Below are 116,607 nucleotides of genomic sequence, written 5' to 3' on the forward strand. Positions count from 1 at the left end.
CTATGGAAAACTTTGAACAAAAAATACAAGGAAGGCTAAAGATGCTGGAATAAAGAAATTCATAGTTAATTTTTTTGGTTTTCAAGATGTTGACTCAAAAACAATGATAAGCCAATTTAAAGAGTTTCAACTTATCTTGCATGATATGTATGATGAAGGTATATATCTCTTAATGAATCATCTAAATGACTGCAATCATTGAAAAATTACCACCATCTTGAAAAGAATTCAAGAACTACTTTAAGCATAAGCGCAAGAAAATAAGAGTTGAAGACCTTATTTTAAAGTTAAGGATAAGGGAGGATACAAGTTGTCAAAAAAAAAGTCAACTCTTCTAGTTCCTTTAAAGCAAATATTGAGGCACACATGGCGAAGTCCTACAATTAAAATCAAAAGAAAAAGCTTGTTATAAAAGACAAATAAATTGCGAATATGTTTAATGGAAAATGCTTTATCTGCAATAAGAATGAGCATTTGGCCAATGATTACATAAATAAGGGTCAGTAAAGGATAAAAAAAAAGGACTTTTCAAACTAATGTCATCAATGTTAATTACCTCATAAATAAACTTTTTGTAAATGAATTTATCTTTTATTATTTTCAAAGTCTACATGATCAATAATCATAAGCAATGATGGGTTGACATTGATGTCATAAGATATGTATGAGCCAAGAAGATGATGTTTTTCACTTACAAATAAAAGGAAGGTGAAAACCTATATATGAGAAACTCATCAACCTTGAAGTTACAAGGTGCGGGGAAGGTCATGTGAATTATATAAAAAGAATAATGCATCTTCTTTTTATTTGTTTAAGTCTTGTGATGTGTGGCATGCCATGTTAGATCATATGAATTATAATTCTACACGAATGTTAATTAACCTTAAATTATTACTGAGTATAGTTTTTGATAAAAATCATAAGTTTGAGATTTTAGTAGAATCTAAATTCATAAAAATTTCTTTTAACAATTAAAAATAATAATTAACCTCTAGATTTATTTCATTCATATATCAATGATTTAAAATTTGTGCACATTAGAAGCATAAAAAAGTATTACATTATTTTTATAGATGATTGAAATGTTTAAACATCACAAGAATGAAGTTGAAAATCAACTTACTAAAAAGGTGAAGAATATAAAACACTATTTGGTGAATTACGTTCCTAAAATGGTATTATCCATTAAACTACTGCTCCTTGTTCACCTCAATGAAATAGCATTGCAGAACGTAAGGATTGAACATTAAAAAAATAATGAATGTAATGTTGATAAGTCCATGAGTACATCAGAACTTGTTGGTTAAGGGAATTCTAATTACTAGTTATATACTTAACATAATAACCCATAAAATTTTAGAAAAGACATCATATAAATTATAGAAAGGTAGAAAACTTTCATACAAATACCTTAACGTATGAGGGTGTCGTGCAAAAATAGTGGCAACTGATCCTAAAAAGGTCAATATAAGACCTCGAACTGTGAATTATGTATTTATTAGAGATGCTTATAATAATAGTGTATATTGATTTTTCATACATAAGTCAAGTATTGAGAATATTTATCATAATACAATAAAGGAGTCAATGAATGATATATTCTTTAAAGATGTATTTCTATTTAAAGAAGCGCAAGAAAATCATTCACTTAAAAAATAATGATTTGATCAAGACTATATGAAATAATATTTTATGATTTAGGATGAACATCCCAGATAGTTAACTTTAATTTTGGATGAAATAAAGTAATAAAATCAATACATGAAAAATTAATAAGTGATAAATCACGTAAACTTCCCAATCAAGTAAAATAGCTATTTAAAGGAAATATTTTATAATTTTGGGTGAAAATAGTTGGAAAACAAAACAATAATATAGTGGAATTCTAAATAAAATTATGTATGACTTTTACACATAAAAACATTGATTAATGGTATAAGTCTTGCTATATCTCTTTATTTTGACCGAAAATGGTGAAAACTATGAGAAAAATCTTAATATGATTATGAATGAGAGTTATCAATGAATTAGTTTAAAAATCTTAATGATTTAAGTAAATAAAGTAGAATGCAAATTCAGATTTTGGATCATATTAAAATTTAATGTGGAGTATCCTGGCATATTGATCTATATTAGGTTATATTTTTAGATAAATCAGAGTTTGGAAAAGCCTCAAAGAGTGCCAATAGTCGGATAAGAAAATACAAAAAAAACACATGGACTATTTTCAATAGCAATTTTTTCAATACGGACATAAGTTCATCCTTTCCTTTTTATAAGGAAAGTCGTCAACCCTCAGAGATGAAAAACAAAAGTCCAATTGTCTCTTATATTCTCCATAAATCTTGCATGTTCTTTTCAAAGGAAGGCTTGGAGGATTGTTGTAGGCAAGTTTTAAAGGGAGAAACAATCTAAACTAGGAAATTTAGAATGGGTAGGAATTGGAAGTTTGTTGTTTAAAATGAGAAAATGTGAAATTTAAAGGGAAATAGAAATTCTTGGGATTTCATGCAAAAGGCATATCAAATTATGATTGATTAATTGTGTTAAGATATTCCTTTTACATTAATTGTATTTTTCTTTTAAATTTTTTACCGGGAATTTGAAATCCCTGATTAATACTTAAAAATGTATTTTTATCAATGTTTTTATATCATCATTTTGCACTTGAAGTATCAATAACTTCTGAACTAAAACATGTTTTATAATAATACATCTAATAATATAAGATACCTTTAATTTATAGTAAATTTTCATATTAAATGCAGGCCTATCACATAAATGAAAGGATTGATTGATGAGTTTAAGTACTAAAATTAAAAGGACAAAGAGAGGGCCAAACTTAAAAAAGAATGATGGTTCAGTCCAAACTAGAATACTGTTCGGTAATTGAGTCATATCTGGAGCTGTAGATCTCGAATTTAGATCTACTTTATATGGATAAAAAGCTAAGACATAGGCCTAAAACTTTCATGGTAAAGTTGGTTCAAATTTGGATGTTATCAATGACGTTTTGTTCAGAAAAGAAGATAAGGATTGTCACCAAGCCAAGATGTGGTCACCCACTCAATAATTATTCATCAAATTAATAGTTCTAAATTTTGGCCTATAAAAGGAAGCATTTGCCATGCATTTAGGCATCCTGGTTGTTCAGATCAAGATCATGGTCTTTATTTCTCTTTTTATATTTTTATAATGCTTAAGTTTTGCTTTAATTAATATCTTGTTTATGCTTTTCATTTCTTTTCCTTTACTTAGTTAACTTGTATCTTATTTATATTCTTATTCTGTTTATTTATGTTTCTCTTCTTCATTATGTTTAGCTAAGTTTATTATGTCAAGGTGAAAAGTTTACATTAATGGTGTAAGAATACGTATAATATAAACTTAATATGGACTTCAATGCTTATATCCCAAACAACTTGCTATTAACATGTCTTATCATTTTTATCTTATTAATTCTTAATACCTTGCTTGTTAAATGGTTAATTTAGATTTGTGTTGTATAACACTTGGTACAACAAATGATTGTCATTTCCATAGCCCAACCGTATGGTATAACCTACACCTGTACTATGAAAGGAACTTGATTTGTTGTTAACATAAGTTAGCATCATGAATTCTTGATAATATTTAAAAGTTAGGTGTTACTTAAATAAGATAATTAATATGATCATGTTAACAATTTATAATGAATTAATGACAAATCATCCGATTGGAACCTCCTTTGTGTGTGGTTTCCAGTTGAGTAATAAAAAGAATTTATACTATACTTGTTTGAAATACCATTAGTGGATCCTTTAACCTTGAAATTTGTTTTTATCATTATTTAATTCTCACATTAATCTTACATCTCAAAGTCCTCTTTAACTTATTATTGTTGTTGTTCTTTATAATTTATAAGTTAACCTCCTTGTGGTTCGACTTCGGTCTTGCCGGGTTATTTATTACTTCGACACTTCTACACTTGGAAGAAGACATCAATCTTTTGGTCATATCAAGTTTTTTACGCTGTTGCCGGGGAGGTAAATTCTTGTATAAATTATAATATTTATTTTATTTTCTCTTTTCACTTTTCTTGTATCTAACTTTTGTTTCTTTTGTTTTGTTTCCTTTTGTTTTGTTTTCTTCTTCCTTTTATTCTCTTTCTATATGTGCATGAGTGTTCGGTCACGTATATTAAGTGGTAGACTTTGTAGGGTATCCTCATCATTTTTAGAAAATATGACTGAAGAAGATAATCAGTCGTTTTATAATGAGAATAACAAGAATAACCGAGTTAGAACACTTAGAGATCACATGAATCTTACAAAAACAAATGCACCCTCATGTATAGTTTTCTCTCTTGATGCATCTCACTTTAATTTTAAGCTAGACATTATTCAACTTTTACATTCTTTTCATGTCTTAGATCTAGAAAATCCATACTTGCATTTGAGAGAATTTGAAGAAGTCTATAACACCTATAATGACTTAAATTGTAGCATGAATACTATCAAATTAAAGCTTTTTCCTTTTTCATTAAAAGATAAAGCTAAAACATGGTTACAAAATCTTAGGCCAGGATCCATTCGTGCTTGGGATAAAATGCAACAACAATTTTTGATGAAGTTTTTTCCATCTCACAGAACAAACTCTTTTAAAAGACAAATCACCACTTTCACTTAAAAACCAGAAGAAACATTTACCAATGTTAGGATAGGTATCGAGACGTGCTTAATACTTGCCCTCATCATGGTTTTGAAACATGGAGATTGGTTTCATATTTTTATGAAGGGTTAACACCTAAATATAGATAAATGGTGTAATTAATATGCAATGAAATTTTTGAAAATAAAGACCCTGATGAAGTAATGGAGTACTTAGACTTGCTAGCTGAAAATGCTCAAAATTGGAACACTACAGACACTTACGAGGCACCGAGTAAAACTCAACCTCATACATCTAGTGGAGGCATGTAAAACCTTAGGGAAGATCATGACCTCTAAGTTAAATTTGCATCTTTAGCTAAAAAAGTTGAGGAACTTGAATTTAAAAAGAGTGGTCAATTAAAATTTGTTCAAGATATTGGGTGTTAAATTTATGACACGAATGAGCATGCAACCAATGATTGTCCAACTTTGCCTCCTTTCAAGGAATGCCTCTATGAACAAGCCCATGTTTTAAACAGTTTCCAAAGGCCCAATCATAACCCATACTCGTAAACATACAACACTGGTTGGAGAAATCACCCAAATTTTAATTGGAAGAGTGATAATAATAATGCACAAACTTCACAGACACCGTTTCAAGCACACCATAATTTCCAAAATTCTCATGGATATGCACCTCAATATGCTCCACCTTCTAGAAGAAATCTTGAGGAAACATTGCATGCATTCATTGAAAAGCAAGAGACAATTAACACTCAACTTGCTCAAAGCATGACAGATTTTAAAGATGCTCTTGCAAAATTCACATTTACTCTTAATTTTCAAGAGAACGGTAAGTTTCCATCTCAACCACAACAAAATCAAAATGGGCAATACAATGCAAGTGCAAGGAGTTCCGGAAGCCAACACATGGATCAAGTCAAATCAGTCATCACTTTTCGTTATGGATTTTTTCCAACTCACTTGGATAACCAAAACACAAGAAAATTCTTGAGCAAAGTGCAAAATTTTTGTTATGATGACCCTTACTTATTCAAAAATTATCCTAATCAAATATTTCAAAGATGCATTCCTGACAATGAGGTAAGTAGTGTAATTAAATTTTGTCACTTTAAGGCACATGAAGATCATTTCTCATAAAAAAAGATGACTGCAAAAATCTTACAAAGTGGATTTTACTAGCCCAAAATGTTCAATGACTTGTATGCATTCTGCAAAACCTGTGAAAATTATCAAAAAGGTGGGATTTATTTCAAAACATAGAGAGTCTTTAGATAATCTTCTATTGACTCTTAAGTCTCATCATAGTGGAGATGTGCATCGTGCAATTCATGATTTATGGCTTTATTTTCATAAAGAACATGCTCATCATAGTCTTGGGAATTTGACTAAAAAAATACTTTGTTTGCCAGTTTTTAAAAAATTTGGATAGGAAGCTTATCCCTGACCCATAAAAGGCGTTTAAGCCATTATTGGACATAAAAGCAATGGAAAATGTGAGCCACAATCACAACTATATGTACATACACATGTTTTTTCAACAAAAAAAAAAAAGAATGAAACAAACAACTAAAAAAAAAGGAAGAAAAAGAGAGAGACTCTAGCTGGCTTCCATATAGGTGATATGATTGCATTTTTTTTTCTCATCTATAAAACCTTCTTCTTCTTCCCTTCATTTCTACCCAACCCATACATTCTACAATCATAGACAAGTCTTAAACTAGCAGGATCCTTAGCTTTTAAAATAAAAAAATATTTATGTTTTTTATGGATACAATCCTGGAAAAGAAAAGGAGTTTATAGAATCCACAAATCATCTTGGTCAGATACTAGCTAAGAGAAAGATTCATTTAGTATATGGGGGAGGCAGCCTTTGGGTTAATGGGGAGTGTGTCAATAGTTGTATTTTTAGGAGGTAGTCAAGTTTTAGGGGTCGTTCCCAAAGCTTTAGCAAATAGAGACATCATTGAAAAAACAATTGGAGAGGAACTACAGGTCCCCCACAATGTTTGATTGAATGAATGCAATGTTTAATCGTGCTAATGCCTTCATTGTTTTACCAGGTGGTTTGGGCACATTGGAAGAGATCTTTCATATTTTCTTATGAGCCCAACTGCATATTCACCATAAACCCATAAATCTGTTAAATGTTAATGGTTTTTATGATAATTTGTTTTCTTTTCTTGACCAAGTTATGGAACAACAATTTCTAACATCTTCGGCACGACAAATCATAATCTATACTGCTACTGTTGAACAATTGATTGACCAACTATAATTTTTTATCCCTGTAATTGATCCCTCCATGAGTCACATAAATTGGTCAACTACGAAAAATCGTAAAAAGCTTAGATTGGATTTGAGCCTTTGTTTGTGAAACCTTGTGTCTTTTGGTTTTATTAATAGCATATTATTTTATTTTGTTATTTCTTATATTTATTTAAATTTGTTTCAGGATTGTCAGTATTCGTTGTTTCAGCTGATGTCTTCTATACTATATCTTTCTACCTTAGGACATTGAGGACAATGTCTCATTTTGGTTGTGGGGGAAAGGGTAGTACTTGATATTTTCAATAAATAAATAAATTAACCAACTGTGTTTTCTATTTCATAAACCATTTGCAAAACTGTTGTTACTAAGATTGTCATAACCCAATTTTTGAACAAATAATTCAAAGTTCATGGATAAAATTATCAAATTTGAGAGTAAATTGATCAGAAATTGAAGAATTAATAAGTTGGGAAATTTATTTAAATTTTGGATTAGTTTAATTAATGAAATTAGAAGAATTAATAAGTTTTGAGGACTTAATTACACTTTGATTTAATTAATTAAATAAATTCAGGTATTTAATTGAAATTTATCCAAAAAGGGAAAAAATTGAAAGAATTAATTAAGGATCAAATTGAATAATCCAGGAATTAAGGACTGTTTTGTAAACAGTGCACCAATTTAAGGATTTAATTGAAATTTATCCAAAAAGGGGCAAAATTAAAAGAAATGTTTTAATTGCTCAGGGGTCCAATTGCAAAATTTCCAATGTTCGGGGGTCAAACTGAAACTGTCCACGGGTTACTTGAAAACGTTGCCGTTCCTGGTGGAGTCCGTTGCTGCCGAAACGCTGCCGTGGCTGGTGGACCAACCGTGTGATCTTCTTATCCCGATTCAACCGGAGACCTGAAAATCTGCAACAAATTCAATCGTGGAACGAGTCCTTTGCACACGATCTCGTTCGTGGAGGATACAGTCCTGCAAAGGTAGGACTGATTAGAGGCAAGCTTGGGAAATCTCTATAAATGAGAGACTAAAAACCATACACCAAGGGGGCAGAAGAAAGAGGAGAGAAACCCAGAAAAATAACAAAAAGAGAAACCCAGAAAAACAGAGCAAACAAAAACATACACAGAGAGAAGGAGAGGAAGGGAATCCAGTTATACACAGAGAATTGTTCCCGCTATTGCCTTCATCTCTGCAGACGTCCCTGCATAAGAAAACCCGATACAAAAACCCAGAAAAAAGTCGCCGGAACAACGCAAACACAACACAAAAATACAGAACCAAGGCTGAAGATTCAACCCAGAAAGACAGAGTCAAGAACCAATAAAACGCAAGCCACAAACAGAGCAAAGAACGAGACCCAATTTCGAAAGGAGAAGCCAGCAACGTCCTCTGTTCTTCATCGCAAGGACTGAGAAAACAAAAAGAAAAGGAACAGCAGACGAACGGAGGGGAAGAGACTGAGAGGAGGAGGAGCTGCAGGAAGACTGAAGTATACGGGCACAGAATCAAAAGGAACAAAGGAAAGCAGAAGAAGGAGAAGAGCAGAGGATGTAGTCGGCCAGCCAGAGCTTCGCCACTGTCTCCATCGCCTCGCAGACCAGGTAAGAAGCTCTCCTTTTCAATTAAGCATCTCTTACACTGTGCATGTGAATTTTAATTCACTTGCACAGTGCTGCTGAGCCCAGCCGGGCCACTGGTTTGGGCTAGTGGCCGGGCTAAGCCCAGCCCAAAAAATATAAAAATATAAAAATAAAAAGCAGAAAAATAAAAAGGTAGGAAAAATAAAAAAATAAAAATGTGTATGCGTGAATAAAAATAATATAAATTTATTGGTTTATTCACTGACGCCAGAGTCGGGAATAAAAATACCGGTTTAAGTTTATATTATTTTTATTCGTTTATTCAATTTTGTTTAGTTAGAAAAAATAAGAAATATGTGCATTTCAAAAAAATAAATAAATGTATTATTATTTATTTATTCACTGGCACTAGAGTCGGGAATAAAAAATAATACTGATTTAAATTTATTTTTATAGCTACGTAATATTTACCAACGCCAGAGTTGGAAATATTCGTAGTTAAATATTCACTGGCGCCAGAGTCAGGAATATTATAAGCAAATTTTCATAACATAAATTAATAAACATTTAGCAATTTAAGACGAAAACAACAATGCAGCCTGCCTCAGGCAGGACGTTTAAGGGGTGATAATATCTTCTCTTTTACGTAACCAGTCCCGAACCATAGAATCTCTGTTGACCAGTCAGGGTTCCTAGTGACCGTAATACTAGGTGGCGACTCCTTAAACAAGAATATCCACATTAAAGAACAGGATGCCAGAAATCCGTTCTTTCCAAAGATTCGAGAATTAATTTTTAAGGCCGCCGCGATGTCGGGTGCGACAGAATGGCGACTCCGCTGGGGACCAATGGACTAAGCTTTGCCTTTTGTTTATCAATTGTTATAATGTTTTTTATGTTATGTTTATTTGTTTATTTTTCTTGAATTTACTGCTTTAGCATGCATCCATGTTAATATTGTCATGCATCACGTTGAGAGCACACACCTGAAAATCTAGGATAAGTGGAAAAGTAACGGTACCCCAATGGCTTTAGCCTGGGTAAGACTCGTGAAACCATCCAACTCTCGCTTGATTGTTTACTTGGAAGTGGTTGATATGCCAAACTGATATTACTCAGGGCCTCTATTTTCACACTACTTGTAAGCCTCATATCGACCTTTCATGGACGATCACTGAGCATGCGAGAGACCCTTTGAAACTAGATAATGACCAACCCTTTGATGCACTCAACAATTAAGATCTTCCTATTAGGTTGTCATCCCGTGAAAGACGTGTCTGCATTCCATATGCATTTTTAATTGAATCAACATTTTTTGCATGATTTACATATAGCAGGTTGAAATATAGGTTCCCCATTGAAACCCATTCGAGAAAAAGACAAATGGAAGATGAAGAAAGAGCCCAGTTGGAAGCCCAACATCAAAAAGAGGTGGACAATCTTAAAGAAGAAGTCGCTAGGCTTACTAGTCTACTCGAGCAGGCCTTGAGAGATAAATCTGGAAAAGCAACACTTATAGCTCAGCCTCAACCTATGCTTGTAAATTCCTTCAATCCACAAAATCTGGGGGCAAATGGGTTGTCATCTGATTTTCAACAAGCCATGCACTTTCAACCAGCATACCCCACGAGAATGTCGTTTACCATTGATTCTACAGAGAATGAATCTCAAAAGGGCAAAATGGTAAAAGAAGATGAGCTGAACAAATTCATTGCCCTAGAACAAAGGATGAGGGCATTTGAGGGAATTCACCTATATGATCCTATAAAGGCTGCTGAGATGTGCTTAGTGCCCAACGTTGTCATTCCCAAAAAGTTTAGAGTGCCAGAATTTATCAAATATACGGGAACTCAATGCCCTATAACTCATCTCAAAGCATACTGCAACAAAATGGCTGAGGTGGTTGATGATGAGAAACTGCTGATTCATTTCTTTCAAGACAGTCTGAGTAATGGTGCCCTCACTTGGTATATGCGGTTAGACAATACCAAGGTTAAAAAATGGAAGGATTTAGTTGATGCCTTTATGAGGCAATATAAGTTCAATATAGATGTGGGCCCTGATCGGTTAAGCTTGCAAGCTATGGAGAAAGATAGCAAAGAGTCCATAAGAGAATACACTCGAAGATGGAGTGAGGTAGCTGCACAAGTTAACCCTCCCGTGTTGGAAAAAGAAATGATCAGTTTATTTTCCAACACCTTTAAAGCTCCATACTTTGAATACTTGGTTAGAAGCTCTGCACAACATTTTACTGACCTGATTTTTATAGCTGAGAGGATTGAACAAGCCATTGGGTTAGGTAAAATTGATGATCCGACTGAAAAAGAATAGTTTCATTGAAAAGGGAAAGGACACTGAAAGGGGTTGCCAAGGCACTTACTGTTCTTACAAATGACTTCAACTAACTGTTGAAAAGATGCCCTTGTCGAGGAGAACGAATGATTGAAAGATTCCAGAAATTCCAATCAATGATCGCTAAATGTTTAGCCCCTTTATATGTTATCATGCCAGTATTCATAGCCCAAGATGTTGTCATAAGTTCTTTCTTGTTGAACTTATTTTCTAAAGTTTCAATGAAAATAATGAGTTTGTCATTCAATCGTGTTTACGATTAGCATTATTCATTTTTTCTGAGAGAGTTTTCTTATAAAGATTCACAAACACATCTTTGAAGCCTTGTGCGATCTCATAGACGCAATTCATCTCTTTTACCAAAAATCAGTTTCTCTATTAGAGTTTTGAAAAAAATTGATCTGGCATTTTGATTTAAAAAAAAATAATTTGATGTTTATTCAAAAATGACATTTTTGACATTCTACTTGTAGAATGACAAGTGAATCAAGCAACTCCATCATTGAGGTGACTAAATTAGAAAAACAATTGTGAAAAAAAAAATAAACACCCTTACCCCATTACTCTTGAATCATGTGTTTTTAAATGTATGAATAATGGTATGTAGTGAACTTGTTGCTCATAACTCATGAAATGCATCTTTGCAAAGAATAAACCATCACACTATACGAGGTCAAAGTTTATTGATCATAGCTGCTTGCGCTTGAAATGAGAAAATGTCATCTTTGTTATTCCTTTCACGTTCTAAAATAAGTACATCCCTTGCAAACCCTTTTGTGCCTAAATAATTTTTCTTTCATAAAAAAAATCCCGACTAAGATCACACCCTACACTGGGGGCAAGTGAAATTTCAATGATCAAGAAGGATGATAAAGCCGTGAGAAAGCCAAAAGGCAAAAGAGCCCAAGAAACTCAAATGCTAGGGATCATGCCCACATCACAAAAAAGGGGGCAGGTGAAATTTCAATGATCAAGAAAGAGGATAAAGCCGTGAGAAAGCCAAAAGGAAAAAGAGCCTAAGAAACTCAAATGCTAGGGGGCATGCCTAAATCACAAGAAAAAGTGATAACCAAGATAAAGTGAGTATGCTCTAGCAAAGCAATGAAAAAGGAAAAAAAGGGCAAATCAAAGAAGAGCGGCAAAAGAACTATGAATGACGTCAAGAGTCAAACTATTGATAGTGATCTTCAGTCTTTGGAACCCTGAAACACTCTTTGAGCCTTATGAATCCTTTTCTTTCATAGCCAAAAACCACAGCCTACGTTACGTGCCTGTAGAAGTCCTTTCTAATCAAGCAAGCAAGCAATCTAGAACAATAAACAATGCTCTCAAAATGCAAAGATACTTTTTCATAAGATTCATGACATCAAGAATAAACTACTCATTATTATTCATGCTAATAAAAATAAATGTTAAAAAAGAGACAAGTTTTTCTCTTACAAAACCTCGAGCTTTTTCTCGAGCCCTTCACTTCGGAACAAAAGGTCATCTCATGACATATTTTCACCAAAGACCTCATTACCAAACACAAGAGCAAATAATCTCTTTTCCAAGAAAGAAAATAACCAAGGAGTTGCAAGATTTCAAAAGCAAATTATTTTAGACTCACATCGAAATAAATTTTGTTTTCAAAATGCAAGATCAAGATTTCAAGATTCATTCTAGACTCGTATTCCTTCACCAAATGAGAGAATGACCTCTTAAAATCATTATTCATCTAAGTCAATGACATAGCACACTTGGGGGCAATGACCAGTACAAGGGGACAACATTGTGTTTAAGGAAAATCTATCATCCCTTACAACAAGACAAGAGGGCATTTTGCTTTACAAAAGACAGCTCGATCCTTTCAGCAAGTGATACCGAATGTTTTTTAGCAGTGAGACGAGGGGTAATGAATAATCCTCTCAAATTATTTGACGAATCAGAAAATCTCTAGCAAGCAAGTGGGTCACGATGGGCACCACAAATGCTGAGTTGTGCAAACAAATTTGGAAATAGACTTACATGGGCCAACTCGAGTGGGTTAGAAAGCTAAACGACAAAGATGACTCAAATCAGTTAGCAAGATCTCACCAATCAATCAACAAGAAGACTATGAAGAAATGGGGGCCTATATTTCAAATCAGGTAAAGATGCATGCATATTATTTAACTTTGAGACATTGGACAATGAGTTTTGCAAATTTCATATGAGAAAATGCCAACGAAATCCATCAAGTGGAAGGCCAACTTGAAATGGCCAAAGATCAAAATTGCTGTTGAAAAATTTTTCATTTTTGAGAATTTTTCAACCTAGGTAGGCCGCCCATGAGAATTAGACCACCAGAAAAATCTCTGTATTTTTTCACCACTTTTCAGCCTCAACCATCATAGGTAGTGCATTTCCTATCCTACCTCCATTCGAGCGCGCCTTCGAGCCCTCGTCTGAGTTCTTATTTTCGAGCGCGCCTTCGAGCCCTCGACCATCAAAGGTAGTGCATTTTCTATCCTACCTCCATTCGAGCGCGCCTTCGAGCCCTCGTCTTACATTCGAGCGCGCCTTCAAGCCCTCGTCTTATTTATTTTCGAGCGCGCCTTCGAGCCCTCGACCATCAAAGGTAGTGCATTTCCTATCCTACCTCCATTCGAGCGCGCCTTCGAGCCCTCGTCTTATTTCTTTTCGAGCGCGCCTTCGAGCCCTCGTTTGAGTTCTTTTCGAGCGTGCCTTTAAGCCCTCGACCATCAAAGGTAGTGCATTTTCTATCCTACCTCCATTCGAGCGCGCCTTCGAGCCCTCGTCTTATCTCCATTCGAGCGCGCCTTCGAGCCCTCGACCACCTCAGGTAGTGCATTTTCTATCCTACCTCCATTCGAGCGCGCCTTCGAGCCCTCGACCACCTCAGGTAGTGCATTTTCTATCCTACCTCCATTCGAGCGCGCCTTTGAGCCCTCGTCTTATTTTCGAGCGCGCCTTCGAGCCCTCGACCATCAAAGGTAGTGCATTTTCTATCCTACCTCCATTTGAGCGCGCCTTCGAGCCCTCGTCTTATATAAAAAAAAAAAACTTGTATTTTTCCACTGGGCAGGTAACCCATTACAATGTGACCATCTGGGCAGGTAACCCATTACAATGTGACCATTTGGGCCGGTAACCCATTACAACATACCATAAAAAAAAAAGAGAAAAAAAAAGAAGAGAAAAAAAGAGAAAAAAATCATCGTATTTTTCAATCATTGGGCAGGTCGCTTTGAACAATTAGACCACTCGTGAAATTCTTTGCGTTTCTTTTATCATTGAGCAGGTTCCCTACAACAATTTGATCCATTTCAAAAAAAAAAAGGGTCGTCTCCCAAATGATTTGTTTCTTGATTTCTACATCAATCTACTGTTTTCAAAGTTTTCAAAACTAAAAAATAAAAAAATAATAAAAAAAGAAGCAAATATTCTTTCTGTATCTGATTTTCTTTATAAATTTACTACACAAAGCTAAAAGAAAATGAAATCTTCTAATATCTTTATGTAAGTAAATATTATAAAGAGGGGGCAACTGTCATAACCCAATTTTTGAACAAATAATTCAAAGTTCATGGATGAAATTATCAAATTTGAGAGTAAATTGATCAGAAATTGAAGAATTAATAAGTTGAGAAATTTATTTAAATTTTGGATTAGTTTAATTAATGAAATTAGAAGAATTAATAAGTTTGAGGACTTAATTACACTTTGATTTAATTAATTAAATAAATTCAGGTATTTAATTGAAATTTATCCAAAAAGGGAAAAATTGAAAGAATTAATTAAGGATCAAATTGAATAATCCAGGAATTAAGGACTGTTTTGTAAACAGTGCACCAATTTAAGGATTTAATTGAAATTTATCCAAAAGGGGGCAAAATTAAAAGAAATGTTTTAATTGCTCAGGGGTCCAATTGCAAAATTTCCAATGTTCGGGGGTCAAACTGAAACTGTCCACGGGTTACTTGAAAACGTTGCCGTTCCTGGTGGAGTCCGTTGCTGCCGAAACGCTGCCGTGGCTGGTGGACCAACCGTGTGATCTTCTTATCCCGATTCAACCGGAGACCTGAAAATCTGCAACAAATTCAATCGTGGAACGAGTCCTTTGCACACGATCTCGTTCGTGGAGGATACAGTCCTGCAAAGGTAGGACTGATTAGAGGCAAGCTTGGGAAATCTCTATAAATGAGAGACTAAAAACCATACACCAAGGGGGCAGAAGAAAGAGGAGAGAAACCCAGAAAAATAACAAAAAGAGAAACCCAGAAAAACAGAGCAAACAAAAACATACACAGAGAGAAGGAGAGGAAGGGAATCCAGTTATACACAGAGAATTGTTCCCGCTATTGCCTTCATCTCTGCAGACGTCCCTGCATAAGAAAACCCGATACAAAAACCCAGAAAAAAGTCGCCGGAACAACGCAAACACAACACAAAAATACAGAACCAAGGCTGAAGATTCAACCCAGAAAGACAGAGTCAAGAACCAATAAAACGCAAGCCACAAACAGAGCAAAGAACGAGACCCAATTTCGAAAGGAGAAGCCAGCAACGTCCTCTGTTCTTCATCGCAAGGACTGAGAAAACAAAAAGAAAAGGAACAGCAGACGAACGGAGGGGAAGAGACTGAGAGGAGGAGGAGCTGCAGGAAGACTGAAGTATACGGGCACATAATCAAAAGGAACAAAGGAAAGCAGAAGAAGGAGAAGAGCAGAGGATGTAGTCGGCCAGCCAGAGCTTCGCCACTGTCTCCATCGCCTCGCAGACCAGGTAAGAAGCTCTCCTTTTCAATTAAGCATCTCTTACACTGTGCATGTGAATTTTAATTCACTTGCACAGTGCTGCTGAGCCCAGCCGGGCCACTGGTTTGGGCCAGTGGCCGGGCTAAGCCCAGCCCAAAAAATATAAAAATATAAAAATAAAAAGCAGAAAAATAAAAAGGTAGGAAAAATAAAAAAATAAAAATGTGTATGCGTGAATAAAAATAATATAAATTTATTGGTTTATTCACTGACGCCAGAGTCGGGAATAAAAAATACCGGTTTTAAGTTTATATTATTTTTATTCGTTTATTCAATTTTGTTTAGTTAGAAAAAAATAAGAAATATGTGCATTTCAAAAAAATAAATAAATGTATTATTATTTATTTATTCACTGGCACTAGAGTCGGGAATAAAAAATAATACTGATTTAAATTTATTTTTATAGCTACGTAATATTTACCAACGCCAGAGTTGGAAATATTCGTAGTTAAATATTCACTGGCGCCAGAGTCAGGAATATTATAAGCAAATTTTCATAACATAAATTAATAAACATTTAGCAATTTAAGACGAAAACAACAATGCAGCCTGCCTCAGGCAGGACGTTTAAGGGGTGATAATATCTTCTCTTTTACGTAACCAGTCCCGAACCATAGAATCTCTGTTGACCAGTCAGGGTTCCTAGTGACCGTAATACTAGGTGGCGACTTGATTAGTACTTAAAAGTGCATGTTTATCAAGGTTTTATATCATCATTTTGCACTTGAAGTATCAATAACTCCTTAACTAAAGCATGTTTTATAATAACAAGTTTGATATTATAAGATACCTTAATTTATGGTAAATGCTCATTTTAAATGCAGGACTATCACATAAATAAAAGGATTGATTGATGAGTTTAAGCATTGAAAGTTAAAGGACAAAGAGATGGCCAAACTTAGAAAAGAGATGTCGGTGCAGTCCAAACCGGAACATTGCTCGGTAATTGGATCATATCTGGAGCTCTAGATTTCGGATTTAGGTCCACTTTATATGGATGGAAAGGTAAGACAAAAGCCTACAACTTTCATGAGGAGCCCAAGATTTGAAAAGGTCGTTTTGAAGTCCAAATTGAAGGAACAACGAAGAAGTCCGAAGCTGTCCTGCAGCCCAAACACTATTTAGTGTTCAGCCCATATCTTGAGTTCTAGAAGTCCAAATGACCTCATCTTTTTTTTGTTGGAAAGCTGAGACAATTTCCTAGAACATTCTTGAGGATTCTGGGCAAATTATGATGTTAGCAATGACATCTTGATCAGACAAGAAGATAAGGATTGTTATCTAGTCAAGATGTGGCCACCCACTCATCAATTAGTCAACAAATCAATAGTTCCAAATTTTGGCCTATAAAAGGAGGCACTTACCATGTATTGAGGCATCTTGGTTTCCAGATCAAGATCATGCTCTTGCTTTCTCTCTTTGTATTGCTTATGTCTTGCTTTCATTAATATCAAGTTTATGCACTTCATTTCCTTTCTTTTACTTAGTTAACTTCTTTCTCATTTATGTTCTTATCTTGTTTATTTATGTTTCTTTCTTTCATTATGTTTAGTTAAGTTAATTATGTCAAGGTGAAAAGGGTACACTAATGGTGTAAGAATAAGTATAATATAAACTTAACATGGACCTTAACGTTGGATACTAACATGTTTTATATTTGTTATCTTGTTCACTTTTAATACTTTGCTTGTTAAATGGTTAATCTAGATTTATGTTGTATAACACTTGGTACAACAAATACTTGGTACTTTCATAGCCCATACTGTATGGTATAACCGACACCTGAGCTATGAAAGGGACTTGATTTGTTGTTAACTTAAGTTATAATCATGAATGCATGCCAACATTTACAAGTATTAGCTTTATTCGAATAAGATAACTAATGTAATCATGTTAACAATTTATAATCTGATTGGAACCTCCTTTATGTGTGGTTTCCAATTGAGTAATAAGAGTTTATATTATACTTGTTTGAAGTACCATTAGTGGATCCTCTAACCTTGACATTTGTTTTTATCGTTGTTTAATCCTTACGTTAATCTTTTATCTCAAAGTTCTCATTAATTTCTTCATCTTCTGTTGTTATTATTATTATTATTGTTATTATTATTATTTTACATTCTGTTTATACTATATAATATATATCTTTGATCTTTTCATAAAGTCAGTATATAGGCTGGAAACCTGTGACCCGATCTTTAGATCATTCTCAGGTATAACAACGCCACGTACTGAGTATTATTATTGTTGTTGTTGTTATTGTCTTGTTATTTATAATTTATACAATTAACCTCTCTGTGGTTCGACCCCGGTCTTGCCGGGTTATTTATTACTTCGACACTCCTGCACTTGGGAAGAGACATCAAGCTTTTGGTCGTGTCAAGTTTTTGGCGCCGTTGCCGGGGAGGTAAATTCTTGTATAAATTATAATATTTAATTTATTTTCTCTTTTCACTTTTCATTTTATCTATTTTTGTTTCCCTTGTTTTGTTTTGTTTTGTTTCTTTTTCTTCTATTTTCTTTTCTTGCTTTTATTCTCTTCTTACACGTGCATGAGAGTTTGGTCACGTACATTAAGTGGTAGACTTTGTAGGGTATCCTCATCATTTTCAGAAAATATGGCCGAAGAAGATAATCAATCGCTTCATAATGAGAATAATGAGAATAACCGTATGAGAACACTTAGAGACCACATGAATCCCACAAGAACAAGTGCACCCTCATGCATAGTTTTCCCTCCTGATGCATCTCATTTTAATTTTAAGCCAGGCATTATTCAACTTTTACCATCTTTTCATGGCTTAGACTTAGAAAATCCATACTTGCATTTAAGGGAATTTGAGGAGGTCTGTAATACCTATAATGACTCAAATTGTAGCATGAACACCATTCGATTAAAGCTTTTTTCCTTTTTCATTAAAAGATAAAGCTAAAACATGGCTACAAAATTTGAGACCAGGATCCATTCGTGCTTGGGATGAAATGCAACAACAATTTTTAAAGAAGTTTTTTCCATCTCACAGAACAAACTCTTTCAAAAGACAAATCATCACTTTCACTCAAAAACCAGGAGAAACATTTTACCAATGTTGGGATAGGTATCGAGATTTACTTAATACTTGCCCACATCATGGTTTTGAAACATGGAGATTGGTTTCACATTTTTATGAGGGTTTAACACCTAGAGATAGGCAAATGGTTGAATTGATGTGCAATGGAACCTTTGAAGATAAAGACCCTAATGAAGCAATGGAGTACCTAGACTTGCTAGCCGAAAATGCTCAAAATTGGGATACCACAGGTACTTATGAGGCACCAAGTAAAACTTAACCTCATACATCTAGTGGAGGTATGCACAACCTTAGGGAAGATCATGACCTTCAAGCCAAGTTTGCATCTTTAGCTAGAAAAGTCGAGGCACTAGAATTGAAAACGAGTGGTCAATTAAAATCTGTTCAAGACATTGTATGTCAAATCTGTGAAACAAATGAGCATGCAACCAATGATTGTCCAACTTTGCCTTCTTTCAAGGAATGCCTCCATGAACAAGCCCATGCTTTAAACAGTTTCCAAAGACCCAACCATAACCCATACTCACAAACATATAACCCTGGTTGGAGAAATCACCCAAATTTTAGTTGGAAGAGTGATAGCAACAATGCACAAACTTCACATCCACCGTTTCAAGCACACCATAATTTCCAAAATTCTCATGGATATGCACCTCCTTATGCTCCACCTCCTAGAAGAAATTTTGAGGAAACATTGCATGCATTCATTGAAAAGCAGGAGACAATTAACACTCAACTTGCTCAAAGCATGACCGATTTTAAAGATGCTCTTGCAAAATTAACATCTGCTCTCAGTTTCCAAGAGAAAGGTAAGTTTCCTTCTCAACCACAGCAAAATCCAAAGGGGCAATACAATGCAAATGCAAGTGGTTCTGGAAGCCAACACATGGATCAAGTCAAATCAGTCATCACTCTTCGTAGTGGTAAGGTTATTGAAAAACCCATTCTTGAACCTTGTGAGAAAGATGATGAGTCTATCTCTGAGGGTAAGGAAGGGGTTGAACCTGAACATTGCAAAGAAAAGGCTGATTCCCCGCCAGCACTTCCATTTCCTCATGTCATGACCAAACAAAGGAAAGTCAATCACAACTCTGAAATCTTTGAAATTTTCAAACAGGTAAGGATCAATATACCTTTGTTGGATGCTATTAAACAGGTTCCTTCCTATGCTAAATTTTTGAAAAGATCTGTGCACTGTGAAGAGAAAACTGAATGTGAAAAAAGAAAGCCTTTTTAGCCGAACAAGTAAGTGCCATTCTTCAGAACAATAATGCTTTGAAATATAAAGACCCTGGTTGTCCTACAATTTCTTGCTTTATTGGAGAACATAAAATTGAAAGAGCCTTACTTGATCTTGGAGCTAGTGTGAATTTACTTCCATATTCAGTTTTTCAAAGTCTCAATCTAGGTGAGTTAAAACCAACTTCTGTAACTCTTTTACTCGCCGATAGATCTGTAAAAGTGCCTAGAGGAATAATTGAAGATGTGTTAGTACAAGTCGATAAATTCATTTATCTTGTGGATTTTATTGTCTTGGACACGCAACCTGTTGAAGCATGTAATTCATTTCCTATTATTTTAGGACGTCCGTTTCTTGCAACTTCTAATGCATTGATTAATTGTAGGAATGGACTCATGAAGTTATCTTTTGGAAACATGACATTAGAGATGAATATTTTCAACGTTTGCAAGCAGCCTGGAGATGATAATGATTTACAAGAAGTAGATCATATTGAAGAATTAGTTCATGATCAACTTGAATCTACTTTGAGTAAAATTGAGTTGGATGAATATGAAGATTTGCAAATGATTTATTCTCAGGAAGAAATCACGGATGAAAAAGGCACCGAAAATATTGATGCCGATCTTTTGTCAAGAGTGACAACAGATTTGATATCTGACATCAACACCAATCGATGATTACTTTCCTGAAGAATCCTTACTTTCTCTCAGTTCAATGCCTTGGTTTGCTAAAAATATCAATTTTCTTGCAACAGGAGATTTGCCAGCTCACTGGAGTACCGAAGACAAAGGAAAGTTTTTGAACGAAGTGAAGAACTTTTACTTTAGATGACCCTTACTTATTCAAAAATTGTCCTGATCAAATATTTCAAAAATGCATTCCCGACAATGAGGTAAGTAATGTCATTAAACTTTGTCATTCTGAAGCATATGGGAGTCAATTCTCATCAAGAGAGACGACTGTAAAAATCTTACAAAATGGATTTTATTGGCCCACCATGTTCAAGGACACACATGCATTCTGCAAAACTTGTGAAAATTGTCAAAAAGTTGATACTGGTCAAAAAGTTTTGCTTTATAATTCTCAACTCCATTTATTTCCTGAAAAACTAAGATCAAGATGGAGCGGTCCATTTATTTTGAAACATGTGTATCCTTATGGGGCCCTTGATATTGAGAATCCAAAGAATGACAATGTTTTGAAGGTAAATGAACATCGTTTAAAAGCTTACTTTGATGAGTTTCCTAGTGAAAATGAATCCATTGGTTTGAATAATCTTATTGATAAAGGTTGATTATTTTGTTTTTCTCACATTTTTTTTTGTTGCTTTTTAGTGTGACTTTTGTTTTGCTAGTCTCTCACCCCGGTCAAATGGCGGATAACGGTACTCCGTGACTCTTAAGTCGGTTCTTTCAGTTTCCCAAATAACTGATATTTGTATATATTTGTACAATTCTCTGCTCTTTCTCCCTTCTTTGAATATTTTCCCCAATTCTAATTTTAAAATGGACACCACTCTTGAAAAGTTGAAAAGGTATTTTCCCGCTCTGCCTCAAAATGCGATTACAAAAATTTACCGTGCTAGGTGTGAAAGATTACGGTTGTTAATGAATCATGGAATTCCTGAAGATATTCGCTGGCTAATTGAAGCAAAGGTCTGATTATCAGGTGAGTCCTCCAATTCTTTCATTTCACACATGCCTGGAACAAGTAAAAGCACTTTTGCAAAGAAACGTCGTGCAAAACGACTGAAAGTCTGTCATCGATGTGCCAGATGAACTTGTAATGCGACATGTCGTTCTTTAGGAATGGTATCTGTAAACCGTGAAGATAAAATACAATTCATTAAGGATGGCCTGAGTAAGGGGTCTTTAGATAATCTTTTATTGACCCTTGAGACGCATCCTAGTGGAGATGTGCATCGTGTAATTCATGATTTATGGCCACAATTCCATAAAGAACATGATCGACTTAGTCTTGGGAATCTGACTAAAAAAGACCCTGTTTGCCAGTTTTTAAGAAAACTGGATGGGAAGCCTATCCCCGACCCATAGAGGGCGTTTAAGCCGTTCTTGGACGTAAAACCAAGGGAAGATGTGAGCCACAATCACAACTACTTGTACATACATGCTTTGTCAAAATAAAGTAAAAAGCTTAGATTAGATTTGAGCCTTCATTTGTGAAACCTTGTGTCTTTTGGTTTTATTAATAGCATATTATTTTGTTTTGTTACTTCTTATATTTGTTTTAAGTGTGTTTCAGGTTTGTCATTATTCGCTATTTCAGGTGATGTCTTCTATACTTTATCTTTCTACCTTAGGACATTGAGGACAATGTCTCGTTTTGGTTGGGGGGAGAGGGTTGTAGTTTAAAAAAAAAAAATAACTTGCTAACTGTTTTTGCTATTATTAAAACCATTTGACAAAATTGTTATTAGGATGGCAGAGTATGGAATCAATTTTATTGACTCTAGAGACGCATCTTAGTAAGTTTCATTACCAAGGTCTATCATAATACTTCTTGAAATATTCAGGTTTACAAACTCTCACATTGTTATCACTTGATTCTGCTCCTATACTCATTTAACAAGTATTATTAAACCTTCATTTTCACACACACACTTTAACATATGATTGTGGGTTGCACATTGGATTATTACATTAATTATGTTCTTTTGTTGAAGGTAACAACTTAGGGAAAAGGATAGTATATAATTTGCAAAGAAAAAAAAAAGAGATAGTATTGATGATAATAAAACGTGGATAAGTTTGGTTTCGTAGCCTCCCTAACCTAAGCAATTAAGCCCGAAGGGGTGTTTTAACACCTAATACCTTAAAGTCAACTGACTTAGGAGCTATTGGCCCAAAGCTTGTTACATGGGTTAAGGAGAAAAGCTTAAGGGAATCAAACATTGCACTATCTACGTATCAGTATCTGCAACCCGAGTTGTTAAGCTCGTAGGGGTGTCTCAACACCTAATGCCCTAAGACCAACTGGTCTGGGAGTCATTAGCCTAAAACTCGTTACATGGGTTAAAGATACATTGTGTTTTAAGTTGTATGTGTATATAAATAAAAAGAAAAAAAAAGAAAAAAAAAAGAGAAAAAAAAAGAAGAAGAAGAAAAAAATCCCAACCCAAGGAAGTTCACCTTAAACATTTGAACATAATATTGTTTTCTTCCAACAAAAGCCCCATCATCTATGTTTTCATTGAGCACACAAAAAGAAGGTTTATTAATATCTTGTTTACGAAGTATGAAGCAGGAATATAAATTTAATGAGAGTTTGTTTATCTGGATAGATTAATGGAAGTTTGAATGATGAATGCCTTGCTTTGTGGAACTTGCAAATTGTTTCTCTATTTTAACGCTTTAGATTACTAGGGACTAGTAATAAGCTGGTTGGGGGGTGTGATTAGTACTTAAAAGTGCATGTTTATCAAGGTTTTATATCATCATTTTGCACTTGAAGTATCAATAACTCCTTAACTAAAGCATGTTTTATAATAACAAGTTTGATATTATAAGATACCTTAATTTATGGTAAATGCTCATTTTAAATGCAGGACTATCACATAAATAAAAGGATTGATTGATGAGTTTAAGCATTGAAAGTTAAAGGACAAAGAGATGGCCAAACTTAGAAAAGAGATGTCGGTGCAGTCCAAACCGGAACATTGCTCGGTAATTGGATCATATCTGGAGCTCTAGATTTCGGATTTAGGTCCACTTTATATGGATGGAAAGGTAAGACAAAAGCCTACAACTTTCATGAGGAGCCCAAGATTTGAAAAGGTCGTTTTGAAGTCCAAATTGAAGGAACAACGAAGAAGTCCGAAGCTGTCCTGCAGCCCAAACACTATTTAGTGTTCAGCCCATATCTTGAGTTCTAGAAGTCCAAATGACCTCATCTTTTTTTTGTTGGAAAGCTGAGACAATTTCCTAGAACATTCTTGAGGATTCTGGGCAAATTATGATGTTAGCAATGACATCTTGATCAGACAAGAAGATAAGGATTGTTATCTAGTCAAGATGTGGCCACCCACTCATCAATTAGTCAACAAATCAATAGTTCCAAATTTTGGCCTATAAAAGGAGGCACTTTACCATGTATTGAGGCATCTTGGTTTCCAGATCAAGATCATGCTCTTGCTTTCTCTCTTTGTATTGCTTATGTCTTGCTTTCATTAATATCAAGTTTATGCACTTCATTTCCTTTCTTTTACTTAGTTAACTTCTTTCTCATTTATGTTCTTATCTTGTTTATTTATGTTTCTTTCTTTCATTATGTTTAGTTAAGTTAATTATGTCAAGGTGAAAAGGGTACACTAATGGTGTAAGAATAAGTATAATATAAACTTAACATGGACCTTAACGTTGGATACTAACATGTTTTATATTTGTTATCTTGTTCACTTTTAATACTTTGCTTGTTAAAATGGTTAATCTAGATTTATGTTGTATAAACACTTGGTACAACAAATACTTGGTACTTTCATAGCCCATACTGTATGGTATAACCGACACCTGAGCTATGAAAGGGACTTGATTTGTTGTTAACTTAAGTTATAATCATGAATGCATGCCAACATTTACAAGTATTAGCTTTATTCGAATAAGATAACTAATGTAATCATGTTAACAATTTATAATCTGATTGGAACCTCCTTTATGTGTGGTTTCCAATTGAGTAATAAGAGTTTATATTATACTTGTTTGAAGTACCATTAGTGGATCCTCTAACCTTGACATTTGTTTTTTATCGTTGTTTAATCCTTACGTTAATCTTTTATCTCAAAGTTCTCATTAATTTCTTCATCTTTCTGTTGTTATTATTATTATTATTGTTATTATTATTATTATTTTACATTCTGTTTATACTATATAATATATATTTTTGATCTTTTCATAAAGTCAGTATATAGGCTGGAAACCTGTGACCCGATCTTTAGATCATTCTCAGGTATAACAACGCCACGTACTGAGTATTATTATTGTTGTTGTTGTTATTGTCTTGTTATTTATAATTTATACAATTAACCTCTCTGTGGTTCGACCCCGGTCTTGCCGGGTTATTTATTACTTCGACACTCCTGCACTTGGGAAGAGACATCAAGCTTTTGGTCGTGTCACGACTCCTTAAACAAGAATATCCACATTAAAGAACAGGATGCCAGAAATCCGTTCTTTCCAAAGATTCGAGAATTAATTTTTAAGGCCGCCGCGATGTCGGGTGCGACAAAGATGACAGAGTAAATGAGTTCTTTTGACTCTTGAGACGCATCTTAGTAAACATTCTTAACAAAGTCTATTAGAATACTTCTTGAAATATTCAGGTTTACAAACTCTCGCATTGTTATCACTTAATTCTGCTCATATACTCATTTAACAAGTATTCTTAAACCTTCATTTTCACACACACTTTTTAACATATGATTGTGGGTTGCACATTGGATTATTACATTATTTATATTGTTTTGTTAAAGGTAACAATTAAGGGAAATGGATAGTATATAATTTGCAAAAAAAAAAAAATGTGATGATAATAAAAACGTAGATAAGTTTGGTTTCATAGCCTCCCTAACCTAAGCAATTAAACCCGAATGAGTGTTTTAACACCTACTACCCTAAAGTAAACTAACCTGGGAGCTATTGGCCCAACGCTTGTTACATGGGTTGAGGAGAAAAGCTTACGGGAATCAAATATTGCATTATCTATGTATCAATATCTGTAACCTGAGTTACTAAGCTTGTACGGGTGTCTCATCACCTAATGCTCGAAGACCAACTGATCTAGGAGCCATTAGCTGAAAGCTTGTCACATAGGTTATTATTATTGTTGTTGTTGTTGTTGTTGTTATTATTTATAATTTATCTAGTTAACCTTCCTGTGGTTCGACCTCGATCTTGCTGGGTTATTTACATGTGTTTTGTAGTAACCACAATGATAGACCTTGTAACGCATAAAAAAGCCAATCATTTGGACTGAAGCTATAACGTGTGAGAAAGTCTACTATATTAAAAAAGACTAATGAGATGTGATGGTAACACAGTCGAATATTTAGACATAGACTATGGATACAAATATAGTATGCCATTTAAACAGAGACTAATGAGATTTGAAGATATCGTAGTGAAGCATTTGGGTGTAAATTATGGATAGATATATAGTCTGCTGTTTGAATAGATAACCATCGGGAGGTGCCGCACTCGCCAATATCTTTTTCTATTTAGATAATAATTAATTTGTATTAAAAAATCAAATTATCCTTAATAAACTAGTAATAACAAAAAAGACATCTATACTTCTAATCAATTATTTAACACACCTAATCAATTATTTAATGATTAATGAGGTGTGAGAAAAGATTGAAATCAACCCACTACGGAGGAATTTGTTTTCTTATATAAAAGTAGTTACATCAGCAATGAATAATAAAATATATCAATGGCCATAATAAATTTGATTTTTTTTGTTGTAGTTTTGTTTTCTTTTTTGTCATATCATAGAAACATGACCATGTTATAGTTATTGCCATCCCCTACCGTGCGAAAGTTGCTGTTCATGATTTCTATGATATGAAAAGGACAACATGATTTGATACCCACGGATTTCATATACTATGAAAATGATATGGCCTAGTGTTTGACGCACGCAACTTGGTAAGCTTAGGCCTATTATTAATCTTGTACCAAACTAAACTATGGGGTAGGATTTTTCAAATCGAATGACTTCCTTCCACACACAATCTATGAATCCAAAGATTTTTTTTTATTTTTTTTAGATTTTTACACCGGCGGCCGAAGCATACCCACAATTTTTTTTTTTTTAAAAAACATAAAATAAGGTTGGAAAAAAGATTGGGAACCGGTGGACGGAACCCAAAATAAAATAAAATTCAAGGACTGGACTTGTACTTGCTGACAAAAGAGAGGAGAAGAAGAAGAAGAATGGACGGGGCTTGCAAAAAGCAAACCTGAAAAATCATTTTCTTGACAAAAACACAACATTTACATCATCCTTTTCTTACTTAACCGATTTGTGTTGGGACAACTCAAGACAACCTTAACTTCTTCATCATGTGCCCACATGTGACTTGCACCCCCCGACCACCCGAATTTCCACTTCTACCCTTCACAAAATTAGCTAATCCAACTACCTACCCTCCATGTAACCCTATCGTACCCCACCAAAACCCCCCCGGAAAAGGAAAAAAAAAAAAAAACAAATTTTAAGTGATTAACCTGCCACCCCATACGTATATCTGACCCGACATTTATATTTAGTAATGAATTAAAATAGGCCAGGAAAAAGAAAAGTCAAAGACAAATACCTTCCCGTCCCTTAAATTCAGTTAACAGTAACAGTCAGGTTTTTTCTTCTGATATTTTAATCGATAAATAATAATCACCACCACTGGTATTCTCTAAAAATCCTAGTTCCCTCACAGTCAGGTAACATTAACACATTATTAAACTACCCGAAGCCCTGCCCAATCTGCCCGCCTCTGCTCTACCAAGTACGAGTAGTACTCCACCTTTCCTTTAGCCGTCTCTCTCCCCCCTTTTTTTTAATTTTAGGTTTATTTCTCCTCGATACTCTCTCTCTAGATTCTCGATTTTCTCTCTCTAAATCGAAGCGGGGTCGCGAGTTTTTCTCTCAATTTAACGGATCCGGGGATATAATTGGATCGTTTGATGGAAGGAATCGCAGTTATTTTCGATTATGGAAAAAAAAGAAATTAGGGTTTCGATTAGCAAATGGTGAATTGAAGAAGCTAGGGTTTGTTTTACCGGATCTATATAGAATCGGTTGATTAAGCGAAGACAAAAGTTTGGATTTTGGGTTTTATTTCTTGGAAGGAGAGTGGTGGATTGATGGTACTCGAGGGGGAAAATGCAAGGCTATGCTGCATGGAAGGGAAGGTGAGGAGAGGAAAAAGGATCATCGGCACATGTGGACAGGTCCCACACGTGGTAATTCTGCTGTAGCTGGTGATGATGTTTCTAATTCGTTTTTCAAGGTAATTCCTTTTTTTTTTTTTCTGTTTTAATTTTGGGGTCTTTTTTTTATTTAACATTTTGGGGTTTTGATTTGTTTGTTTGGCGGGACAGGATGGAGGGTTAACTGGGTTATTGTACATTTGTGGGATTGAGAGGGGTATTGGATCAATTTTATTGTAATTCTATGTTATATGGATTGTATTGGTGGATTATTTGGATAAACGATTGCAATGGGAAAATTGCCTGTGTGATATAGGAACTTTTGGGAGATGAGCTTGACTTTGAGAGTTCTGATTTTCTTCGATTGGTGTTGACATTGAGACTCCATGACTGTGCTTTGGCGACATATGTTTTATGGAGTTTGTATTGGTTTTCTTGGTGCTGATGCTGCTATTCTTACACTGATTGTATATGGAGTTTTTATAGGGTTTCTTGGTGCTGATGCTTCTATTCTTACACTGATTGTATGGTATTCTGGGAGTTGTTGAGTTATTATGGGGTTTTTGTAATGTATAGGCACAAATTGGCATGTCGAAATTGAAGGGTTTCTCTTTTCTTTTTTTTTATGTTTTTAAGGACTTTTCTTCAACTTTGGGCAAAATTGGGTAGGTGGAAAATGTTTTTCCTGGATTTATGAATTAAAAAAAGAGTCAGGCTTGTATATGGTTTATAGTAAAAAAGGTGATACATGTGCTGTTGTTTGTTGAAATAGTTAGCTTCATCCTCAAAATGGTATTAATTCTGAGAATATAGCTCCTGCAAGCATGGATACAATGTGAGATGTTGGTGTTGCAATTCATCAACAAGTTCATGATGTGGAAAAGATACATAAATATATAAACTGTCAGTTGTGGATTTTCTTGGGGTTGATTGGTTAAATTGTCTATATTTCATGTTTGCGCTGATTAAATTGCCAAAGCATACCCCCATACTTCATTAGAAGAAGGCATGCCCCTTTTTTCATGTTTTAATTTCAGTCCCATTACTCTTATGGATAAAAGCTGTACCAGCTATTGAAATTATTTGTACCTCAGTTCTTGTAAGATAGCTTCAGTAAATATGGATTTGTAATTGGTTACATGAGTTTAGAGTGTATGCAGATGTTATACAATTTTTAGCATTAGATAGCTTAAGGTTTGGCTTGGCATTAAGCTGCATACAGGTATATTTGGCATTAAGGTTTGGTTTGCAAAGATTTGTCTTAGAATTCTTGATATGGGGCCTGCACTGTTTTTGTCTATTGATAGTGAAGATTTTAATTACAGGATGCTGCCATGCTATTGGATCCCTGGGGCGCCTTCTTAGTATATAAATAGTTTAGGAAGGGGCTGTGTGACTCTTGTAGAAGTTTCTTTCTTGAAATCAAATATCATAGTATGTGATATCTAGTTGGGCTTCAACTGGTTAAATAATTGATGATTTCCAAAATTGGGAGTTTATGCAATAATTCCCATCACTCTCTGCTGTCACACGTGTGCTAATTTTAACTGCTCACCATTACTTGGAACAAAAAATTCAGTTTTTCTTCCTTTGAAACATTTTTCTCTTTCTTTTTCATTCAAAGTTTTTTTTTCCTCGTGTATACAAGCTGAAACCAGAGTGATTCAATCAAATCTTTATCGCCCTTGATGACTTCTTTAAGGCTTTCATATGAGAATTTTCACTGGACGATGATTAAGTTAGCTTTATTGATTTGATTTTGCTAAGTGCTTAATTATTGAAACCGAGATAGGATAGTTTGTCAATTTACTGAAGCTGGAGCTTCTGAATCCACAAAATTATAAATGTTGATCAAAATGTTAGAATAATTAGATAGTATAATCAAGTAATGATATTCCATTATATTGTTTTGCCAAAGGTCTGTTTTGACAAGTTGTTCTGCATCTCTGTATTTGTGTAATGTCTATTTATTCTTATTGAAATGATGATGCAATTTTGTTTAGTTCTTTTTTACTATACAAATTGCATGATAGTTCACCAAAACCCCCATTTTGTATTTTCCCCTAACAGGATGGACGCAAGATCAGTGTTGGAGACTGTGCTTTGTTCAAACCACCCCAGGACTCCCCGCCATTCATTGGAATAATTCGTTGGCTGACTAACGGTAAAGAGAACAAGTTAAAGTTAGGTGTAAATTGGCTTTATCGACCTGCTGAAGTAAAGCTTGGCAAAGGCATCCTACTGGAAGCTGTGCCAAACGAAATATTCTATTCCTTTCATAAGGATGAAATTCCTGCTGCATCATTACTCCATCCGTGTAAAGTTGCGTTCCTTCCCAAAGGTGTTGAACTTCCATCAGGGATTTGCTCATTTGTGTGCTGGCGAGTTTATGATGTTACGAACAAGTGTTTATGGTGGCTAACTGATCAGGATTATATTAATGTGAGTGGTAGATGTGCTTCTTGACCTTTTGCTTTGATTTGTCGATACTCTGGTAATTAATCCCTCTCTTCCCTTTTCTTTTCACAGGAACGTCAAGAGGAAGTAGATCACTTATTGGATAAGACACGCGTAGAAATGCATGCAACAGTGCAACCAGGTGGACGCTCTCCAAAGCCAGTGAATGGACCAACATCAACATCTCAGTTAAAACCTGTTTCAGATAGTGTACAGAATAGTGTTTCATCCTTTTCTTCTTATGGTAAGGGAAAGAAAAGAGAACGGGGCGATCAGGGCTCTGAGCTTGTGAAACGAGAGCGCTTTACAAAAATGGATGATGGGGATTCTGGCCATAGTAGACCAGAAAGCATGTGGAAATATGAGGTTTCTAAATTTACAGAAAAAGGAGGACTTGTGGATTCTGAAGGGGTTGAGAAATTGGTGCGTATAATGCTCCCTGAGAGAAATGAGAAAAAAATAGACTTGGTTGGTCGGTCAATTCTTGCTGGTGTGGTAGCAGCCACTGATAAGTTTGAATGCCTAAATCAGTTTGTGCAGCTTAGAGGCTTGCCGGTGTTTGATGAATGGCTGCAGGAGGTCCATAAAGGGAAGATTGGTGATGGTAGCCCCAAGGATGGTGATAAATCAGTTGAGGAATTTCTGGTAGTTTTACTTCGGGCACTAGATAAGCTCCCGGTAAATCTTCATGCTCTGCAAATGTGTAATATTGGCAAATCTGTGAATCTTCTGCGCAGCCATAAGAACTTGGAAATACAGAAGAAAGCGAGGAGCTTGGTTGACACATGGAAGAAACGTGTTGAGGCGGAAATGGATGCAAATGCAAAGTCTGCCTCTAATCAAGGTGTGCCATGGCCTGCTAGATCACGTCTTTCTGAAGTTCCTCATGGTGGGAACAGACAATCTGGTGTATCCTCTGAGGTTGCAATGAAGAGCTCAGTTGTGCAACTCTCTGCTTCGAAAACTGGTTCGGTCAAGGCTGTACAGGGGGATACTGTTACCAAGTCCGCATCAACATCCCCTGGACCCGTAAGATCGACAACTTCACCTGGATCAGTGGGTAATAACTCAAAGGAAGCACAACCCCGAAACACTGGTGCGAGTGCTGCCTCCGATCCATCTCCAACAGTAGCAAGGGATGAGAAAAGCAGCAGTTCTAGCCCGTCCCACAACAATAGTCAATCCTGTTCCAGTGACCATGCCAAAACTGGGGGGTTTTCTGGAAAGGAGGATGCAAGGAGCTCAACTGCTGGTTCAATGACGGCAAATAAGATCATTGTTGGTTCTTTGCGTCATCGTAAATCAGTCAATGGCTTTCCAGGCCAAGCTCTATCTGGTGTCCAAAAGGAAACTGGGTCGAGCAGAAATTCTTCTTTGCACAGAAATTCAGGTTCAGAAAAATTGTCACATTCCAGTTTGACATGTGAGAAGGCACTTGATGTTCCCATGACAGAGGGGAATGGCCATAAATTTATTGTTAAAATTCCCAACAGAGGTCGCAGTCCGGCACAAAGTTCCAGTGGAGGAACTTTCGAAGACGCATCAGTCATGAATAGCAGAGCTTCTTCTCCTGTGATTTCAGAGAGGCATGACCAGTTTGATCATAATTTGAAGGAAAAAAATGATTCATATCGAGCTAATATTACATCTGATGTTAAGACTGAGTCGTGGCAAAGCAATGATTTCAAAGAGGTGCTTACCGGATCAGATGAGGGAGTTGGGTCGCCTGCCACTGTTCCTGATGAAGAGCATGGTCGGATAGGTGATGATGGTAGAAAATCAGGTGAAGTCTCAAAAGCTACACCTACTTCAACTGTGTGTGAACATAAATTGGGGAAGGTGAATGATGCTTCTTTCAGCTCCATGAATGCTTTGATTGAAAGTTGTGCAAAGTACTCTGAAGGAAATGCACCAATGTCAGTTGGTGATGATGTTGGTATGAATCTCCTTGCTAGTGTAGCTGCTGGGGAGATGTCCAAGTCTGATATGGTTTCACCGACAGGTTCTCCAAGGAGAAACATGCCTATCGAGCATCCCAGTGTGCCAAGTGGTTTGAGAGCAAAATCATCTCCATGTGATAATCCTGCCCAAAGCCAAGGTAAGCCTATTGATGGTGCTGACTATGAAGATGAGAAGCGGGGTTTTACTGTTGGTACTTCACTGTCCAAGAACACAGAGGCTAAAACAGTTCTGTTTTCGCAAGAAAAAAGCACAGGGGAGCTCAATGGACCTCCTAATTCTTCCCATGTGGACGTGCAGCAAACTGCCAAACCATGCCATGAAAGCTATTTGAAATCAGAGGAAACATTAGTAGCTGCTGTGTCCTCTGCTAGCACAGCAGTGAAAACATCAAATTGTGGGAGCAAAGAACCGTGGGAGAAAGAGGATGTTGGCAGATCAAATGTAGATGGCATATCTGATGACAAAGAAAAGTTGCATGGTTCTGTCTTTAATGATATCAACAATACAGGAGTGCAAGTTGCGATTGAAGCAATGGAAGGATCATCATCAAACCATCTTGTAGAGTTTGATGCTGAGAACAAGAAAAATATAAATAAAGAGCCGAACATTTCTATTAAGGCAGAGCCAGCACCACCTGCTATTATGCTGTCTGATTTTGCAAAAGGAACAATTAATGAAGTGCTCCAACCTTCTAGTTCTGGTAAGGATATGGATTCTGAAAACTCGCATGAGGTGAAGGCTGGTGAAACAGATGGCAGGAGTCATTCTACTGAGAAAAATAAAATTGAAAATGAAAGTAATACAGCATCAGCTGCCACTGATCATGAAGGTGAGTGCAAAGTGGAGAGCCTGGGAGATAATCAGGTCGATGAGCAATGTGGTACCGGACCAGCAGCCCACAAGGCAGCACCCATACTTTTTCAGGCACCAGAACAAGTAGTAAGGTCAACAGAGTTGAAGTTGGCTGGCACTGGAGCTGATGAAACTGAGGAATGTACATCTGATGCTGCTGAGGCTTCTTCTTTATCTGCTACAGGGGGATCGGATCTGGAAGCAAAAGTTGAATTTGATCTGAATGAAGGCTTTATTTCTGATGATGGGAAATATGGGGAGTCGGGTGACTTGAGAGCACCTGGATGCTCTTCTGCGATTCAACTAGTTAGCCCTTTGCCCTTACCTGTTTCTTCTGTGTCTAGTGGGCTTCCTGCTTCCATTACAGTAGCCGCTGCTGCAAAAGGGCCCTTTGTTCCACCAGAGGATCTACTGAAGAGTAGACGGGAGCTTGGTTGGAAGGGATCGGCAGCCACAAGTGCATTTCGGCCAGCTGAACCTAGAAAAGCTTTGGAGTTTCCATTAGGTACAGCTAATATCTCACTACCTGATGCAATGGTTTCCAAGCCTGGTCGCCCCCTGTTAGATATTGACTTGAATGTTCCTGATGAAAGAATCCTCGAGGATTTGGCTTCACGAAGTTCTGCTCAGGAGGCAGTTTCTGTTTCTGACCTTGCAAAGAATAATGATTGTGCACATGATGCACTGATGGGTTCAATATCTGTTCGAAGCTCTGGGGGACTTGATCTTGATTTGAATAGAGCAGATGAAGCTAGTGATATTGGTAATCACTTAACAAGCGTTGGCCGGAGGCTGGATGCCCCACTACATCCTGCGAAATCATCTGGTGGTTTTCTAAATGGAAAGGTTGGTGGTTGCTGGGACTTTGATTTGAATGATGGCCCTCTTGTCGATGAGGTGAGTGCCGAACCATCACAAATTGGGCGGCGTACCCAAAACATTGTGCCATCCCAACCATCCATTTCTAGCCTTCGAATGAACAGTACAGAAATGGGAAATTTCCCATCCTGGTTTCCTCAAGGGAATCCATATCCTGCTGTCACAATCCAATCTATCTTGCATGATAGAGGAGAGCAGCCTTTCCCTATAGTTGCAACTGGTGGGCCTCAACGGATCCTGGCTTCCTCTACTGGCAGCAACCCATTTAATCCTGATGTCTATAGGGGAGCAGTGTTGTCATCCTCTCCAGCAGTGCCATTTCCATCTACTCCTTTTCAGTATCCTGTCTTTCCTTTTGGGACCAACTTCCCTCTTCCCTCAGCAACATTTTCAGGTGGTTCAGCATCGTATGTGGATTCATCATCTGGTGGGAGGCTTTGCTTTCCCACAGTACCTTCTCAAGTAGTAGCGCAAGTTGGTGTGGTCTCATCCCATTATCCAAGGCCTTATGCTGTTAACCTCCCAGACAGTAACAATAATGGTGCTGTGGAGAGCAGTAGGAAATGGGCAAGGCAGGGTCTAGATCTCAATGCCGGGCCTCTAGGTGCAGATATTGAAGGTAGAAATGAGAGCTCAGCTCTTGCATCGAGGCAGCTGTCTGTTGCCAGTTCACAAGCCCATGCAGAGGAGCTATCAAGGATGTATCAGGCGACCAGTGGAGTTTTTCTTAAGAGGAAGGAACCAGAGGGTGGATGGGATGGTTATAAGCAATCCTCGTGGCAGAAGGGATGAATAATGACACAATGCAGTGATCCACCTGTAAGTTTTTGTCATGTTCTGTAAATATATGTGCTCTTTGTGTTTCATGATTTGAAGCTGTGCTATAGCCTTTTCTTTTCTTATCAAGTGGAGGGGGAATTTTTTTTCTTAATTTGCATTCTTTTGGGCATGAGTTGCACTTAGGTTCCTGTTCACAGGTCAAGTAATTGTGTTTATATTTTCGTTGTGTTTTCAAATACAGTTCTCCTGGTTGGATGTTGGCTAACTCCAAAAGATCGTCTAACTTTGTGATCTCAAGGATGGGTGGTAAGTGAGTTACTTGATGTTCAATCTCCAACCACCACCCTGTTGCTGTACCGTTGTACCTTAAAAAAGGAATCTTTCCAGGGTCATTAAGTGTTATATTCTTGAATTTGTACTGGGTGGCTCAGTTCACCGTCCCCTTTGTAGATATTTTAACCAATGGAAAACTTGCATTCTGTGACTGTGTTGCCCAGACATTTGAAATTGGTGTCCATATGTCTATGGGATCGACAATTTATACTGCTGGATGCAAAATCATCCTTTTCCAACCATTCTGAGAATTCGGAGCCCTTTGTATGTGCTTTGTTGTAAAGCAATCTTTGTTCATTTATCTTTTCATTTTCTCTTTTAAACACGTACATGTAAGCAGATTGGTTCATGAATTTTGGTGCTGAAGCCTTTCATGCTCTGGCATATGGTTTAGTTGGATGCTGTATTCCTTTTAATTTATTCTATTTTTGAACCTGGTGTAGATTATTTGCTACACACCGAGTTCTACCCAACTTTGCTACTACCTTCGCATAATCGTGTCTGAACTCTAAACTAATAGAGGTTTGTTTATGACATTTTCCCATTTCTGGCCCATATTTGTTCAAAAATATTGCTCCTGCTATCATGTCTGAAAATTGGCCTTTGTGCCATCAGTGTCTTGGTGCTGGATTGTTTTTAAGGATAAGAGGTAGCTGTTATTACAGTTCAATTTTTCTGTGTCATGTAAGTTTGGTTGAAGCTTTGCGAGGATGGATTATTATGGAAATTGTATTTGTATTTTTGTTCAGGTTTCAATTTTGAGGACTGAGATGAAAGAGTTATTGATCAACTTAAAAAGTAGATGGAGCAGTTAACTAGTCCACCAAGAGACTAAAAGTCACAATCGCTCAAAAGGAAGTGATCAACCAATGAAGTATGTATGTGTGTATAACCAAGCATTTATAGTGTTATTCAAAATGCGAGTCCTCAACATAATGATTAATAAGAAGTCAGAGATTATGCTAGAATTTATATATATTTGTTTTTTTAAATAAAATAAATAAGAATCATAACACAAGAATCAACTAGAATCACTTTCTGGACAACAATATCAAAATTTATTGCAAAGTCACAATCACACAAATTAATTACCCTAATTTAAAAAACAAGATTGTATAGAGCAAGTAAGGGGTCGACCCACGAAAAAGATCTAGTTCATGTCTTTATACTAGATGATTTAAAGTTATGGAGTTTTGAGGTTATCTAAACTATGCTATGATAAACAAAACAAACTAATCAAGCTAAATTAATAAATCTGAAACTTATTAAGAGAAAAGCCTTATTATCAAGTAAAAATCCACCTACATAAATCAAAATTGATCACTGAAACAATACATCAATTTATATTTTGAATATCCATCTTTTCTTAACATTAGTTAATTAACCGATCTGAAGTGTTACTAACGCTAACCATTAAACAACTACAGTGTCCAACACTAGTAATTTAATTCAATGGCAGCCTTAAGAACTAGATAGGTTGATAAGTCTAGACAACATAACTGTATGCAATTTATGTTCGATTGAATTGAACTTTTTTCCTAAGATTAAAACTTTGGTTTTGATTATTAAGCTTAATCGCTTTACAAGTTCAAATATCACAACTCTTGTCTTGATAGCAAACTTAGCTGTAGATTGGTTTAGAATAATAATTTAGAGTCTGCTGTAACAATCAAACTAAACAATCATAAAAAATAAACATAGAAAAACATTCATACTCATCATATAAATTCAAAAGAAAAGATATAATAGATCTTACAGTTTTTGAAATTCGAAAGTTTATGTAACCTTTCAACCAAGAAAAATAACTTAGCCTTGCATTTTTATTGAAAAACTAATGAATAGAACAGATGAGACCATAATTTCGAGTATAAGAGAAAAAGGGTAGAGTTTTTCTTCTTTTTTTTTCTGGTCGCCCCCTCTCTTTCTTTCTCTTTTTCTTTTTTATTTGATAGGAAAACATAATCCCCACATCCCTCTAATCCGTTTGCACACTCCTAAAAAATATAAAAATAGTCATTTCCAAAGTAAACAATTTACATTTAAGTAAGTAAGATTTATTTCTTCACAAAACTTGTTTGTTGGCAGAATTTAAAGGTTGTCTTAGAAAAATCACATAATTCTCATATGAGCTCCTTTTCTTCTGAAATTTGGTAGGATAATAGGTCTTTGAGTCAGGAATCTAAAAAAATTAAGTTTGCATTAAATGGACTTCTTTAACTCAAGATATTCAAGTTGGAAAGACCAAAGGTCAAAACTAGCCAAATGTGAGACTTGTCTTTGAAGGCTGCGATTTCCATCTTCTTTGTTTTTTTTTCTTGCCATATATGTATAGAAAGGTATGGATGTTAGCTTTCTAATTACACTGGAATCACTTCATTTCAACGTCTACAACTCAAATTCTGCATAAAACATTGATCAGATGTCAAATCTGCTAATATTTGACACGGATTGGAACATGGTTTGAATTTTATTTTCGATTTACTTCTTTTCAAATCTCACATCCAAAAGTGCATTCAAAATATAAAATAAATATTACCAAGGTATTTTATATATAAAACATGAATAAAATACTAGGTAAATGTGGGTAAAATTATAGAATAATATGGTTGCATCAATAGGGTTAGAATTACTTATGTAAGTAGGATCCAAAGTTTGTAATAATATAAATAGAGCCATATACTACTTTAAATGATGATGAACCCTATATATTCAAAATTTTGAAATTCTAACCCTTTTTTTCCTTTGATGGTTTTATCACCTTTATTGTTTTTCTTAATGCTTTGTTATTTTTCAACACTTAAATTTCATTCATTCTTTTTTATAACTCATGTTTTCTTTTGACATTGATGTTTTAAGTACATATTACCTTTACTGAGTGTCCAAGGTCTAGAATCCTCACTTTGCTTGGTTAGAGGTAGTTGTTACCTTGTCGAAGATTCAATTCTAAGTATAGTTAATTGACAACATAAAAGATTGGCATGACCAATGGGATAAAAATTCAAAACATATTCTAGAAGCCATTAAAACAAGCCTATAAAAATATATAGGTAAACTCATCTATATTGCTCGAAATGAATAGTTTGCACAAGCAACAAAGACATGCTAGCATTTTAATTGTGAATAGCCTAAAAACCTATTATTTCTCTAGATTCTAAGGGATCAACTAGTGACAGACGTGCCCAAAGATGGGTCTTTATCATCTAACTCACCATTATAACATAAAATTACATCTAAACACACTTCTAGTGTCTTTATGATGTCATTTACATTTATCAATTGTAATAGGGTCATCACCACTAATCTTAGATTACCACATTGATAAATCAATACCCCATACATAACCATATATACATATATTATATAGATCAAATGGTGTGGTATGATGATCACAACTAGTTGTGGTAAATTCTAGCCAATCAACAAGGTTGCTTATAAAAATATTGTAACACCCCTACCAAAAAAAGGATATTAAAACATAAAATTTTATACATTTCCATCGAATATAAGCCTTTATTATGGCTTTTTTTTTTTTTACACTTATACATGTAGTCATTCTCCTTTATTTATTAACAATTCTACTAAAAGTTTTACAAAGTTTCCTTTATATTTTAACATACCAAGTTATCAACTACTCCTTCCATGTTACAAGTCATTATTACAAACATGGTTCAATTGTCCTAGATCTTATTTCACATCATTTCAACCAAAAATCAACCCCATATATTCTTTCAACCTTTACTATATTTGTACCATTAATTAATTACATCATGTTCATCCCATAAAAAATTAATTATAAATAAAATCTAAAAGAGTAATAAATCCAATCTCATACCTTTACATTTTGAATTATAAAAAAAGTACAGTCTAACCACATGTTTTAAACTTTTCTTCCATGAGTGTATTTATTGTGCTTACTTTACTGAATCTTTAATTAATCCATTTACTACTTATGTGTACCTTTTATTTTTATTTGTTTATTTTTTATATGAATTAAAATTAATGTCCAACATACAATGTGATTATATTATTGATGTCTGTCATGGAAAATTCATGTAAAGATATACACCAACATGCATAATAATATTTTATATATGGATTTTATACACAATTCCAAACATAGATAGAAAATATCATTAAAGAAGGAGAGAGAGCAAGAGAGAGCTTTTAGTTAGGTCTACAAAATTATTTACATGTACAAAATAAGTTCTGAATCTAAAGCCCAACTACAACCTAATAATTAGGTTCACTGATACGAAAAGGTCTTGTAACAAAAAATTATTAAGAATAAGTTCGTATTACAATATAATTTGTCTTCTAAACATATATGAAAGTGAGAGCACCAATTCTTATTATCCAATCCTATAGAAAATTTTATGAACAATAGATATAAATTTCACAATAATAATACATCAAGATATTTGTACTCAACATGAGTAAGGTCTTACTCTCAAGTTCAAGTCAATTATTGTACTTTGATTTACATAGTTATCAAATATTTCATCACGACTTATTATTGACCTTTGGTTTATTGAAAACTACTCAATTTATCATAATTCTCAAAATAGCTTAGGCAATACCATAACATTGGCCTTTTTGCTTGTAAAAATAACCAAAACATATTTAGTCTTCGAGCAATTTTAGAGACTTCACAGCATTGGTTTTTGTCTTAGCAAAAGCAACTCAATCATATTGACTTCCATACAACTTTGAAAAACAATTTCAACATTGGCTTTTGTATTTACGAAGAAAATCCAATCACATTGGTTTCCAAACAACTTCATAAACAATTACAATGTTGGCTTTCATCTTGGCGAAAGCAACTCAATCACATTGGTTTTCAAACAACTTCAAAAATAATCACATTGGTTTTTACCTTAGCGAAAGCAATCCAATCGTATTTTTATTTCACGTAACTATTTACAATTCATTTCATATATAGCATTTATAGTTACAACAAAAAACTTAACTGACATCATAAAATTATAGGTAAGACTTTATATATCTTCTCCTTTAGTCGAGTAAGCTCCATCAACAAAAGATCTTGTCCCCACCCCTAAACCATACAAATACTTTCTATTAATACATTATTTAAAATTCAAATACTCTTTTTTTATATAAGAAATAATTCTTTTAATTTCATACTTAGACTCACTATGTTTAACAATTTTTAACAAGGCATCAAAACACTGTTTATTTACTCCTCACCAGAGTTGTTGAACTCAATTTTAAATGAGGTTTTTTTTTTTTTGTATGCTAAGACACAAATACACAACTTTGGTGAAAAGGGTTAAACCTAATTTTGCCATTTACATACTTAAACTCATTGAAATACAATGGTATATGAATATGCTCTGTAACATACAACCTTACTTTTCTCTAGTGTTTTATCTATATTTGGAGTTATATAACTCCAAATAGGGTAAGATTTGTTTCATGCGGAATCTTACATCACTAACCACATTTTCCATAAAGACATCTACCTTAAATTTTTTCATTTGTGAATCTTAATTTCAATTTAAAGTTTGACATTAATTTTGTCCAATAGCTTCCAATCTGACCTGTCTTCACTCAAACCTCCCTAACACTCTCAAGAATTGATTTACATGTGTTTCTCTTTACAATATCTTTTAGAGATAAGTGACAAAGAACAAAATGGTGCCCTCTCTTTTTGCTTTTGTTTTTTGTCGTCAAACTCTTGTTCTTCCTAGGACTGATGGGTTTTCTCTTGTTTTTTTGGTCCCTCACTTATTCATGTCTTTTTAATCTAGTCCCTAATTATTTATGTTTCTCGCAATAGGCCCTACTCTCATCTTTATACATTTTATCCTTCTCTTTTTACTTCTGTTTACCTTTAGACTTTAAGTTAAGAATTTTATGCCTCACTAATGACCTCTTCTTCAATTAATTAAATTCATTCATGCATTTTATAGCAGCTTACAAAAACAATCATATTATCAACATATAAATCTCTCTAATGTTGATATAAGAGCTCTTTAAATAGACATGGGGAAACTAATTATCATAACCTGTCACAACAACATAGTGATGGTAAACCGAATATGCATGCATATCTTATTAGCTGAATAAGTTACAAAATGAACTTTATTAGAAAAGACCTTACAACATAAGTATACACTTCTAAGAGGAAAATCGTAGGGATTCTATAATAACAAACACTCTATTAAAGGTGTATGAATTGAGTATGCCTCTTATAAAAAGGTATTTTTTAACATATCAAGCACAATAAAAGATATAGCTTAACCCTAGCATGATAACTCATGATAAGCCAATTGTTTCTCAAGCTTACAAACAACCATAAGCCAACTACTTAGCCTTACATAACTTCTATTAAATAACATAACTTGTTACTAGGCAATTCTATACCCAATAACCTATTTTACAATAAAAGAACCTCAATTTTCTAGCATAACAATTCTCTTCTACATATCAGCAACAAAGAAAAGGGATAAATAGAGCATAACTAAACCAACATTTAAAAGAGATAGGACTAAAAGTACGATGAACAATAAGATTTGTTTGCAATTATTTATACTTTAAATAGGTTAATAAATTGTACATGGTCACTAGAGAAATAAAAATTATTGATTTCAAATAAGTTTTTGTAAAAGCATGAACAATCAATAAGGAAGCACATCACTAATTTACTAATCAATATAGTGATAATGCAGTCAACCCTTTCATGAAGCTAAGGTCGTTTGGTTTATTAGTAACCAAAATAGCTTTTCACTAATACTCCACATTGCCACCTAACTCGATCAACAGTTAGAAAAGATGAAACTCATTTTCATGAACACTTTTATATAATAATATAAGAGATTACATTATATGACCTGGTTAAAATAGTATAGGACCTAAAAGAGGTAATAGAAAACTATGTCTTACAATTTAAGATATTAAAAACTAAATTCACTATAGTTATATTTAAGTAAAAGTACATGAAGTTATTGCTAGTGAGAATGTAGTTAAACATATGAAAAAGTTTTGTAGGAACCAAGTTTTTAGACATATATACCCTTATAAATAATGTTGCCCATTATGAGAAAATGCTAGTAAAATAGGTAAAAGAAAAACCATTAATGGGGACTTACTTTATTGGTTATTTATACAATGTTGTGAATGTTTATTCACTAATTAATTTAGATTCTAATAAAGAATTTAAGGAGGTTTAATAGCAACTCATATCGGTTACTGAAATAAAGTACGAAAGACCATTTAAGATCACAATATTAAAAAAAATATTCTAAAAAGGCTCCCAAACTTGGTAACAAAAAGTCAAAGCTTTCAAAGCAATTAAATATAATAAGTACATTTTTAATATCAAAAGAGTTAAAAAGATCTTGATCATTGATGTGTGGGTAAAAATTAAGCTCTTTAGCAATCATATAAGCCTCATTATTAATCAAATCAAGAGGAAATAATATTATAAATGGCATGACTTTTGGAAATACAACAATAGTTATGTAGTAATTAGGAATAAAATTTAGAAAGCTTTAGAATTTAGATGCATTCATGTTCTAAAAAAATATGATAAAAATGGATGATGATCTATTCCTTAAAGTCAATATAATATTTGTTATCTCAAATCATAGTAAGTTTATTGGAAAGGAAGAGCTTCAAAAGAAAAAGGTTGATTGGCCATGACAAATGATGAAGTAAGTCACAAATCCTAGTACTGGGAAAAAAATATATAGATCATGGGAAATCCAAATAGATGATTTGACAAGCCCAAAATATGCCTTATAATGAGGTATATAGATGTCTTACCTATCTTATAATTCTCCTAAAGGGTGCAAACTTGACAATAATGTTAAGCAATTAATGTTTTCATAACATGCCAAGACATTCAGACCTAAGAGACTAGCTGACAATAATTGGTATAAACATCAACCATAATAAAAGTCATTTAAACCTATTGATAACATGAAATAAAAAAATCATAGTTGAGCATGTCAGGCTTGCCATGACAACAACAAAAAAAATTAAGCAAAATAAACACATTCTAATGACCCTAATAAAAAGGTAATATTAAGGATGTTGTACAAAATAAGATCAGAAAAAATGATGAGAAAAACTAAATATGCAATCCATAAAGCATGTAACCTATAATGTACAATAAATAAAAAATAAAAATATATCATGCAACTAACTCACCATTACATAATTCAATACCCTCAACCCTCCAAAAAAATATATACAAAAAAAAAAAAACCACATGCATAAGCACACTACAAAATGAAGAAATTAATCATGAAAGCAAATAACTTTAACACTACTGCCCCTAAAAAAACACAGATATAAAAATGACAATCCATATAAAAATAAAATTCTAAAAACTACTTTTTTAAACCACAAAGATAAAAAGAAAGAAAAAAAACTTATTAGACAACTAAATGACATGCCTAAAAAGATGAAAGAAAAAAAACATTGAGAAATAATAAGTTAGATAACCACCTTTTTATGAACAACCTTATTAAACCAAAAAGAAAGATTCTAAAGCATTACAAATACATGCCAAGTCTCATCAAGAAAGAAATCAAAGTTTAAATGTGTAAGATAGATAGAAACACACAATGAAAAAAACATATTTAACTTATTAAAGCAATTGTGTAGCCTTAAAATAACAATCTTACAACTTACTAAAAAAATGGTAGAGATTTTAAGTCTTATTAAGGTAGTAATTTTTAAAAGACAAAACTAGAAAATGACAGCCCCTATTTAAAAACATGAATACCAAATATAAAGGTTGAAAATGGATGTAAACACAAATAAAAAATATTCACAAAAGAAAAGGGATTTTAAATGTAAAGTAGAATAATTCATAAAAAAAATTGCATGATCGACCAACAAACCGGTGTAGAATTACTAAGAATGATAAAATAACCAACCAACTAAACAAACTCAAATCCTAAAAGCTATTATTCAAACAAAAACCTCTATAAACAAGCCACACCCCCACCCTTACCTTAAACACTTTTAGACATGTTGAATCTTTAGAAAATAAACAACCCACCCATAACCTAGAAGCCAATAACATGAAGCAAACAAAAATAAAAATTAGAAAGAAAACAAAGCCATAAAATATTCAGGAGCAAATAAAAAGCACTGAAATATGCATCCAAAAAAACAAAAAATCAATGTCACAACAAAGAAAAGAACATAAAAAAGAAAACATCCAATAGGCTCTCAAACAACAAATAATGAATATAACACACAATAAAACTAAAAATACATAAGGGAAAAATGAACATATCCAACGATAAAACAAACAACATACATACTCAATAACCAATGAGAAAAAAATTAAAAGAGACTTACATTGCACATCATAGCCGTAGTCCTAAAGAATAATAGCCTTACATAAAAAGAAAAAAAGAAACAGAACAAGCTCCGAAACAAAAGAACCAATACAAGACTTGCCAAGTAAGGAAGGGAAACAATTGTTAGAGAAGACAATATAACACCAACCATAGAACCAAGTAACAAATAACATGAAGAAGATCAATCATAAACCTCATAGCAATGGGCAAACATTCACAAAATAAAAAGACAATCACATTTCTTCCTTTATATATATATAAAAGTTTAATCCCTTAAAACTAAGCATTCTAATCAACCTATGCAAAGAAACTTTAAAAGAAAAAATTAAACCAATCACCCCAAAAATCAACAAACACCCATTAAAATCAAACAAAAAAAAAAAGCTTGGATAATGACCTAAAAAAACACTCTTGCTTTGATTTTGTGGTTGTGGATGTGTGTGTATGGAGAGAGAGGGAGGGAGGGAGTCTGGGATGATAAGGGAGTTGGCTATGTTGTTGTGATAAAGATCTTTGATAAAAAAAAAAAAAAGTCACATCATTGATTTTGTGGTTGTGGATGTGTGTGTATGGAGAGGGAGGGAGGGAGGGAGTCTGGGATGATAAGGGAGTTGGCTGTGTTGTTGTGATAAAGATCTTTGATAAAAAAAAAAGTCACATCATTGATTTAGAGACAAAAGATAGGTAAGATGAAGAGACAAAAGAAAGAAGAAAAGTTTAGTCTAGTGACTATTAGAAGAAAAAAAAATGAAAGAGTAGAAAAAAAAGGAAAAGATTATAGTGGTCATTTGGCCACGTCTTCCTATAATAATTAAAGAGGAAAAAAAAGAGGAAAGCACTACAAATCCATAATCCTTTCTCTCTATGTGTATAATGAAACCAAAATAAAATTTAGTTTTCTTTGTAATTGTAATAATTATAATATGATTATAATTATAAATTACAATGTTAATCAATCTATCTAAAAAGGGGTGTGTCATCATATCATATGAACATATGAAAATACATTTCCACGTGCTATCGTGTTAGAAATATCAAATTCTAAAAAAGGTACAAAAAAAATAATCTTTTATTTATTAATTCTTATATGAAATAATTTTCTTTATATTTGATTAAGGAGAGATTTTGTTGTAATCAGCGAAAGTTGATTGGAGAATATCTTTCTGTTAAGACTCATTATCATGATAGACTTAAAAATTGGTAAATAATGCATTTTCAAATGAAAATTAACTAACTTCATACTTTTGTTTAGAAAATTTTAAGGTTTTAACCTTTTTCATTTTAAAATCATCAAAATACAAAACAAAATTTAATATTTTTTTATTTGAAATGCACTTTCAGAAAACAAATTAGATTGGTGGGTTGCATTACATTGCGAGTAGGACAAAACTTTTCCTTTTATAAAAAAAATGATGCTCAAACGATGCTAATGTTTTTAAAGAAGTAAGAAATTTTTGAATCATTGACTTGAATGGTTTCAATAAACTTAGTTAATTTAATAATATAATTATATATATAAAAAAATGACATGACTCCTCTCGAGTCAGCTTGCTAAATTCATGATCTGATCATGAGATTGAGATAATCCTATAAAAAAAAATTAAATTAAGTATGAATCTCAATTCTCAAATAATTCAATGACAAAGACAAAAACTTTTTAAAAAAATTCAGTTAAAAAAATAAATAATAATAAAAAAAACTCAAGTCAACTTGTGTTTATATGCTAAGTCAACAACTCAATACATAATATTGAGATAACCTCATATAAGATAAAGTGAAAAACATCATAAAGTCTAATTCTTAACAAACTCAAAATTGAATAGTGAGATTTAAAAACAATCAATTATAAAAAATATCTAAAAAACATATCAAAGTCAACTCATTATAATCTTTCAAACTCAAAACTCGGATCATTAGGTCAGGATTACTCCATAGAAGACAAAAAAAATCATGAAGTCAAAATTTTTAATTAATAAAATATTGAGGGATGAAATTGAAGAAAAAAATAATAAAAAGGGATAAAAAATAAATAGTAATAAAAAATAGAAACTAAATTTCACATAGAAATAAAATGAAACTAAATACAGAGAGATGAAGTTGATAAACAAATCAAATAAAAAAGGGGATTCAAGCAAAAAAAATAATGATAAAATTTGATATAATAATCAATTAAAACCAAAAAACTAATGGATGAAATAAAAAAAATCAATAAAAACAAAAGGTTCAAAAACAAAACAAATAGAAAAACAAAATGAGGTCCAAATTTGATAAAAAAAAAAATGACAGTATACCTTTCAATTTTGACAGGCTTAGTTCAAATCACACAAAGAATAGAGAGAAAAGAAAAGAAAAAAGAAAAACAAGCCGCTAGCACCACCACACACCATCATAATATGAAGATTTTGAATGTGAGAAGTACCTCCCACTCACACAAGCCTAATTTGTCGTACCCTTTTCTTTTAGTCCCTAGCTTCTTTTTTTTTTAAACTTGATCTTTCAAACCTTAATAATTTTAAATCAATAATTTTTATTTTTTTGCAAATTCAAGTATCAAACACATGTCATATTTTTCTCTCTTAATGTTATGGATTTTCCATATTTAGGAAAAAACAATCAAGTCTAATAAAAATAAAAACTCAATGCAAAAGGATCAAATAAAAAAATAAGGGATAAAGAAAATAAAAAAGGCTTAATCTCTCCCATATTCATGCACTTCATTCTCTAATATTTGCAAGAAAAAATGGGCTCATTACCTTTCTAGTATTCAAACTTAGTCTTCATAACTTCAATTGTTTTAATTCAATTAAATTTCATTTAATTATGACAAATAAAGCATTCATCGAGAGTCAATTTTATTTCCAGACACCATGATTGTTCAATACAAAGCCAACATAAATAAATAACAAAGCTCAATTCTAAAATAAATATAATATTAAAGGATAAAGTTGGAAAACAAATTGGCGACCAAAATGAAAAAAAGAATCTAAAAAAAACATCTTGTGAATCTACAATGTTATCTCTCATATGCTACAGTACATTATTAATGTCTATTAGTTTTTTTTTCTATTTAAATTTAAATTTAAACTTAAATTCTTAATTTTATTTTTATTTTTATTTAAAAGGGTATTTGACACAACCACTACTTTTGTTTTTAGATACTTTTTTAAAAGTTCTTTTGGCTTCAAAAAATTAAATTAATAATTTTTAGTATTTTTTAATAGTTTTTATATGCTGGAATTAAAAATAATAAAATAAAATTTATTTTAATACATTTTAAACAAAAAGCTATTTTGAAAAATATAATGCACCACAATCTTAAACACCTCTTAAATACATTAATAAGAGCCATAAATCATATCTAAAAGGCATTGTTATGACTCAATCTCGGGTTTTGGCCGAGTTTCAAATAAGTAAAACCCGAGCTTACAATTGGCTAAGTCAAACTTGGACAACCTGTCTAATCAAATCGAAACTCATTTGACTTAGCGTAACCCGGGTGGACCCAACTTTATTTTTTATATTTTTTAAAAAACCCAAAAATATATAAAATTAATTTATAAATACTTAGCCTCATGTATTCTTTTATAACTCGTATCTACATGAATTGTTTCTTAACTTTTTGATGTGAATTGCTACTTGTGTGTGTGTGTGTGTGTAGAGAGAGAGAGAGAGAATATATATCCATATATAAAAATATTTTTTAATTTTTTTTTATGGGAGATAGCCATACATAACTTACATTCACATGAATTATTTTTTTAATTTTTTTGATATAAGATAATTATATATAGTTTAAATTCATGCTATGAATTGTTTTGTAACTTTTTAATATATGATAACTATTATATACACACGTGCGCAAGCATACACGAACATATAGATTATTTCATAATTTTTTCTTAAGTAATATTAAACTCTCAGGTATATATTTTTTGTATATATTTTTTTAAAAAAATTAAATTAATTCAGTTAACTCATATGATCCAAAACCCTGTCTCATGGCCGGGTCAATCCCAACCCAGAAAGATTAGAGGGCTGAAAAGAGGCAAGACCGGACCCATTGAGAATTTTTGACAGGGACTTGGTCCGGGTTTATGGTTCAGTCTATCTACCACGTACATCTTCCCTTTTTTGCCGTCTCCCCCACTACGATTTCTCTTCTTCGCTCGCTCTCCTTTTCTTTCTCCATGATTTTCTCTCTCTAGATTCTCGATATCTCTCTCTCTCTCAAACTCAAAACAGCATCTCTAATTTAACGGATCGCATGTATTGATTTGCGGAAGTAATTGATTGTGGTCAAATTAGGGTTTGAATTGCACTTAGAAATGGTCTACGGAAGCTAGGGTTTTTTAGTTTTTCAATTATTTTTGGTCTTGGGTGGATCTAGGGTTTTCGAATTGGTGAATTAATTGAGGGGGAAAGTGTGAGTTAGGGTTAAGGGTTGATGGTACTCGAAAGGAAAAATGCAAGGCTATGCTGCATGGGCGGGAAGCTGAGGAGGAGAGGAAAAAGGATCGTATTCGGCACATGTGGACTGCTCCCACTCGTGTTAACAACAATTCAGTTGTAGCTGCTCCTGATTTCGTCCCTTCTCCTCCTCCTTCTTCTTCGTTATCTTCAGCTGATTCTTTTTACAAGGTACTCCTTTTCTTTTGGGATTTTTTGTGTTATTTTGGGTCTTGGTTTCGATTATGAGAGGTATTGGATTGTAATTCATCGTACTTCTGTGTTATTTGGATTTGAATGATGGAAAATGGGGCAATCACTGATTTGATTGATAAAAGATGGAGAGGTTATTTGTTTGATTTAGGAATTAAAGGAGCTGGCTCATATTTTCTTTGATTTTTGTTAGCGTGGGAATTCTACAATTCAGTCAGTATTGTGTTCGTTATTGCAATTCTCAGTTGAATTTGGGAAATATGACAACAAATTAATTTTTGTAGTGCTACATGATATTGTTGCTTAAATTCAGTTTGGGGACAATTTTTTCTTGTATTTGTGAAAAATTTTAGCTGTAGGTTTTAAGTTCAATTTCCACTTTTATTTTTCTTTCTTATGACTGTTGACGGAACACTCTGCTTTGTTCCTTTTAGCTGTGCGAAGTGTGAATTTGAATGACTTATCTCTCCTCATAATTACATCTTAGCACAATCAGATGCATTGAGGCATTTGTATGTAATTTCTTTTACTGATGATGGCCTGGCTTAGATTTATTGATAAGTGCTTAATCAAGTATCTAATGAGTGAAAATGAGATAAGAGGACTCATAAGCTGTGATTTTTAATCCATGAAGTTCATAATGTTAATTATCTAGTGGTTTGATGATGGTATCTTTGTTATGATATTAATGGCCAGTTAATGATATTTCATTCATCAATCATCTATGCTATCAAAATGCAGGCTACATTTTCTACTTTAGCAGAACATTTGTTGATGTAATTGGTATAAAGATGCATTTGTAATAAGTTACCTAAAGTGCCCAATGTTTTATTTTTTTCCTTTAACAGGATGGACGCAAGGTCAGTGTTGGAGACTCTGCTCTGTTCAAACCACCCCAGGACTCCCCTCCTTTCATTGGAATAATTCAAAGGCTGACTACTGATAAAGAGAACAAGTTAAAGTTAGGTGTGAATTGGCTTTATCGACCTGCTGACATAAAGCTTGGCAAAGGCATCCTACTGGAAGCTGCGCCAAACGAAGTATTCTTTTCCTTTCACAAGGATGAAATTCCTGCTGCATCACTACTCCATCCGTGTAAAGTTGCCTTCCTTCCAAAAGGTGTTGAACTTCCATCAGGGATTTGCTCATTTGTGTGCCGGCGAGTTTATGACATTACAAACAAGTGTTTATGGTGGCTAACTGATCAGGATTATATTAATGTGAGTTGTAGCTGCCCTTCAAGAATTTGCTTTGAATTTACAAATCCATTTGATGGTTAACTCTTCTTTACACAGGAACGACAAGAAGTAGTGGATCAGCTATTATCTAAGACACGTTTAGAAATGCATGCAACAGTTCAACCAGGTGGATGTTCTCCGAAGACAATGAATGGTCCAACTTCAACATCACAGGTAAAACCTAGTTCTGATAGTGTACAGAATAATGCTGCCTCCTTTCCTTCACAATCTAAGGGCAAGAAAAGGGAGCGTGGAGATCAGGGGTCTGAGCCCATTAAACGAGAACGTTTTTCTAAAATGGATGATGTGGATTCTGTTCATAGACCAGAAAGCATTTGGAAATCTGAGATTTCTAAATTTACAGAGAAGGGGGGACTTGTGGATTCTGAAGGGGTTGAGAAATTGGTGCATCTCATGCTACCTGAGAGGAACGAGAGAAAAGTAGATTTGGCTGGCCGGTCAATGCTAGCTGGTGTGATAGCAGCCACAGATAAGTTTGATTGCTTAAATCAGTTTGTGCAGCTGAGGGGCTTGCCTGTATTTGATGAATGGCTGCAGGAGGTGCATAAAGGGAAGATCGGTGATGGTACTAGCCCCAAGGATAGTGATAGATCTGTTGAGGAATTTTTATTAGTTTTGCTTCATGCACTGGATAAACTCCCTATAAATCTTCATGCTCTGCAAATGTGTAATATTGGCAAATCTGTGAATCATTTGCGGACGCATAAGAATTTGGAAATACAGAAGAAAGCAAGGAGTTTAGTTGACATGTGGAAGAAACGGGTTGAGGCTGAAATGGATGCAAATGCAAAGTTTAGCTCTAACCAAGGTGTCACCTGGTCTACTAGATCTCGCATTCCTGAAGCTTCGCAGGTGGGGAATAGACCATCTGGTTTATCCTCAGAGATTGCAATGAAGAGCTCAGTTGTGCAACTCTCTGCTTCGAAAAGTGGTCCAGTCAAGCTTGTCCAGGGGGAGACTGTGACCAAGTCGGCATCATCTCCAGGCCCCATCAAATCGACAGCATCACCTGGCACAGTTGGTAATAATTTGAAAGATGAACAGCTCAGAAATATTGGTGTCAGTGGCGCCTCAGATCTACCTGCATCTGCAGCAAGGGATGAGAAAAGCAGCAGTTCCAGTCAGTCCCTCAACAATAGTCAATCTTGTTCTAGTGACCATGCCAAAACTTCAGGATTGCCGGGAAAGGAGGATGCAAGGAGCTCTACTGCTGTTTCAATGGCAACAAATAAGATCATTGGTGGTTCTTTGCGGCAACGTAAATCAGTTAATGGGTTTCCAGGCCCAGCTGTATCTGGGGTCCAAAGGGATAGTGGGTCGAGCAGAAGTTCTCCCTTGCACAGAAATCCAGGTTCAGAGAAATTACAACAGTCCAGTTTGGCATGCGATAAGGCACTTGATGTTCCAACGGCTGAAGGGTTCAGTCATAAATTCATTGTTAAAATTCCCACTAAAGGTCGCAGTCCTGCACAAAGTTCCAGTGGGGGGACTTTGGAAGACACTTCAGTCATGAATAGCAGAGATTCTTCTCCTGTGCCTTCGGAGAGGCATGACCAGTTTGATCATAATTTGAAGGAAAAAATTAATTCATATCAAGCTAATATTGCATCAGATGTTAAGACCGAGTCGTGGCAAAGCAATGATTTCAAAGAGGTGCTGACTGGGTCAGATGAGGGTGATGGGTCGCCTGCCACTGTTCCTGATGAAGAGCATGGTTGTATGGGTGATGATGCTAGTAAATTAGGTGAAGTCTCAAAAGCTACACCCTCTTCAAATGTGTACGAACATAAATTTGGGAAGCTGCATGATGCATCTTTCAGCTCCATGAATGCTTTGATTGAAAGTTGTGCAAAATACTCTGATGGGAATGCATCTATGTCAGTTGGTGATGATGTTGGTATGAATCTGCTTGCTAGTGTAGCTGCCGGGGAGATGTCCAAGTCTGATATGGTTTCACCAACAGCTTCTCCACGGAGAAACATGCCTATCGAGCACCCCTGTGCACCAAGTGGTTCGAGAGCAAAATCATCACCACGTGATGTTCCTGCTCAAAGCCAAGGTAAGCCTGTTGATGATGAAGATGAGAAGCGTGGTATTACTGTTGGTACTTCACTGTCCAAGAACATAGGGGCTAAAACAGTTCTGTTTTCACAAGAAAAACACACAGGGGAGCTCAATGGACCTCCCAATTCTTCCCATGTGGATGGGAAGAAAATTGCCGAACCATGCCTAGAAAGCAATGTGAAATCAGAGGAAATACTATTAGCTGCTGTGTCCTCTGCTAGCATGGCTGTGAAAACATCAAATTGTAGAGGCAAGGAGCTGTGGGAGAAAGAGGGTGGTGGCAGATCAAATTTAGATGGCATATCTGATGAAAAAGAAAAGTTGCATGGTTCTGTCTTAAATGAGATCAACAATACAGGAGTGCAAGATGGGACTGATGCAATTGATGTATCATCAACAAACCATCCTGTAGAGACTGATGGTGAGAACAAGAAAAATATGAATAAAGAGCTGGATGTTTCTATTGGGGAGGAGCCAAAACCACCTGCTATGTTGCAGTCTGATTTTGCAAAAGGAACCAATGATGAAGTGCTTGAACCTTCTAGTTCTGGCAAGGATGTGGTTTCTGAAAACATGCATGATGTGAAAGCTGGTGAAACAGATGGTAGGAGTCATTCTATTGAGAAAAATAAAATTGAACATGAATGTAATACAGCCTCAGCCACAACTGATTATGAAGGTGAGTGCAAGGTGGAGAGCTTCGGAGGCATTCAGGTCAATGAGCAATGTAGTGCCAGACCAGCTGCTCACAAGGCAGCACCCACACTTGTTCAGGCACCAGAACTAGTAGTGTCAACAAGGTCAAATTTGGCTGGCACTGGAGCTGATGAAACTGAGGAATGTATGTCTGCCCCTGCTGCTGCTTCTTCTTTATCTGCTACAGGGGGATCGGATCTGGAAGCAAAAGTTGAATTTGATCTGAATGAAGGCTTTATTTCTGATGATGGGAAATATGGGGAGTCGAGTGATTTGAGAGCACCTGGATGCTCTTCTGCGATTCAGCTAATTAGCCCTTTTCCCTTTCCTGTTTCTTCTGTGTCTAGTGGGCTTCCTGCTTCCATTACAGTAGCCGCTGCTGCAAAAGGGCCCTTTGTTCCACCAGAGGATCTACTGAAGAGTAGACGGGAGCTTGGTTGGAAGGGATCGGCAGCCACAAGTGCATTTCGGCCAGCTGAACCTAGAAAAGCTTTGGAGTTTCCATTAGGTACAGCTAATATCTCACTACCTGATGCAATGGTTTCCAAGCCTGGTCGCCCCCTGTTAGATATTGACTTGAATGTTCCTGATGAAAGAATCCTCGAGGATTTGGCTTCACGAAGTTCTGCTCAGGAGGCAGTTTCTGTTTCTGACCTTGCAAAGAATAATGATTGTGCACGTGATGCAATGATGGGTTCGATTTCTGTTCGAAGCTCAGGGGGACTTGATTTTGATTTGAATAGAGCAGATGAAGCTAGTGATATTGGTAATCACTTAACAAGCATTGGCCGGAGGCTGGATGCCCCACTTCATCCCGCCAAATCATCTGGTGGTTTTCTAAATGGAAAGGTTGGTGGTTGCAGAGACTTTGATTTGAATGATGGCCCTCTTGTTGATGAGGTGAGTGCTGAACCATCACCACTTGGCCAGCATACCCGAAACATTGTGCCATCTCAACCACTCATTTCTAACCTTCGGGTGAACAGCACAGAAATTGGAAACTTCCCCTCCTGGTTTCCTCAAGGAAATCCTTATCCTGCTGTCACAATCCAATCTATCTTGCATGATAGAGGAGAGCAGCCTTTCCCTATAGTTGCAACTGGTGGGCCTCAGAGGATGTTGGCTTCCTCTACTGGCAGCAACCCATTTAATACTGATGTCTACAGGGGAGCAGTGTTGTCGTCTTCTCCGGCAGTGCCATTTCCATCTCCTCCTTTCCAGTATCATCCTGTCTTTCCTTTTGGGACCAACTTTCCTCTTACCTCAGCAACATTTTCTGGTGGTTCAGCATCGTATGTGGATTCACCATCTGGTGGGAGACTTTGCTTTCCGACAGTACCCTCTCAAGTATTAGGTGCAGTCTCGTCTCATTATCCAAGGCCTTCTTATGCTGTTAACTTCCCAGACAGTAACAATAACAATAATGGTGCTGTGGAGAGCAGTAGGAAATGGGGAAGACAGGGTCTAGATCTCAATGCTGGGCCTTTAGGCCCAGACATTGAAAGTAGAGATGAGACCTCAGCTCTTGCATCAAGGCAACTATCTGTTGCCAGTTCACAGGTCCTTACAGAGGAGCAATCAAGGATGTATCAAGCGACCAGTGGAGTTGTTTTGAAGCGTAAGGAGCCAGAGGGTGGATGGGAAGGTTATAAGCAATCCTCATGGCAGTAGATACTAGTGATGAATAATGACAACCCAGTGATCCACCTGTAAGTTTTTGTCATGTTCTCTCTTTGTGTTTCACCTTGACCTTAATTTGATGAATTATCTATAAGGTAGCTGTGGTATGCCTTTTCTTTTGTGATCAAGGAGAGGGTGACACCCTCTTTAACTTGCTTTCTGTTGGGCATGAGTTGCACTTAAGTTCCTGCTCACAGGTCAAGTAATTTTGTTTCTGCTTTCGTTGTGTTTTCAATTACAGCTCTCCTGGATGGATGTTGGCTAACTACTAAAGATCGTCTAACTTGTGATCTCAAGGATGGGTGGTAAGTGAGTTATTTGATGTTCGGTCTCCGACCCCCACCCTTGTCGCTTTACCCATTGCGCCTTACAAGAAATCTGTCTGGGGTTGTTGAGCTGTTATTTCCTTGAATTTGAACTGGGTGGCTGCAGTTCACTTTCCTCTTTGTAGATATTTTAACCAATGGAAAGCGTGCATTCCTGTGACTGTGTTGCCCAGACATTCGAAATTGGTGTCCATACTGTTGTCCAGTGCATCGACAATTTATACTGCTGGGTGCAAAACCATCCTTCCTTTTCCAACCATTTTGAGAATGAATGGTGATTGGATTAGTAAACTGCTTTAAGCAGAAGCCCTTTTGTACGTGCTTTGTTGTTAAGGAATCTTTCTTCATTTATCTTTTCATTCTCCCTTTAATCACATACATATAAGCAGAGTGGTCCGTGAATTTTGGTGCTGAAGCCTTTCTTGCACTGGCATGTGGTTTAGTTGACAATGGTTGGATGCTGTATTCCTTTTAATTTATTCTATTTTTTTTAACCTGGTGTAGATTATTTGCTACACGCCAATTTCTACCCAACTTTGCTACCATCTTCGCCAAAGGGTGAATGAACTCTAAACTAATCTAGGTTTGTTCATGACTTTCTCCCATTTCTGTCCACTATTTGACCAACGATATAACACCTGCTATCATCTCTTAAATTTGGCCTTTGAATTGTGCTGTTATTGTTTTGGTGTTGGAACTTGGAATTAGCTTCGAGAATAAGAAATCCTTTCCACAGATAGCTGCTGTTGCAGTTCCAAGATTTCTCGGTTTTTTGTATGGTCGGCTGAGGCTTCATAGGACGGTTCATCATGGAAATTGTAGTTGTACTCTTGTGTAGGTTCAATTTTTAGGTTCGAGATTCGAATGAAAACTGCTGAACCACAATAACCAGTGAAACCTGATCAAGAGTTGAATTGCATCCAAAAAAATTTAAAGGTTAAGGTTTTGTCATCTCCAAGGATGAAATATTATATTACTGGGTGGCATATGATGCTGTCTTTACTGTGAAATGCACTCGCCCTGGTGCTGCAGGTTCACGTGTAAGGAGGTGTTATGTGACGAGCATGGGAATGATGTTATGCATTAAAAACCTAAACCATTTCAATGCATGCAATCTCATTTTGGTTCTTTTTCTAACTGTTGTTGGGTTGCATACTGCCTCTTTTCAGTTGGCGTTTTTCGTTTTTTCTCCATTTTTCTGTATTATGGGCATTTGATTTAATGGCGACGGGTGAGACCGGTTCACACCAAGCTTTGTCTGCCATGATTAAAATCTTGGTGGGGTCTGGAATGCCTAATCTTTTCTGTTTCCTGGGTACATCACCTTCCTTATGAATCAGGGTGCAACCTCAACATCATCTTTGTTCATGGATCGAAGGGCAAAATACCAATGGGCAATAAGCCAGTAAAAGCATTGAAGAATCACCCTGAATACGGTCGTCTTTTAGGTTTTCTTTGGATTCATAACAACCAGCTTGTAAAAAGTAATGAGAGAAATCAGCTTGCAGAAGGAAAAAACAAATCATGTTTTACTAGTGTTAAACCAAAAGGTCAGGAAATATACCATGAACAATAAAAACTTGAAACAAAGCCAGCTGAGCTCCACTTTATACAATGAATTACAAAGTATAGATTAGTACTGAATGAGCATGTTTTCCCCTGAAATTGGAGAGCGCGACCTTTAGCAAGGAGCTATGCCGCATTCAAAATCAAATTCGCAGGACCCAACATCTTGAGGTATATCCGAGCAGTGTAGTGCCACAGTTATGCCAAAGAGTAACCACCATGGAGATGAGGGGTTCTTCATTTGAGACACAGAAGCCTCCTCCCGCAAAAGACATTTCTGCGTTTCGAGAAATAATGCAAAAAGAATGAGAGAAGCTCAGTTTCTGAATAGCACAAGCAAGTAAAACAGGTAAGATTTAAATGGAAGCAGCTAGCTGAGGCAGGCAAAAGACCTTCAACAGAACATTCAGTGCATGTAAAATACCACCATGATGGGACCTCTTCTTCAGTAGTTATCTCTGAGGGAGTGCCCATCAAATAACATCATAGATATGAAGACAAGTTAATGACAATTGACCGAGACAGTGAAGTCATTCTAATAACTCCATAGCTCTGTCATTCTACAATGGGACCTGTATGCATTGTGAGGAGAAACAGCTGGCTATTGCAACAGTGGCAAACTCGATCACAAAAGACATTCAACCAGCTGTGAGCAGGGCATAAGGTCATGTCTAATATATGTAACATAACAAGATCTGCTCATTCTCCATGCTCTCTCTATGACAAGAAGTGTATACGTGACAAAAAAAAAAAAAATGCTACTCACAAAAAACAGTTGGTAACTGTTGCATTGTATTATTTCGGTGAGGGAAGATCGCCTATTTACCTGGTGTCAATATCTTATGGCTTATGCTCCCAGAAATCAACTTATGCTTCTAACACAGAGGCATCTAGGCTAAGTCAAAAAGAAAACTAATAAACGGCACGGTCTCTGTCTCCACAAATTCTATATCAATAAACATATTAGAACCCCTGTATTCCCAAGTGAACCAGTAAATGACTGCAGGTGCCTGTGAACTATTAGTCTAAAAATTATAAAATGTTTCCATTTAGTTTGACATGATTACACAAGTGGTGGCGGTAGCTCTGAAAAAAGGGATAGGGAAACAAAAACAATAAATCAGAGAAGCCTATGAAAACATTTATAAGGGAAACCCAAACATAAGTGACACCAAGATAATTCGCAAGATCCATATGTCAGGAGGATATGAGATCAGAAAACTTTGCATATCTTTCTAAAAAAAACTCTTAAAAGTGCAGAAAATGATGGTACTGACAACAGGCACCCTCTTCGCGGCTTTTTCTTCCTCTCTTTTTGTTTCTGTGCTGGTTTGATAACTACTTTTATTGCAGCATCAAAAACTGCTTTGACATTCTGCAATAACATGAAAAAAGTCATTTACAACGTGATAATATAAGTGATCTAATGCCTGCAAGGAACAATTAGAAAAGGTCGTCCTAAATGCAATAGTGGCAGGGCAAGATTCTTATATGATAATAGTAAACTTAGCCTGCAATATATTACTTTAGGACTGTCACACAGTCATGATGTATGCCAAATAGCACAGAGCCCATTGATAAAATTTTCATAAGAGGAAAATCAGTTTTGCCAAGCATTGGCGGGGAGAGGGAAACCTGAAATTTACACTCAGATTAATTCAGGAGAATACCACTGCATACAGTTGCAGCGGTAAGACTTTTGGCAGTTTTTTTACCTCCTTTTCTCTAGAAGATTTAACTTTCTGTGATCAATTCATCCAATAAACAATAGCTGGGTGGTCAATTTCATGGATAGCATACACAGTACTCAATACAATTCAACATATTGCCAAATTATTACATACCTGCTGAGTTTTTGAACTACACTCGATGTAATATGCTGCACCAATCTGTTTTCGGAGTTCCTCTCCCTATTCATAGAATAACCGATATCATTAAAAAAAGTTGATCACATGAAGACCAAGAAAAAATATAAACAACCATTGAATAGAAACTGCACCTGTGCCATGGTCACAGGCACCAATCCAGGGTGATCAGCCAAATAATGCTTATCCTCACGAAGATCTACATGTCCGTTTTAAACCATTCATTAGATTCACATCTAAGGTGCTTCACAAAGCTAATCACCGCAATATAAATGTTAAATGTCAATAAAGCTCATGTAATTGGTCAACAGTTCCCAGCAGAAGGATTCATGAAACATAAGAGCACAAAATTATCTGTTAAACATCATGGATTATGAAAAGCAGTATGGATGGCTAGGCTCATGCCAATCAGTTTGGACATAATCTAGAACTCTCAAGGACACGAAAGGCAATACAATTTCATTTTACATCAAAGAGAACAGAGTTCTTATTTGGTCAGGGAACTTGGACTGATATCCTTCCTGACAAAAAGTGAGAATTATGCTATTCATAAGTGAGATTAATAAAATAATGAGTGCAATGAAGTATGACATAATCATACAAGTGAGTTGTAAAAAGTAGTATGAAATTGTAAGTAAATTTTATTTTTTTTAAAAAAAAAAAAAAGATAATGTTCATCATATGACAATCAGTCACATTAAGCCAGTGAAAAGACAAAACGAACAATGGAGAGGGAAGGAATCACAAAGAACAAAAAAGAAAAAGCTATGCCCTTGACTTGACAGAAGTTATGTTGTCCCACAAAATTAAGTTCCAGTTAGGTTTATTATACAAAATGTCAAAAGGAGGGAAAAGATTTCTCAATTCTGTACAGAATACAATGATACAGAAATAATCTATAAATCCTTCCTTAATCCTGCAGGAGACTTTAAGTTGGTAACAACCAAACTCATTTTTTAAGCGCCCTAAAGGCATGCACATGATCCTTATTTGTGAGAATGACCAATATTTTTTCTTAATCTCAAAAGGAGACTTTAAGTTGGTTACAACCAAACTCATTTTCTAAGTGCCCTAAAGGCATGCACATGGTCCTTATTTGCAAGAATGACCAATATTTTTTTTTTTTTTTTTCCAGAAAAGCAAAGATTGCCATTAGTTTGACAAAAAAGCACGGGCACACACGCCCAAAAGGTCTTTATTTGCAAGAGTGATCGTTTTTTTTTCTTATTAATTTTTTTCAGAAAGCAATGACCACCATCAGTTTGGAAGGATAAAAGAAAAGAAGTCATTATTTGCAAGAGCTAACAATATTCTTGTTTCTTTTCTTGTTCATTTTTTTACAGGCAATCAATGATCATCGCTAGTTTGCAAAAAAGGGAAAAAAAAAAAAAGATTACTAACTTTGACACTTTGCAATCCAATAAGGTGGTTGAACAACTCTCCCTCTCAAGAGATTAAATGTTATGGAATAGCATAAAGAATGGATACACTATAGAATGTAAATTGCAATGTATCCACAAGCAAGTTGATAGAACAATATTAACAAAGAATGGATTAATTGCCTTACTTTTAAATTTCATCAAGTATTCCAACCTTGAGAGAACTTACCTTAACAATTTTCTGATCACACAACAGACCCTCAATCATCAAACCCATCTCAATCAAGCATCTAATGCTACTAACCAGGGAAGGGAAAATTCACTTGGTTATGTGGGAAGAATTATGCAAACAAAGAGGACTGAGTTTAAGAAGAGAAAGGATTGAACATGACAGAAATCTCAGTTGGGATTCCGGTTTTTCAAAGATTTCCTATTACAAAATCCATATATTAATAGCAAAAATAACCTTTATATGCCTTGGTCATCACTTTTCAATTTCTTTCCAAAACTTCACCTTTTTTTTAGATTACCAATGGATGAAAACCAAACTTGAGACCTCACTCCTCTAGCTTTGCATGAGTACCATTAAACTACGAACCCATTGGTCTATATATAATTCCTTTCCTAAAATTTATCTCCTGCTTGCTCAAAAACCTGAAAGTTTAAATCTGCAAAATTGGACAACGCTTTCCATTGGAAAGGTGATGTTGACACACACACATAGAAAGTCTGCCCAAATTTGTGACTGTTATAAGATTCATCCATTGAATTTCAAGCTTGAATGATGAAAAGGCTTCAGAAAATATATCAAATAAAACTGAAAAGTACCAGAGGAAACTCATTATTTACTTTCAACATCTTAATGAACCAAAATGCATCAATGGCCTCATTGCCAAGTAGTTTTGACTTGGAATATGAACAAGTCCTTATTTTAGCCTGCTTATATCTCAAAATTGCCTTTGGTGAGCTCAACAAGTTCTGAATAAGAAGATATACCATTCACCTATTAAGCAATATGCAATAAACAACTGTGATGCAAATATCAACCAGTATAACCTAGACATAACAGCATTGACAACATCAATACCAAGAAAAGAACGATAACCAGCATTGAATTGGATAAAAAAATAATGATGGATGCTAGCAGACTTACCCAATTTGGTACCAACCAGTACTACTGGAACTCCAGGGGCATAATGCTGAAGCTCTGGAATCCACTGGATAAACAATCTCATATTTGAAACTGATATACAACGAGTATAAAAGAAAAAAGAAGCCAGAAAGTTAAGAAGATAACAATTTGGAAAAAAGGCTGCACCTTTTTAAGTACATTTTCATAGCTAGCCCGACTAACTAGTGAGAAAGCTAAGACAAAGACATCTGCACCTCTGTAGCTCAAGGGCCTTAATCTATTGTAATCCTCTTGCCCTATGGAAGTCAATGAAACAAATGAATCATAAAAGTTGCCTAATTTGGCAAAACTGTTTCCAGAAAAATAGAAGGCACAATTAGGGAAAAAAAGATTGAAAAGAAAACATGCAGCGAACCAAATAATCATACCAGCCGTGTCCCAGAGGCCTAAGTTTACAGTGGTTCCTTCAACTGCCACATTTGCACTGAAATTATCGAACACTGTAGGTATATAATCCTAAAAAAAATCATCAATAACATTTACTGTTCATTTGCATGAATGAATAAAATCAACCGCAAAAAGCAAGAAACTTTCAAATGAGGACAAAATAAATGAAGCCTAAAGCGGGACAATAGCACTTATTAAGCAAGAAAGTTGATTTTTTATGTTTATTTGAATGAAAGAACAAAACCAACAGCAGAAAGCAAGAAACTTTCAAATGGAGATAAAATATTAAGCCTAAAAAACTAAAATCTGCTAAACACAGGATCACTATCTTAAAACAGAAACTCAAAAGGACAAACTTTATCCTTGTAGCAAAACCCAGAAGCTAAAGGATTTGAGAGATACTGAGACTAAATTAAAAATAGAGCTAAAAACAAAAAATAAAAAACAAAAGCAGCAAAACCCAGATGCAAAAACACATTAAATCACAAAAAAAAACCCATAAATTATAAAGCACAGTTGAGGTGAGATAGTTAGATGGGTCATTTAATTGACCAAAGAACATACAGTAGGGAACTTGTTACTTGTGTAACATATAAGCATACAGGTCTTGCCTACAGCCCCATCTCCGACAGTAACACACTTGATAAACCTTGAAGCGCTTGAAGCCATTGATGCAAACAAACAAAGCTTTTCTCTCCCAGAAAAAGAAAAAAATATTAGCAGTTGAAGTAAAGAGTAGTGAAGGACCGAAAGTGGAAAAAAAAAAAAAAGACAAGACAGAAAAAAAAACAAAAGACGAATGACAAAGGGAGAGTGGAGAAGACGGTGGTTTGCTGTAGGTGGAAAAATTTATTAGTATTTGCTATAATGGCTTATTTTGATTCAAAGTTAAGGAGAGTGGTGGAGGTGGATCACATGATTCTCACTCATTCACTTATCACTGTTGAAATTTTCCCTCTGCTTTTTATTTTTAAGGGTTTTATTTTTTATTTGATTCTGTTTTCGTAGTTTGTTCGCTTTGCTTTGACAAATGGCAGGTTTGGTTTTTCTCTCTGATATTTAATTTGGATTTTCTCTTCTTCTTCTTTTTTTTTCTAATGTTTTTCCTAAAAAATTTTTATTTAAAATAGCATGCTCATGTAATTTATTTATTATTTTTGTTTTCAAAGTAAGGACTCCAGCAAGCATACTTATTAAGGTGTTTGGAAGTGTGGTAGCGATTGTTTTTTAAATAACTTTTCGTGTCGAAAAGCATGCCAATAATTTTTTTTTATTTTTTAAAAATTATTTTTGATATCAGCACATCAAAACGATCCAAAAGGTACAAACCACACTCAATTTTAACAAAAAAAATTAAAATTTTTTAAAAAATAGGTTCAACCGCAGTGCCAAATGGACAATCATGGGATTGAACATACAGGGAGCTGGTTCCTGAATTATAGGTTTGATCCACAAAAAAATAATTAAGATTTTAATATTTTATATAAAAATATTAAGAAACAACTCATATTAATATAGGCTATATAATTATATTATGGAAAAGTTTAAAACTATAATTATCTTACATTAAAAAATTAAGAAACATTTCGTATGAAAATAAACTATATATATAGTTATCCCACATATAAAAATAAAAAAAAAAAATTGATATAGATATAGGTTGATGTGGATGTAGGCTACGAATAAATATTTCATATCAAAAAGTTGAAAAAATATTTCATGTGAAAATGGATTATAAAAAAAAATATGAGGCTAAATATTTATAAATTAATTTTATAATTTTTAGGTTTATTTAAGAAAAAATATATAAAAAAATTAGATCTCACAAGAGTTATATCAAGTTAAAAATCAAATAAAATAAATGGATTGTTATTAATGTGTTTCATAATTATTTTAACAAAAAGTTATTTTTAATTAGAAACATCTAAAACATGTAATGATTTCAAAAGCAAGTTTTAATAAAAATATTAAAATGATTGAAGGAAAATAATTAGTTAATGCGGTAAAATTATGCAAAAAGATATCTATTAAAAGACAATAGAAAGGAAATTTTACTTCTATAGAATATTGATGAAGCTTTTAATTTTTTTCATATCAGGTATATAATAATTAAAAAAATAATATTACTATAAAAACCTATAATATGATTTATAAATATATAAAAATAAATAGTAATTTAAATATGATATTAATTATTTTATATATAATGCATTTGAATAAAAAACCTAAGGAAAAAAAAACTGAAATAGTAATTTAAAAAACACTTCTTGTCGACCATTTACACCAATTCAAGCTCTTTTAGTGGCTCGACGTGATTGATGATATTTTATCTTTTCTCATATGTTTTTCAGTGACCCTCTCTCTTCTTTTAAATTTCAAGAACTAAAAAGTAAAATAAATAATGTTTAGAGTTGAAACGTGAAAAACTTTAGGGAGCAAACTGTAGTTTTTTATAAAAAAAAAAAGAAAACAAGGCTATTTTTTTGTTTTCATAAAAATTTAATCCTTGTTGTTTTATTTTTAAATTAATAAAATTAAATTTTATTTTACAAAATCAAGCATCCATTTAATTCTTCATGTATTTTTTATTCAAGTATATTGTAGCAATCCTGAGTGCACCTAGTGTATGTTTTCACCATTAGCATCATCTCTTTGAAATATGTTTTCACCATTAGCATCATCTCTTTGAAATAAGATAGGGTCTTGGGCTAGTGGTGGAAGGGGCTTGTTCCTTTTCTCTGCACCAGGGTTCAAATCTCACTGTGCATGCCTGTCACCCCCGCGGTGCCTTACATGCTCACTGGGTTTGCAGGATGTTCAGTGAACCGTGGTATTAATCGTGGTGCGCGCAAGCTGGCCTAGACACCCACGTAAATAAATAAATAAAAAAGAGAGGCCAATATTATTTTCATAGTTTCGATAATTTGAATTGAAAAGTTAAGATACAATATAATATGGAATAATATATTTATGATATATTATATTAGACATGATTTGGTCTCTTAGACCTTCAAGAGAAATAAGTTATGATTATTAGTGCTTCATGCATAATCATATAAAGATAACTAGATTGCAAATTATCTAAATTGAACAATAGGATCGGTACAGGGATAAGTAAAGATTAAGTAAGATGGGCGCAAAAAATATTATTTCTAGTAACAGGAAATTTAATCACTGTTTTTTAAAAAGCAAATCATAGTATACTGTATGGCGAATACGCTTGGTTTTCTAAGAATGAATTTTGCTAGGTTTTTAAGAAAGCACTTATGTGGTTTACTGTTATTTTTGTCTTCCAATTCACACTCTGTCTCTCTCTACCCTTGTGTCCGAGGAAGATTGAGACTTTGCTTTCATTCAACAAGCTTTGATACTTAGAGATAATATTCTCTTTCTTTTTTCTAAAAACAAATAAGAGAAAGACAGAGTCAGAGATTTAGCAATGGCGGAGGTTGTTGATGTTGACAATGATATTGCCAAGGAATATAGCATGGTCAATAGAGAAATATTTGGTTTAGACACTGTTGACATTGTGTTTGTACCTGCGTTTCATTAAATTTTGAATTTTTTTTTTTTGCTAAAATTGAGTGTAGTTTGTACTTTTTGAATTGTTTTGATATGTTGATGTCAAAAATAATTTTTTAAAAATAAAAAAACATCATTTGCATGTATTTCGGCACGAAAAACTATTTGAAAAACAACCGCTATCACACTGCCAAACACGCTCTTAGACATCAAACTCTTTCTGTAGCTTTTCTAGAATCTCCTTATCTCCAGCAAATTTGGTATGGATATCAACCATTTGTGTAAAAAACACAACACAACTATGACAACATTTACCAAACATCTAAGTAGTTTCACAAAATCTAACTGATATGTTCAGGAAAAGAACCATGAGAATACCAGAAACTATCACAAACATTAGTATGGAAGCCACAACTTCAGCTCCTAGTACAAAATGTCTTGTATATTACCCCAGAATCCAAAACAGAAGGCCTTCAAATAATAAAAATGTCTAGGAAACTTCACTTAACCCTTAAAGATATTAGCAAAAGAAGTAAATTCAAATGGCAAGCAATTAACCATCTAATAATCATAGGAGATATAATAGTCAAGGCACCAGGTTTTATCATCTCCCTCAAAGATGCATATGCGATGACAGCAACACAGTGACCGTAATCTAGTTTCTCCTTGTAGTCTTGTAAATTTACCATAATTTGGTCTCTTCTTGTAGCCCAAAAAAGATCTAATAATGTCTTCTTGTAAGCAAAGCAACAATCCCCTTGTCAAATACAATTCAAGAAAGTAAAAGAACCAATTAAACCCAAATAACCATTTAAAAACACAGAAGCCATGTCAACCAACAATCAATGAAGTTAAAATGGCTAAAAACCTTAAAAAAATGATTGTTTTAATAAGAAAAACCCTAGAACTTTACCTTGGAGCTACTTGACCTGAACTGGAGGATATTGGGTTGACTCCTAAAGTAATTAGAGATGAACATGGTTTGAAGCCTGGTGCTGATATAAAATGCAATCTCAAAGAAATCATATGAAAGAAGTAAGGAATGGAAAACTAGGTTAACACCTATAAATTGCTCCAAATCCAGAAAATAGAACACCCAGGCAAACACGCCTCGAACAATGAATATTCTCAAAAGAGCCAGAGGGGTATGATTCCTCTGGCAATGACAGAAGTCATGGCACTGATTCCTCGTTATAAAGCAAATTGAATCTAACTTTTATGGCCATCTTTGGGAGCCAAAAACATTGCTTGTATATCCAAAGGAAAAAGATAAGATGAGAAGCTAGCAAAACCATAGCTAACATCCAGAACTTGAACAACCCCAGCTGAACATGGATCACATGTATCATTAGTTACCATATTTCCTAACCTGTATCATTGGAGATGAAACATTATAGTGCTTGAGTTTTGGAAATATCATCAATTACTGGTATCATTGCCACTGTAGTAAACGATAAAGTAACCAGTTCAAAAGTGAATAAGTGATATAAGAAACTTAAGTTCATCAGCTGCTCCATGCTTGAAATGAGTGCCACCACCAGGGAACCATTATAGCTAATCTTTCTCATGCACCCAATTTGTCCTCCTCTGACTTCAATAAGACGTGTATGATTCACATTGCTTCTCCATACACAATCCCTGCTAGCTGGCCATTTACAAGCAATCTATAATCTTCTAGGGGTAGCACCAAGAAAAATAAACGCTTCTCAAGTGGAGGACAATGCCTCTTTAGCTCTTCTCTTTAAGAAAAATCCAAGGATGGGAACAAAGTTTTGACATAAGAAACATCATGGCAACGAAAAAAAAAAGGGGGAAGATATATAAAAGCATAAAAAGATATAAAAAGATGAATTAACCTTCTTTGGAAACCACTTGAAAGCAATGAAGTAAGAGACTCAGGGATAAGAGCTAAAAAGCTTGCAAAGATAGAGCAATAGAATCACATAAAATCCACACTTCAAAAGCAAAAGAAATCAAGAAAAATAAATAAAGAAAGATAAAAAAACTCACCTGCCAATCGATATCCATTCCAAACCCCTTCACAATGCTTGTATGTTATATAGGAGAAAAAGTCTGGGATAAAGCTTCTGGGTTTCATTTGAAAGCTTGTATGGAGCTTGCGACTTTAAGGTCTGATGTTTATTATAAGGAATGATAATGAGATTATTGCTTTTTTTTCAAAGGCTTCTTTGGGAGCCACTAAGGCATTGGAAGCGATATTACGATTCTCAATTGAAATTCTATTCCCAAAAAGATGGTGGTAAAATTATAATATTTAATATAAAAACTTTTTATTCGTTAATTAAAATAACAATATTGTAATAATAAGTGAAGAAAATAATTAGTGTAATTTTTCCAAAATAGTATTTTAAAAAGTATAAATCCACTATAGCTTCTCCTCTCCATTGAGTCCATTGGCCCTGTTCAACATCACAATTATCACATCATTAAACTGACATTCAATCTTACTTCTACAAAATCTAACCTAAGAAAAAAAAAAAAAACCCCTAAAACCCTAAAACTCTTAAACCATTTCTCAATGGGCAGTGATGGAAAACGGAAGAAACGAGGCCGCAAACCTAAAACCCAAACAACCCTAGATCCTACGACACCCACCTCAAACGACGAGGTTTTCTCCGTCAACAATGTCGAAATTGTGAATTCCACCACCCCAACCAGCGCCAACCACCTCGAAAACCGCCGCGGCCGCCCTAAGAAGCGACCAAAGCACTCACCAGAGAAGCCCCCGCCATTAACTAATGGGGAGATTGGGGTTGCGACACCGGGGGAAGGCGTGGCGAGGGTGTTGCCGGCGATGGATGCTGTGGTAAAGGTGTTTTGTGTGCATACGGAGCCGAATTTCTCGCTTCCGTGGCAGAGGAAGAGACAGTATAGTTCGAGTAGTAGTGGGTTTGTTATTCGAGGGAGGAGGGTTTTGACTAATGCGCATTCTGTGGAGCATTATACACAGGTTAAGCTTAAGAAGCGTGGCTCTGATACTAAGTACTTGGCTACTGTTCTTGCTATCGGAACCGAATGTGATATTGGTAAACACTCAAGCTTTTCATGTTGTATAAGTAAATATTATTGTCATTAGGCTCATGTTGTTTACTATATCCTGTGTTAAAAGTGGGTTGTAATGCACATCGAAGAAAGCAAGTATCTTGGTGTGATTAGGGCATATTTTCGAGAAATATATGCACTTGATCAATTTTTAGTTTTGTTGATGCTAAACTTTATTTCTGTTTGATGAGTTGGGTTTTTCTTGCATATTACTTTCTTGCATTGAATGCAAAATGTCAGCTTTTATGGGCTAGGATAACTTGTATGTGCATTTGTTTTTTTGGAATGGTGTAATTATTCAATTTCTGTTTAGATGTGAAATAGTGACTGTGATGCGCAAGGAGAGTTCATACAAGTTTCGTTGGAGGCAATTAGGGATTTAGGTGATTATATGTTAGGACAAGAGATGATCCCACAAGTAGTCAAGCTTTCCTGTGGTAAGGGAATGGGTGTGATGAAAAGAAAATTGTAGGAGTAGCTCTACCAGGTGATGTTAATTAGAATTGTAGTTCTCTTATGACGGAACAAGGTTGATTAAGTCTATATACCTTGTTGGATGCATAGGATAAAACATTTTGCTCAACGCAAAATTTCCTTTTGTGATTTGCAGCCTTGCTAACAGTCAATGATGATGAGTTCTGGGAAGGGGTATCACCTGTTGAGTTTGGAGAATTGCCTGCTCTTCAAGATGCTGTAACTGTCGTTGGTTACCCAATCGGAGGGGACACAATTTCTGTGACAAGTGGTGTTGTATCACGGATAGAGATCCTATCTTATGTCCATGGATCCACAGAGCTTCTGGGTTTGCAAGTAACATTGTTGAAACTCTTGCATTTTGTTTTTTTGTAATTATTGAACTACTGCCCTTACACACCTTTCTCATGGTTTCATTTGTAGATAGATGCTGCTATAAACTCAGGAAATTCTGGTGGTCCTGCCTTTAATGATAAAGGTGAATGTGTGGGCATTGCGTTTCAGTCCCTTAAACATGAAGATGCTGAGAATATAGGGTATGTTATACCAACACCGGTCATCAAGCACTTCATCCAAGATTATGAGAAGAATGGAGCCTACACAGGTTAACTGTTATGACATATTTGGTCCTGGCGTTGTATACAAGTGTATATATACTGTGTAATTAAGTTGCTTTGTGTATATTTTAGTAGTATCACATTGCTTACTGATCCTGGTTAAAGTCTGATGATCATCCCTTACATGCTAGGATTTCCATTTCTTGGGATTGAATGGCAGAAGATGGAAAATCCAGATTTGCGTATGGCAATGGGTATGAAACCTGATCAGAAGGGTGTTCGTATCAGAAGAGTTGATCCCACTGCTCTAGAATCTGAAGTCTTGCAGCCATCAGACATTATTCTCAGCTTTGATGGGGTAGATATTGCTAATGATGGAACAGGTTCGTGTATAAGTTCTTATGTTCAAAACAGACACCTGAAGCTTTGTTAGGAACTGATAGTATACAAAGGTAATTCATGCATCATTCTCTTTGGCATGAAATTTCACCCCTTTTTATTGTTGACATTTCAGTTCCCTTTCGGCATGGTGAGCGCATTGGCTTCAGCTATCTTATCTCTCAAAAGTATACTGGGGATAATGCAGCGATCAAAGTTCTTCGGAATTCCAAGACTCTAGAATTTGTCATCAAACTCTCAACTCACAGAAGGCTAATTCCTCCACATGTGAAGGGAAAACCTCCATCCTATTATATCATTGCAGGATTTGTATTCACGACAGTTTCTGTTCCTTATCTTCGTTCTGAGGTGCATATTTCACTTTTCCTTTCCCTTTTTGCCTATACTTTTTCTTGATATTCCCAATGATTTCTCTTATTATTAGTTAGTAATATTATTGTGATGAAATCTTAAATGCTTCCATTTTTAATTGGTGCTCTATGAAGCGACTGATTGATTCTTTTTGTACATGACGCAATGGCTGTGCTATATTGATTTTATTTCTTGACTATGGTACTTATACGTGATATTTTTTAACTTGTATGCTTTATGTGCTAGAGACAAGGCCCCTTAAACTTTCTTCTCGTTCTTTTGTGCAAGTTTTCATGTATTCGTTGGTGCAAATGCTTTAACTCAGAGGTTATGGTTTATGTAGCACTACATAATCTAATTTGTATTATTGTCATTGAGTCTTTGCCCCTTCTTGTCAGTAGGTGTATTAACTTATTTCTATAAACCAACACCATGGTTCTTGTTGGCTCTTGGAACTTGGGATGATAGGATATTAAACTTTCACCACATCCTAAAACATTAGAGAAAATGTGTTGATTTTAGAAGTACAAGGACTCAATTTTAATTGTACTAAAACTCTGGGCATCACCCTGTTATTCAAGCTGAGTTCTAAACTTACTAAACCTGTTCACCTAATGAACATGTGCTAATGTGTAACTGAATCCCCAAACCCAGAACTTATTGAAATGGATTTTCATCTAATTAGGTCACTGGTGAGTTCCATCAAACTTTCCTGGATTTGTCTTTTGGTTCTGCTGTCCTTTTGTAACTTACCATTGTAACCTGGGATTGAAAACATTAATTGTAATTAGAATGGATTACTTTTGTAGTAATGCTTCTACCTTTTGCTAGCCATTGTTCTTACTTCTTATAGCTTGTTCTGAGGGTTGCAATATACAGATTCCTGTTTATTTTTTTCAACTAAAGTATCAAGTTTCATTCACCGAGCCTTTATTTCTGTAGCTTGCATTTGCATGTTTATCTATTCCAACATAATTCTCCATGCCTATGACTTTGCTATATTCTGAACTTAATTTTATGGACATTGAAGAGCAAAATAATTACCTTTATATTAGCCTTTTGCCAATTGCAGCTTCAGTTTAATGCCAATTACCTTTCTCTCTCTCTCTCTCTCTCTCTCTCTCTCACACACACACACACACACTCAGTTTAATGCAATACTTAACATCATATGTACTTTCATGGTTAACTGATTTTACATCACCCCTGTTCTTTTCTGCATAAATGTGCAGTATGGCAAAGAATATGAATTTGAAGCTCCTGTCAAACTTTTGGACAAACTTTTGCATTCAATGCCACAATCCCCAGATGAGCAGATGGTTGTGGTTTCTCAGGTCTCTCTTGCATGCGCATACGTGTCAGTTCATATGACTACTATTCTACTCTGCTGATCTTGCACTTTAACTCTTTTTTCCTGGAAAATTTCTGGCAGGTGCTTGTGGCTGACATTAATATTGGGTATGAGGACATTGTTAACACTCAGGTGAGGAATGACAGTCTTGTAACTGGTGTTTTTTATTTCTGTCATTGAGTTGGTACAGCCTGTCTATGATTTCACCTATTTTTTGGTGAACTACCTCTCTTTTGATGTAATTTATTATATACCTATGCAGGTTCTTGCTTTCAATGGTAAGCCAGTGAAGAATTTGAAGAGCTTGGCCAGCATGGTCGAGAATTGTGACGATGAGTTTCTGAAATTTGATCTAGAATATGACCAGGTCCTCTCACTCTCTCTCTCTCTCAGGGGGTGTTTGAGTGTGTGTGTGTGTGTGTTTGCATGCTCATCAAGCATTTGCATCCCTGCTATATTTACTAGTTCTCTGTCTGTGGGTGTCTGGTGCTGATATTTTTTCCTGTGCTTTGGTGCAGATAGTTGTTCTCCGGATGAAGACTGCTAAGGAAGCTACTGTAGATATTCTTACCACACACTGCATACCTTCTGCAATTTCTGATGATCTTAAGCCATGAATTTGGGTCTTAGTCTAGGTACATTGCGATATTCTTGTTGGAGCCCAGTTACTCCCCTCTCTTTACCTTCATCAAGATGGGGTGAGTTGGGGTTGTGGTTGTGCTGGGGGATAATTTATAAAATTGATGGTGGACTTGTTAGTTTTTACTTTCTTAGATGCAACTTTCCTATATGGTGTTGAGGATTGAGAATCTTTTTAGCAAGCATAATGAGGAAAACTTGCAGTGTGTATTATTGGCAGCGGTATTCTTTCCTTTACCTGATACAAGTTTTGGAGAATCTTGTCAGGGTCTGTTTAGTTTCATTGTTTTTCTGCTGCTTTACTATCAGCAAGAGTATTTAACTTATGAATGTTGAAATTCCTATATATTGAGAAGTTGGCTACAAGATAATGCAATTTACAGGCTTCTGGACTTTACTGTACTAGGTTAGGAGTAGTGCCTTTGATGCATCCAGCATTTTACATGAGTTGTTTTAATGCTGATATCTCATTGGACAGCTGGTTTTTCCCAGCATCTCATTGTGAATAGCAATCACTGGATGCTTTCCAGTTCTAGGTGCCAAATAATAAAGACCACAACAAGGTGCGGGACGACAACTCTGTATTTGAGTTGTGGACTCTTCTTTTCTATGTTTTTGTTCCTTGCCCTTATCAATTCTCACAGAAAAAAGAACTGCAAGAATGCATGGCCAGAATCCACCCAAGAGATGGGTAGCACATCACAATTGTATCGGATAATGCCCTTTTTTCATATGAAGACCAAATAATGGTAAACTTTGTACCAAAAAAGGGAAGTAAAACTATGTACTCTACTTGATTGTGCTGAATTAGAATACGGTCACCTGACGGGATATTCGACAAAGAAAATGTAGAAACTTGAAAAATGCCTACACGGTTTTGTGCACAAGCTACACAGGTATTATAACTACTCACATTGGTTTAGGCGTTCATATGGCTCTCCAAGAGAGGAGCCTTCTGCGACGTTGATTGGAGGTTTCTGGGTCTGTTTACTTTACTATGTTCGTCCTCTTTGGATTGTGCCCAAATCACTCCATAGAAACCAGCAACAATTATAATTGCTCCGACAATACTGCAGAAGAACACCAACTAGTTATAGTCGTAGTTCTCTTTTCCTGTATGAAGAACTAGCATGAAGCTAAGGAAGTGTCTGATGTAAACTAGACGAGACTGTTACCTTCCAACATGAAGTGTGTCGCCAAGAAAGATAACACCCAGAAACGCAGCAGTAGCAATCCCCACAGGTTTAAAAAGGGCCACAAAAACAGGCCCCTTCTTGTGTATGCACCATGCTGTTACACCAATCGTCACCACACTGCCAACCACAGCCTAAAAAAGCTTCTTATTAGAGGGCTGAAAGAAAAACTGTAGTCAAATGTTTTCTTATGTGCTTACTGAATAGATGATGGAGATGAGCTCAATATCAGGCCTCAGTTTCCAAGCATTTGGGTTCCGCTCTGCAATCAAGGAAACTATTGAACTTTGAATCGTCCCAAAGAGGCAGAGGAAGGAGACCATGGCCATCTCTGAAGGGTACTCCTTTAAAATTGCTGCCTTCAAGTATAATTCAACGAAAAAACATTTAAATTTCAGCAAGGGCAATTAATATGAACAGAAACCACACATTTTGAGCCTATTACCTGAAAAGTAGTAAATATTGAAACGCATAAATCAGCAGTTACAAGGAAGAGGCCTCCTATGATCCAAGAATTTGTTGTTGACATGATGGAAGGGATGGGTTCAGGATTTGATTGGGTAGTTATGGCACCTATTGCAGGGCCCTTGTACAAGGTTATAGTCAAAGCTCCTGAAACTGATACCAGTGTGCCTATGATTTTGATCCGACTTCTTGAGCTTCTCCAATCTAGCTTTTCCATCCTGAATTTGAAGGGCTAAAATTTGTAAGGGAAACATCCACTTCTCTTACAACAACATGCTTGCTTCATGAGTTTACTACCCACAATTCAACAACATATTGTAGAGAGGGAACATCCCGACTCAGTTTTGCATTTCATCGCTTGTAAATGTCTACAAACATCTTAAACTGGAAATTTGTTTTAGTATCAACACATAGAGTGATTTTCTTTGTTTGAGTCGAAGAAGCGCATGATTTCTACTTAATTCCCACCGCCTGGTTTTTGTACAGTGAGAAAAAGAAGAGAGAAACCTGAAGATAACAGCGAGCAAGAAAGTGAAGGCAGGGATCAGTTGGCTCATAGAAGAAGCAAGGGTAGGAGAACTGTAGCTTACACCAGTGAACACACAATTCTGCATCAAAGTAATCCTACACAATCAAAACACAACACACAGTGAAGAAGTTCCTGCAAATAAAAAGCAAACCCACTTTCAAAATCATTTAAAAGAAGCTCTTTCATGGATGATATGACATTACCCAACAAGGCTAAGGAGGAAGAACTTGCAGAGGAGGGAGAAGGTGACTGGTGGTCTCTTTGTTCTGCCCAGAAAAAGAAAAGCAAGGTCGACAATTCAATAGCAACATCAATGATTAAAGATGGATGTGATTAGGGGTTTTGCTGATGAAAGTCAAGGGCATTAGTAGATATACCTGTAGAAGATTAAAGAAGGTAACAGGATAAGAGTGGCAAGAGCATTGGAGTAAACAACAAAGACAAATTGGCTCATCCCTTTGGACATGGCTGCTTTGCTCAGTGTGGTCAAACCAACATCAAGGCATTCCACCATCACCATGGCTGCAAATGGCAGCAAATTTAACAATACAGACTTTACTCCCATCCTTCTTTCTCTCTGTATGCAAATAGAGAGAGAGTTGACTGTAGCCACTGATCAAGAGTGGTATGGTCAAGTAGATACGACGTCGCTGTCTATTATTATTTAACAAGTAGAGTTCCCTTAGTAGTTTTTTTTTTTTTTTTTACCGACATCTTCATGAATTCTGAATCTTTTTTTTTAGCAACATTTTCATGAATTCTGAATCTATTATTATTATTATCATTATTATTATTATTATTATTAAAGAATTGCCAAAGAAAACACGGAGCAAAATCCAGCCTAAGTTATGGTAACTTTACTTCCTCTTGTGGTCAAGGACATGTGTTCCATGTTTGCATAAAAGAATTCACCAAGAGTCATATCCTTGTGACGTGGGATTCCAATGAGATACAATACTTCAAAACTAGACGGATGGCCCTTTGTACATTTATTATATCAAGATGATATAAATTTATTTATTTTTTAATTTAAAATTATAGAATATTAAAAAGTAATAAAAAAAAAGGCTCGAAGTTAAACTTGATAAACTTACTGAATTTCCATAACTCGAGATAATGATATCAAGATAACTTCTATAAAAAAAAAAATAAAAAATAGTAATTTTTTAAAAAAATTATTTCAAGTATTGTAGCAAATTAAATGTCAGGGGTTAAAATCAATAAATTTAATTTAATTAAAAAAAATTCCTTTTAAAAAAAGCAAAAATTTAACAAAGACAAGAAAAAAAAAAAAAAAAAAACCAATGCAGCCCTTGTTATTTTAAAAGAAAGATAAATCCTATAAAAAGAGAGTAAAAAAAAAATGTTAGAGGATGAAACATGAAAAAAAAAGGAGCTTAAAAAAAAAGAAAAAAAAAAAAAAAGTAAGCCCAAATGAACTTTGTAAACCTGACTTAAACTTTTAAACCCGCAATCCATTAAATTCTTGACTATGGACTTCAACTCATGAGCTCAACACCTAAAAAATAAAATGTTGTGGATGAAATCAATTAATTTAAAAACAAAATTCCTTCAAAAAAGCTAAATTCAAAAAAAAAAAAAAAACAAAAAACAACAAGGTAACTTGTGTTATTTTCAAAACAACTAAACAATACATAGAAAGTGAATTAAAAAAATAACAAAAGGATGGAAAAAAATAAAAGCTTAAAGAAATTGTGTCAATTTTGTAAACAGGGTTAATCTCTTAAACCCACAAACCATTAAATTTAGATATAGACTCAACTAAGAAGCTAAACATCTGACTAATTAAGTGTTGAAGGATGAAATAAAAAAAAAATCAATCTAAAAAAACTTGCAAGGTAAAAAAAATACAATAATACAAAAAAAAGATTAGATTTGACAAGAAACAAACTAAAGAATGATGAAGTTGCAAAAAAACAATAATTGCAAAAACCATCTAAAAAAAATATAATTAAAAGAATAAAAACCAAATTTTATAGATGAAAATAAGGATGACATTAAAAACCAATTCTTAATTTAATAAACTATTCTAAATATAAAAAAAAATTGCAACAAAGAGAATATAGATGAAAATTGGAAAAACCCCTTAATTACATAAAGTATTTCTAAATTTAAAAAAATTGTAATAAAGAGAATATGGATTAAATCTTTAGTACAACAAAATTTAGGGGCTGATTTGATTTTTTTTAATTCTAGCATGAAAATCGAGTATGAAAGAAGAAAAAAGAGAAAAAATAAAACATTACACGTACCATACTAGCCACCATAGTTCTACATGCGCAGTTGATCTGTGAAAGAGACACTGAGATGCTTTGGAAGTTGTCTTGGAATCACAATTTTGGCTTCCAGATGACGCCTGCATGAGCCGTTGAAGGCAGATAACACTATTCACTTGATTCTATTTTTTTTAATTTAATTTCTTTATTTACTAAATTACCCTACTGCCCTCAACGATACTCAATAACTACCAAATTACCATATCTAAATGATAAAAGAGCCCCTAAGTCAAAGAGAAAATTGATTTTAATTTTCAAAAGGGTAATGAAGTAACTTATTTGTTTACAAATCAAGTTTAAAGACTAAAAAGCCCCTTAACCCAAGTGATTTTTTTTTTATCTACAAAGGACAATTAAGTGATCAAACTATACAAAGAAAATTCAAAAATACCGTCTAACCTCTCTCTTTCAAGTAATGATCAATGTGTCCCATTGAAAATATCATACTACTTGTAAACTCAAAGCATGTTACTTTGCTCACCAAAGGGTAAAATTAGATCTTTCATTGTACGAATCCATGGTGAAAGACTCGTCTATTTTAGTATAGAGTATAATATAATAACTAGTGGTATTTTTCAAGTACAATTGCAAGCTAGTTGAATTATTTTATTTTAAAGGTTATTGTTTTTTAAAAAAAAAAATAAACTTTATTCGCATGAAAACATTAGATACCATTTATTTATATAAAATACTAAAAGAAGAAATTTCAAGACAAATGGACCCCAGTTTATTTGAAAGATTGTAAAATTAACAAACAATTAAAAAAAGAACAAAGGTGAGCTAAATAATTTTTTTTTTAAAAAAAAAGAGAAGAAAGAGAGAAGAGAGGATATTATTGAAAATTTAAATAATAAAACTAATGCAAAGTAAAAATAAAAAATAAAAAAAGGGAGGGTATTAATTAAAATGTGAAAAAAAAAAATTGGTTTGAATACAAAAGCCTAACCGCTCTTGGATTGGAAGCTTAGGCCTGCACTTGCCTTTTCTTTTTCATCAAGACCAAACAACAATGTGTTCATCTAGCTTTTTTTTTATAAAAACAAATTCAAGCAACAAGGTTGCCTGTTGTAGTACGCAATATGTCGCTTGCACTAACAATTTTTTATCACCTTGATGACTTCAAAATCATGGTTGAAGTTTTTAGATTCTAAAAACCCAATTTTAAAGTCGTTTTGTACCTAAAAAGCTTTAAAACCACCATAAAATCCTTCATAAACCACCTATAAACCCCAAAATCACTCTTTAAAAAAAAAATCAACCATATCTAAATAGACTCCAATCTTCTTCTTTTTTTTTTTTTTTTTAACAAAATGAAGGCCAGAAACACAACCATGAAACTCCTCTCGTCTAACAAACCATTTGACATAAAAATTGGTCATTTTAGTTATGTGTATTAAACAAAATTGGTCCATCTATAATATTTGCACTATCTAGCCCGACCTAACTTGTCAAAGTTAGATAATGTGAATGTTAAAAATGATAGTGGGTCAAAAACACCTGAGAAAATGGATATTAGGAGTGTTAAGAGTTCGGTTCAAATTGATTTAGGCTAAAAATCCCAACTAAACTGGGAGATGAAGTTTCCTAAGAAAATAGACTGAACCAAGAACCAGTACAAAAAAAAAAGGTGAAAAGAAGAAAATTTGTCAAACAAATTATTTACTATACTCTTTCAACGTCCCTGCCAGAGTATGCAAAGGAAAATATGTCAGTCAAGAAAATTATGTAAGTTATAAGAGACTACCACTGGTAGTGGTAGGCAGTGAGTGCACCAATCTTTTCAAAAATACCGTCGTGAGTAGTATAGATAAATGAGGGAGAACACTTATAATCTTAATATAGAAAGTGTTGTCCACTTCAAACAACTATACAAGAAAAGTGGAGTGGATTATACATTAGCTCACCATGGTTTCTATTGTGTAGATTATACACTTTAGATGATGAAGTACAATAAATGGAAGCAATAATTGCAAAACAAAAAACAAAATGCATTTAAGAACCAAAATGAAAAAACTAAACACCTAAAACAAAGGGGGAGATGGTAGCCGAAGAGAGAGATGGAACAAGATGGTTGCTTTTTTACCGGGAGAGATGGCAGCTAAAGAAGATGGTTGTTTTTTTACCGGGGGGATGGCAGCCAAAAAGAGAGATAGAATGAGATGGTTGCTTTTTTACTGGGAAAGTGGGGACTTTTTTAGGGTCAGGGAAATTAGGTTAGGTTACATTTCTATTTATACCCCTCCCCTTTTTTAAATGGGTTTAAGCCTTTAAGGCACATTAGGTCTCCCCCCAAGATGATTGCTTTTTTACCGGGAAAGATGTTACCCGATTTTAATTTTTAAAACCAAAACCGAACTGGACTGAGTGAGTTTTTTAATTTTTAAATCAGTTTGATTAATTTTTTTTTTCGTGGTTTGTGTTTTCGATTAATTTTTTCCTAATTTTACAATTTAATCGGCTGGTCGGTTTTCTTGAACACCTTTAATGGATATCATGGGTTAGGTTACATGTCAGGATTTTTAAAACTCAATTAACTCGACCTAACTCGTATATCTTATACAATCCACCGATAATATGGATATTACAAATTAGTTTGTTGTTATATGTTTTTTTATGGTTTTGCAATTGATTATTCCATTTAGTCAATTGATTCAATTTATATATTGAGCTTAAATCTTTTGTTATAGCTTATAACAAGTTTTGAGCTAATTTATTAAGCACAAATCTTAGTTTTAATTAAGTCTAATCCATAAAAATTTGCAATATAAGCCTAATCCATGGAAAATGTAATATCTACCAAAAATTTAGTGCTATAACCTAATATATCTAACTTGCTCATGTCCAACAAAATTGAATGAATCAAGTTTATAATTTGTTAAATATCAAAAGTTAGGATGAACTCAATTATGGATCCATACGCGACCTAACAATATCCATAAACGCTCCTAATTTTAGCTCCTAGAATGGTGACAACAAACAACTTTTTGTTTCTTTTGTCATTTTCTAGTAAATTTCTCTCTCCTTTTCTTTGTCTCAAAGATTGAAAATATAAAAAATAATTTTTATATGAAAAAATGAAATTACCACAAATTTGGTGTTTACCATGTATTGTTTCTCAATATTTTAAATTCTATCATCTCTCATTTAATTTAGTTTTTTTTTTTATATCATAATTTTAAATTTAATTTCATCTAATTAGGCTATAACAATTTAATTGAAAAAATTTTGAAAAAAAAAAAAAATTCACATGCTTCACTATTTATATGAATAATAAAGCACTATAAAAAACATCAAATCTTTTAGTATATTAGTTAACTAGTTCAGTTCTACGTTGTCGCGCTAAGCACTTTAGAGATATTTTTTTATTTAATTTTTATAGTAATTAAACTAAATATTAAAAAATAATTTAAATTATAAAAAATATTAATTTAGGATAAATTCATTTTTTATTCATATATTATTTTTGCTTAGATAATATCATGTTTTTTTTATTAGGAAGATGATTTTTTTTAATAGAAAATAAAGGTAATTGATTTTAATATTAATAGGAATTCCAATGATATGAATCAAGGATGAAAAATCTCTTTAATTATTATTTTTAATTTATATAATTATTTTTTATCATGAGAATTTTTTTTTGTATTAGAAACATTGTTGTTTTTTTTTAATAAACTTATCATCATTTGAAAAAAAAATTCAATAAAAAATAAATAAATTATAACTCAATAATTTTCAAGCGAATATATAGAAATATAAAAATATATATATATATATAATTAAAAATTTAATAAAATAATTTTTTTTATTCTTATTAAATATTTATGATCAATTTTATAAAAATATTTGCATATTAATTTCATCTATAATCATTAATAAAGTAATTATTTTTCCTAGTGCATTTGGCTTCATAAAACATAGAATTGATGTTTTTTCTAGTACTTTCTAATAATTTTAATGTATTATAAAACATATAATTGATGTTTTTTCTAGTGCTTTCTAATAATTTTAATGTATTATAAAAAAATAAAAAATCTAAAAAATAATTATTTTAATTTATTTTTAAATAAATTTTTTTTTTTATAAAAAAAGCACCATATATTACAAAACTAAACATCCAAAAATTAAGAGGCATCATGTTTTTTTTTTTTTTTTTTTTTTTTTTTTTCACATCCTACGCCTATGCAGATAACTTGTCATTTAAAACCCAAGTTAGTGTCCACATCCATATATTAAATTTAAGGAGTGTTAGAGAATGAATTTTAACATGTTTTTTTATTAATTATTTTTTTTTAATATTTTTATATATTTTTAAAGCATTAATATTAAAAATAAATTTTAAAAAATAAAAATTTATTTTAATATTTTTAAAATAAAAATACTTTTAAAAATAAGTTTTTATATCATTATACGTTATTTGTACCGTGGAGTGTTAAAATTTCAGATTAGCTACTCTCTGGTTCTGTTTGATCCATTACTTCTTTCTCCTGCTGGAAAAAAAAATGTTAAAAAAGAATTTAATAGAGAGTCAGAAAGAAAGCAAATTAATGGAGAAGATGGGCACGGCAGAACCCAACTTTGAACAACTATTCGAGGAGAAGAAGCGCGTCAGGAACCCCCTCGTTCCCGTCGGTAAATATTCAATCAATCCTCCTATCCCCTCCCCTCCCCTCCCCATTTCTTTCCCTTTTCATTTTATATACATCTATTACGCGATGCTGAAGCTTCATTTTTTTTTTTTTTTGATTTGCAACATATTAGCGAATACTGTTTTTTTCATTTTCGAGGAATCATTAGCCCAATTAAAATTTGTTAGGAATTTGATTGTATTGATTAGGGTTTTAAGGTTTGAAGAAAAGAAGCAGAGAGATTCTATGATTTACCCTTTTGTTGGGTTTGCTTAGAAATGAGAATAGAATTCGAATTCTACAATTTTTATTTTCAAAATTAACTTTACTTCTAATGCTGTTTTAGTGTAGCACTAGAGAAATGGAACAATTAATCTCACTTATAGTATCAGTATCTCATTCTACCAAAGAAAGGTATTGTAACTTGCTTTTTTGATAATGGCAATCCATGTTTCAGTGAATTAAACTACATTACATTAGAAATGGAATGAGAATCCGTTCCCATTCCAAATCCTAGCGCAAAACAAGCATGGCCTTCAAGAAATTTCTTCCCTCTCTCTCCTGTTTTCATTGGAGGGATGGCGGTGGCGATCTACTTTTTTTTCCCTTATGTTCAGGGCATTGCTTGTAGAAAACAGGATTGAATTGGTATATTTGCAGTAATAGAATGGAATGTAAATTGTTGGTCTTTGGTTCCATTTCACAAATACTAGCACGTTGGTGGATAAACTCTTGCTCTGGCATATTTACCTTGAACATCATCTTTCATTTTTCAGACCCATTAATTGCAGATCCCACTTTTCAAAAGATAATGTGCTTTAAGGGTTCGGGCACCTGACTCTGTGTCTGGAGTTTAAATGGATGGTTTATATTACTGTTAGCTTCTTATATTTTAAACATCTGAGCTTTTGAGTTGCATATTGGCCATCAGGAATTCCAAATTCGTTGTGCTATTTTCTCATGATAGAACTGGGATTCATCTTTAGACAGTTCTGTATCTGGCTTCAGTTTGATTGATTGTTTGTAACTATTGCAGGTGCACTTATGACGGCAGGAGTTCTCACAGCTGGCTTAATCAGTTTCAGGCGAGGCAATTCTCAATTGGGTCAGGTGTTAATGAGAGCTCGGGTGGTTGTCCAAGGGGCTACTGTGGCACTTATGGTTGGCACTGCTTTCTACTATGGGGATAACCCATGGAAAAAACCAAGTTAGACGTTTTATAGTATGGTTTCTTGTGATGAGTATTTTGGTTGCTGCAGGGTTTCCTCCGTAGTGACACAAGCTGTTCTTTTTCTATGCCTATTTTATTCAATAAAATCCACACAATTCATATGCTCTCATTGCTGGTAGCATACTTCTTGTGCATGACGAAATCCTACTACTGTTAGTGTAAACTGAGATCAGTGAACATGGAGGTAGCGAGGATATTTGTGTAAGTTCTGAAGGAAGGGGTAACATCTACCTCGGACAAATAATCTTATTTAAACATACAAATATAATCAATGTCTGTTTACAAGCCTTTAGTCTTATAATTGATGGATTATGTCTCACTGCTATATTGTTTGAATAGAAATGCCTTTTCATTGCTTTAAAGTTTTCTTTAACAAGGCTATTTGAAGAACTAAAAAGTCAAATGTATTGCAGCTAGCATGCATTATTCTGTGCTGGAATAAAATTTATGATCAATAAGTTTTTTAAAGTGGGGTTATTTCTCAAAATATTTTTTTGTATAGAAATGTATTAAAATAATAATTTATATATATATTTAAAAATAAATTTGAAATCTACGAGTTTACATGTGAAATCTACGACTCGGGTAATGAATACAACCATAATGATTAAACTCGATTGGATAAATTTTTTTATATTTTCTTTCTTTATTCTCTTCTTGAAACAAATCAAATTAAATTTAGAAGCAAATAGAAGAGGTATAAAAGAGTTTAAGCTAAAAATTTAAAAATATATCATATTATATTGGCTCGTAATCAACTTTAATCAACAAACAAAATTTAAAACTCAAATCAAAACATGATCCTAATTATGCAGGATTTTTTTTAAGCTAAAGGAAAAAAAAAGATTAAATTGCATTTTTTTATTTGAATTTAAATAAAAAAAATCAATGATAACGGTTAAATTGCATTTTTAAAAAAAAACTTAAGAGGAAAATGCACTGAAATATTTCCTAAATGTTGAGTCACAACCTGTCAAATCAGCGATTCGCACTACTAGCTCAACCGAGTCTAATAATTTTTTATATATATATATAAATTTATGTTGCATCTAAATAAAGACAAAAAAAATTGCAAATAAAAAAACCCCACAAAAGAGCTCAGATGCACGAGCCTAATGACCTTGCGCATTTGAGCCTATGAAAAAGAGAGCTTAGGGTTGCATGCCAAGGCCTTATATTTTTACTTTTTTAAAGAGGCGAATGATAATAGACGACTTATTGTTCACCCTTTTGATTAAAAAAATTAGATGACACGTCATTTGCTGAATGATGTGTTACATGTTGAAGTAGACGACATGTCACCTATCTATCTAATGGTTTTTGAAAAATCTGGACAAAGATATTTTTTTTTTCAAAATCCTTTTTTTCAACCTGTTTTAACAAAAAAAAAAAAAAACTCTCATAAAAATCCCTCACAACACCTAGAAACGAATTAATTAACCTAAGAAACTCTAAAAACAACCCCAAAACATGAAATCAAACAGGTTTAGGCTTTTTCTTCCTCGACCTTAATTTACTTTATCAGGTAATAATGAAGTTTGAAACAACCATTATTCAACTCCTTTTATCAAATGAAACCCGTGGACATCAATATCAATTAATTTGGTAGTTGAAATATGCAAAAATAATGACTTTCTCTCTCTATATCATAACCTGGCAAAAATTTATCTCTCCTTCCAAAGTTAAGGACTTAAAAAATAACAAAAATGAAGTTATGTGCTAAAATTGAATATAGAAAAACATAAAGGACTAAAAAAATACTAATTTTATAAATTGAAGGATTAAAGTGTATTTTTAACGCCAACTTTATAAACACCATCCATTTTCATCACCTTTTCTAAATTGGTCTCCTTCGGTCCTAGCCAATACATTTAAAGCAATTGGGTGTTAATTTCATGACAAAAAAACACAATAGAAAAAGAGAGAGTTAAGGAACCAAAGTGAATAATAATAAAAAACACTGCTCCTGTTCATAATGCTATGTAAGTGTTTGAATAGTGATTAACATCGCTCAAAACACTCTTCCGTTTTAGTTGTTTATATAATATAATACACAGGGGTAGAAGTGAGGGGGGAGGGAGGCAAGCAAGGGCCAGGCCCTTCTCAAGATGTTTTAATTTTTAAAGAGGATGTGTCATATTGGTGGATCTTATTACAATAATTAATTATGACTTTACTTTTATTTCCTAATTTACTCTTGACCTCCATGGAAAGAAAATAATATAAATGCATTACTTTGTGAAATAAAAAACAGAGCCACCAATTTACCCTAATATAAATCCTGCAGGCTGCAGCCGATCAAACAGAGAAACAAAAACATAAATCGCGATCAATTTTTTTTACAAAAAGATTGAAACAGAGTCACCAATTCATTTATTTTTCATCAAACAAAACAAGGTAATTTAAGTTTAAAATATATTTTTGTTTTGTTTTTAGATGTTTGTTAATAATTTGATGAGGTTCTTTTATAATTCTTTTATTTTTGCTCCTTTTTTTTTTCCTCAGATCTGCTAGTTCTACCAATTGTTTTTTGAATTCTTATTATAGTGATTTTTTTTTCTAATTAATTAGATATATTTTATTGGTTTGTTTTGATTATGCTTGGATCTTTTTTTTATATGTTTTGTTTTTAGCAAAGCCACTAAAATTATCAATTTTTTCTTACGATATACGTTTTGATTTTAGGTTGAACGATGAACAAACTAAGAAGAATTGGTTCTTTATTATTTTTTGCTTTATTTCAAAGTTTATCAACATAAATAATGCTTCACTTTAGCTAATGTTTCTTATATACTTTGTATGTTTTATATTTGATAATATAAAGACCAACATCATTAAAGTGATGGATACATTATGAAGATGAAATTAACTTCATTGATTTGACTCAATTTGATATTGCTCTAAACATTTTACCTTATACAAAATCATTATATGTTTGTAGGAAGTTATTTAAATAAAACTAAATTATGCAGGTTTTGTTTTACAACTCATGTATAATAAATCAAAACAAATATTATATCTTGTTATATTAATTTTAACCCTTCTTAATAAATAATCCTAGCTTTGCCCAGTATATACAAAATATTTATGTTTCATTACGATATAAACCAAAATAAAAGTTTTCAATTTATATGCTAGATTTTAGCTCTTAAATGTTTAACACTACACTTGGATTTTCAAATAAAAGTTTCAGAGGAAATGCAAAATGCTGGAAATTAACAATTAAAAGGTATAAGATTTTCAAATGCTTGTATTATTAAGAAACATCTTAAGAAAAAAAAAAGAAAAAAAAAGAAAAACTTGAAGGCCAACCAACCAAGTTGTGGATTTGAACGTATTTTATATTCAACACGTGCATGTGAAAATGTGGTCATTCAATTCACCCCTACACTCTCTCCTTATATATCTCTCTTGCCTTCCCCTGCTTTGCCTCTCTCACTTTTAGCTGCTGATATCTTCTTTTCTCTACGATTTTTCTGTTTGGTTTCTCGTGATCAGAAATCCAGCACCAACCCACTAAAGGGCTGTCACCATATTTTCTGAAAACTGATTTGCAAACGTAAGATACTGCAAGTTTTTATCTTTATTTTCCCTCTGACCAATCTTCCGACAGCGCCCCAATTATTCATGGCCTGTCGTTTTTTTTTTTTTTTGTTGCATCTGTCACTTGTTAGATCTTATATCGTTAGATTTAATTCATAAAAGTTAGATCCTTGAAACTTTGCAACAATTTGGAATTATAAATTTTGTGTCGGTTGCTCGCTATGTCTTTGACTGAACGAGGTGTTTTCTTTTTATTTTTTTGCGATGGAAAATGAAGAAAGAACTTGGGATTTTGTGCTTCTTCGAGATTGAGAATTGGTTCACTTGTTAAACATTTGTAAATGTTTTGGCTCAATGCTTTGAATGGATGATTTATTATGGATCATATATATACTTGCATTGCCAAATGACTGCTTGTTTTTGCTTGTTAAATTAGATGCAATGCGGAGAATACTTGTTATCTTCCGATTGCTCTTGAACTTTTGGATGATTGTTATAAATTCTTGGTACAAATACTACACTTTGTGTTAATTTCACACTATAATTAAACAATGTTAGTGTTTAAGAACACATAAAACAAACTCTTGCACTGAATACTCGGTTCTTTCTAAAGTCTTTAGACTGAATAAAAGATCAATTGAACTAATCATAGTGTCATAAAGGGCACTCTAGAAGAACAGCGGAGTGACTTAAGCCTTAGACAAAGACTTATCCGACATTTGTTCATTTAGTGCATGGTGTTGAGGGTTTTTCTTACTTCTGTTCTTTTCTTTCTTGCATTTCCAGTTTGTGGCTGGATTAAACAATTTGGTTTTGATTCTGTGGCAATAGTTAATTGTATCTAGAAATGTCATTGTGACATCCCAGGCAGGTCTGCATGTGGCTATATTTAAGCTGGCAAAATCTTCAGAGGCTATTATTTTTAGGCACATGGCATTGCTATCCTGTGCAGGGCAATTGATTTTTTTCTTTAACCTGTGAGGATATTTCTGAAGGTCTTCTGGCTTAACAAATGGATATTTGAACCGATGATAGGATCTTAACAACTAGAAGGCTTGCTGAAATTTGAACACGCGGACATGTTTCATGTTAGATGTATTGATTTACTGACTTTGTGTGCATTCTTCACAGATTTGCTTGTACCCTACGCATGCTTTGCACATTAAGCAGTATTAGAAGTTTCTGATACTGTGGTTTTCTTCATCTCTACCTCAAGTTACAACATCTCGTAGGTAATTGCAAGGACGTTACGTGCTTATGCTTGTATCTTTTGCTGCTTGTATGTTCTAGTACAAGGAATTGAAACAACATTGATTACTTTGATTTTACTTCTCATACATTAAAAGCAAACATATTTGATGCTTCTATTGCAGGTTTGGGAGTTTTAATCTGTACAATTTAAAATGTCTTCTCCAAGCAAGAGGAGAGAGATGGATGTCATGAAGTTGTAAGTTTATCATTGTCATTTATGCATGCATATGAGATAATCAGCCTTTCCTTTTGATTTCTGTCTACATATAGTTAAAGATAGACTGACTTAAAATGAAATCAAAGGCATGGTTCAATGAGCTTTGGATGGATTTATAGTTTTGTGAGAAGTGCAACTATGGCGCCCAAGGCAAGTGCCTCCCTATTTTCTAGGAAAATATCAACAGCATTTTCATACTGTAATCTGTGTGGTTTTAGCTTAATCAGGTTGGCATGCACTGTTAGTGTTATGAGGGGAATATAATTGTTTATGTATAGGTTTAGGATATGGGGGTTTATGCTTAAAACTAATGGAGTAAGGATGTAGCTCTAGCACAGGCTTTTCCATACCATTGGCTCCAGTAGTACCTATTAAGGTTTGTGAATGGGAAAAGGCTCCGCAGTTTACCACCAGGATTGAGTTTGGTTGGTCCATGGTGTCTTTCACCATGGATGATATAAGATCCCATTTACTATTAATGATTGTGCTAAAGTTGAATTTTTATTTGGTATTCCTGATGGTTTTCTTTCTTTTTTGGCATATATTTGTTTGGATTATAGGCTTTTTATCTGACCAGCATAGTCTGTACAGCCATTTGCCTAGATTTGGATTTGCTGCATTACTTCTTGGAGTTATGGATAATTATTTCTTTGTGACATGTTTAACTGTTGGATTAATGCTGTACAGGATGATGAGTGATTACAATGTGGAGACTATAAATGATGGACTGAATGAATTTAATGTGGAGTTTCATGGTCCTAAAGAAAGTATTATCTCTTCTCTTTTGGTGTTTCTTTCTCCAATTTGATATATTAGCTTTTCTTTTTGTGTATCTACTTGGTACATGGTGCTTTAAAAATTGTACAGACAGGGGCAGGGTGTAGTCCATGTACAAGCATGCTGTTGTAAATCTATGAATGAACTCGGGAACATGATCTGTTTTACCACTGACAAAACAGTTTCTTGGTTTGTTGTATGGATTATTTGATTCCAGTAATGGAATGGAAATAACAATTGTTTTCATCTTTTGTCCACATGGATCTCTGGCATCCTTCAGTTATTGTTTTCCTTGTTTAAGTCTATTTAGTTTTGGGAGCTCGGGGAGCTTTCTTCCATTGTTAATTTTGAATGAGAAAAATATGAAGAGGTCATTTCATTTAGTTTCAGGACTTCATGATTGATGTCGACATGTTTGATGGCTTCTCACTAACTGAAGTACTGTAAACATTGAGATTAGGGTGACAGAATCTTATGGCATATTTATGTAAGACCTTGTTACCTATTGGAGTTTCCAATTTTAGTATTTATCTTTGTTCTCCTTTTACCTTGAGAATTCTGAGATGCATTTTTTCTCTTGCAAACCTCTATTGGCTGTTTCCAGTTTTATTCTTTTATTCTTGTGTTTTAGTAATGTCTTCTATTTTGTATTTCGTGTTTTCTTGCTGTGATGCATACAGGCCTTTATGAAGGTGGTGTCTGGAAAATCCATGTTGAGCTTCCTGATGCATATCCTTACAAGTCGCCTTCTATCGGGTTTGTGAACAAGATATTCCACCCAAATGTTGATGAACTGTAAGCAATGATCTTGCAACTGCTGTGTTGCAAATAGTTTAGATTTTATATTGTTTCTAATTTTGTGGTCCTTCAGCTGACATTTGCAATATTTTTCTTTATCAATAACAGTTCTGGTTCTGTATGCTTGGATGTAATCAACCAGTCATGGAGTCCAATGTTTGGTAAGCATCATATATCACATTCTAAATAAAGCTATATATTGTTTGTTTAGATTGCACATTCTAGGTGGATGGTCCCCATGCATTGTTTTCTCATTGAATATGCACCATCCACATGATCTGTTTTTGTCGATTGTTTCCTTCAATCTTGACTTTCACCATAGTTACTCACATACATTGTCTTTGTTTCTGCAGATCTTTTAAATGTTTTTGAAGTTTTCTTGCCACAGCTCTTGATTTATCCAAATCCTTCAGACCCCCTCAATGGTGATGCAGCTTCATTGATGATGAAGGATAAAGAACAATATGATCAGAAAGTGAAAGGTGAAAGTTATCCAGAATCATTTTTTTATTGCCCACCTGAAAATAAATCTAGATTGTAGAATCTTTTCATCCTTGTCTATTCAAGTATTCATTCATATTCAAGTTCAGGAAATTGAAATATACTGGGATTTTGGGTGATTAGCTATTCAAAAACACATAATTATAGTATCCAACGCATGATTGGGTTAGTTCCTCAATGATGGGACTCTATACAGCGTAACCATGAGTTTGCAAGCGTGTTTGCCATTCATGTGAAAAGGGAAGTCTTAGATCCAAGTGATTAAGTGATTGAAGGCATTGACAAGTGATCTATCTATAGGCCGCAAAGGAGCAGCCTATAGAATGAGAATACGTGACTTCACAACCTTTTATCCTCGAGTTTCTGGAAAAGGGTGTTTATAAGGTGGTAGTGGTGTTTTGTTGCATGACTGAACATGAACCGTGTGCCCATTATGTTGCCTAGGGACCTGTCTTCTGATATTTGTGATTAACTGAACTATTGGAATTGTCTGTAATTTAGCACTTATAAAAAGATCCTAGGCTAATGCTAGGATATAAGGTGAGGTCTTATCACACCAGGGCTGTTCAAGAGTCAGGCCCCAGCTTAGGAACAAGAGATGTAATTATTTTCAGTCTTATTTGTTGAGCAGAGTATTGTGAACGATATGCAAAAAAGGAGCATATTATGAACTCCACGGGCGAAGAGCTGAGTGACGAGGAGGATGTCAGTGATGAAGAAAGTGGATCCAGTGATGAGGAGGAAGATGAGATTGCTGGGCATGCAGACCCTTAATGTTGTGCAGCAGGGGTTTGATCATCTTTAAATTAAACCCCCTTGTAAGATTGGCAATGTACCTTTATTACATGTTGATCTTCACTGACGTTCCAGTCTACATCTACCATCAGTTTGCTTGATTAATCATTAATCATGTAGCTCAACTTTCCCAGAGTAAGAAAATAATTGGCATGAATTATTTGATTTGAAAACATGGACTCATATGGGAAATCGAAAGAGAAGTGATTACTTTCAGTATTTGCATGTTTGATTCTTTTAGTATAGGAATTGTAGAGAAAACATGGTTTAATTATGTAATTTGGACGGATTTGTGGTGCTAAAATGAGGTTTTTAGAAAGCTGATCTTCAACTAGGTAAAGTCCTCTTCTTTTTTTTTTTTTAACAAACAAGAGTTTCAAACTCTAAACTTGTATTTTTTGGCATCTAGACCCATAATCTCATACAATCACCCTTTGTTTCCATATGTGATATAACTCTATGGATTAATAAGTAGCAAAACTAAGAAATTTTATTTATTAAAAAAGTTCATAATAAGTGAATCATGTATCAAAATCAAGAGATTATGCAACTAGATCATAACTTAAGCAACAAAAATTATGCAGCATGTTTTATAATTAAGATGGTTAAAAATTTTAATCCTTAATTTTACCATTTTTTCCCCATTACCTTGGTAATATATAACTTACACTTTTTTGTACATTATATTACTTGAAAGAGTCTTTTTTTCTCTCTCTATTTTCCCATAATTACATGTTCTATTTTCAAAATGAATTATAAGAAAATAAATGAATAATTAAATATAAAATGAACACCTTTTGACCATTTATTTTTAGTTAGAGGGAACCTTTGTAAGAAAAAGAAAAAGTATACAACAAATAATGAAATTAAATGATGGGTTCAAAGGTATAGTGAATACAGAAATGTAGAAAGAGTTTAGGGTCCATCTTAGCAACTTTCCAATTCCCTTTCCTTGACAAAAATAGGAATAACTAACGGTTCAAGTAATCGGTTCCTTTTATGTTTTAATTCGGACTGCCTGCATTAGATTACATAATTTTTTTTCTTTGATAATGGTTGGGATTTCATAATTTAATTGCCTTTTGCTCTCGGGCATTTTTTGTTTTTTAAATAACTTAGTTTGTTAAAAGTTTTGAAAAAGTAACATAGATTCAAAAGGTATTTGAAAAATAACATAGTTTGAATATTTTTTACATAGCTACCATTTCAAATAATTGTTGTTTAGTAAATGTTTTAAAATATCTTCTTTTTTTTCTAGAAATTAATTTTTTTAGTGAATATAAAGGCATTAACCTAACTAAATTAAATGAGAAGGAGTCAACTCAATGAGATCATAATACAAAATTATACGAAGATTCGTAAAAGGATATGCAATAATATAAGCCAATCTATCAAAATGACATTTTGCTTAGCCTAAAGTTGACGAGCCAATCATATGTAGCATTCCCTGCAAGTAAACATCACTAAATTATTGACGAGGCAATCATATACTTCAACATCCCACTCCTTATCCATCAATCTTCTTACCCTTATGACTAAATTAGAATTTGTATCAATCAGGGTCACTTTTTTCTGGATAAGCTTAATTGCAACTTCTGAATCTGACTCCAATATTAATCTTCTAATACCCAAAGACTAAACAATCTCCAATTCATAAATCATTGCCTCAACTCTTCTCTTAAAGATGAACACACTCCCACATTAACTGCAAAATCTGAAATCCATGCTCCCATACTGTCTCTCGAAACCTTCTGCACCCACCTCTCCTGGGTTACCCTACTATAACCTTCAACATTTAACTTTGCATACTCTAAAGATGGGTATTTCCATCCAACCTATTGAACCTGTTTATCTGCAACATACCCAACACATCCTTCAAATTTACAACCTTCATGTTTGTAGCTAATTTTCGAATGGCTAACACCATCTCAAAAGTCCCTCATCTCTTCTTCAAACACTATATTATGTTAGCTTTTCCAAATAAGCCATACAACTGCTCCAAAGGTTACAGCCCAATCCCCTTCATAACTGTCGCTCTTACTTGAAGCCAGATTATCCACCAACCAAGTATACAAACTAGTTGTAAGGAAAACTTGTTGATCTTTAATTTTAAGTTTCTAACCACCTGCTCCCAAATCTTCCTTGGAATTTGATAGTCCCTTAATGCATGTAAAATAGTTTCAACACTAGTGATGCAATGATGGCAACAAGGTCTTTATGCAATCCTTCACGCGTATCTTTTTATATTCATCAATATTGCATTGTGTCCACCTATCTACAAGAAAGTCCTAATTATTTCCATATCTTTCCACCTCCAAATCAATTTTCACAAAGGATCCTTATAATTTTGATTCTTCAGTTTATAATTCTGAAAAGAATAAGTCGAGCCTACTGTGAAAGAACCATTAGTCAAACCCCTGTAATACATATTATCTTTCCCCAATATACTGTTTAAAGGAGGATAATTCACGATTACCTAACTATTTGTACGGGTAGCAAATAAGCAAAAAACTCTCATCTCCATTGTTTGTTCTCCCCCATAATGTTCGAGACTGTAGCCTCCCTTAAATCCCATGAAATTTCCTGCCTCACATGATTGATAAGTGGTCTATAACTATTAAGCCAACCATCCCTCAAAAACCTAACACACACACCATTATTTACACTCCAACATACTTCCTTAGTAACATGATTCTAAACATCACTTATTACTTTCCACAAACTTGAATTTCTCTACTTAGCATTAACCTGAGGAACTCTCTCAATAGATTTGATATATTTTCCCCTCAATACTTTCACTTAAAGACTATCACTCTTAAACATCACTCTCTATGCCAGCTTCATCACAAAATACATTCATATGATGCATCTTTTTTAACCCTGATTCATCTTTAATTTTAGGTTTGCACATAGTCTTTCAATTTACAAGGTGTGCACTTTACCTCTACCTGCCTATGATCCCTAGATAAATTTCCTACATGTCTTCTTTGTATCATATCAAATTCCTTTTAGTAATAATGTTAATTGCATTGTATAGAGAGGAATAATTGTTATAACAGACTTACAAAGACTAATCTTTTTTGTTAGAGAGAGATTGTTTGCTTTCTAACCTGTTAGCTTCTTCTGCACCTTATCAATCAATTAACAATATGTATGTTTAGTGATTCGTTGGTGAAGAATAGGCACACTCAAATACTTCCCCGAATTATCAATTATTTGAAAGTCACTATTTCTGCTTATATTTCTAGCAGTTGCTGCGAACACATTATTTGAGAAGTAAACCCTTATATTGTTACTGCTCACCTTTTAACCTGAAGCTTCATAAAAAGTGTTAAGACATACCATTATATTCTCCATCTATTCCTCACTTGCTTTAGCAAACAACATGTCATCTGCAAAACACAATTAAGAAATATAAATCTCATTTCTATTAATTCTGAAAGGTTTTCAAGAGTGATCTATAACCTCCTTTTGAATTAACTGAGATAATTTATCTAAGCAGAGCACAAAAATATATGGAGACAAAGGGTCTCCTTGCCTGATGCCCCTAAAAGGTTTGAAACTATATAAAGGACATCCATTCCACAACATACTCAAAGTATATGACTTTATACAAACCATTATTAGGTCCACCATCCTTTTAAGTAATCCTGTCTCCATTAAAGTTTTTTATATAGAGTCCCATCTAAGCCTATTATAGGCCTTCTTAAGGTCCATCTTTATAGTCATCAAACCTTTCATACCCTTTATCTTTCTCATAGAATGTATTATCTCTTAGATAATAATCATATTATTAGTAATATGTCTCTCAAGGACAACTGTTTTGATAAACATCAATTATCTAAGGCATTAAAGACTTTAGTCTATTGACCAAAATCTTAGTTATAGTTTTGAAGCTTACATTGCACAGTTCAATTGGACGACATTGATGCATGTATTCAGGGGATTGCACATTCAATATCAATATACCAATTGAGACTGATTCACTACTGCCACATCAATTCTTCCCTAAAAAAATATCTCTAATGAAATTGCACACTACTAGCGCTACCACTCTTCATTAATCAAGATAAAAGAATGGTTGGTAACCATATGGTCTTAAAGCCTTATGAGGCTTTATGTAAAAAATAGCCTTCCTGATTTCTTCATCAAAGATTAAAATAAATAACATCTCAAGTTGGTCCTTTGTTACCTCATGAAATTTCCCATTCAACATCCTTCTTTGCTCTCCCCTTCTCTCTATTGAATAGCCTTTTATAATACTCTACCACTATATTCCTCAAACTATCCTCCTCTCACACCCATATATTATTCTCATCTTTTAGTTTCTTAATTATATTTTATGTATTTTAATCACTATCTTCGTATGGAAATGTTTAGTATTGCCAAACACCACATTATTCCAATCCTTCAGTTGCTTAGTCATTTCATCTAAGGCTAGAACAAATCCCACATCAGTCTGTCATTTACTCTGAATAAAATCCCCAAACTCCTCATATTACACCCATACAACTTCAAACCTAAAAGGTCTACTATGCCTTTGAACACTTTGACTATCACCACCCAATACTGTCAATATTGGATGATGATCCGATTTAACTTTGGGCAGAACCTTAATAAAAGCATTTTAAAACTTCAAACTTCAGATGCCACTGCATATTTCCAAACCCCTATATCAAATATGTCAAACACCTTACAAAAACCTTTTTTTTTACCTCTCCAAGTAAATTTCAACCCATAAAAACCCAAATCAATCAAATCACACTCCTGCACCCATTTCCCAAACCTAGCACAGTGCTTGGAGGCTTAGAACGATGTGGAGGATCTAATGAGATTTTAACTTTGTTGATTTGAGAAATTCTCACAGTCTGAAGATAGGAAATATGTGTTTTTTTGAAGGACTCTAGATGGTCGTTGATTATTATTTGACAGTTAATACATGGCATCCAAACTTTGATCCATATAAGGCGACTATTGAAAAGGTTGCAGTATGGGTCAGATTGCCAAATTTAGCCATGAAATAATATGATAATTCTATATTATGAAGAATTAGCAATCATATAGAGAAGACATTAAAAGTGGATCGTACCACATCTTTTGTCACAAAGGGTAACTATTCTAGAATTTATGTGAAGATGGATCTAACGAGGGCATTCTTAGCTAAATTCAAATTGTGTAGAAGAATTAAATGTATTATATATGAAGGGATTCATTTAATCTATTTTTATTGTGGCTAATATGGTCATAAAAAAATTTCTCATGCACGTCAAAATCATGAGGAAAATATAAAGGTGATAATAAATAAGAATGAAAGCAAAGATGATGGTGATTCATTGAAGGGTATGAAGTAGAAAGATGGTTGAGTTATTAGACCAGATGTGGAAAAACAATTTGGGTAATGGATGGTGGCTACATAGAGACGAAAAAGTAATGTTAGGAAAAAACCAGTCTTGGCAAGTAATAACATACCTAATAAAAATCTTGTAAATAATGGGACTGCTTCTAAAACGAGTTTGATGAGTAAGAAAATTGCTACAGGTGTGGGATTTAAGGTAGATAGACATGGGGAATAATGAAAAAGATATGTTTATTAATGATAATAATAACAAAAATATTCAGATAAGGTGATTGTGGGAAAAGATACAAATGAGAAGGTGGACTTCAGGAATAGAAATAAGCCTAAAAGAGGCCCGAGTAGTAAATTAGGTAATAAAAGGGTCATATTGCATGGGTCATATGGGGTTATTAAGAAAAAAGAGGCTAGCCTAATGATTAATGAGGTGGGCTTGGTTAGTGATATTCTTTCCTTGGTAAATAATACTAGGGATAACGAAAATAATGATAAATTTCATCAACAACACAAAAATAAACAGGTTAGGATGAATGTCAAAGATCAATCTATAGTTATTTTATCCCTATCGATAACTGATGAGATGCTTGTGAGGGAGAGGTCTGTTGAAATCCAAAAAAGTAAGGTGTTTCTAGAACCAATACCTCCTGAATCAAGTTATTGGGCAAAAATAGATGTTGCGAAAGATAATTTAATTGAAGATATGTTGAAATTGTATAAGATATGGGGGTGACGATGGAAGAAGATGAACAAATGGGCACCTCTGTACCACCTCTAAAATAAATGAGTATGATGATTTTGGTAATTCTTCTACAATTTATTATTATGAATTTTCTATATTAGAATTGTAGAGAGGCGGGAAATGATAGGTTTTGTTCAATTGTTAATTAATTGAGGAGAAGTTGTAAGGTTGATGTAATGACAATCACTGAACCTATAGTGCATGGTGTAATAGGTGATGAAATAGTAGAGAAATTAGGGTTCAATGCAAGTTTTAGGGTAGAATCTCATGGGAGATATAAAGGGATTTGGTTATTGTGGAATAAAAATAAAGTGGAGTTAAATATTATGAAGTCTCCTCGAAATCTTATTCATGCTATTGTGGATGAGAGGAGGATAGGTTGGATTTTTACAACTATTTATGTTAATCCAAATGAGGTTTTGAAAAAAAAAATGTTTTGAGAAAAATAAACAGATAGATGATTGGGTTTTTGTGCCTTAGTTGTTATTAAGAGACTATAATGAAATTTTATCTGTTGAAGATAAGGTATGAGGGTCCCTATTGATGTTAGGCTCTTACAAATTAATTAACTTCAACAAAAGTTAACCAACTATTTTATAAAGATCTAATGGCTAAAAAAGAAAAAAGAGATAAATTGATATGGAATGAGAGATAAATAGGGGAAGAAAGGAAAGAATAGGTCACTGGATATACACCATGACTCTGTTTTCAACACACTCGGTACTATCAGAAAAATCTCAACGAAATGATTCTAACTATACCTTGAACGAACACCAAAGGAGGTCGTAATTAACCCTTGAACAAAACCCCTAACAAATTACGACCATGTTTGGTGGTCTTTCACGATGTGATTAAAATCCTCTCATCGAGATCTTTCTAATTGTATTGGGTGTGTAAAAAACAAACTCCAGTGTGTCTCCGGTGATCCATTCTTTCTTGACCATTGGATTTTAAATCTCATTTCTTGGCCAATGAATCTTTACAAAATTTTAAGTTGACTTTTTATGCATATTAATTGAAGTGAGAAGGACATGGTTTTTGGAATAATTATTATTTTCAGTTAAAAAATGACCCTCAGTATCGCGCAGGTTATGTATCTATTACATCTCCAAAACGTGTTACTTTCCTAAATTTTTTTATAAACTACGTTAGAATTCAAAAATAGCATTGCTCTCGGCTACATGGACAGTGGCATCAGGAGTAAACAAGTTTGGAAAACTAAATATATAATTAATTAATTAAGCTGTCGGGCATGTTCAACAGCAATGATCCAGACCAGAAGCTGTTTAAAAAGGATCATCTACAAAGTTCGACCATATAGAAGATGGAAATATTAAAGCATCAAAGAGAGGGTTTCTAATTTCTTCTTTGTTGTTGGCCATCGACAAGAAAGTTACAGTTGTGTCATTTTGATTAGTTAATGAATTAATTGAAGCATAAAACGCTGTCAATTTTTTAGAAGCCAACTAAGAAGGACACGACATTGAAAATGATGATGACTAGTTAAGTCTGCCGGCCGGCTCCTGTTTTGAGAATCTTGTTTTAGGCCTTTGGCATGTTTTTGTGAGACCTCATGGGCAATCCATTTTAAAACAATGCGAGCTCTCTTTGTAAATTCAGCCAATTGGCTCTCTAGACTGGTTTAAGCAACAATGGCAATCTTGTTCCTTTCTCCTTGGTTTTACTTACCTGGCTAGTCAGAGGCTACCCTTTAAAAGAGAAACCACAATATAGTGCCATTTTCTCTAAACTCACTTGGTTCATCTAAGAAAAAAGGATCGAATTCTTATCTGGGTGCTCCCCATTTTGATGTTTTTCATACTCTCAAAGTCAAATTCAGAAGATGAAAATGTCATGAAGGCACTGGTGTAATTCATGGAGAAACTTTCAGCAGGAAATTCGCAAAATAATCAAAATTGGGGTTGGAACAGAAACTCAGATCCCTGCATTAGCAATGTCAATTTCAATGGCACATGGAAAAGAGTGGACTGCTTGAAATCGCAAAATGTTAAGAAGATTGTTCTTGATAAGTTCAACTTAACAGGAACATTTGATGTAGCTTCTATATGCACGGCGAAGTTTCTTGTTTTCTTGAGCCTGAAAGAGAACAATATTTCTGCCTTCATGCCTAAAGAGATAGGAAATTGCGGACGTCTGAGACACTTGTACGTAAGCGGGAACCGATTTGCTGGTGATATTCTTGACACTTTTCCTCAGTTACATAACTTGAAGATGCATGCGATATATCTGACAACAACTTCTCCGGTGACAGCTTCCTGCTGATATTTTCTGTCTCGGATTTCAGGCCTGCTAACCTTCTTTGCTGAAAACAATCAGCTCAATAGGGAAATACCATATTTTGATTTCTCCTATCTCAAGGATTTCAATGTAGCCAACAAACAACTTTTGGCAAGTGGTCCAATTCCTGATGTTCAAAGACAAGTTTGGGGCAAACAGCTTCTCAGGGAATCCTGAATTATGTGGGAAAACCATTATTTCTTCAAAAGCTTGCCCATCTTCAAAAAAAAGGATCAAAGCATTCATCAGCTAATGCTCGCGTTTCCTTATCTACTCGGCTATATTAATATTGTCGTGGTTTGCTCTTACTCTTGTTAGCTTTATATTTATTTAAGAAAAATAAAGCCTAAAGAAGAAACTGCGAAGGTTTTTCAAGAAAGGGAGGGTAGCTTTAAATAGTATAAAAATTATGCAAGTAATAGGAACATAGTAGTATAAATATACTTCCAGGCCAACGCAAGATAAAAATGAATCGAAGGTTGATTAAAAACTGGTGGCTCAATATAAAATAGATCAGAATCAGGCAATCAATTGACTCGGATCAACACAAGGATAAAAATGGTTATTATCATAGTTTTAAAACTCGACTCGGAGATCAATATGGGGTAAGGCTCCAGTCACAAGTCAGTTGCCATTAACCTGGATCAACTTAAGGATAAAAGTTGTTATTATCGTAGTTTTAAAACTGGAATCAAGAGTCAACCCGGGACGAGGCTCGGGTTATGGTTCGAGTTGATCATTGTCCTAGGTCAATATAATGATAACAGTGGTTATTATCATAGTTTTAAAACTTGACTCAAAGGTCGACTTAAGTCAAGACTTGGGTCACAAGTCGTGGGGATCAATTCAAGTTGACCTAAGTTAACATATAAGTAAAAATGGTTATTATTATAGTTTTAAAACCCAACTCAGAAATCGATCCAGGACAAGATTTGGGTCACGGGCAGGAGAGTCAACCATAATTGACTCAAATTAAAAAAAAGATAAAAGAGTTAAAGCAACCTCGTTTTGAACAAAAAAGAGTAAAAAAAATCAATGGATTTTTCTTTTCTTTTTTTTTATCTGTAGTTGATTGGGTTGTGGGTCAACTTGATTTTTTAACTAGGTTAGGTCGGATCAATTCTTCCTTCCTTTTTTTTTAAACCTAGATTGGGCCTGCCATGTTTCGCCAAGTTTTTACCAAACATAAAATCAAATAAATTATTTAGTCCAGGTCAATACACTCCAATCACAAGATAAGACCATTATTTGTTCAGTCCAATCCAGTCAATACAATCCAAGCACTACCTAAACTTTATTTTTTCTTAAATCTTAAACCCTAGATCATGAAAGAGGATACAAAAAATCACTAGAAAATAATAATGATAGAGAAAGTGGTTGAATAACGACATTCTAGCCACTAGAAAGGATGATCTTGGTGTTAATACATTTGTCTCTTTAAAAGAAGCTTGATGGAGATTGTGGTGTCCATGATGATAAAGGTATATAGAGGTTGTTAAGGTTTTTTAATCTTTTTTTTTTTTTGCAATTTCAAAAAGATTAGAGGTTTTTTGTGAGGTTATAAACATGTTTATAAAGGTTTATATGTGTTTTTAGATGGAAAAAAAAATGAAAAATAAGTTTTTTGACCCTAAAATATGAACACTGATTTTTCAATTACCAAAAGTGAATACTAGTTAATAACACAACAAGTTGTTTGCTATAACAGATAACTTGTTATCTAATTAAAAAACAAATTGGAGTAGATGATACGTTGTTTGCTTCATAAAAAATTTAAGCGGCTAGACACTCGAGATTGGTCAATTAAATTTAGATTAAATTGTTATCCCTAAGTTTGGGTGGTGGTTATACAATTAGGGGTGGTGATGCAAAGTATATAGTACCTGTTTGGTATTGTAGTAACAATTATTTTTTAAAATGTTTTTCACTCATAATTATATTTAAAATATTTTTTTTTATTTTTTAAATTAATTTTTAACATTTGCATATTTAAAAAAAATATATATATAAAATAATTTTAAACTAAAAAAATTAGATTGGCCGTACAAAAATGATTTCATATTTAGTTAAAAAGTTTCCTTTTCATTAATGTATTTTGTTCAATTTAAAATCCATAATTGAGAAAATTTATTATTTTACATATATCAAATTAATATGAAAATATATTTAAAAATTATGAAAAAAGATATAGATTAATTAATACATAAATTAGTATAAAAAAGAAAAGTAAAGCATATCCCATCACTAAGTTGCTTGAAACCGAGAAAGAGGGAGGAGAGAGAGGAATATAACAACTTTGCCACTACAAAGAACATTCTACATTTTCAAGACGAATTAATTAATACAATTGTTGTTGTGGGTAGTCATTTTAGTACAAATTTAGATATTTTGATATAGATTTGTGATCCCTTCTTGTGGCAGTGAATATCCGTTTTAATTTATAAGTAAAATTAGCACGTGTGCTTTTTTTTTTTTTTTTTTTTGGTATAACCAAGGGTATCCTGAGCGCTGGCCCAGACTAATCCCCTTTCACACCGGGTGGCAAGTGCTCCCCAAGTGGCAGGCTGCAGACAAAGAGAGGGGTCGAACCCTAAACCTCGTAAGCGACGAGAGTGCGCCTAACCACTCTGCCAGGACCCCATGGGTACACGCGTGCTCTTATTTAAGAGAAGCTTAAGTATATTATCGATTAAAAGTTTTTTTGGAATTAATAAAACGCAATTTAAAGAAGCATGCTTTCAAATTATTTCACTTTTTATGTGTGGATTTTTTAAGCAATAAGAACATGAATCCAATTAGCATTAATAATTATTTTTAATTTACTAGTTTATATACTTCTTAATTTATTTTATTAAATAGAATTTTATTTATCAATTTTAAAAAAAAATATGATATCCAATAACACATATATAATGTTAATATCTTTTTTTTTCTTGAAATTCTATTTGTGATAAAGATCACGGTATATAAATATATATGTATAAAGGCAATATCAACATAATACTTGTTGGAAAAAAAAAAAAAAAAAAATAACAGATGACATAGGTTGTATTCTAAAAATTCAATTGGGAAGACAGTTAAAGTCGTATTTTTTAAAAATTTTAATTTTTTTTTATTTTTAGATTGTTTTGGTGTGCTGATCTTAAAAAAACTTAAAAAATAAAAAAAAATATCATTTTGATTAATTTCTAAATTAAAAGTATTTTGAAGTATAATTACTATTATAATTTCAAATACATTTTAAATATAATAAATATAAATTACAGTGCTATTCTTAGTAATTAAAAACAAATAGATTAATAATTATATGATTGAAATCATCTTGTAACGGGTATGGGAGGTTAGACTTTGTTGAGTCACGTAAAAACCTTGAAAAAACCAAGAATTAGAGTGAATTTCACATTGACAGCTCAATATTTTTAAAAATATTTTAATTTTAATTTATTTTTATATTATTTTAATGTGTTGAGGTTAAAAATAAATTTTAAAAAATTAAAAATATTATTTTAATTTATTTTTAAATAAAAAAAATTTATTAATCAAATTTCTATTGGTTACCGTGCTGGTTGGACATCGGCAATCATCACATAAAAGTGTCTAACCACTACAAATATGGCAAGTAATTATCAACAGCTAGAGTGGGCATGATAATAATAATAATAATAATAATATATAAATAAAATTCAAGAATAAGTTATTAAATGTCATGCGTCCCATGAAAGTTCATGTGACCTACCATTAGGTTTTGTCTACGTTTTCATTTTTCTTTGACTGGTCATCCTAAGCAGCTGCTCTGTATAATTTAATAAAAAAAGAAGATTTATTTGTGTTTAACGTGTGTGTTAAAATAAAAGTGCTCATATATGATATCTTTGCGTTTACTTTACATATACGAGATTTTCATACTCACCCGATCATTATGTTTTTTAAAAATTATTATTTTAATTTTAAATTTTTTAAAAAAACAGTTATTATTACATTTCTAAATAACCTTTAATGGTTCAACAAACTTCAACTGTTTTCCATTAATTTTCATGTAACTGTGAAACAATCAAAATCAACATGTTTGGTATAGTATAAAAATGAGTTTTATATTACGGAATTCACTAAAAAATTGAGTTTAAAATACATGTTTTGTGCTATAATTTTTAAATATTTTTTTAATTGAGTTTCTTAAATATTTCTTATTGGGTTTTTTTTTTACTGTTTGTAAGAATATCAAAATATTTTTTATATATTTTTTTATTACACATAAACTTAACCATAATTTTTACTAAACATGTATCTAAATCAGTTAATTATAATTAAAAATATTTTTCTGAACTTTATTTTTTTCAAAGTATAATCACAAAAACTACCAAAAAAAATAAAAGACAAACACACCAACAAATAGTTGCAGGATCAGCAGAGCAGACAATCATGCCAAGAACCATCATGGAAGGGTAATATTTCGATAAATTCAAATTAATAAAGAATGTTTTTTGTTCTTTCCTTTCCCAGAAAGAAGTCACACGGACCACCGGAAAATCAAACTGTGAAAGGTGGTGGGCCTATGAATCATTAGAAACCGCACCCTCGTCTTTCTTTCAGCCTCCAAACCTTGACGAGGGAGACAAGAGTAGGTCTCAAGAAGAGTCTCCACATAAAAGGAGCCTCGTACAGGTAGCAGTGGGCCTCTGGAGTGTGGCTAAGACATGAGAGGATCATAGCGACAAAGCCACGGTGTGAAAACAGTAACCCAGTTTAAGTGCCTATTGGCAATATCATAGTCAAGATGGGCCACCGGCTCACACTCCTCCGCAACCACTCCTGACATTAAGTAGCAACCACTAACCACCCCTTCCTTCCCTCCTCTATCAGTCCAATAATAAATATATCAGACAAATTAAGAATCCCTTGCGTCAAAGCTCGAAAACTCTCAGCCTCATAGAAATTCAAAACAAGGACCCATCGTCGTCGTCGTCATCATCAAATAGCCAACCGAATACATTTTCTTGCACACTTTTGGTGGTCATGTGTACTCGTACCAAAAAAAAAGGTTGGTGCTTGAAAAGCCTCACCTCGTCCTCTTCAAGTTCTCCTTGAACAAAAGCACCGAGCTTTCACACTTGTTTAAAGATAGTTGTTCTCTTTGGCACATAATCCTCATCTTGGAGCTAAAGAATCTCCTCGAGGCACACTCAATTCCTCCAAAAGAATATGTTCTTAGCTTGTTCACCCCTTTTATCCTCTATATCCTCAATTGAAGCAAGAATGTCTTTATAAGGGCAACCAGTTTTTAGCAGTTACTCATGAGAAAGTCTTGTTCTTGAACACCTCCGTCTGCTAGAATGTGCAGATTTCTATTTGAAGTCGAACAAAAAGATGGCTTTGCAATATATCCACCTCCTGTATCACCTCCCTCATCAGTCTCGTCTCCATACAATGGTCTCAACTATGAAAAAGAATCAACCCCGCCTTCATCTTCTCTTAACAAAATTAGTCCCGTGCTTCTTTTGGTTATAGGAGTCCTTGCTGTTATTTTCTTTGTTTCTGGTCTTCTTCATTTGCTTGTTAGATTCCTCCTCAAGAGAGCATCTTTTTCCCCAATTTATCATTCCAATAGGTTCCCAGAAACCTCAGGGTCTCATTCTATTCAAAGACAGCTTCATCAGCTGTTTCGCCTGCACGATTCAGGTCTAGACCAAGCTTTCGTTGATGCTCTACCTGTGTTTTACTACAAAGATATCATGGGTTCAAAGGAGCCATTTGACTGTGCAGTTTGTCTCTGCGAGTTCTCAGGCCAAGAAAGGCTCAGGTTGCTTCCTCTATGTAGCCACGCTTTTCACATTGACTGCATAGATACCTGGCTTCTCTCAAACTCAACGTGCCCTCTGTGTAGAGGAACCCTTTCGGGCTCTAGTTTTCACATGGAAAATCCACTGTTCAATTTTGATCTCTCAAGGGAATTATCAAATGGATTCTCTAGTGAAGGAGAGAGTGGATCTTCCAATTGTCAAAAATCAGTTACTATTGTGGAGGACAAAGGTGTTGGTGAAAAGAGGGTATTTTCAGTGAGACTGGGCAAGTTTAAAAGCTTGAATGGTGGAGAAGGCAGTGGACAGAAACAACATGGAGAGTCCAGCAGGTCTAATTTGGATGCTAGAAGATGTTACTCACTGGGAACAGTTCAGTATGTGGAAGGTGAATCAAGTTTGCAAGTGGCCATGTCTCATGGTGACCTTAATTGCAGAGGAAGAGATAAAGAATGCCCTTCAATTGATGGGGATTTGGAAGAGAAGAAAATCAGAGGTAGGACAGGAGGTGATAGCTTCTCAGTTTCCAAGATTTGGCTTTGGTCTAAGAAGAGCAAATTCCCAACTTCTTCAACTACTCACATGGATATGTCTTCTTCTACTTCCCTTGCTGTAAGTTTACCAATCAATGCTAATAGAACTGGAACTGGAACTGGAACTGTAAGAGAGATATAACTACTACTCACCCACTAAACTGTTTTTCCCTTTCCTGATTAATCGATTAATTATATACTGGCCAAAATCTGCATATATTTTCCTCTACTGTGATTTTTTTTAGTTATATATTTATATTTATTACCCATTTGAACACTGTCGAACACAAAGACTGCAGTCTATTTTATGAAGAATTTGAGATAAAAATGTTGCCTTAGAGATGTGAAGGGGGTCAGCTGTGAAGCGATTACTCATCAGCAAGTTTAAGGCACCTGGATCTATGTAATCTCGAAAGCCGAAGGCCAGAATTGCCTGGTCTGGTTCACAGAAAATGTAACAAGTTATGGTTAAAATATCCAATTTCTATAATTTTATTGCTTCCAAGGAGAATTGCTTGCTTAATCTACTGATCCCCCTCCAATCTCCTTTACTTGATAAAATCCTGAGAACCTTGGAATGAGTGAATAGCCTGAAAAAATGGATACTGACATGAGACTGCAACTGTTCAATAAACGCACCAGTGCCCCCACAATATTCTCTTGCAGTTGCCCCCGCTCTGATGCAAATTTCCATGAGAAATATCACGACTTCCAAAATGAATGAGCTGGGTGGGGTTCTCAGCGAAATTCTAGTATTCTCTAATGCAGAGAGAGAGAGAGAGGAGGGAGAGAGATTCACCGTTACCAGCAGCAACCAAAAACCTTAACTCGAACAAGAAAATTGGTCTCTAGCTTTTCTTGATGGGCGGGTGGCCAATCTTGACATGAACAAAGTAGGATCACTGGGGGGAGAAAGCACACAAATTTTAATGATAATCACAATACCTCTGTCATCTAAATTCACTGTATATTGTATTGCAAAATGAACTTAAAAAAATTAAAAGAAATTTGCAAAGTGGATTTAGAACTTGAGTAGGAGTACAGAGTACTACTACCCTACCTGCTAGCCATATTCGTGTGTGTCATCATCGTCTTCTTTGTTCACTGATAACTTAATCAGAGCAAACTATAACAAATCCCTAAAACCCACTCATGTATTTGTCTTTTTTAAGAAAATTTCACTTTTCATGTATGTATTCATATTTTCTCTTGTATCGGCTTTTGGTACTTTTGGGACAAAAATAACTTATAACTACCAAAGGAAAAACTAATCTTGAAAAGCCTAAAAAAATGAAAAATTAACTAAAAAAACACACAAAGCATATATATATATAACCCTAAAAAAAGATGAAATTGAAAAGCCTAACACATAATAACTTGTAAAATAAAAAAGTGAAAATAAAAAAAATAGTCATTTATATTATAAAAAGTGCTTATATATAAAACAGAATAATTGTATTGTTCATATCTTTTCTTTATTTGGAAAATAGTGAAAATTATGTAAAGAAAAACTATTGAGGAACTCTAAAATTATGTTTTCTAAAATCAATTCAAATATAAAAACCTAGTTTTCTAATTTTTTAGATCGAGAAATATTGCATTTGAATTGAAAGTTTTAGTTTTCCTTTTTCCTAATCTATTTTTTTCTAAACATTAAAATATTACTTTATTTCTTAACTGGCCCACTGTTTTTATGCCAATTCCAAAAATGATGGTCTTACCTCAATTTTCAATAGTTTCTGCTTAGTGATTTTTTATTATTATTAATATAGATGTTCAGGCGAGTTTGTGTACATTCTGATTAATTTTAAGGTCCTAAAATTAACTACTATGTAAACTTTCAATAACCCTGAAATTTATAAAACTCAAACTAATAACTTTTATAAAATAAACCTAGAGTCTGATTAATTAAACTATACTCTTCACGGTTTTGTAATACTTTCTTTATTCAACTAAATTTTAGAGTATGGTAGCATCAAATGATGTTATTAATTAAGGAACACAATAGACAAATTGAATAAGTAAATGAGTTGTCTATTTCACTTTCTATTTTAAAAAAAAAATCTGAGTAAAAAAAATAGGAAAACTAAGACTTTATGTTCAAATACAATATTTCTCAATCTAAAAGAACTAGTTAAGCTCTCATCAAATTATCTTATTGATAAAGGGAACACATTCAACAAATTAAAGAAGTGGATGGGTTGTTTAGAATACAATAATACCATAGTTTTGAATCCCAACCTAGCGAGGCGACTCAGGACCCAACTGACCCGGGGCTGGAACTGGGTCGGGTTGAAGAAAAAACAGGTACAATATAGTCATAACAAGAAACAGAAAAACTTTTTTATTCAAATGCAATATTTCCCATTCTAAAAAACTCAAAACTAGTTTTTTTTTTTTTATACTAAATTTAAAAAATATATTTTAGATTTTTTTCATATTTTTTCAATACAAGCTTTTCATTATTTTTTAAAATGAAGAAAATACATGTACAATATAATTTTTCTATATATAAGAGTTTTTTAGCAATTTTTTATTTTTATTTTAAATACAATATAAATATTTCTTTGAGTGAATAATATAACTATTTTATGGTAAGTTTTAATTTAAGTAAAATAAAATAAATATTTATAATTACATTGTCATGAATATAAAATATTTATTATAAATTTTGATTTTGATTTTTTATAAAAACATATTTATAATCTTAATATTTTTTTATTTTTCTCAGTGAAATAAGTTATGTTTTTTTTTATAATAAATGAATAATTTTTTAATTGAAAAAGAAAAAAAAAAAAAATGGAGAAGGAAAATAGTTTTCTCAGCGAACACACCAACGATTCTTTTGTTAAAATAAAATAAAAATAAAAATAAAAATAAAAATAAAAAGAGAGGAACTCAAAACAGGCACAGAGAATTAAGCAATTTATTATAGAACAGTTCAGGGATGGTAATAAAAACCTGTTTGTTTTTTTAGTTTTGAATGGTTTTTGAAATAAAATAATTTTTTATGTTTTTATATTTTTTTAATATATTAATATTAAAAATAAAAAAAAATATTTTTAAAAACAATAATTAAGACAATAACTAATGGCCGGTAAGCAGTTAAAAAATATTCACACTAGTTCCTTTTCAGCGACTGCTCTCTCTGTCTCTCTCGCTCAGAATCTTTTAAAAGCTACCAAAACCCTCTCCTCTCTAACTATGGAAGTGGTAGCAGAGAGACCCTCAGTTCGTGTCACAAACATCCCGCAAACAATCACAGCCAAAGAAATCTTACAGTACCTCGTAGCCCAACTCGGCAAAGATTCAGTCTTTGCCATAGAAATCTCCACGGTAAGGAAAAACTGGAATTCCCGTGGCTTTGGCCGAGTCCAATTTTCTTCCCTCGAGGTTAAACACGAGGCACTCTCTCTCTCTCTAAAGAACAAACTCGTCTTAAAATCCCAGAATCTCAAGTTATCAGAAACCTATGATGACATCATTCCCAGGCCCGTCAAGGACCAAAATAGAATGGAAAATGGGGTTTTGTATGCGGGTTTTATGAAAAAGGAGACTACATTGTGTGTACTTGAGTATTGGGAAGGCGTGAGAGGGTGGTTTATGCCTGAGAGGCGGAGGATTGAGTTTTGGATTCGGGTGGGGCAGGAGTTCCGTTATAAGTTAGTGGTGGTGTTTGAGGATATCTTGGAGGCTGTTGGGTACCCTTTGGATGGTGACAAGGTTAACGCTGTTGTTTTAAAGGTATGGTTTTTTATGGGTTTTGCTTGGATTGGGAGAGAAATTAATATGGTAATGCCATTTTACATGGAGTATGATGTTGATTTGCATTTGCATGTTGAATTTTTTTACATTATTATCTTTGAAGAGTTCCTCGCACAATTGTTGAATAGAAGTCTTGGTGTGGAATTTAAATGAAACAATAGGATGTCATTTAGGAAGATTAGATGGGCATGTAAGACATGCTGTATTGAGCGCACTTGTATTTTTGTTGAAACACTGGGTATTCTATCTACACAACCTTCACTAATCGAAGTAGATAGGGTGAATGATTTTGAGTATTGTAGGGAGTATTGTAGGGTTGATACACTTACAGAAAGTGGCATAATGCCTTTATCGATACCTTTTACTTGTTTCTGCAAAATATGTATTTGAATATGGAAGTATACAAAAAAAACTTCAAGCTTTCAGGTGGTGTTAGATTAGATTCTGACTAAAGATTCAAGCTTTATCAAAATTTTACTTTGTTGGAATGGGGTTATGTGGAAAAGAGAGTGGCCTGTGCTTTTACAAATGCTATGGCCCTATATGGAACCAGCATAAAGTTTCTCCACCCATCTTCTAATAGTAGGATGATGTTTCTGAGTCAAATGGATGCGAGTTAATGCCACCAATTTTGTGCAGCCTGTTGTAAATGCAAGATAATCATAGCAGCAAAATGTCAATTTGAACGCATCCTTACCTAAGCTCCAAAAGTGAACACTCCTTGTCTTAGACTTCAAATTGAGGTCTTGGAATTGGGCCTCAGTGAATTTCCAGTTAACCAGAATTGTATGCTATACTGAATGGTCATTGCATGGAGCTGTGCTCAACCAAGAGATGAAGATTTTTATTTCTCTGTAAACCCAAGATATTTTTCAATTCATCTCCTTTGTGCTCATAAATTTTCCCCTTATTTCAAATATGCTCAGATATGCCCAAACATTTGTGAAGTGTGACAGGAAAAGAAATACTCCTCGCCTGTGCAGAAATATTCCTCCCTGCTCTCTGTTCTGGTTTAACTAGTTTTCTTTTTGGAAATCTGACTTTATATCAGTTACTCTTCTTCTGTTTATTGTGTTACTTGGGTGATGTCTTAACCTAGATTGTATGTTTTCAGCTCAGGTATGGACCAAGGATCTATCAAAAAATTTCTGGACCTGGCATAGCTTCGAAATTTAGTACTAATCGGTATTTTTACTGCAAGGAAGACTTTGACTTTCTTTGGGTTCGAACAACAGACATTTCTGCCATAAAATCAATTGGACAGTCAACTTCATTTTGTTGGGAAATCGGAGAAGGATTAGAGGCTTCAGATACTTTTAGAAATTTCCCATATTATCAAGAAGATATGAACAGACTTGATTTGGAGGATGGGGAAGAATTTTGTTCTGCTTCTGAAACAGTTCCACTCATAAGATGTGGATCAGATAAGTTAGCATATGAGGTCCTTTTCCAGCTGAATTCTCTTGTTCATACTCAAAAAATTAGTCTTGCTGCAGTGGACAGTGATCTGATTAAGATCCTTCGCAATCTGACTGTAAATACTGCTATTATAATTCTTCAGAAATTGCACAAGTTAAAGATGACCTGTTACGATCCCTTGTCTTTTGTAAAACAAAGCCTTAGAGAATCTCTCTCGTCACCACCCAAAAGCTTAACAGAGAATAATATAATGAGTTGTCATAGGGCCTTAATTACACCATCAAAGATTTTTTGTTTGGGTCCTGAGTATGAAACCTCCAACTATGTTGTGAAACACTTTGCTCAATATGCTTCAGACTTTATAAGAGTTACTTTTGTTGAAGAAGATTGGAGTAAACTTCCTGCGAATGCAATTTCAACGAGTATCCAGCGAGGTATTTTTGCAAAACCTTTCAGAACTGGAATATATCATAGAATATTGTCCATTCTTCGAGATGGGATTGTGATTGGAGCTAAAAGGTTTGAGTTTCTGGCTTTTTCTGCTAGTCAATTGCGATCCAATTCTGTTTGGATGTTTGCTTCTAACAATGATGTGAAAGCAGAAGATATTAGAAAATGGATGGGTTGCTTTGACAAGATACGCAGTGTGTCCAAATGTGCTGCCAGAATGGGTCAGTTGTTCAGTTCTTCTTTGCAAACATTTGTTGTTCCTGTGCAAGATGTAGAGATTATTCCTGACATTGAAGTCACTACTGATGGCATTGACTACTGCTTTTCTGATGGAATTGGCAAAATTTCTCTTTCTTTCGCGAAGCAAGTTGCTCACAAGTGTGGATTGAGTCATACTCCATCTGCATTTCAAATTCGGTATGGTGGCTATAAGGGGGTGGTTGCTGTTGACCGTAATTCCTTCCGGAAGCTATCTTTGCGTAGTAGTATGCTAAAATTTGACTCAGAAAACAGGATGCTCAATGTCACTAAATGGAGTGAGTCCATGCCTTGCTATTTGAATCGGGAGATCATTTCTCTCTTGTCTACATTGGGAGTGGCAGATGAAATATTTCAGGCTTTGCAACAGAAACAGTTGTATCGGCTCAGAAAAATGCTAACTAATAAAGAATCAGCTTTAGATGTCTTAGAGAATTTGGCGTGGGCTGATTCCAAGAATATTCTTGTACAAATGTTGCTTCAAGGCTATGAGCCCAATGTGGAACCTTACCTCTCAATGATGCTTCAAGCCTATCATGAAAATTCATTGATGGAATTAAGAAGCCGATGTCGAATATTTGTCCCAAAGGGTCGCATCCTGATTGGCTGCCTGGATGAAAGTGGTATTTTAGACTATGGACAAGTTTATGTTCGCATAACCATGACAAAAGCAGAGCTGCAATGTTGCGACCAGAGCTTCTTTCGGAAGGTAGATGAGTCAACATCCATTATAATAGGGGAAGTGGCTGTCACCAAAAATCCTTGTCTTCACCCAGGAGACATTAGAGTCCTTGAAGCAGTCTATGATGTGGAACTGGAGGAGAAGGGCTTGGTGGATTGCATTATCTTCCCCCAGAATGGAGGAAGGTATGTTTAGATCTATTGAGGTGCCATCTATTAACATTTTAGTCCAGTGCTTGCGATATGTTTAATGGTCATTTATCAGATACCACTGCTCATCAGGCATTGCAAAAATGTTTAATATTTTCTTGAATTTATCTTTTGGCCACAATGTTGTGTTAGCAGTTGTCCAACTTTAGGTCTTGAGATGATGAGGAACACCTCTGGTTCAGGTCCATGGTCTGTGGCCTCCATGAATAGGCACATCCTTGATTTTGAGGTTAGAAGGGTTAATGTTTCATTTTTCTTAGAGGAAAAAATACAAAAAACATATAAAGGTAGGAGATGCTGGATGCCAAGGAACAGTTTTTTTTAAAAATAAAAAAATAAAAAAATTTGGTATCCTCTTCCTTCTTGGTCTGCCTATTGTAATCATCAGTAGTTAACCTGACTTGTATGGGGAAACTTTTCCAAAATTAAAGTCTATGTAATCATGTTTTTCATGAACCTTTTCCCCTTGACTCTGGTTTTTATGTCAAGAAAGATGCTCCAATATCTGCACATATATTTGTTTTCTGACAGAAGCAGCTTCGTTTCTACTCAACAGCATCCTCATGAACTCCTTCTAGTAAAAGGGAAAAGCATTTCTACTTAAACAACGTTTTATCATGCATCATCATTGAGCATTTTTCATTTGCAATGCAATAATATGCAACTTCTGTTGTCTGGACGTGTTTAAAGTAATTTGTAAATAGGGAGGAAGGGGCAGTGGATTCTTTTAGTAAATGGATAGTTTACTAAAAGAAATTGTACACAGGCCTCATCCAAATGAATGCTCTGGTGGTGATCTTGATGGGGATCAATTTTTCATAAGCTGGGATGAAGGTCTTCTCCCTTGTCATACTGAAGCCCCAATGGACTACGTTGGAGGGAGACAACGAATAATGGATCACAATGTGACTTTAGAGGTACTTCAACTTGCATTATGAAATTGGTAATAAACCGACATTTTCTATACTCTTAATTCTTTCAATGATTCTTAAACCGACAAAATGTTTTTCCTGCATTGCTGACTTTTCAGGAAATTCAGAGATTTTTCGTGGATTATATGATCAATGACACTTTGGGTGCCATCTCTACTGCCCATTTAGTGCATGCTGACTGTGAACCAGATAAAGCCCGAAGTGAAAAATGTCTGCAGTTGGCAACCCTCCACTCCATGGCAGTTGACTTTGCAAAGACCGGAGCGCCAGCTGAGATGCCCCTGTATTTGAAGCCGAGGGAATTTCCAGATTTCATGGAGAGAGCAGAAAAGCAAATGTACATATCTGATGGCGTATTGGGAAAACTCTATCGAGACATCCATGATTCAACAAGACAAGAAATGTCAAACTTTATTTGGTCAAAAAAGATTGCTGAAGCAACTTATGATCAAGATCTTGAAGTGAAAGGTTTTGAGGATTTCCTTGGAATTGCATCAATCTATAAGGAGAAGTATATGGAGAAAATGAGCACATTGATGGATTATTATGGGGCTAAAACTGAGGATGAGATACTGACAGGTAATTTGCGACACCGGCCAACGTATTTGCAACGTGACAACAGAAAATACGGAGATGTGAAGGATAGAATTCTAGTGTCGCTGAAGAACCTGAAGAAGGAAGCTAAAGAATGGTTTGAGAGCAGCTGCGACTCTACTGAGCACCAGTGCATGGCCTCAGCATGGTATCACGTTACTTACCATCCTACTTATTTCCATGAAAGGATGAATTTCTTGAGCTTTCCATGGATTGTAGGTGACATTTTGTTGAACATAAAGTCTTTGAATAGCAGAAATGCCTGAACGTGAACAGGTTCTTGATTGTAATGTTTCGTTTAGATGCCTTTCCGTACAGGTCCATGATTGTCTAACTGGGGCCATTTTGGTAAGTTGTGGGCTTCGGCTTTTGGCTGTGGCTGTAGTGGTTAGGATTAGCAGTAACTGTAGCTATATGGATATGCAAATGTGAATATATTTGTATATACTTAATGGTTATATTTTCTAATTCTATTGTCAAAAAATACTCGTCAGGAACTCCATTTTGGCTTTCTGTCCAGAGCAAAGTCTTGGACTAGAAAAGAAGTCGGTTAAAAATTAATCAATGGTGATTGAAAGAGTTGAAAGGAATAAAATTTTGGAGAAAATTATTTATTTATTCAAAATCCTAATTTCTTATTTATGCATGAACATATGTTCATGTTTTGATCAAAATATTTTTTATTACTAATATCTTTCGGATTGCAAACACCAAAATTTCAACTTCTTATAATAATAATAATAATAAAAATATAGAGAAAACATTAGGAATAATAATCTCATTCCCAATCTTAAAATAGCCTTTAACCAGTATTAAAAAAAAAAAACCTTAACAACCGTGATTAAAAGGAAAAATATTAGCTTTTTGTAGTTGTAACGTGACTAGCCAAAATCCTTCTCTCTCCTCTCCTTTTCTAGTGATTTTTTTCTCCTCTCACTATTTAAGGGCCAAAACACAAGAAAAATAAAGTTGTTAGACCGATACTAGATATTGACTTTCTCTAATCATAATTTTATAATTAAACTCAAAACTCCTTCAATTATAGAAAGTAGGTTCGCTATTCAATATCATGCATGTCACAACATACATAATAGAACTCCTTTCAGAATATTAAAAGTTTCTCCATATGAATGATGGAAGAAAAGAAAACCAAACTTAAATTATCTTATAGTTTGGGGCTATCTTGTTTTTTATAGAGTTTCAGATTCTAAAATAATGAAATTGGGATCTAAAGCTTTAAAAAGCAATTTTGTTGGCTATGCTGAAAATTTAAAAGCACTAGAATATTGAATTCGATTTCTAACATAATTGTGAAATCTAGAGATGTTGAGTTTATTGAAAATAAATTTCAAATTGATTCTAATTCAATTAGTGAACGAATCAATAATTCTGAAATTGAAATAGAGTCAACAAATAATTCAGGTTTTTATCCAAGTTCAAGAAATAAAAGAATTCAAATGCATCATCCTATTGAACTTAGAAGAAGCCAACGTAATAGAAAAGAAAAGATTTTACGTCCATATTATATATTTTCACAAACCATTGTTTTCTTAGTTTAAGGCAATATGAACGATGTTCTTAAGAATATATCAATCTTATTAATAGTAGAAGATGATCCTAAAGCATACAAAAAAAGCAATAATGTCTTGAGATGTTACTTTTAGAAAAGAGACAATTAATGATGAGATGAATTCATTATTATATAACAATACTTGGATCATTGTTGATTTGCCTCCAAATTACAAGGCAGTTAGATGTAAATGGGTTTTCAGAAGAAAATATAATAGTGATGGGTCAATTCAAACTTTTAAAGCAAGGTTAGTAGCAAAGGAATTTAGACAAAAGAAAAGAATAAACTATTTTGATACATATACTTTGGTGGCTCTTATAACATTTATAAGTACTTTTAGCTTTCTCGTCAATTTATAATTTATATGTACATCAAATGATTGTTAAGATAATTTTTCTCAATAATAAATTAGATAAGGAGGTCTATATGAAACAACTAGAGGGCTTCACTCTACTAAGAAATGAGCATAAAATCTGCAAATTGATTAAATATCTATATGGATTAAAACAGGCACCTAAGCAATGACATGAGAAATTTGATTATATAATTTTAGAATATGGTTTTAAACATGCTAGTGCTGATAAATGTATTATTCTAAACTTACAAATGATTTTGGTGTGATAATATATCTTTATATGGATATCATGCTTATTATTAGTGCTAGCATGGATGGTGTCAATGATATGAAGAAACATCTAACCTTAAAGTTTAAAATGAAGAACTTAAATTAGGTAAATACAATTTTAGGTATCAAAATAAGAAAACACGGTGAGAAGTTTTCTCTTTTTCCATCTCATTATATTGTGAAAGTCTTAAATAAATTTAATCATTTGAGAATCAAAAAAGCAAATACTCTATATTATGTTTCCTTTAAATTGATAGAAAATATTGATAGATCAATTCCTCAAATTGAATATGCTAGTGGAATTGGTAGCTTAATGTATGTCATGCATTGTATTACACCTGATATTGCTTTCACAGTATGCAAATTGTCTAGATACATAGGCAATCCTAGTATGGATCACTGGAAAGAAATTGCAATACTCGGTTACTTGAAAAGGACTATAAATTTTGGATTATTTTATAATAATTTTTCAATTATACTTAAAGGTTATACTGATGCTAGTTAGATAACTAGTGCAAGTGATAATACGTCAACTTTGGATGAATATTTATTCTAGAAGGTGGTGTTATTTCTGAATTACACATTCATAACTTGGTCAACAATGAAATCTGACTTCATAGTTTTAGTAGCCGTTACCGGTCAGGAAGCCAAATAGTTGAGAAATATGTTATTGAAGATTAAATTGTGGTCATAACCAATGTCATCTATCTCCTTATATTGTGATAGTCAAGCAATTATGTTTAGGGCATCTAGTAAAATTTACAATGAAAAATCTAAACATATTAGCTTGAGACATGAATATATTAGGCAATTAAATTTTGGTGGGATAATTACCATTGAGTATGTCAAATCTTGCAATAACTAGCAAATTCTTTTATTAAAGATCTCTTAAAGAGATTTAGTTATAAGTACTTGTGCTAGTATAAGCTTAAGACCATTTAATTAAACTTGTTAAAAACACGAACTTGACTTTTATTAGTATTTTTGCTAGTTAGAAGTTTCATGGGTAATAACAAATTATTAGTATAAGTGATGTATACTAATTTGTATATGAAATTAAGATTTACAAAATTAGTATTCAAATTAAATAGCAGGACAAATTATTAAAACTCTTAATGAAATTTTTATGTAAAAAAGAAAGTTAACCTATATAAATATTGGAAGTTGTGTTTCTTCAACAAAAGTTTGGAAAACTTTGTAAATATTCATGCA

The 116,607-nt window shown here is 33.9% G+C and overlaps 9 protein-coding genes and 1 long non-coding RNA gene across 15 annotated transcripts; 7 read left to right on the forward strand and 3 right to left on the reverse strand.

The window, feature by feature from the left end:
• Window positions 1-14,588: 14,588 nt before the first annotated feature.
• On the reverse strand, window positions 14,589-15,582 carry LOC140954598 (uncharacterized). The gene is made up of 2 exons (XR_012167993.1): window positions 15,154-15,582; window positions 14,589-15,000 (listed from the first exon to the last, which is right to left on the reverse strand). It is a non-coding gene; the product is annotated as an uncharacterized lncRNA (long non-coding RNA).
• Window positions 15,583-27,529: 11,947 nt separating this feature from the next.
• Window positions 27,530-35,657, forward strand: LOC118052016 (uncharacterized). Its single transcript, XM_035062826.2, has 4 exons — window positions 27,530-28,001; window positions 29,992-30,363; window positions 30,451-34,890; window positions 35,093-35,657. The coding sequence occupies exons 1-3, from the start codon at window positions 27,885-27,887 to the stop codon at window positions 34,861-34,863; spliced, it is 4,902 nt and encodes a 1,633-aa protein (XP_034918717.1). The 5' UTR covers window positions 27,530-27,884; the 3' UTR covers window positions 34,864-34,890; window positions 35,093-35,657.
• Window positions 35,658-48,614: 12,957 nt separating this feature from the next.
• On the forward strand, window positions 48,615-55,700 carry LOC118052013 (uncharacterized). Its single transcript, XM_035062824.2, has 4 exons — window positions 48,615-49,160; window positions 50,030-50,401; window positions 50,477-54,909; window positions 55,122-55,700. The coding sequence occupies exons 1-3, from the start codon at window positions 48,996-48,998 to the stop codon at window positions 54,869-54,871; spliced, it is 4,932 nt and encodes a 1,643-aa protein (XP_034918715.1). The 5' UTR covers window positions 48,615-48,995; the 3' UTR covers window positions 54,872-54,909; window positions 55,122-55,700.
• Window positions 55,701-56,719: 1,019 nt separating this feature from the next.
• On the reverse strand, window positions 56,720-62,619 carry LOC118052015 (rac-like GTP-binding protein 3). Its single transcript, XM_035062825.2, has 8 exons — window positions 62,160-62,619; window positions 61,577-61,664; window positions 61,335-61,444; window positions 61,170-61,233; window positions 58,772-58,836; window positions 58,617-58,682; window positions 58,050-58,147; window positions 56,720-57,049 (listed from the first exon to the last, which is right to left on the reverse strand). The coding sequence occupies exons 1-8, from the start codon at window positions 62,262-62,264 to the stop codon at window positions 57,010-57,012; spliced, it is 636 nt and encodes a 211-aa protein (XP_034918716.1). The 5' UTR covers window positions 62,265-62,619; the 3' UTR covers window positions 56,720-57,009.
• Window positions 62,620-65,639: 3,020 nt separating this feature from the next.
• LOC118051991 (WAT1-related protein At3g28050) lies at window positions 65,640-74,771 on the reverse strand. Of its 4 annotated transcripts, none has more exons than XR_012168064.1 (9): window positions 74,516-74,771; window positions 74,342-74,404; window positions 74,117-74,233; window positions 73,590-73,827; window positions 73,345-73,503; window positions 73,127-73,278; window positions 72,865-73,021; window positions 67,128-67,537; window positions 65,640-66,762 (listed from the first exon to the last, which is right to left on the reverse strand). XR_012168064.1 is itself a non-coding variant. In XM_035062797.2 (8 exons), exons 1-7 carry the CDS (start codon window positions 74,701-74,703, stop codon window positions 72,871-72,873), a joined length of 1,068 nt encoding a protein of 355 aa, XP_034918688.1. In that variant the 5' UTR covers window positions 74,704-74,771; the 3' UTR covers window positions 65,640-67,537; window positions 72,865-72,870. The 4 variants fall into 4 exon arrangements, 1 of the variants encoding a protein (XP_034918688.1); XR_012168063.1 differs by having other exon boundaries at window positions 65,640-67,025; XR_012168062.1 differs by having other exon boundaries at window positions 65,640-67,033.
• On the forward strand, window positions 67,528-72,295 carry LOC118051990 (protease Do-like 9). The gene is made up of 9 exons (XM_035062796.2): window positions 67,528-68,164; window positions 68,791-68,990; window positions 69,078-69,258; window positions 69,403-69,594; window positions 69,726-69,958; window positions 71,194-71,295; window positions 71,394-71,444; window positions 71,575-71,679; window positions 71,831-72,295. The coding sequence occupies exons 1-9, from the start codon at window positions 67,657-67,659 to the stop codon at window positions 71,927-71,929; spliced, it is 1,671 nt and encodes a 556-aa protein (XP_034918687.1). The 5' UTR covers window positions 67,528-67,656; the 3' UTR covers window positions 71,930-72,295.
• Window positions 74,772-85,661: 10,890 nt separating the features above from the next.
• LOC118051994 (ubiquitin-conjugating enzyme E2 5) lies at window positions 85,662-90,389 on the forward strand. Of its 3 annotated transcripts, XM_035062799.2 has the most exons (8): window positions 85,663-85,850; window positions 86,966-87,066; window positions 87,208-87,281; window positions 87,990-88,069; window positions 88,760-88,874; window positions 88,986-89,038; window positions 89,231-89,359; window positions 90,010-90,389. In XM_035062799.2, the coding sequence occupies exons 3-8, from the start codon at window positions 87,238-87,240 to the stop codon at window positions 90,150-90,152; spliced, it is 564 nt and encodes a 187-aa protein (XP_034918690.1). In that variant the 5' UTR covers window positions 85,663-85,850; window positions 86,966-87,066; window positions 87,208-87,237; the 3' UTR covers window positions 90,153-90,389. The 3 variants fall into 3 exon arrangements, with proteins under 3 accessions (XP_034918691.1, XP_034918690.1, XP_034918692.1); XM_035062800.2 differs by lacking the exon at window positions 86,966-87,066 and having other exon boundaries at window positions 85,662-85,850; XM_035062801.2 differs by lacking the exons at window positions 85,663-85,850; window positions 86,966-87,066; window positions 87,208-87,281 and adding an exon at window positions 88,464-88,566 and having other exon boundaries at window positions 88,055-88,069.
• A 7,751-nt stretch (window positions 90,390-98,140) lies between these two features.
• LOC140954619 (receptor-like protein kinase 7) lies at window positions 98,141-98,740 on the forward strand. Its single transcript, XM_073404814.1, has 2 exons — window positions 98,141-98,456; window positions 98,571-98,740. The coding sequence occupies exons 1-2, from the start codon at window positions 98,141-98,143 to the stop codon at window positions 98,738-98,740; spliced, it is 486 nt and encodes a 161-aa protein (XP_073260915.1).
• A 4,488-nt stretch (window positions 98,741-103,228) lies between these two features.
• LOC118051993 (RING-H2 finger protein ATL46) lies at window positions 103,229-105,396 on the forward strand. Its single transcript, XM_035062798.2, has one exon. The coding sequence runs from the start codon at window positions 103,894-103,896 to the stop codon at window positions 105,031-105,033; it is 1,140 nt and encodes a 379-aa protein (XP_034918689.1). The 5' UTR covers window positions 103,229-103,893; the 3' UTR covers window positions 105,034-105,396.
• Window positions 105,397-108,004: 2,608 nt separating this feature from the next.
• Window positions 108,005-113,490, forward strand: LOC118051998 (RNA-dependent RNA polymerase 2). The gene is made up of 4 exons (XM_035062804.2): window positions 108,005-108,635; window positions 109,771-111,650; window positions 112,441-112,591; window positions 112,705-113,490. Exons 1-4 carry the CDS (start codon window positions 108,096-108,098, stop codon window positions 113,464-113,466), a joined length of 3,333 nt encoding a protein of 1,110 aa, XP_034918695.1. The 5' UTR covers window positions 108,005-108,095; the 3' UTR covers window positions 113,467-113,490.
• Window positions 113,491-116,607: the final 3,117 nt, after the last annotated feature.

Source organism: Populus alba, chromosome 15 (assembly GCF_005239225.2).
Source record: "Populus alba chromosome 15, ASM523922v2, whole genome shotgun sequence".
Lineage (NCBI taxonomy): Eukaryota > Viridiplantae > Streptophyta > Magnoliopsida > Malpighiales > Salicaceae > Populus > Populus alba.

Bases quoted from the DNA above. Each gene is read 5' to 3' on its own strand.
- LOC118052016 (XM_035062826.2), top strand. From the start codon at position 27,885: ATGCTGCATGGAAGGGAAGGTGAGGAGAGGAAAAAGGATCATCGGCAC. The intron at 28,002-29,991 runs GTAATTCCTTTT...TTCCCCTAACAG, and splicing joins TTTCTAATTCGTTTTTCAAG to GATGGACGCAAGATCAGTGT. The intron at 30,364-30,450 runs GTGAGTGGTAGA...TTCTTTTCACAG, and splicing joins CTGATCAGGATTATATTAAT to GAACGTCAAGAGGAAGTAGA.
- LOC118052013 (XM_035062824.2), top strand. From the start codon at position 48,996: ATGCTGCATGGGCGGGAAGCTGAGGAGGAGAGGAAAAAGGATCGTATT. The intron at 49,161-50,029 runs GTACTCCTTTTC...TTCCTTTAACAG, and splicing joins CAGCTGATTCTTTTTACAAG to GATGGACGCAAGGTCAGTGT. The intron at 50,402-50,476 runs GTGAGTTGTAGC...TTCTTTACACAG, and splicing joins CTGATCAGGATTATATTAAT to GAACGACAAGAAGTAGTGGA.
- LOC118052015 (XM_035062825.2), bottom strand. From the start codon at position 62,264: ATGGCTTCAAGCGCTTCAAGGTTTATCAAGTGTGTTACTGTCGGAGAT. The intron at 58,148-58,616 runs GTATGTAATAAT...ATGTTATTGCAG, and splicing joins GTAGTTCAAAAACTCAGCAG to AATGTCAAAGCAGTTTTTGA. The intron at 57,050-58,049 runs GTCAGTACCATC...CTCGAAACGCAG, and splicing joins CCGCGAAGAGGGTGCCTGTT to AAATGTCTTTTGCGGGAGGA.
- LOC118051990 (XM_035062796.2), top strand. From the start codon at position 67,657: ATGGGCAGTGATGGAAAACGGAAGAAACGAGGCCGCAAACCTAAAACC. The intron at 68,991-69,077 runs GTAACATTGTTG...TTTCATTTGTAG, and splicing joins CAGAGCTTCTGGGTTTGCAA to ATAGATGCTGCTATAAACTC. The intron at 69,259-69,402 runs GTTAACTGTTAT...CTTACATGCTAG, and splicing joins GAAGAATGGAGCCTACACAG to GATTTCCATTTCTTGGGATT.
- LOC118051991 (XM_035062797.2), bottom strand. From the start codon at position 74,703: ATGGGAGTAAAGTCTGTATTGTTAAATTTGCTGCCATTTGCAGCCATG. The intron at 73,504-73,589 runs GTAATAGGCTCA...TTATACTTGAAG, and splicing joins CAATATTTACTACTTTTCAG to GCAGCAATTTTAAAGGAGTA. The intron at 73,279-73,344 runs GTAAGCACATAA...AAGCTTTTTTAG, and splicing joins TCATCTCCATCATCTATTCA to GCTGTGGTTGGCAGTGTGGT.
- LOC118051994 (XM_035062800.2), top strand. From the start codon at position 87,238: ATGTCTTCTCCAAGCAAGAGGAGAGAGATGGATGTCATGAAGTT. The intron at 88,875-88,985 runs GTAAGCAATGAT...TATCAATAACAG, and splicing joins CACCCAAATGTTGATGAACT to TTCTGGTTCTGTATGCTTGG. The intron at 89,039-89,230 runs GTAAGCATCATA...TTGTTTCTGCAG, and splicing joins GTCATGGAGTCCAATGTTTG to ATCTTTTAAATGTTTTTGAA.
- LOC140954619 (XM_073404814.1), top strand. From the start codon at position 98,141: ATGGAGAAACTTTCAGCAGGAAATTCGCAAAATAATCAAAATTGGGGT. The intron at 98,457-98,570 runs GTGATATTCTTG...CTCGGATTTCAG, and splicing joins AAGCGGGAACCGATTTGCTG to GCCTGCTAACCTTCTTTGCT.
- LOC118051993 (XM_035062798.2), top strand. From the start codon at position 103,894: ATGTGCAGATTTCTATTTGAAGTCGAACAAAAAGATGGCTTTGCAATA.
- LOC118051998 (XM_035062804.2), top strand. From the start codon at position 108,096: ATGGAAGTGGTAGCAGAGAGACCCTCAGTTCGTGTCACAAACATCCCG. The intron at 111,651-112,440 runs GTATGTTTAGAT...AATTGTACACAG, and splicing joins TTCCCCCAGAATGGAGGAAG to GCCTCATCCAAATGAATGCT. The intron at 112,592-112,704 runs GTACTTCAACTT...CTGACTTTTCAG, and splicing joins ATCACAATGTGACTTTAGAG to GAAATTCAGAGATTTTTCGT.